This window comes from Lycium ferocissimum, chromosome 8 (genome assembly GCF_029784015.1).
Source record: "Lycium ferocissimum isolate CSIRO_LF1 chromosome 8, AGI_CSIRO_Lferr_CH_V1, whole genome shotgun sequence".
NCBI lineage: Eukaryota > Viridiplantae > Streptophyta > Magnoliopsida > Solanales > Solanaceae > Lycium > Lycium ferocissimum.
This window is the reverse complement of record NC_081349.1, coordinates 33,487,061-33,631,239: the sequence shown is the minus strand read 5'-3', so window position 1 is coordinate 33,631,239 and position 144,179 is coordinate 33,487,061. Positions and strand designations below refer to the sequence as shown.

Below are 144,179 nucleotides of genomic sequence, written 5' to 3'. Positions count from 1 at the left end.
GTTGATTGATTCATATAATTTATGGATGTTAAACTTATAATCTGTTTAGTTTATCTTATATTAAAAAATGCAAGGTCCTATTTCTAATATTTACATTTTTTATGATATTCTAAATGTTTAGAAGGTTATTTGATATTGGTAACAATCTTTACTACTAACATTATTGTCAGAATTACAAGAATTGCTTTCTCTGACTAATTCTACTTTCGAAAAGCATGTCTCGTGTATTTGAATGGTCCTAATGATCTTTATTATATTCGAGATAATGATGAAGTATTTGATATATTTTATTGATGTATATAAGTTGAGTGCGAATTATTGATCCGGTTAGCTTATAAGAAAATTGAAAAACTCCCTTATGAATTGTGAAAAGATTATTCGTTAACTTGAATATTTGAAAGTGTGGGGGTGACTTGCTAAGATTATACTTCATGTTCCTAAGAAAAAGAAAATATGTTTTAAGATTATTTTTTATTGTATAAATGTTCCATGTACAGCTTTTTGATAACTTATGTGATGTGAAATAAAAAAGAATTGTTGAGTTTTTGAAGAATATAATTTTAAAAGTGATAATTTCACATGGTCTTGTTGTTGAGCTGATTATTGAAATGCATTAACAAGATTTTAAAAATATTTGAGAGGTGCTATAAACTATGATATTAAATATAGTGGATTTTCCACTATATTGGTGGAACAATGATGCTAATTGAATTCTTGATTTAGTCGAGACAAAATTCAAGAAGGGGTGTCATAACATGAAAATCAGCAAATGGAATCTGGATTTATTATTTTGGAATTGGTTGGTGGTGAGGCTAAGTGGTTAAGAGACTTCTTAGTGAGTACTCCAATTGAAATAAAACCAAACCAACATCTTTTGTGTCTATACATTGTGGTTGCCAAGTAACAATAACTGTAGTGAAATATAAATTTTTGAATGGCAAAAATAGACATATGTATTTGAGACATAATGTGTTAAAGCAGCTGCTATGAAATGAAATTAATTATGTAAATTATATGAAGTCGGAGGTGAATATGATCAATTCGCAGACTATAAGAAACATCGAGGGGAATGAGACTTTTGTCAATTGAGAAGATCAACAATGATGGTAACCCAACCTATGTGATTGGAGATCCCATGAATTAGGTTCATAAGGGTAATAACAAGTCATTAGTTGATCAAGTGTGCACTATAAAATTATATCTCTTCCTATGGTGTGTGAATATAGTGCAATTACGCAAGGCAAAGTGTAGGCCGAGTTATAAATAGGGTACAGAAATAAATTAAAAAACCGAACCGAACCGAACCGAAACTTCAACGAACCGAACCGAACCGAACTAGTTTGGTTCGGTGTTTGGTGTCCATCGTCAAAAAATCGAAACCGAAATAGCCGAACCGGGTTTCATAAAACCGAACCGAAAAGCCGAACGCGCACCGAAATTTAATACATTACCCAAAAAAAATTAAAATAGTCCAGACCCATTATAAGTTTAAAGCAAAAAACCCAATTGTAATAAGTCTTCTTTTGCATTTGTATCCCTAATTTTCTACTTCAATTGAAAAAATCAAATATCCTTAACAAAGAAAGGTAACTAAGATGTCTCTTAGGATTAATATATGTCCTTTATGTGTTTTCTTAATTATTCTTACGGTATGTATATAACACCTAGTAATCTTATGTCATGATTATAGTTTTTTGTTCTTGTGTATCCTGTTTGTTTGATTTTGATTTCAATTTATCAGTTTTATGTTTTATTGCTTTTAAGAATATGAATTAGTGTCAATGGAATCGCTTCTAATATTATATTAAAAACCGAATTGAAAAATCGAAACCGAACCGAACTTTAAAAAATCGAAACCGAAAGAACCGAACCGAACTAGTTTGGTTCGGTGTTTGGTGTCCACCTTCAAAAAACCGAACCCGAAATAGCCAAACCGAAGTTTGATAAAACCGAACCGAAAAACCGAACGCCCACCCCTAGTTATAAACTCTTAATCCATTACCATATCCTTTATAGGTGGTGTATTGCTCTGCAAAATACACTTGATGGGTGGACCTATATGAGTGTGGAGTGGTGCCGCTTCTATGAAATTGTGACGGATTTCTAGAGCACTCATGAATACCAGGACACGTGCATGGCCGCTTAGCGCAAAACCGCGATAACGACAAAGATTGTGCGAGTATAATGTGATAGAATAAGACCCTGGCTTACAAAAGAATTCTTGGTTCATAGAAGTTCTAAATTTCACCAATTGTTCTGTAAGTTAAACTTATTTTATCTAGGTCTGGTTCATAGTCTACGGGACACCAGATTCGACGCATTGTACTCATACGTGAAAACCCAACAAAACTTCTTATTTTATTTCTTCTATTATTTTTGAGATATATGGGGGATTGTTAGAAAAATAATATTTTTATCTAATATCTCAAAAATAAAAGGACTATTTCTAATGTTTTTATTGGCTTTAATACAAAAGACTTACTTATACTTTATTAGCCTTAATGGTAGCATTTCATAATGGAAAACATTTGTCCGTTGCCAAACGGTCTATAAATTAAATTTTGGTCGTTTGACCAATTGCTTTTATGGTCTTTATTATTCTTAAATATTTGTATGGCAGATATTAGAAGCTCTAAGTTGATATATATAATACATGATCGGTTCATCTTGGAGGGGTGGAAAAATATAGAAAAAGTACTTCTTCTCATTATGTATCCTTGGGTTTTTATGAGATAAATCTTTGTTAGTTTCTGACTCCTAGTTTTGTACTAGAAGAGCTTGTTGAATCCTGGGGGATACACCCATACCGGGTGAAATATCTTAAGGACAAGATTATTGGCATGCCTCAAGCTACGAAGAATTCTCTACAATTGTTCGTGATCAAGTATTTTCCTCAAGCTTAGAATAAGTTCCTCCCAGTGTTCGTGATGAAGAAAAGTCCCTACAAGTGTTCGTGATGAAGAAAAGTCCCTACACGTGTTCGTGATGAAGTATTTTCCGTAAAATTTCCAACACCCCAGACCCCACGTTGTGGGATTCACTGGATATGTTGTTGTTGTTTGTTGTTGTTGTTTTTGTTTTCTATAACTTCCATGGCATGATGTCAATAACCATTTCACTTGTCTTTTTACGTTATTTACCGTCTTAGTTATTAAGCTTTTAATTGTTTATTTCTTTCATATTCCAAGAGAATGGAGTATTAATTATTTGCACAACCTTTTCACTTTTTTTTTCGCACTATAAAAGTGTGATCTATCAAACTCAAAGTAAAAGTTTTCACAGTTTTATTATGCTTTACTCCAACAGCAACGTCGGTTTTTTCTATGTTCTTTTAATGAGCATCGTAATTGTTTTTTCTATGTTCTTTTAATGAGCATCGTAATTTTTTTATGCAAATGTAATATGTCCTTTTTTATTTTGGGTTATATAACTTTTTTTTACAGATTATGTAATTGACCATAAGTTCACGGTTACTTCTTACACTTCAATCGGCGTGGTCAGTATTTCTCTCCAATTTTACATGTTTTTTTTTACATTATGCATTTAAGTTCACAGTTGTGGGACAAATTCTTGGTTTTATTATTTTATTTTATTCATTTATTTGTTTTCTTTCCTTTTTAGAATTTGGAGATTCATGATCAGTTCGGACAAAAAGTTTCTGTTTGATATTCTTTTTTTTCCTGCTTACTATGTTCTTAAAATTTGGTGAAAATTATTGTGAGGAGGTATAGTCAAGGTATGGTTTAGTGGGTAAAAATCACAAGATGGTATTTGAGCATTGGGAAAAAAGCTAGGTGATTTTTCATTTGAATACGCCTTGGTCAGAAAATTGTTCGATACTTGGGTTGGCAGGAAGTAGGAAGTGATAGTCATAACGCACACAAGCTACACAAAGACCACCTAAGGTTATATTTTAAAAAGTGAATTTGAGACTCCTCCAGATCATGAAAAATAGGAAGAAGATATTTTCTCGGTTTTGATAAAAGTGATATCTAAACCAACTTGAACGCACCTTAACTAATTCACTAGGTACAAGCTGCTGCTGCTACCGTCCACCAACAAGTATACTAGGTAACACTATCTACTAAACTCAAGTTTAGACACACGAGGAAAAAGAAAATAAAATCACTTAGCCTTTTTCACATTTGTACTCTAATCTTCCATGGACCCTTCGAGCTTTGTTGACCAGTGACACGTTTAAGTGCAAAAAGTGCTCTCTTTTTTTTCACTTTTTGATTGATCATAAAAATGAGAATAAGTTGAGTACAAAAGTAAATGGCAACTATACACTTGTGCAACCTCTTTGGGCAAAAATAAGAAAATAATTGTCAATACTTTTCTTCGAGCACTTGAATATTAAAGTGTTACGAAAATTATGCGGGAGCATTAATAACTAGATTATTATTCTTTTCGGAAAACTTGAAACTCTAGAAGGATACATATAAGAAATTTATTCAAAAGGTATAAGGTTATAGGGGGAAAAAATTATATTTTGAATGACTATTGCAAATTATCTTGCGCTTTCTAATAGAGTGTTATCATATTTTCAAATAGTATGTTTCCTAATAACCTAAAAAGTTAGCTCATTACACATCATACCTATCTAACTAAATTTAGTTATTCAACTTTTCATATTATGTCTAATCACTTAGTTTACAATAATAAAGTCATTTGAATTAGCTAATTGTTCATCATTTTGAGTTTATAAGTTTTCCCTTCATATTTATCAGTAATGATTATATGATTATATTGTAATATATATATATATATATATATATATATATATATATATATATATATATATATATATATATATATGACGTGCCTTAAACTAAGATACTATTAAAGCCTTTATTTGAGCCAAAATTATAAGTTAAAACTATAGAAGAAGTAACCATTAAAACATGATTATTTATACAAGAATTATAAACGTCGTCTTCTTCTTCCTCCTTTGCTGATCTTCTCCAAAATTATAAGTTATATCGAAGAAGTAACCATTAAAACATGATTATTTATACAAGAGTTATAAACGTCGTCGTCTTCTTCTTCCTCCTTTGCTCATCTTCTTTTGGAGAAGCTTCTACTATCAAAAGAATTATCAGCTTGTTTTGGAAAAACTAGATGCATTTGAGCTATCTACATTATATATTTGCTTTCACTTTTCAATAATTCATCGTCATTAGTGACCTACTTGTTTTGATGCCGCGCCATATGATGAGTTCCTCTTGCTCCTGCGATTTATCTTGAAGCTACGTCGTCCAAATTGACCACGGTGAAAAGGGTACAGGTTATCGTACTCCTCCTTATCGTACTTCTCCTTATACTTCTCCTGTCATCACCAGCTAGTTGAGTTTATATATAGTCAAACAACATGTAACTTGTTCAGCAGGACCACTGATATCATGTAAAAGTAAATTCAGGAGAAGATATATAGAGGAAGAAATAGATTGCAGTTTTGCCAGTATTCTTTCAATAATATGTGTTTCAACACCACAACTGAGGTGTCAAATAGGCGGGTTGGGTTGAACTTGGACGGGTCAAAATAGACTAGGTTAATAAGTGACACCGCCCAAAACTTACTTGGGTTGAAATGGGTTCGGCTGAAATGGGCTAAATAGTGAGTCATAACCCAACCTACCCAACTCTTACTAAGCTCCCGCTTGGCCATAGATTTTGGGAGCAAATTTTGAAGATGTGTTTTCAAATCTTTGTTTGGCCATAAAATTTTGACAGATTTTGAAAACAAATCTTCAAATCCCAAATTCTTGCTCAAACCTATTTTTGGGCCAAGATCTATGTTTTGGCCTTTTAAAAACTATCCCAAACCTTTATATTCTATAAAAAAAGCCCCATCTATCTATGGCTCAACTAATTCTATCTACCATGTTCCTCCATCAAAGCCATATTTACCCTGTAATTTCCACAATTAAAACAATCCCTTCTATAAAGTGAACAAGTTAAGTTGTGCTCAAATGGTAGAAGAAGAAATCCTAGGGAAAATTGCTCTATCAACTGTAGAAAATCGTAAGATAAAAATGGATCTTTGTATTTTAATTTTAATTGTAGTAGCTAGTAAGTGTGTTATTAACACAATTGCTAATAAAGTATCATGTTCTGCATAATTTGGGATTAGCAAGTATGAATGGTTGAGTATTTTTTGATAGTTTTTAGAATTTATGGGTATAAGTAATGTTTCACATTTTCCAAAACAAAAAGTGAAATATGTTTTGAAAAACTAAAATGGCCAAACACATTCAAAACTTGAAAAACTTCATCCAAATCAAGTTTTTCAAATTTTTCTTTGGGAATCTATGGCCAAACGCTAGTTCAGTTTACCTAATAATTTCTTCTTCTTTTTTATGAGTATATATAACATATCAAACCGAAAAATCTCTTTTTAAAAATATTTTGACAAAGTTTCTCATGGGTCAATTTGAGCTACTTATCAACCCAACTTTTAGATGAGCTGAATTGGATGAGTGAAAATAGGTTGAGTTAATAAATGAACGACTCATTAACCTGCTCAAACTTGGACTGGTTGGACAGGTCATGTTTTCATGGGCTAATTTTGCCATATATCAAGAACTGCCAGTAATCCCAAAAACAATAATTGGTTTTATATAAGTGTAGTTATAGCCAAGGATGGTTCAAAGCACTCAAAGATTGCTTTATTGCAGTTTTAGAATTGACACATTAGCTGGATTTGAAATGAATCCTGCCAAGCCATATTTGATTAGATTGAAGTGTTGGAGTATCGCCATCTCATCTAAGTTTAAGCTTACTCTTTTAGATAAGATGGTTACACACTTCAACATACTGTCATTGGAATAGGTATGGGTTGAGTTCGAGTGTCAACACATAATAATTTTCATGTACTTGACGTAGGAAAAAAATCAGGATGCACGTGAGGGGGCAATGTTGATGACATATTTAGTTCCAACAGCTTAAACTTTTAGATGAAATGGTCCACTTCAATATTGAGTAATAGTTTATCTCGGTTATATGTAAAAGGTTTAAACTTCAGTTCAAAAGAAAAGATTATTTGTAAAAGGTTTTGAAATTCATTCTTAATGTTCTACTCTGGGAGGACAAAATAGTTTGAGTAGTTATATTTTAATTCTATCCAATACGTACTATCAAACATGATATTTTAGATGATAAGAATATTCAATAAATTTCAAGATTCACAAAAAATACTACAAGTCAACATAGCTAATGATATAATATATTTTAAGGACTTGAGAAAATTAGCAGTAAAAAAACTGTTTGACTCCCAAATAGTAAGACCTTCACATAAAATTGGACGGAGGGAGTAATCAAGTGTCTTCAGGTGCTTACCTCCCGTTTTGAATTCTGTGTGACCGCGCGAGAAAATATATCAAGCGGAGTTTGGTTATCTTTGTTAAATGTCATTTTCTTTGCTTTGGGATGGAGTATTAACTTATAAGGCACACAGTTCCTATAATGCTTACGCTGAAGAATATCGTCCTTATTAAAGTACTTTCCAGAGGCAAGCAAATGCATAGGAGTGTTGCCATCATTATCAGGCTCATCGACAAGGCTACCCCAATTCTTCAACAAGGTAAGAAGTAACGCTGCCTGTCCGTTCATTACGGCTACATGAAGAGCATTTTGGCCCCTGCTGTTAAGCATTTCCCAACAATCAGGGCAGTGCTGTAATAGCTCACTTAGCATGTTTGTAACAGATAAGGTATCAACTTCACCGGCTGCAATGTGAATTGCTGTCGTCCAGTCATTTTCACTGCCTGTTCGAAGGTAGGCTAAGGATTTCTTCCATCCCAACATATCAGAAACTACTTCTTTCAATCCTAGTTTAATAGCATAATGCAGTGGATTCCAACCCCATTTGTCTGGTTCCTCACATAAAGAATTGTTCCATTGCCTTAGTAATCTTGCGCAATCTGGATATGTCAAATATTATGATGATAAGGGGTCAATTCATCTACACTCTTGCAATCTTCGTGCATACACATATAGGTTCACAAGTAGTATTAAAGTTATGAAATCATTCAAAAAGACCTTAGCTTCACATTAATTTTTTTTTCCTTAAAAAATAATCTTTTCTTCCTGTTTGGTTAGTTATAATTTGAATTTTGGGGTGTCAATTAAAGGGAATGCGTACTCATTATCAGGCCTCTCATTGAAATTATCTGACATAGTTAATCCTAATTTATGTAGATGATATTATGGGCAAATCAAACAGAAGCTAGATGTTAATACAGAGTAACAAAAACTACTTACCCAAGTGTTCGTGAACAACTGCTGCGTGAAGAGGTGTTCGACCAAATGGACCTGCAGCATAATTTGGGTTCTTGCATGATTCCAAGATTTCACGTAGAATATGAATAAAACCAGACTCAGCTGCCAGATAAAGTGGTGTCTCCCCTGCCTTGTTTGCCGGATATTCATATTCAGGATCCTCTTCTTTCACCAAGATCTTGACAACATCAACATGTTCACTCCTCACGGCCTTGTGCAGGGCTGTATCTCCATTCTCATTTGCCATCCTCATGAGTGTCTCCTTATAATTCTCCTCACTAGCTATGTGAAGTAGCACGTGGACTACTTCAGTGTGGCCTTCATTAGCTGCTATGTGAAGTGCAGTCTCATTTCTCTTGTTCTGACAGCATAACAACGCCGGAGTAATCTTAAGGACTTCTCCCACGAAATTGGAGTGGGAACAAAGGGCTGCCACGTGGACGACAGTGTTTCCCTTTGGAGTGACTTGGTACCCATTTTCTTCATCCCTTTTCAGATATTCAGTAAGTGAAAAATCACCATCGTTGGTATTGCCTTCCACCGCAGCATTGTACAAGGTTGGATCCATTTTCTCTCTCTCTCTCTCTCTCTCTCTTTTTTTTTAATGGATTTTGGTATTTATCAAAAATTTCCCAAACTATGATCTTGTGATCCTTTATTTCCTCTGGATCAAACATTATATAGAATACCACACAGACCTTTGCCTTTGATTTAGGAAAGAAAAAAAAAAGAAAGAAAGGTACTTGTTCTTTTCTTTAATCGGAAGCAAGGAATTTGTAAAGAATTTTCTTTTTAATTTCCTACTCGGTGTTCTGTAAAAGGATTGTTTATTATCCGCGTATCAGGCCCCATTAATCCTGGATTCGCGCCACGTAAAAACTCATCCTTTGATAAGAATACGCTCCTAAAGATTGTTTCCATATCCAAACAAGGCTTGAACACGAGAACTCTCAACATGAATAAAAACAACTACTATTTAACCTCCAAAAACCAAAATATTAATCAGTAGTACTTATTGTCTTAAGATTTACCTTTTCTTATGACTCATTTTTTTCAACACAAACAAGACTAAGTAATTAATTAAGAAAATAATAGAACAAGAAATATGTTTTCGTGAGGTCCAAATAAATTTGAAAAATTAAGTTTTTACTAAAATTCATATCCTCATTAATTCTTTTCTTTCTAAAATAGTTTTAAAAAAAAAAAAAGGATTTTTATTTTTCTAAATTACACCGAATAAAGGTTTTTTAGGGATAATTTCAGAAACCTCCCTCCAATTGTTTCTTTGTAATGTTAACCGCTATGATTTGAGATACCACCCTCACCTCCCTTATTACAATACCGGTCCAAATGATAAAATTTCCATTCTATTCCAGAAATACCCTTTTGTGTATCTAATTGTTGAATGTGAAGTAAGCGACACAACTCCCTCAAATTCTTTTTATGCATGCTGCACAATTGGTCTGATTTGTTTTTAAATCATAAAATAACACACATCTCATTTTAATTAATACATATTGACTAATTACTGTTGTGTTAATTAAAATATATTACTGGAAGTAGGAAAATTTGATTATAGCTAAATTAATTAAATTATTTTTCTTCGTTTCCAGTTACTGGAAAAGGTACTACTGGCTCTGGCTTTGCCTTTTTCTTTTTGGGAGACAATTCACTTTGGTGTTGAATAAGCAACCTATGGTGATAATCTTTTGTGTTTTTTCTCTCTTTTTTTTTCTTCTTTCTTTTACTACTGGCTTTGCTTTTTTCTTTTTGGAGGACAATTCACTTTGGTGTTTAAGAAGCAGCCTATGGTAATACTCTTTTGTTTTTCTCTCTTTATTTTTTTCTTCTTGTTTTTTTTTTAAACTATGCCCTTCATTAGTTGCTGTGTGCAGGGGTGGATGCAGCTTTCAGGTAGCATGTTTATTTGAATTCAGTACTGTCCGTGCATAATATAAATTACATGTAAGAATCTACTAAAAGTGCAATTATAGTACATTGCGTATGATGGATTCAATGCTAAAATCCTAAATATTGAACTCATAGAGCTAAAATCTCAAATACACCTCTGGCTATGTGAAGCACACGTTCTATTTTCTTGTTACTGAGGGCATAAAAAGATGCAGAGGCAGATCCAAGATTTGAAGTGCTAGGTTCTGAATTCTAGCCCTTTCGAACTATTGAGTTCCAAATTATTAATTTGCTCGTATTAAATGCCTTTTTTAAGACAAATACAAGACTGGGACCGAATTACTAAATTCTGCCAAATTCGTACTTCAACACTACCTCCGCCTCCGACAAAATGGAGTAATCTTAAGGCCATATAGGGCTTCCACATGGAGCACTGTGTTCATGGCGGACTCAGGATTCTCTGGGTGCACACTTTAAAATAAACAAAAATATGTTGCTTTGAGTAGAATCCAAACTCAGCTCCTCCACGGCTTAGCTTAAAGCCTACCACCTTTTAGCCAGAGCACCCAGATCCTTCATTGCTTCATGGGTGCTATTTATTATTTTATACTAAAATTTCAATATTTTCTATATGTCTACATATATCGGGTTAATGGATGCTCGAGCACCAAATATTACTACATGGGTCCACTCCTGACTGTGTTGACCACTCTACCTCTGCCTCTAGCTATATTATTTTTTTTGAATTTCAGTATTTGTTCAAAATCCATTATTTTCTTTTTCCGAACTGCTAATACTTTTCCTTGAGCCGAGGGTCTTTCAGAAACAACATTTTGCTTTCCAAGGTAGGGTTAAGGTCTACGTACACTCTATTCTTCTCGGACCCCACTTATGAGATTACACTGGATCTGTTGTTGTTGTTGGGGATTTGTCAAAAGTCTCCCAAAATTATGATCTCGAGAGTACTTTGCTTTCTCTGGACGAAACATTATATAGAAAATCTAATTAGATTCTTGATGAACCCTGAAGAAAGGGATTTGGTGTTTGCCCCTGAAGAAAGGGAATTGGTGTTTGCCTTGATAAGAAGATAAGGATTTGTTTGGGTTTTACTAATTTTCGTATTTTCTCTTTAATTTCCTTTAGTGAAACTATATATTAGTACAATTGAAAGAATATCAATGTAGATGACAACAATTGTTTATGAAACTGATGCAGAGCTTACTGACCCAAATTAGCAACATATGAAACTTACCGAAATAGGAAAATTACAGCCAATATCATTCGGCCATATAGTTTACAAAATATGTACAGTGTATAGATAGCGTATACTTTATATTAGGAGTGTACATGGACCGGATTGGTTCGGGTTTTTCAAATACCAAACAAAACCAATTATGTCAGGTTTTTAAATCGATAAACCAAACCAAAACAAACCAATAAAAGATGGGTTTTTCGACTTTGGGTTTTTTTGAGTTTTTCGGTTTTTTCTCCCGACTTTTTTTTCATACAAAATAATTTTTACTTCAAATATTTCTTTAGTTCTAGTAAAATGCAACTATACAATTAAGGTGTTTCTTAAGAAAATAACAAAAATGTGAAATGAGTGATGACATTGTAATAAAATATTCAACAAAAAAGGTAATGAAATAGCATAAAATACATATCGCTAATTAATAAGGCATAGAACATCTCTTTTCCTGCAATGTATTTGATTAAACAGATTAAAAATGAAAAAAAGAAAATTTAACCGAACAGGAGGAACAATATAATTGTAAGTAAACAAAACCAAAAAGAAGAGAACTTGTTATATTTGTAAAAATCTATTGTACGGGTCGAGTAATCTTGACAACAGTACCTCTTTGTCGTTTTTGCATTAGAGTATCTTAAAATGCCATATTGGTCCATCAACTTGCAGAACTATTTATAAATATATTCATATCTCGATGAAGTATTCGCTGAGTCTTTGTATAATTAGAATATCTTAAAATGCCATACTGTTCATCAACTTGCATAAGTACATACACGTCTTAACGAAGTCTTCACTGAGTCTTTGTATAATTAGAATATCTTAAATGATAAAAGTTCAAATTTTCCCTTAACTTTTAACAACTACAGTATTATTTAGTGTACCATGTGTTAGAAATTGACAACAAAAAAAATACCTCAAATTAGCTAGAGATGAAACTTACCAAAATAATGGAGCTCATTGACCTAGCTTTCTCAATTAGAAACTCCCATTTGACCATTTGATTGGCAGCCGCTGATCCAATTATTCACATACTCAACAAATGCTCCTCACACATCTACTAAGTCCAAACTTTAAAAATCTGTGTTCAGCTCAACATTTTTGGCTTATTTACGCGTTTAGTAATTTAAAAGTGCATATAAGTCAAGTGCTTATGTATAAACCAACCGTCATAAGTTGGTCACCTCTAACTTATGATTTTTCAGCTTATAAACACTTTTAATTTAACCAAATATAGTATGATTTTTGTCCCTAATATCTTATTGTATCTCTCTATTCTATTTCCATATATAAAAGTACTTTTAAATTTAGATTTTTTGAAATAACTTTAAGCGCATTTCAGTCATTTTAACAATTCACTTCTATCAAACCACATACTCAATTATACTTATTTATAAAATCAATTTAAACACTTAAAAGTATTTTTCAGCATGGGATGGTAATCAGCTACTTTTAATTGGCTAACCCATACGGGATTTAAAATTGAAGAATAGACCAAAAAAGGGGGAAATAGAAGGATACCCAAAAAAGAAATGCTGGTTTCCAGTTTCCACCATTGTTGAAGCATCTTTTTCTTTCTTCTCTATTATTTTCATAATCTTCTATTCTACAATTTAATTTATCAGTCAAGCTTTGGAGCTCTGACGTGTCACTCATCTATCAATTCACGTGGATAATCGTGAATTTTAACGAACATTCTGTAAGTGATGAAAAAAATAAAAACAAAATGGTGAAAAAAAGTGACAAATAAAATAGAATGATCAAACTTACCCGAGATTGAGCAACTTTGTTCTCATTTTGACTTTTGCTCTAATACTACATTCGACCTTTGGAAAAGTTTCATTTTTTATCCTTGACCTCTAATAGAACTTTAACATAGAAGTAATACCATAGTAAAAAATTGAGGTTAAATTAAAATTTATGCAGCGGGGCATTTGAACTCATCTCATGCCAATGTTATGCAAGTACAAATAAAAAGTACTGTATTAGAAGTTCTCTATATTTTCTAAACATAAGTAATTTATGCAGTGGGGCATTAATTTTTTTGGGAAGTATTGAAATTTAGGGGACGTTTCATTCATATCGAAACTTGAGAGGTTGTCACCGTGATGGTTAACTCTTGGGATCTAAATGCAATAATTCCTTTAGAGAAATTTTAGAGGTCTAAAGTATTATCTGGATTTTTTTTTTCTTCCTTTTTGTGGTTTTGTTCTCGATTCGATGTGCATCCAGTTTCACATGTATGCTTCGGCACGGTTTTAAAATATGTCACTAAGATGTAAGTCTGCTTACTTATATACCCATCATTTCTCCTGCGTTTTGACAATGTAGGACTCTTCTCCTAAGGTGTCACATTCAAGAAACAACGATTGACATTTTACGGACGGTTGGAACTTGCTTATGGAGCACATGATGAAAAGATGTATGAAATTATTGTGTCGGTTTTTTTCTCTACTAACGAGCCAGGATTTTAGTTTATGAGTTTTGGACCACAATTATTTATACTTATCAAGTTCTTGATAGATTATTTATACGTATTAAATGAATTTTTTAACACAAATACAAGGTTTGAGCCAAAGCTTCTGGGCTCTGCCGAACTTCTGCCCTGAACGTATATTTTACAAATTTGTGCAGGGCATTACTTGAAAACTTGTAAAAGCTGTCCTTCAGGAAGCAGCGAAGAAACGAGAAAAGATACGCGGACCTGCAAAGGATAGATAGAGGAGTATGCCAATACCTAGAATAAGTTACCTATAACCTACCTACATCTATCTCTCAAGTTTATTATGAAAAGCTCCCTTAAAACAGAAAAGTGACGGAGAGAAAAGGAAAAAATAGTATGTATAAATGGCAAGTTGATGCTTATGCCATGAACATTGCTTGGGGTGAATTAATTCTGTCAAAATTTTCCACTCATTGGCATATGAAACTTGGAAAGTTACTGACAAGACTAAAAGCTGATTTAGTTTCTGGTGATGTTAAAGACTCCATATTTGTGTTCACAATCACTTTTCTTGAATTCAATTGTTTTTCTGTCAACATCCATTTAATCCAATCAAATTTCTTTTTGCTGTGTTTTAGATGTTTGTAGTAATTTGACTCACAAATTTTACTTTACTTCTTACACACATAGGTCTTGTGCAGCATCTTGGAAGGCAAGTGATATCTCTCTATAGAACTTTCTTATTTCCTTTCTGCATAATGGTGTCATATATAGGTATAAAACATTCTTTTACCAGGTAAAATTGCTGTCTTTTGGCAGGCAATTAAGGTTTTATTTTTTATTTTTTTATAACCGAGAAATCACTAAGGACAAGTGGCGCACCGGTTCGAAAGTCGATATATAATGGGCCTGCTCCTCTATCATTTTCCACTTAACTATCAGGATTTTGTCCGTGGCAGGGTTCAGACCTGTCAATTGCACCTAACCCACGCATCACAAGTTCACTCTTACCCACTAGACTAAAGCCTTGAATAAGGCAACTATGTTGCACGGATCTTTCGTTTATTTGGACGGACCCGTTTTCAGTGTGACATAGATATAATTACTCTGTTCAGATTCTTGAAAGAAGAGATATTGGTAAAAGATTACATAATATAAGTTACAAATTAAAAGGTGAAAAAGATAAACAACTTATACATGCAATGTGACTAAAAACAATGCAAGAATGTTGTAATAGGAATCACATTAGTGGGAATATAGGCCGATCCATCTCTAGCTTGTGTTTCAATGGAGAGTAAGGCGGTTAAGCTATCCTTTTGGTTTAGTTGTTTAGCCATTCTTTTTAGGAGACGTGAATGTAAATACATAACATTCCCAGGAAAAGGTTATGCGTCATAAACTGGTGATCAGCGTAATAATAATGACACTTGTAGGTATGCTACCGCCTGATTACTAAGATCACTATAGATGTATGTGTGCAGTTCATTGTTGTGGCAATATTCACTTACGGCATGCTCACAATATGGAACCACAAATTGTAGAGGAGCATATTATTCTCATTCTTCAGATTCAAGGTCATTCCTCTTACACTGTTGATAATTCAATCATTTCCGCGAGTTAAATTTCGTTTTTGGATCGAAAGTTTCTATTTTCATTGTGGAAGTGGAAAAGAATATACGTTTCCTCCTTACACCATAGCTACTTGCTTGAGTTGTTAAGGAAACATGATAAATGTTATGCACTTTGCACCAAAAACAGTCTATTTCACCTTCAAAGAGAAGATTGAGTCTTGGTGTAAAATATTTTTATTTTCATTAAGGATAGTTGTAATCTTTTCCAATACATTTGTATTACCAAAAGAGTTCTTTAAATATAAACTTTATTATCCTGGTTCAATTTGAGATTATAAAAGGCAATATAGGGAATTATCCAATTTCTTTTGTCCAATTAACTGACGATATTAATCTTTCAACTTCATCCTTCAGTTAGAAAAGTTCTTCATTTTTTGCCAGAAATTAAAATAGGTGCAAAAGATCGATATACTTATTGCCTCAATGGAGTTCTCTGATATCAACAATAATTTATGGTTGTTGTGATTCGATATCCGAATTATAGAGCTACGACATAATCAATCCGAAGGGCGAAGTGAAATTCTTTTAAGTTGAGTATTACTAAAATTATTATGTTCTTTTAAAGAACGGTAGCGTTCGGCCTAATTTGAGCGTATTTAGTTTACCTCTCACATGCACATGTACGGATGGCAACTCTGCCTACCCAAACTTAGACAATTGTGAACTCACGTATGATTTTCACTAAATTTAGTGACTGGTAGACCACATCCTTGGATGGATTATTATTTTTCTTTTTTAATTAGATGGAGTTAATAGAGGAGGGAAACTCAACAGCTAAGAGATAGTGAATTCAATTCACATAAAACTCAATAGAAATAATGAGAGATGATCAAACCAAATAAAGATTGGGAAGAGCAGATTAGAACTATATCAAACCAAATAAAGATTGGGATAGAAAGAAGAGGCCGATTCTTTGGTAGTATATCGACAGGTTCATCGCATAACTCACTCTCTTTTGCGAGCCCATTTCAAGCTCTTGGGGAAGAAGAGATAGATAAGAGAAATCGATCGAACGGAGGAGCGAGAGGGAAGGAAGCAGTGATATTTTCCCACACAATTTCTTATATACAGTCTTTTTTCATGCAACACGTGAAAGAAATACCACTATTCATAGGTCTAGAATTCTTCCATAGATTAAATACAAAATAGTAGAGTAATAAGTGATCTGTTTTGAACATAGGACTGAGGTTACAAGATTTAAGTCTTTTAATAGTTAATAGGATGAGTTACACCACCACTTTCTTGTCACTTTTTCATGGCCAATAACAATGACAAGATATAATGCACTTTTTGAATTTTTTTCTCGGGTTTTCAATATTATAGATACGCTTCTGACATGTTCTTTGAAATTGCAGAAAATTTTTTTCTCCAACTGTTTGAAGAATAATTGGGTTGAGTTGCTTCTATTTATTCGGTTATTGTACTGCATCGCTGGTTCCCATAACTTCGTTGGTGAATGTCCGTTAGTTCTTTGACTTAATGATTCATGAATATGTAGTTTTTTGTTAGCAATGACATAATTCATATGAGTGTATATGTTTTGGGCTATTTGATCACTTTATTCATTTCCTTTATATTATGAGTTGTGCGATTTTCTTCTAGATATCACTAAAAAGCTGGAAATAAGGTGCAAAATAGTGGAGTAGTTGAAAACTAATTCACATTTTCCGCTGTTTTTGTCGAGCATTATCGCGAGCACACCCCCTTCAATTTAACACTTAATTTGAGGTAAAATACTATTATTCTTCTCATCTCAACTTTTACTAGAATTTACAACTTTTTCCAATAATTTATTTTCACAGATGTTAAATATACACATAGTTTAGCATTTTGAGATCAAACTTTTTTATTTTGATGCTTCATGTTTGTGCTCAAAGAAGACTTATTTAGGAGAGACTTTTGATGCTATATCTCAGCAAATGCCACCTAGAACAAAGGCCAAGTATTCAACCTCGGATGATGTCTGAATGTTCTCTTAGAGGGCATCCATTTTGTAAATATTTAACAATTTCACTTAATATTTCTGCGGCTAACTGACTTTGTCATGAAATTTTCAGAAATAGGAAAATCGGGTAGATACCTATCTGTAACAAGAGGAAATTGTTCGACAGGTACATGAATTTAAAAAATAATGGAGTAATAATAACCTACAGCAAGAAGAAGCATCCCTAGACTTTGCTCTGTTTCTTGGTCTTATATACAGAGCTCTGAACTTTTTCTTTAACAAGTCTTAATTTTTCATACCCAAGTTTTTATTTTTTGTGTTTCCTCCCTCTTCTTTTAGTTGTGTTTTGTCATTATGTTGTCAAGATCTAGCCTCTGCTGAGAAGAAAAATGAGAGTTAGCTTTCAATTAACAAGTTGACATTCTTCACTGTGTGCAGCAAATATTCTCACTAGATTTGGAGAATTTGTTTTTTGAAAGCTTTAGAATTGAATGAACAAGAGGATAACTAGATCAACGTTTAGAAAGGTAAAGTTCTCGACGGATAGAATCAATGATGTTGTAAATTCTTATAACACATATATTATGTTGCATGTCACTTGAAGGGTTTTTCTAGCTATCTAATTTGTCAGTAATATCTTCTAGTGTGTTGACATGAATGCCCTCTACTCCTTCATACCTACAATATAGAGGGAATAACTCTTGCAAGAAACAAAGATGTAGTACCAAAAGATACAAAGTAAATCTAGGGGAAATGATTGTTGATTTAGTGACTTCAATCCCATTAATATTTCATTTGATCTGTATCTGTGCTTAAGGGATTGTCCAATGAAACATTGGTTTTGTTGTTTCCCTCTATTTTGGTTGTGATTTTGTTTGTGTTTGACCGTAGTTTGCCTGTATCTATTGTCTTCTCTTTTCCCTTGAAGAAATAAGTACTAACAAGTGATCATTACTTCACGACTGTACAGGTTTTTTTGCCAAACGCTTCTAAGAAGAACGCCGCAAATGAGGCAAAATGAAGACAAAAAACGCAACACCATTTCCAATATGTAAATACATGGCCTCTAAGTAGTTTTCGAAATTATGTGATGTAATTAATGCATATCTCTTATACTTAATGGGCCCATGCTGGCACGGGACTGCATCAAGCTGTTAATATGCAGCAAGTTTGATTCGTATGTTTGCGTTTCACAACTTATGGCATATACTCACAGATTGAAAATTAAGTAGTGAGTTTTGCAAATAAAGCTAACTGTATACCAGTTAGACCTACCACCAACACCATTGTCAACCACCACACGGGCCCGAAGACCACCAACATAGTTTAAATAATAAATGGCTTTGACGTATATATATATACATCTTACATAAATATTTACGAAACGTGTGATAGTTTTATATTTACAAAACATAACATTACAATAATAAAACATGCTTTATATTTAAAAAAATAATAATTTATTTTTAAATTATTTTTTATTTTTTAAAAATCATTTTTTTAAAAAAATATTTTTTTATTTTTTTTTTTTAAAAAAAAAAATTTATTTTTTTTTAAAATTAATTTTTTTTTTTTTGCTCAAAAACTTATGTATGAAAGTTGTATGAAATGTGTATATCTCGTCTTAAATTAAGTTTGCTTGATCATGAAAAATGTATGAAATGTGTATATCTCGTTCAAGGCTTAAAAATCCTTCAAAATTGTGTGTATGATTACTTTGTATCTTGCTCATGTCTTAAAATTTCGCTCACATTCTCATGTATAAAGTTCATGTTAGATTTACGTAAATTAATACAACTACAACAACATTGTATATAACTTTGATACAACATTCAAGACTTAAAATAATCGCTAAATTTTTGTGTATGAAATGTGTATATCTTGATCAAGGCTTAAACATTATGCTTAAAATTTTATGCATGAGAATGGTATGAAATGTGTATATCTTCCTCAAGACTTAGAATTTCCACATTGTTTGTATATAAATTTCATATTAGGTTTTACGGAAAATTAATACCATTACTACAACAACATTGTAACAATTTTCATACAATATTCAAGGCTTAAAGTTTTCGCTCAAAATTTTGTATATGAAAATTATATTAAAATTTTTGCTCACACATACACATTTCATACAACTTTCATACACGAGAAATATGAGGTAATTTTTTAAGTCATTGAGCAAAAAAAAAAAATTAATATTTAAAAAAATATATATAAAAAATATTTTTTTTTAAAAATAAAAATATTTTTTTTTTTATAAAATATATTTTTTTATAAAAAATATATATATTTTCCCCCGTCATGTTTTGTAATATATCGTTATGTTTTGTAAATAAGGAAAACTATCGTTACGTTTCGTAAATATTTCTCCTTAACATGTATATATACGTAGTTTTCCCATAATAAAATGCCATAAACTCCAACAGGTCATTAAGTGCATTTGTTTACATTAAGATCTAAGCACTTATTTGATTTGAATAGGTCTTAATCATTAAGATCTTGATCAAAGCTTAATATCATTAAGAGGTATTTTTGTATGATTACTTTTTACCACCACTCATTCATCGTAACCACCATCACACCAATCCTCCCACCAACCACGCACCTCACCCATCCCCCCCCCTATCACTAACCACCTACAAAGTCACCACCACCTCTACCTCATTCACAACCACCCCGCCGCCTCCCCACCCAACCACCAGCCCACCACCCACCGCCTACCTCCAACCACCAGCCACCACCAACCACCTCTGTCATCACAACCACCACTAGCAGCCACCACCGCTGACAACCACTATTGTCAGTCGCTAACACACCTACCAGCCTTCATTATTATATTACGTCAGCAACCACCATCGTCGTCTCCGTTGTCGTCGCCGCCACTACCACCATTGTAGCTAATCCTTACTACTAACCACCTCTACCATCATAACTAGTAGGCCGCCAACTACCACCAACACCATTGTCAACCACCACATTCTTCTGCAACCACCACCAACATCGTCAATTACTAACATCAACTAGCTCCACCACCACTACTGACTGCCACATGGCGCCAATCACTACAACATCAACCACCTCCACACTCACAACTATCATCACCACCATTACTAGCCACTAGCACCAACCATCATCACCATCACCACCACAAAGCAACTCCACCATCACTAGCGAACTTATTTTTTTTATCAAATATTATTTTTATTTTATTAAATTTATATTTATTTTCTAATATTTAGTTATTTTTTATTTAAATTGTGTATTTATTATGTTTAAATAAATACATTATGCACATTTAGATGTTTCAAAACAAACAGTCTAGATCATTCAGTATTCAGATTTAGAGACAATATCTTAATCATTCAGATGTGCATTAAAATTCAAACGTCTTAATCTTAATGAAAACAAATGAGGCCTTACCTACTCTTACCCCTTTTTACTAGTGACATATATGAGCCATTTTGTTAGGTTCAATGGCATGTTTGAGCATTTTCCCAATCCTTTATAATACATGATTCTCTTGGGTAACAATACTCACTTATGTTATTAATCTGTTTATTATTGATGTATGACATTCAACCTTTTAGAATCATATTCCTATATATACCTCCATATTTACTAATGTTATGTATTAAACTTATAATTTCATGTAACAAACTTATGAGGACAAGTTTGTCCCTTATACTAATAACATTATTATTTTTTTATGGAAAAACTATCTTACTCTATTATTTAATTGAATTATGAATATAATCTTATTTGACATCATTCACAATTTTCACGTATTTTATGGCTCTTTAAAAAGCACATAAAATTTGTTTAAGAAAAAAAAGAGATGAGTTTAAAAGAGAGTACACTAATGAGGCATAGTTGGGTCTCAGTGTGTGAGTTAAGAGTATGAATGTCTTTCATAGTGAAATTTGTGTATTATAAGAGATTGGGAAAATGCTCAAATATGTCACCGAACTTAACGAAATGGCTTGCATATGCCACTCATAAAAAGGGATGACAGGGGTGGGAGCTGGTAAGTATTGTAGGGTTTAGATAATGTCATAGGCAAAATATGGTAGTCGTAGGCAGTGGCGGAACCAGGATTTTTACTAAGGGGTTCAAAATTTGTAAAAGTGAACACACGAAGAAGTCAGAGGGGGTTCAACAGCTACTAAATATACATAAAACAATGATAACCAACAGTATAATTTTTCGCCGAAGGGGGTTCGGACTCCGCCCTTGGTAGTAGGGCTCAGCTGGTAGTTAGTGGCACGTACGAATGAACCAGTGGTATCATGGCCAATGGCGGAGTCAGGATTTACGATAAGGGGTTCAAAATTTGAAGAAATAAACACACGAAGAAGTCCAAAGGAGTTCAACATCTACTATCTATACATAAAAAATAATTTTAACCATTTATAAACAGTTTAATTTTTCCCCGAAGGGGGTTCGGCGAACCCCTTAGTCGTATGTGGCTCCGCCCCTGATCACGGCGATGACATAAATGAACCCAGCTATTAACGAGAGTCATGAATGAGACATTTCGAATAGTTCAAAGGCATATTTGAGTTTTTTCCTTTAAATCAATTTATATTTCCCAGAATCGAATAAAGAGATTAAAATTAAATCTATTATTCACAACCCATTCCTGATAATTCTGACAAAAGAGGCGGCCAATAGAACGGACAATGCCACTAGTCATGCTCATATAGTAATCCTTTTTTTTTTTTTTGGTATTAATGACTTAGATGATGCATGCCTTCTAGTAAACCAAAATGAGTAATAAACCAAAAAAGAGTACTACTAAATTGATGAACAAGTTGAAATTTCTAAACTCATTTTCTTTCTTTAGCACATTTCGTGTTTAAACATCTTAAATAAAATCTCTGGATGCATGAAGAGTTTGACAACATAAATTTGACCAATACTTTGTTGTTGCGTTTCATAATGCACATAAAAGTTTGTTATCGTGTCGATTTTCTTGAATTTTTATGTATGGCCTAAGCTTCGTGGAGTAAAACCTATTTTTTTGTCTATACTAATTTTCTTGCTAACTTGAGGAGACTATTTGTAAATTAATTAACCTTGTTTGAGAAGTCACCACAACAGTTTATTACTTTGTCTAGTGAGCTAAGGAAATTACGCCGACAGACTCTGAATTTTGAATTTTTTGGTTCTGCATTCTAGAAAGGACGGTTATTGGGTTATGGATTAAGTGAATTTTTTAATACAAATACGGACTTTTAGCCAAAGCTACTGGGTTCTATGAGGCGGAGCCGGAATTTGAACCTTATGAGTTGTAAATTCAAGGATAGTAAACATCAAATGTTAGTAACACTATTAAAAAAACAGAATTTTCCGACCTAAAAAATGGCAATTTCCGACCTCATGAGGTCGGTTTTGGGCAAAAACCGACCTCAAAATTAGGTCGGAAAATAACAAGTCGGAAATATTACCGACCCATAGGGTCGGTAATGTTTTTTAAATCGGGTATTAATTAGATAATGTACGGACCTCATTAGGTCGGTAAATTATATTAATAATATAATGATATGAGTTTACCGACCTCCTAAGGTCGGTAATTTATATGAATATATAATATATTGTTTTAGATTTCCGTCGTTGTGAGATCTGTATTTCACAATTTCTGAATTTAATTTTTGTACATATTTAGTAAATTTATTAATACTAATATTACTGGGTTTGAACTAAAACTACTGAGTTCAGTCGTTCCAATTACATCTGCTTCTAACTCCACCCCGGACTTTACCAAACTCGTAATTAGAATTTTAGCTCCACCCATGTGGCTTCCCAAAAAACCATCAAATATCCCCACTCCTCATTTAATGGAGCCCTTTTACAAATAATCTCTCATGGATATATTGGTGCTGCACTTTTTTTTGGCGGGGATGACTTATGATAGAATTCGCATTGTTTATCTTCACGAAATGGGCGGAATAGCTATTCCAATGCCAAATATGCTCACGATGTTCAGTAGTTTTTCCATAGCTTCCCTTGCATTACCAGGTATGAGTGGTTTTGTTGCCGAATTGATAGTATTTTTTGGAATAATTACCGGCCAAAAATATTTTTTAATTTCAAAAATACTAAATACTTTTGTAATGGCAATTGGAATGATATTAACTCCTATTTATTCATTATTTATGTCGAAAATTAAAGAAAAGTATTTGGATATACATAGAAAAGGTAAAGAAAAAGATTTTGGTCAATTTTAATCCATTTATTAGATATACTAGTATATATAATATATGTATATATAGCATATATTAGCCCATATATATGATATATATGTATATATGTTTATATAGATGCTACTTAGAACCAATCAAAACATCTCAATTACCCTTGTCTAACACGATAATTTTAGAAAATTCGGATAAACCAAAGTGAGGAATTAATTTTCAAAAAGAAGAAAAATCCAAAATAATAAAGTGTACATAAAGTGAAATTGTAACCAGATTTTTATATGAATCTACTTTCTTGAAATTACTTAAAACAATCAATTGAACTTTTTAACTAATAATAAATGTTGAATCTTTGTTCAAGCTATTTAATTTAATTTAATTTGACTGTGAGTATTTTAGATTATTCAGGAAAGAAAAAGGTTGGACAAGAACTTACATCAGTAACTTTAAGTTACTTAAATTTATTTTACTTAAATGCATCAATGTTGTGTATTCTAAGTAGATAAAGAAAATGAATAAGTCGGGCCTATTTTTAAGGTGGAGAATCAAAGTTTTCAAAAGAAAATAAACGATGCAGAGAACCCAAAAGGTGTAGAATGAAAAGACATAAAAGGGCCCACATAGCAACACGGTGGCAATCACATGTGCACACATAAAGTGATGTGTCGGTGTGATAGACTGGACCCGCAAAGGATAAAATTGTCTTCACAATAAAACTAATAAAGCAGTTATAATACATGTACAAATCAAGCCAATCAAAAATACTTCATATTAAATGACGAAAGTACCCCAATGCAGCTAGCAGGCATGTTGACCTGCTGCCGGCTTATCCCCTTTCATTAGATAGTAGAATATGTAAAGTCACAATGTCATGTGAGTTTTTACTTAACAGCTAGTCCGCGACTTCTGTGGGTTAAAAAAAAAAAAGTTGAATTAAAATAGCACAAAAAAAAACAAATAACTAAGTTTCACGCATCCAACAAAACTCGCCCAGACCTTCCTTCCCCACCACGGTCCTTGTTTCAAAAAAAAAAAAAAAAAAAAAAAAGACCCGCCATTAAAGGGAGATTCAATGGTCCCCAACCCCCAAAAACATCGTTTTCGTGTTATTTTTCAACCCGAAAGTCAATATTTTTGGTATATTGAAGTGTAGGAATAAGTTTCTAAGGTTGGATTTCGAAATAGAATGGCGTAGAACTCATTTGGAAAACTCAAAAAAAGCTTCAATGTAGGTATTTCACTATGAATTTTCTATTACATTGTTAAATATATTATTACTCTAAGCATGACCATTGTGTAGTCGTCGCGGATTTCAAAAAAAAAATTGCGCATTTTTTTTTTTTTGCATTTTTGGGGCAGTTTGGGACTGCCCCTTTTTTTTATTTTTTTTATTTGTTGTTAATTAGTTAATGATTTATTAATTATTTATTTAGTATTTGTTAATTGTTAGATTAGCGACTTAAGTATTTGTTAATTGTTAGATTAGCTATTTCAATTGTTAGACTAGCTAATTATTTATTTAGTTTTTGTTAAGCCAATTGTTTATTTGTTAATAATTTGTTAATTGTTTGATTAGTTAGTTAATTGTTTATTTATTAAATATATGATAATAATTTGTTAATTGTTTGATTAGTTAGTTAATTGTTTATTTATTAAATATATGATAATAATTTGTTAATTGTTTGATTAGTTAGTTAATTGTTTATTTATTAATTGTTTGCTAGCTAATTGTTAATTATTTGACTTATTAATTATTAATCTTTATATTTTAGCATTGAAAACCCTTAGTTTAGGATTGATAACCCATAATTTAGGATTGAAAACCCTTAATATAATTTTCGATAAAAGATTACATAACTAATACTACTTGTTAATGATTGATTTAAAATGCGTAAAACAGATGGATCACCACAATCCTTAATATAATTTTGATAAAAGATTACATAACTAATACTACTTGTTAATGATTGATTTAAAATGCGTAAAACAGATGGATCACCACAATCCTTAATATAATTTTCGATAAAAGATTACATAACTAATATTACTTGTTAATGATTGATTTAAAATGCGTAAAACAGATGGATCACCACCCTTTTGATCCGGGGCCCTCAACCGAGGGGTACTACATCTTCAGCCGGAGCATAGGTCGCAGCATATATGGACATCCGACCTACAGCCTGAGGCTCAGGTCCGTACCCCGGTTAGGGGACTCAGCATGGGGGATCTTAGCTGCTCGCCCCCACATCCTCGTGTCCTGGATGTACTACGTCGGGGCGGTATCTACCGGTGCGTCGAAGTTGGTCGGGTACAGCACAATAGGTCGCTAGTGACGGCCTTGATTGAAAGGTGGCGACCGGAGACGCACAAATTTTATCTCCGCACCGTTGAGGCTATCATTACTCTCCAGGATGTGGAGGTCATTTATAGGCTAAAGGTTGATGGACGCCCATTGTATATTGAGGTGCCTCGTGTGCTGCCGCCTTACCGGGATGAGTTGACTAGGCTCACCGGTTTCGCGGCAAAGCTCAGGCCTTAGTGATATTGTAAAACAAAAGCCGGCCAGTCGGCTTTTGTTGTCGGCCCTTTATGCTCACTTGTTCCTCATAGACACGCAGCATCCGATTAGAGAGGACACGCCTCAGGCTGATATTGACCGACGTGCGCGTCAATACCTACTCATCATATTCGGGGCCATCCTGTTCCCGAACACTTCGGGTTCGCATGTGAGCTTGAGGTATCTTCGGTATATCAACGATCTCGGCCGAGTTAGGATGTTATAGTTAGGCGCCGCTGTGTCTTCCCAGCTACATGTATCGAGGATTCTGCCAATGTTCTATAGGCACAAGGGTAGAGGTCCCTACATTTTGGTGGCTCCTTCAGGTAATATATTTAAGTGTGTGTAATTAAACACAAAATATTTTTTTTAAAATGGCGACTGATAAATATTTTTTAAATGACTATATCAGACATGGGTATGGACTAGGTTGAGACCTTTTCAGCCTACACCAGCTCACCCTCCCGCTGACTATCTTGTTGTGCCGTTGCTATACGCGCGGAGATGGACACGAGGCGTACGCCGACTTGCGGAGACGCACCACAGCCTTCTCCCGTTTAGGGATCAGCTAGACCGCATGACGGTACAGACGGTATGTTCATATTTTGGATCCACACGCTAGACCACATAGCTACTATTTTAGTCTTTTATTGTTAACTAGTTCAATTCTTTTTACAGGTTTTATATAGACATCGTATGATCATATTTTGAATGAGCTATCGGCGTTTTGTAGAGCTGGTCAGCATATGTAGATGTCGCGGTGTCCATTGATACATATAGATATCGTTGAGTACTATGCGCCGACCGCGTGTTACGGCAGTTTGGGTATGTACAGAATATACCCGCGGCTACGGATTGGGCGCACGACCACTATGTGAGGGACGAGCGTGCGAGGGTCGATGATGCATGGCGGCTCCATATGCAGCAGCAGGTCCAGAGTTGGGATGCGAGGATGACGAGCCTAGCGGTGGTCGGACATGACACTCCGATCTATGTGTACATGAAGTAATTACACAAATATTTTTTTTTAAAAACGGATCGCTCACATCGTTATTGCGACCCTCTAGGCGTCGTCCGGATGGCCTAGAGATACGTAGCCGCGTGAGCGTATGAGGCGCTGGTAAGTTTTATTAGTCTTAAACTTAATCCATCGTCTTATGTACTACTTTACAAATTTATTCAATTGTTAATATTTGCAAACATATGTAGGTACGGACCGTTCAGACGATGCGCTATGAGAGCACTGCCCGTACGGAGGCCCCCGAGACAGCGGAGTATGCAGCACGGATGATTGAGCTTGCCGAGACTGGTATGCGACAGGCACATGACTTTGAGCGTCTCGGTGAGCGTGTTCCCGGTGCCCCACCTCAGGCAGCTGCCCCACCTCAGGCAGCAGATGGTCATGGTCGCCGAGGAGCTGGTGGCCGTCGCAGAGGTGGTAGGGCTCGCAGAGGTGATGAGGCTCCGTCGGCTTTAGAGATCCCGTCGAGTTCTTACCGGCCGTCGACGCCATATTCGAGGACTTCGTATTTGATACGGCACCATCTGCATCTCCTGCTCTAGGGGTCGCTCAAGAGCCCTATCACCAGGCATCTCTGGAGGCCGTCGACACACAGGTTTGATTTTTAGAATAAATAATTTATTAATTATTTTTTATATGTTATTTCATGTTTAGTTTAGAATAAATCTAAACTAAATTGTTTATATGTTATTTCAAGTTCATTCTTCTACGCTTGTGGACCCATCTCCGGCTCCAGCTACAGCTCCGGGGCTCACTCAGGAGACCGTTCAGGAGCCAGCTCAGAAGCCCTCTCACCAGCCATCTCAGGAGGCCATCGACACACAGGTTTGATTTTTACAATAAAATAAAATAATTTATTAATTAATTGTTTATTTCATGTTTAGTTTAGAATAAATCTAAACTATATTGTTTATATGTTATTTCAGGTTCATTCTTCTGTGCCTGTGGACGGGTCTCCTAATGAGATTGATGAGACTCCTGATGATGTTGTCCCACTCCCACCGCCCACGGTCATCTCCCATAGGAAGCATGTTATGAACCAGGGTCCGGGTCAAAAGAAGGGAAGGAAGGGAAGTAAGGATGATCATGCCATAGAGCATGTACAGATTAAGAGGAGGAAGGGGGGTGGAGATGATGGTGAGGGTGGTGGGGTTGGCCTTAGGCCTAGCCGTACTCTAAAGGCTCCCAGATGTGGGACCTGAGATTGTGTATTTGTAAATAAAGTGTACATTTTATGTTAATATTATATATATTTTTGGTTATTATTTTCTTAATGATAATTAGTTATCTTAGTCTTTATTGTCAATTAATAATAACTCGTGCGACGTCCTAAATTAATCAAAACCCTATAAAATATGACACTTAAACCTAAAGATAACAAGTTTCCAAACAAAGAAAACTTACTTCGTAGCACTTTAGAACCCCTAAAACGACGATCCAAACGTTTAGGTGTACTTGATGTAATGAGCCGACATTATTGTACGCAAAAAAAGATATTAAGTTCTATATAAAATATTGATATTCCGGCGTTTTGAAACATGACTAATCTTCAAGCAAAGTACGGAAAAACATTAATTTAAAAAAAAAAAATGGCCAAAGAACAAAGGCAGGGGGCAGATTTTGTTGGCTTCTTTCACGCACGAATTTTGCGCGTGAAACTTAGTTATGTGTGTGTGTTATTTATTTATTTTTTGTGCTATTTTGGTTCATTTTTTTTTATTTTTTTTTTAACCCACTAAAGTCACGACTAGTCACCATGAAATTCTACGTGACAAAAACAGCTTATAATTTCTATACACTAATTAATATGAAAAAAAAAAAAAAACGTTATCTGATCATCTATGATGATTACAGGTAAGTTTCATAAAAAAAGGTATGAATTAGTAACATGAAAATTAAAATAAGGGGAATAATTAACCTTCTAGAACTGGTAAAATAAAATTCATATATCTCCGATATACGTAAAAAGAAATTAACAATATCAGGTTATCTAAAAGACAATTACACATTGATACAAACGTGGATTGATAATTCTAAAAAGATACGTACGTAGCCATTCCACGCTTGTATTTGAGTTGGATTTTGATGGAATTAGACTTTTATTGCATGCGAAAAGCAACTTGTTAACCATCCCGTGCATTAAGACGCCATAAATTTGGCTAATGTATAGTTTTTTTGTTGCTTTTCATAATGCATATATAAAATTTGTTTTGTTGTGTTGATTTTCTTGAATTCTCTATGTCTAGTCTAAGCTTTCGTAGTATACTAGTATAACCTATTTTTTGTCCATATATATATATATATATTGCTAGTTATCTTATTTTTATACATACACGATGTCCAGGTGAGCTTTTATTCATCTGCAGACAATTCACATGCAACAACTGTTCAACCCATATATATATATATATATATATATATATATATATATATATATATTGTTAGTTATCTTAAGTTGCATGTGGTAGCTTTATATTTAAATGCAACAACTGTTCAATGAAATTGTATGATAAAAAAATAAATCAGTTGCATGTGGGAGAGATTTATTAACACAATTTTTTATCACACTCAGTATTTCTGTATTTATGCACACCCTGATCAATTAACATATATTTTTAACTTAATATATCACTAGACTAGATTATACGATTTGATATAATTAGTAAGTACTGATTGTGATAAATGAAAAAAAAAAAAAAGGAAAATGAGACCCATATGAACGATTTGCCTTCAACTGTTAGTCAAAATAAAGATGAGAATCCAACAATACTGAGAAGAGTTTAGACCAAAAACAGTTGAGGAATTATGAGTGAAGATTTTCCTAGCTAGTTTGTACCCATTAATTGAAATTGATTAGATTTATACCAAAATATTTTAATTTCATCTATTGACATTAAGGAATTTTTACAGTATCAAAGAGTTTTTAAAACCTTATTTCATTTAATTGTCTATAGCAAATATTGATGGATATTTTGAAAAAAATGAGTACCAAATTAATAAAAAAAAATATTCGACGATATGAATTCATGACCCGACTAATTTAGGTTCACATTGAATTGACCCGCTAAGGATAAATTGCTTCTAAACAAAAAAAAAAATTGTTATCAGCTCACCCAACATCTAATTAATTAAGGAGAGAGAGTCCTAAACCATCTCACCACGTACACTCCTCGGCAAGGGCGGAGCAAGAAGGGCAAAGGGGTTCATTTGAATCTGCCTAGATGTTGAATTCTCTTAACTTTTTCATATATAAGTTTACTTTTTTATATTTTGAATCATTTTACTGAAAATTCTAGTTTCGTCACTGCTCAATCATGATATGCTATAACCATCTAAATTGCAGTAATAATGAAAGCTTTTACAACTATGTACTTCCTAACTATAACTCATTAAATCCATATATCCAAAACAGCCATTCCATGCATGTGTTAGAGTTGAATTTTGATGGAAGACTTTTATTGTACAGTTGAAGTTTGATTATACATGCATACAAAGAAGATCTAACTACAGTATATCACTTTTTGTACTTTTCTCCTATAGGTGACGGTGATACAAATAGGGCGGCTTCATTTATTATGTACACTGTACGACGTATTGTTAACTTTGAAAATTTTAGAAAAATTGGCACAAGAGAAGATGGAAGTTAGCTAGCAGTTCGGTTTATCAGCAATATACCTAACTCCCTCATGACTTCAACAATTTCTAAATATAGTATACTGTTGTAAAAGGATCTATATATAATTAAAGTGGTGGCCCAAAACATAAATTGAGATAGTATTGTTTCAACAGCTGAGTTAAAAGCATGTAGAGGAATAAAATTATTGCCATAATCCATTTTGCATTAATTTCACTAGCAGGAAAATGGCCAAAATAACCTTTTATGAAAATTAATGAAAGTTGAGTAATGTTATGATTAGAAAAGTTAGTTGGATAACTTTCTTGCAATAATACTATAATTTTGATGACCTTAATTCTGTGAAATTAACCGAACAAGAGTATCAGGAGTTGACTACACCATAATCAATCAATCTATAAGATCTTCAATAAAGTGGTGAGACAAATTAATACTTGAACTAGCTCACATACTTATATTCAAAAAACTTGAGTCCAAAGTATGTTATTAGAGAAATAAAAAAATATAATATGCTAGTTACATTAAAATTTATCTAATATTTTACGTGGGTGAGAATTTTATCTGAAAAGACGCCTCACAAGTTAGAGAATAGAGGGAGACGACATAAGTTGTCGAATAGCCTTTTTCCTTTTAATGTAATTAAAGCAAAAACTCGTAATATATACATATATACTGTAATCAATCAACCAATTACACCTCAAAGTAACGTTTATATTCTGGGTATTCCGTTTTTTTTTTTCTTTTTTTTCAAATTCATTTCATTTCAATTCTGGTATGGGTATTTGTACCATAAGATAAATTGTGTAATGTCCTCTGCAACTAGAGTCCTTAAGTTTTAAACCCCCAATTCGGATCTACTGCAATAAATGTGTAGTATGAACAAATTAAAGGTTCTAGTCCAAAGAAGTATTTGGTGATTGAAACATGGGGTTCACATGCATGTTTGCTTGAAGGACATGAGTTTGTTCACATGTTCTTTATTGTTAAAATTTCTAACAAGCATGAACATAGGTTGTTGGTCCCATTAATTAATACAAATTTTCTAGAGGAATAAATTGTTCAAAAGCGAATATCGAACATATAGAACGGGTAATTTCTTTTTATTTTCAAAGTTATAATTTGAATTGCAATGTCTCAAGTTCAAATCCGACTAACCTATAATTGGATCTCCCCTCACTATTAGGCACTAGAGAATGCAAACGGACCTTGGATTGCATAAATAAATTTTTCACCAAAGTTTTGGGAATGAAATTCGTTTTAAACATTGTGCTGGACTAGAAGTTTAATTTATATTCATCGAAATCGTTAAGAAAATATTATATATATTGTTTTGTCACCCAAAAATATGTACAATTAACCCTTCACAAAAGGATAGAATTTGTAATTTTGTAAGACTTTAAATTTTCAATAAGGTCTTTTGGCCACACTATTTTGGCCACAATGGCTCAAATGGAGTAAATTTATATGACTATTTAGCTCAAATTTAATAATTTATGCTTACTTAATGTCATTTCTATCTTTTCTTCTCAAAGTTTATCTTAATTTAAAATTGTACAATAGAGGTTATGGTGGTTTTTACATAAGTGTGGCCAAATTTGGGTCAAATTGGTGTGGCAATTTAGCAACTCTCATTTTCACTGGTAGTGTAAAAAAAATATTTACACTATCAGGTAATTGTAATTAATAACGTTGATCGCTAATGTAACTCAGAATAAATGGCAAGTAACCTACTATAACAGATGAAATTAAACTGATGGTACAAAAAGATCATAATACTAACAGTGTATATAACTTAAATTCATCTTACAAAATAAAGCAGGTTACTTGTTATAACAGATAAAAATAATATGATAAATATAAAAAAAACTTTGTCATTATCGGTGTCTAAAAGTTAAACTCAGTAAACTCAGTTAACTAAACTTGTCAACTCTTACACTTGAAGTAGTAAGTTCAAAATTCTAATTCATTTAAATAGCATGATATATAAACCGTCCTTTATCTACGTAATTGTGATTCTGTGAATGCTACAACCATACATTATTTGTTTATTGTTAGAAAGTTTGCCTGATTAACCACACAAAACTCGCCAACTGCTAATTACTTTAATCGACAATAAAGTCATAATACAACATTACTGTATTATTAAAAAAAATGAAAATAATTAATCTCATGCCTCTTTGAAAATAATAGGGTTCAAATTTCAATAGAAACAAAAAACAGTCGGGCATTTTTTTTTTTCCATCAACCTTGATAGGCACAGTCATTCAATATCTTTGGATGGGGCGCGGGAGGATGTATAGTTTATGCCTTTATGGTACATGTCCAGCGGAAGTTAGTAATTTTGGCCCAAATGATGTAGTTGTCTTTAAAAAGTTCATTCTAATATGTACAAATTATAATCGGAACTCAACAACTCTAAAGCGTCATATTTCAACTTTTTATAAACTTCAAATCTTTGATCCACCTCAGCTATAATGGAAAAAGGTAACATATACTCAATAAAATAGTAGTCTAATTAAATGCGTACAAACTACCTGAACACCACGTCATTAATCGGGAAAAAATGAAAAAAAAAAACAAAATGAACTTTCTTCATATATGCATCAATTTTGAGCTTATTTTTATCAGTAAATAAACAAAGCAAAGATTTCATTTGATAAATTGAATATTCTAATAAGATTTAGAAAATAACGATGGATTGTATATGAGATCATCTTCATTCATGCCGCAAATTTCCACCAATAAAATTTGGCAAAACAGTAGATAACCATACATACCTACTTCCATAAGACTTAAGAAATTACCTGGCATAAACAACACACCTTTGTGTTCTTGTGTCCAAACCTCTTCAACACATCCTCCCACCTGTCCTACCCCACCCCCCCAAATACCCCTAACCCCCACCCACCCCCCAAAAACCCCTAACCCCTCCCACCCCTTAGAAAGAACAAAACAACAAACGTGTAGATGAAAAGAATTAGGAGATTTAGGTCACCTTACTACTTATCTCTCAACTCCATTCCACCACAATTCAATTGAGTCTCTTATTAAAATAAACTAGGATATACTCAACCATAATCCCCACCCCTCACTCTTACCCCCAAAGAATTTGATAGGAATTAATTATCTACCATACATGACCATAATATGTATTTATAGTTTACGTAAACTATACTCATATTCAACTAATTTAGAATGTGCAATTAACATTAATAGTTTTCCAAATTTTAGGATCCTCCAATTAAAATCCTAACTTCCTAACTTTCACTACCAACACTTTAATTTGAATTGATCTTATCATATCAAATATCAAAATCATAATGATATACACAATATTACTCTTTCCCATTTTTAATATTAATTTTTGCGAACACAAGTTGAATTTATTTCAAAATATTTGAAATATTAGAAATAATAAGAAGTCATTTATTATACATATATTTTCAAATTTACCATGTTCAATTAGTGGAGTGGTGATCAAGTATTTGTTCTAACGAGATAAAAGATAGCTAATTTAGACAAATATATACTTTTATGGTTAAGATTACTAAACAGTTTTCTTAAAGAACACAAAATCTTTAAAAAGAAAAACAGATAATACTATGGACCAAATATAGTCAAAATGGATATCCTTCTCTAAAAAGCTAACCCCTACCCCACCATCACCCATAAGAATTTAATATTGAGTATGAACATTAAATACCAAGATCACAAATCATAGTCTATAAATATAGTAACACATAAGAAAACAAGCAGTAGCCAACTCTTTTGCTTTTCTTGAAGAGAAGTACAAAGAGTTTTAATAGTGTGGGGGCTTTAGAAACTTTTTTAGACAATCCATTTCAGTCTCTTTTTCACACAATTTGCTTACCTACTTTCAATCTACTACACAATTCCTAAAAGAAGAAAGAACTATATATCAATCACATTAACATAATTTCCCACAAAATTCATCTCATTTCTTGCCATTGTTCTCTCCATAAACATACCCCAAATCTCAATTTTTTCTTACAAATTATTGAATAATCCATCTTCCTATAAATTTTAAGAAATTGACCGAGCTTCTCACGACCAAATTGAATATTTTTTTGAACCACGATAAAATTTCTTTATACTGTCAGTGTGGCAAAGAATGTCGAAGGTAGTAGCGGAGAATATATTACGAGGTGGACAGAGTGAACAATTTTATGATCCAAGAGTACAATCAATGGAGATGTCACAACCAAGCGCGTACTCATCACCTACTCTCGGTCAATTATTAAAGCGCGTGGGTGATGTTCGAAAAGAAGTCACCGGAGATGAAACTCCGGTCCATCAAGTACTCGATATGAGTAGTGATAACCAAAGCATTGGATCACCTCACGCGCTTCCTTTTGTACTCTCTTTCAATAACCTCACATACAGCGTAAAAACTCGTCGGAAAGTGACTTTTCCAGCAATTCTCCGGCGACCACATGCCGGAGCTGCCCCGGGGATAGGTGATCCCGTCCCCGAGGAAAATGTGTTCACGAGGACGAAAGTCCTCCTGAACGACATCTCTGGGGAGGCTCGGGACGGCGAGATAGTCGCCGTCCTGGGAGCCTCAGGGTCGGGGAAATCGACCCTTATTGATGGGCTAGCGAACCGTATAGCGAAAGAGAGTTTAAAAGGGACGATAAGGTTGAATGGAGAACCACTTGATTCGAGATTGTTGAAAGTAATATCAGCATATGTCATGCAAGATGATCTTTTGTATCCAATGTTGACAGTTGAAGAGACGTTGATGTTTGCGGCAGAATTCAGATTGCCTCGTACTTTATCTAAATCAAAGAAGAAAATGAGAGTACAAGCTTTGATTGATCAGTTGGGGTTACGGAATGCAGCAAAAACTATTATAGGAGATGAGGTACGTAAGCTTTTCATACAATAAAATATTTTTATAAGGTACAATTGTAGTGTCACGTGAAACTGTTTCATTGATTTTTTTTTTTTTTTTTTTTTTTTTTTGCTGATATGTATGTATAGATAACAAGAAAAATAAAAAAATTGGTACCGGATATAAAATATGAGACGGCTTATCATTATAGTAATTTGCTTGTTTGTTCCCTTCTTCAAATGTTGAGATAGCTTATGAAAAATTCTCGAGTACCCGTTGTGTGTGTATATGTGTGTGTAAAGAGTTAAAGGCACCCGTTGTGTGTGTATATGTGTGTGTAAAGAGTTTAAAGGCATTCACCATTAGCATAACAATTTTTTTACCCCATTAGGCTACGTTCTTTCTTTATGTATATACAACTTAAACTCATGTATAAAAAGTAATATTTGACCTATATATACTGTATAATTTTCCAGAAAATTGTGTTCAAACTCTCTGCCTCAAGCACAAACAGTATGGAAGGAGAAATAAACATGAAGCACACTAATAATATAATAATAAATCCCTCTCATAAACAGTATACTATACTCACATATATAGGTGTTAAATCAATTTTTAAGCTCCTGTTAGGCGAATCATGTTTAATGTACATTTACTGTTAATCATACTTTTAAAATTAAGTTTATTACTGTTTTCAACAGGGTCATCGTGGAGTGTCAGGCGGTGAACGACGGCGAGTTTCCATCGGAATTGATATTATTCATGACCCCATCATCTTGTTTCTTGATGAGCCAACTTCAGGACTTGATTCCACTAGTGCATTCATGGTGGTGAAGGTCCTTCAAAGAATTGCTCAAAGTGGAAGTATTGTGGTCATGTCAATTCACCAGCCAAGTTATCGGATTCTTGGTTTATTGGATCGGATGCTCTTCTTGTCCCGTGGGCAAACAGTTTATAGTGGATCGCCTATGAACCTTCCACATTTCTTTGCCGATTTTGGTCACCCGATACCAGACACTGAAAATCGGACAGAGTTTGCCCTGGACCTGATCCGCGAGCTAGAAGGGTCCCCAGGAGGGACTAAAAGCTTGGTTGAGTTCAACAAAACGTGGCAAAATACCAAAAGTAGCAATCAGAATCCCGAAACAGCAACACCTACCCATGGATTATCATTGAAGGAAGCAATTAGTGCAAGCATTTCTAGAGGGAAATTGGTTTCAGGAACAACAAGTGATATTCATACTGGTCCTACTTCATTGGTTCCTACTTACGCGAATCCATTTTGGGTCGAAATGGTTACCTTGTCCAAGAGATCATTCACGAATTCATGGAGGGTGCCCGAGCTTTTTGGCATTCGTTTAGGGGCAGTCATGGTCACGGGTTTCATCCTGGCAACCATGTTTTGGAAACTTGACAATTCCCCTAAAGGGGTTCAAGAAAGACTTGGTTTCTTCGCATTCGCGATGTCAACAACTTTCTACACTTGTGCTGACGCGTTGCCCGTCTTTCTCCAAGAAAGGTACATTTTCATGAGGGAGACAGCTTATAATGCTTATAGGAGATCTTCCTATTGTCTCTCTCATGCGATAGTTTCTTTGCCAGCATTGATCTTCCTTTCATTTGCATTTGCTGCCATAACTTTTTGGGCTGTGGGCCTTGATGGTGGATTTTCGGGCTTCTTATTCTATTTCGGGGTAATCCTGGCTTCTTTCTGGGCCGGGAATTCATTTGTCTCGTTCCTCTCCGGTGTAGTCCCCAGTGTCATGTTAGGTTACACGATCGTTGTTGCGATCCTAGCCTATTTCTTGCTCTTTAGTGGATTCTTCATGAATCGCGACCGGATCCCACCTTATTGGATATGGTTTCACTATTTCTCTCTAGTGAAATACCCTTATGAAGCTGTGTTACAAAATGAATTTGATGATCCAACAAAGTGTTTTGTCAGGGGGATTCAAATGTTTGATAATTCACCACTTGGGAGTGTGCCTAATGCTTTGAAGGAAAAATTGTTGAGTACAATGAGTAACACATTGAATGTCAAAATTACTAGTTCTACTTGTGTGACTACTGGGGCTGATATATTGGTTCAACAAGGGATAACTGATTTAAGTAAGTGGAGTTGTTTGTGGATTTGTATTGCATGGGGGTTTTTCTTTAGGGTTTTGTTTTACTTTAGCTTGTTGCTTGGAAGTAAGAACAAGAGAAGGTGATGTACTACTACTCAGGTTCGTCAAAGGTGAATTCAAAATTTGAATATAGATCGAGTTCGAGCTTCAGATTGGATTTGTAAGTCCATTGGTTCTATGAAGGTGAATCCATCTTCGCGCTAAGGGTTGTGTTTGAATTGTAAACAATGAAATCCCTCTTCGGCGGGATGCTTATCTTTCTTTCTTTTCTTTTTCTTTTTTGAAGAAAAATGTGTTTTTTAGATTTTTCTTTACGTACTCTTTTATTGTAAAAGAATAAATTTGCTTTTTTGACAGTCTGATTAATTGATTATTATTTCAAAGTTGAGTTCGAATTTGAATATTGATCAAGTTCGAGCTTGAGACATGATATAGACGTTTCATTGCTTCTATGATGGATATATCTTAGCGCTAAGGGTTGTGTTTAAATTATAAACAATTAATATAGTCCCTCTTCTGCGAGATTTTTTTTTTTTCGAGATAAATATGTGTTTTTTAGATTTTCTTTTTCACTTGAAGGTGTTTTTTTAATTAATACAGTAAATGTAATATTCTTTTTGACAGTCTGATTTTATTATCTCAAAGTTGAGTTAGGTGCAAAGCAGTTGGAATTTGAAATTTAACACAAGAGAAAGAAAGTTGCTTGAAGCAAATGTACTGCACCCATGCCCATGTAGGTCACCAAACTGTTAATGAACTTAAAAGAAAATTTGTTAAATCATATAGTCCGTTAACAAGTAAATAGAGAAAAAAAAAAACATGTAATAGAGAAGGTCTGATTAATTAGATAACATCAACAGCTCAAAAACTATGTATTAAAATTCTTGAACTTGTGTTGTAATTAAGGAATTGAGTTTATCAAGTGATTAATCAAATAGAGAAATATCACTATCCAATCTCATGCATCTTCTAAAAACAAGTCAACGACAGCCAAAAGCAATTATTGCATGGACACTCACAGAGGATACTAGATTTTTAATTTAAAAAAATTGAAACGTAATTAGTAGAACAATGATATGCTTAATTTACAAAATTATTTTTTTAAAGTTTATTAATTATAAAGCATGACTTGACATGAATTTAGCAATCTGCTTTTTGCTAAGCTTTGTAGGACAAACCATAGAATTGACTACATAATGTACTTACAAAGTTTGAAACTTGTAGAATTTTTATATACAAAGAAAACTTTATGTATTTGTTTGTTTCCCCCACCCCGCAATTTTCATTCTTTGTATTAAATTTTGTATTTATCTCTTCAATTGTTACTATTGTGCCTTCCGAGCGGCGGGGAAATACCCTTCTACAATTGGCTAATCTTTCGTCTGAAAATTATATTGTGCATGTAGATCAATTTTTTTATTTTTTTGTGATATAGATACTATGTGTTAAATCATCATCCCATATTATGTATATATATACTTTATTATATTTTGACTTCCCTTAATTAAAATTATAGTTCCACCAACCTTCTACGTCTTTTTATTATTTGCTTCTTAGCAAGCCGATCTTAGAGTTTAAGGAAGAACATTGGTGGAGTATATATTATTGCTATAAGTTACTCTTGCTTTTAATATATTACAAACATTGGTGGAACATTGGTGAACCATAAATTCTTCCCTTACACAACAAATTTATACACCGTCCTTACCATTTTGTTTGAGACTATATTTCTTTACTATTCTATTACAAAAATAACAACATATTTCTATATTTTCTTAATGATAAATTTTATATTTAACCAAACAAATAACATGACATATTTTTAAACCACGAATTTCAAAAAATTTATAACCATAAAAATATTATTGCATAATTAAGACTACGAGTTTCAACAGTTTCTTTGTTAAATTAAGACTACAATTCTACCAGTTTCAACAGTCAAACTATGAAAAATCTGGGAGAGTAATTACTAAGTTAGACCCAATCAATTAGTAGCCAAAAAAAAAGTAAATGTTTGAAACTTTCAGTCATATATCTATTTATTGTCCACACTATACTCCAACGTCCCAAACCGGAATATTTCAACATTCACAGCTAGAAGCACATGTGGTTTTCGTGTTGGTTTTGGCCAAAGTGAGACATTACAAACTTCATTTCTCTCATCAAGATAGTAGTGTACGTAGAATTTTATGTAGATATGTTATCGGTTTATTATCATAACTCGATTGTATATAGGTTTGAGTTTATAAGGGTTGTAGATGTTCTAATTTTACTTCTTGTCTCAAATTAATGTTTACTCAGTCTCATTTTCAAGCAATTTCGATCTATTACATATATACATATTATTTTTTATAAAAAATATTATATATGTGTGTGTGTGAGAATTTTTTCGACGAAATGGTGTCTGATGACACCCTCTTCGCCACTGGTACTTGTTTACGTACATCTACAATCCATAAGCCTATGCATTAATATTGTTTAGGCACTAGGAAAATTTACTACTATTTATTATTAAAAGATTTCTTGTAGATTGAGGTATGTTTTCTTGACCTTTTCAACCTCTATCTGTAACTCAGTAGAAGTTGGGAAAACCAAGAAAATAATAGAATAGAAGAATTTCGAAGTATCTGGCAATCATATGATCATATATTCTCCATCAATAGTGACTCATTATTAAATAAGAAAAAAGTACCTTTAAGACATAATTAGAAAGTACCTTTAAGACCTTTCTATTCGACAAAATATGTGTTCCAATTATAAAAATAGATAAGACTTACTGCACGTACGATGAACGAAAAAGATCTATGCGGTAACAATTAGTTGGATTAATTTTTAAATCATTTTGACACATTTTATTTGCTTAACTAATAAGTAGGATTAAATTTTAATCATGCATTTTGGCACATTTGTTGTACGATGTATGGTAGGAGCCTTTTAGTCTTATCATAAACTTATATATCAGTAAAAATGCAGTGAACTTCTAGTGATAAAGAAGCTAAATCTTTATAATACTAGATTGAGCCGAGCTTAGATAAAGCGACACGAAGGGTGAAGACTCAGCTAAATATAACATGTACTTAATATAGAACTCGATGAAGTAAATCAAAATTCTTGAATCCACTATTTGGTGGATATATAGATTCCTTACTAGATGAAACCATATCACATTTTCAAGACAAATAGAAATACTTTAAGAGTTAGGTATTAAACTACCCTTCTAACAACTTCATCTATTCTCAACCACTCAAACCTAAAAAACAATTAAGATTAATAGTCTATACTAATGTTTAACATGACTCAATGATCATCAGCTATTTCAACTAATAAGCTTTTATGATCTTATGTAGTTACTAGTTAGGTAATCTAATTACAAGTTCACCTGTAATATATAGTGTGCATGTGTGTGTGTGTGTGAATATGTGTATATGTCCCCTTTCTCATCATTCTTAATTCTCATAATTAATACAATTATGACAAAACCTCTTGTAGTTTTTGTAGTTTTGATTCTAAGTCTAATTGTATGTTCAAGTTCAGCTACTAACTACATTGTGGGCGATAGTTCTGGCTGGGATATTAGTTCTGATCTTGATACATGGTTAATAGGAAAGAGCTTCAAGGTTGGTGATGTACTCGGTAAGTATCATCGATCTTACTATTTCAATATCAATTTAAATTATACACACTGGCATGCTAAAGATTTTTTAAAATATCAGCCAATTTAAACGTCATAGCAGGTTATTATTACACTATTTTCTAGGTTTCTTATCAAGCTTGATATGAAGAGTTACTTGTTTCTGTAGGTCAACTTAATTAGATAGCATAGAAGTTCTTGGAAAAAGGCAAAATACCCTTCTACTCTATGAAATATCTTAAATTTTAGGATCATTCATGTCACTGTCGTTAGTAAATCGTCTCGTACTTGCCCTTGACTATAACGAATTTTCAACATGAACCATAATTGGGGAATCAAAAGTAGAGGGCAAATTTAGACCCTTTTTTCAAAGTATTCTGGCACGTGAAATCCACCCAGTCTACGTTGTAGCTCTGCAAAAGTCAACGGTAAATACAAGACGATTTGGTAAAGGAAAGGGTATGAATAACCCTAAACTTAATATATTTCATATAGTAGAGGCATAAATATGAACCTTTTTCTCCTATATTCTTTATTAGTGCACTAAACATAAACTCTTTCAGCATCTGACGATCACTAATTCCATTAGATCTTAGTTTTATCAATCTTTTTTTCTTTTTTTGCAGTGTTTCAATATTCGTCGTTCGATAGCGTGGCCGAGGTAACGAAGGAGAATTTCGATGGGTGCAACACGAGCAATGTGCTCGATTCGAGTAAAAAGGGCAACACTACCTTCCCATTGACAAAGCCAGGAGACAGATACTTTGTTTCTGGGAATAGGTTACATTGTCTTGGAGGAATGAAACTTCATGTAAATGTAGAAAATGATGTTGCAGATGCATCACCAGCTGCAGCACCAGAGGCAGGGCCCTCTTCTTCACCTTCTTCAAAGAGCAAAAATCCCTCTGTTGTTCCTAGTTTTGCATTTTCCAATTATGTTGGATTGGATTCTCTAGTCCTTGTAACTCTTGGCCTATTGTCCTTGGCATTTCAAATAGTGTAAACTTTGAGGATTTTCACTCTGAAATGTCTGTTATGACCTTTTCATTTGTTGGATTTTTATTCATATGGATATATCTATTTGATGGCGGAATAGATTATTTATTTGCACATCAGCTCCTTTAGCAAGTCTGATTATCCGTGTCGAGTTGGAAGAATTACTATAAATCGTGACATCTTTTACTAATCTATAAACAGAAGCTCATCTTTTCATATTTCTCACGCCTTGCCTTAATTCTGAATCTATTTCTTGGACAAACATAAGTTTGCACTGCCAAGGCAACGAAAAAGCAGAAACTACATAAGGGTACGTCCTGCAAGGGGGTAAATATCTCAAAAGGTCATTGAACTTTGAGAAATTATGTAGTAAAGTCATTGAACTTTGCTACATATCAATAAAATCACTCAACTTTGGCCTATTATCTCATAAAATCACTCAACTACATGTGTCATCAAAAAAATCTGACATGGCAATATGTCATGTAGACGTGGACCCCACAATAAAATATAAATCCATATTTTTATTTTTTATTCACAAGGAACCAAATGAAGAACCAATAATAGCTATTCAAACTGATGTATCGGCTGCTCAAGGTGTTGATGAAGTTGCAATTGAAGGTGTTGAAACTGCTGGACCATCTGATACTTCTAAGAGAGGCAGGCTATTTAAGAGAAAAGCTATGGAGGAGTATATTGTTGAAGTTCAGAAGAAGAAGAAGACTAGAACTCATAGCAAAGTATACGAACAATCTTTGTAATCTTTTGTGGTTATGTCAAACACCTATGATGACACAGTATGTTGTGTCTTCTTCTTTTTTTTTTTTTTTTTTTTTTTTTTTTTTTGGCAAACATGGTGCTCATAACAGCCAAAGTTATATGTAATGAGGATTAGGGCTCTGACTCTACAATTTTGCGTGGTTAATGTTATATGTGTATTTGTTAACTGATTTGTAGTGGTAACAATTAATTGTGGTTTAGGGCGTATCATGGTAATATTTATGATTGTTGGGGGACTAGTAATACTATGTGTATCTCCGTGTGCCTTTTTTGCATGCTTTGTGATGGTTTTGTATAAAAAATTAAGGAGTGCTTACATGTTTCTCTGGGCTTGTCTAGTGCTTACATGTTTCTCTGAGTCTTGAGAGGTGATGGATGTGGTACGTTGGAGTGGAACTTGTTCATTTTTGAGGTAATAAGATATGTGTAAATTACCATAATTGTTTTGATTTACTCTCTAAGTTATATTGGCTAAGTAATTATTTTGATCCAACCTAATTTTAAGGAAACAGTGAGAAGAAGGTATAGATAAGGGGAAAATGGATTTTGGATGAAGGGTTGGTGAGTGGGTGTGGGTATAAAGATATGGATTTATTTTATTTTATCGTGGGGCCCACGTTTACATGGCATAAAATAATTAATTATTATTGCCATGTCAGATTTTTTTGATGACATATGTAGTTGAGTGATTTTATGAGATAGTAGGCCAAAATGAGTGATTTTATTGATATGTAGCGACGTTCAATGACTTTACTACATAATTTCTCAAAGTTCAATGACCTTTTGAGATATTTACCCCCCTGCAAGGTTACCAGGAGTCTCGAGTTGTACAACATAACAGAAAACTTTTTACAGATATATATTATGTCTCGAGTTACAATTATGTTTTTGGCTTAAAGTCATAGATCTGCCTTTGTTTTTACTTTAATAAACTGGAGATGATATCATTCCATGGTTGTTAATCTCCTTATTCTTGTCCCCCTTCTTGTAATGCAAGAAATTAAACAAACTTCAGACACTAAATAAGCAAGCACCATACATAGTCAAAAATATTATGTCATGTTTCCACCTCCCTGTGCTACCCATAATGCAGAAAATGTTGTTGACCAGTTACGTATAAAGAGCCAAAATACAAAAGAACCAAGAAAAATAGAGAAACAGAAAAAGGTAAAAGTTTAGTCCCACATGCATACACATCTTTAAACCATTTTCAGGTAAAGCATGTGAATAGGTGACCAAATCTAACTAATGAATCAAAGGGTGCAACTTATGTTGATACACCTAAATTCATCTCCCCTTATTAAAAATCTAGATTCGCACCGGGTAGACCCACTAAAGGGGTAAATTCTCCGCCCGAGATTTGAACCCGAGACCTCTTAGTTTAAGGGGGTAGAAATCTCAACCATCTCACCACACCTTGGCGGTCGGTTCCTTCAGCATCATTCAATCACATTGTTTATTTCGCCTTTTCTGTTATACTTAGTACAGAATTTTGCTTCTGATATCACTTTCCCAATTAACTTAACATGGAAGAAACAATAAATTTCAAAAGATATATCTGGAAAAGACAGTATTATCTACAAATTGAACGGAAGTTTCACTCCCATCCTTACAAACACATCAAGAGGAAGTTCTCAACAGCATCACAACCTTAAGCAAATATGAAAGAACATAAATGTAAGAACGGGTCAACAGAAAAGGGGACGAATAAATAGAGATGTATTATTAAGATTCTAACATGTCGGATCAACAAAATGGCTAGTACTGAATCACCTATTACAACTGCATGCTAGGTAAGCAAATATACATCAACTCTGGATCCAAACTACAGTACAGGTAGCTATTGCTTATGATTATGGTCCCTCTATCTCTATGTATATTGCTGTCTCCGTGAAAAGAATCAAAAATGCTTGAATCAGAGATTAAACCACGGGATTGAACCACTACTCATACACCCCACACATCAGCAGAAACAGCTGCTTGTAGTATGCGTTTTACAGTTATCCAACTCTTGTATTGTAATATCCAAAGGAACCTTGTCGAATTCCAGTATGAATCCCCAGAAATGGATTACTTCCCCATGTATCTGGAGACGAATCATTCTACTAGTATTAAATCCCAACCATTATCAGAAAATGAACGAGGTTCCTATACAAGATTTCGTGTCAAAAAATCATTAACTGCGAGACTGGCATCTCCATGTGACACTGCATCTTCAGGTTCTGGCATGTAGAGAGTTGACACAGATGCCTGCGCATTTAGGAACAAAAAGAATTGTTAGCATATAGGATTTCATGGAAGAAAACGATAAAGCGTAAAACCAAAAGGAATGCACAGAGTTTGGACCAGTTAAAGTGCTAATATTACATAACAGTTGTTAAAAGCATCAGGTCCATAAAGAAAGAAACGTGATTCTAAATAATAATTGAGAAAAGCATGGTTCCAGACTAGCAGAGTAAGAGGAGCAGAAGAATAAGATTGACACTGTTTATACCTGATAGGGAACAACACAAAAAAAAATTGAGCTCAAGAAGTACAAATCAAGAGAATGTAGCCTGACGAATGAAGTACAACCCTTACGGATAAATACTGTGGAAGTCAAAAGTTCAAGAATTCCTATTCATATTAAAAGTCTCCAACGGAAAGGAAAAAGGACCCTGAACTCCATGAACCAGTTAGGACTTTTTCAGATTCTTTCAAAGCTTACATCACTAAGAAGACCGGAAGGTTTTACAAACGGTAGACAGAGAGTTGACCAAGTTTGACCAGCATTAACCATGGGTAGACCAGCGTTGACCACGAGTTGACCAAGACTTGACCACCACCAGAGTTTCCGGGATCCCACTTGCCCACGATTCCTTTTGTTATGTTAGGACTTCTATTATTTTAAATACTTGGACTTGGGCCCAAATCCATTTTTTAGCTAGTGATATGCAGTTTTTACCCAGTGTTGGATGATATGTCTATATGAGGCTCCATAGAGACCTTTTGGATTCCTCAAGAACTCCTTGGGTTGCCATTGAAGATGTATCTTCTTCCTGTAACTTTGATACCTTTGGATCGTTACGTAATTAGGATGTAATTAGTGTTATATGCTAATTGAGTCCTAATTTTATCAATTTGGTTCCTAGATCCTATCTTTCTATCTCTTCTTCTTAGTCTATTCTTTTGTCGTTTTTTTTTTTTTTTGGGGGGGGGGGGGGGTGGGAATTTCCCTTGTTTGCTAATTCTTTCCATTGACCTACCACACATCCAGGTTGCATCCATATCAGTGAACGGAAGCCCTGGCAACTTCAAATATTCTTAAATATATCAGAGATAGGATCCAAAATTAAAATGCTCAAAGATCTACCATGCTAAGTGTAGAGCAATTGGCAAAAATACTTCCATATAAATCAGGACGCAACGCACCTTTGCATCAAACTGCATCTCTCCAGAATTATCTGGAGTGAGGCATGCCCCATGGGCTTTCAGCCATTCCACACAATCCTCCACCCCATCTGTGTCCTCACTTTCTTCAGCTGTCGATAAGACACTTGTGAAGCCTAGAACTTGGGCAATGTAGGTAACCGGAACAGTAGGCCGATTTGAACGAGACATACATCTAACAGCCGCATATCGCATTTTATCAGCATATAGATCTGCAAAGAACAAGCATACATGATCAAATTTAGCATAACAAATGCAATAGCTAAATATGCACCATTCAGAACAAAACACACCCATAAGATACGTGTTAAGATTAGGAGCTGTCTTGTATAATCTGAAATAGGCAACATAGTTCCCAGAGGACACAGCTGCTCGAACGGATAGAGCATGTTTAACGGCATCGCTCCGTCTTGCCTCTGCTGGTAATCTGGAAAAAGAATGCACAACAACATAGTTTAACACTCCAAATTCGATAAGAGGGGATTTCCATAAGTTTTAACCATGTTTTGAGCAGAATTTCTCAAGCTACCAGCACGCAGGTGTATGGAAATTCGAGATGATAGCCACATATACTATGAGTTTGAAATGGTATTTAGGGAGAAGAAAGACTACCATTCACTTACGCTCGCAAATAAACTCCTTAGAACTATGGACTAAATTGTGATATTTGAGATTTTTCATCCAACTTAAACATAACTTGAAGGCCTTTTTTCTTTTTTTTAGGTCAAATGAAAGGCACCTTTCATCTCTCTTGACACTCTCCTTGTCTTCTGCTTTCTTGCCCCTCACCTCCTTTCCCACTACCAACAACACCAAAACCCATTCCTTTCCACCTCAAGTCTATCTTCTTCTTTCTTTTGGTCTTCTTCCTTACATAACAATTAAGATGAACAGGAGAATAGCCACACTCCTAAACTAGACACAAGCTTACCAGCTCTGATTAAGTCTAAATTTTGACGAGCTTATACAACAACAACAACAACATACTCAGTGTAATCCCACAAGTGGGGTTATGACGAGCTTATGTGTATATTAAGGCCACAAAGTGAAAAGGTAAGAAAGGTTTGCATAGAGGTCAGGAATTAAAATGCATGATTCTGATTGACCAGTGGATGATGTTCAATGCGGACTCATAACTAGCTAAAAATATGAGTTGGTGATCCACACTGGCAGAATCTGTTGCATAGCTAAGTCCTAGCTAAAAGGAACCGACCATAGAGGATTTGTCAACTACATCTGTCTGCTGCAATTTAACATCAGAATCATCCTTAAAGTTGCAGGAAGGAAGGATGTCAAGAATGAAATTCTGTTACATGCAAACCTAACCAGTTTTCTTCTTCTTCTTCTTCGTCTCCTCCTTTTTTTTTTTTTTTTTTTTTTTTTCTTTTTTTTTGGGCATAGCAGTAGCAGATGCCCAAAAAAGTAGAGAAGGGATAAAAAAGGATTAACCAGAGGAACTGCGGAAATACTCTGGGTACTCGTGAACAAAATGACAGAATAAAATGGAAGCAGAGAAATAAGCAACAGCAAGTAGTTGACTAACCTAGACAACGCTAATAGCAGATCTCTGTTGTTACTAGAGTGCAAAAGCACACAGAGTAGATTATATGCAGCAAATTCCATATCGCATCCCTTGATTCCTTCTGCATAAAGCGTTTTTAGCTGTGCATGACACTGCATATACCAGAACTAAGAGAGTAAGGCTAAGAGTAACACTGAAACAGATATAACAATGATGTCTTTGCAACAAATAGCATGTTTATTTACTGAATGTGCAAGAACTTTGATTCCAATGCAATTTAAAATTGCAATTGCATCAGCACACATACTCATTTAAAACAACAAAAAGATTGAAAAGTTCTAGAAAACAATTTTAAGGGAATAGTTCAGAAACAACTTTTCAACATGACCAAACAATTTTAGGGAGGAGGTGGGAACATCTACATATCTTTAATCAAAATACCATAAGTAGCTAATAATGTAAATATACTGCTCACAATACACTATTGCTTTGTGTTTGACAAAGACCAAAGAAAGTAGGATGCTAGCAGAAAGAATCTGGAGCATGAAAAGAAATAGGATGTAGGTGAAGCGGGAAAATTGTTGGCAGTCATCCAGTCCAGTAAGGCCAAAGTACCAATAAAGCATCAGGAAGGAGTGACCCAACATTAGTAGCAAACATCTACCGAAACAAAATGTCATTTATGTGTCTGGATCTTATTTTTGACATAAAGCGGACTATTCCTATACCAACAATGAACCCTGAATGGGCTGTAAGAATTATAATGGCAATACCAACAAAAATCATACCACAGTTTACTAACTTAACTTCCTTGCATGTAATGCGGTTGTCTAAAAGGATTTGAACCATGGGAAAAAGCAGCAGCATAATTTTGTCCATAGACAGACATAAACATTTCAACCTGATATAATTAAAACTGCTGGATTGGAAGCCCCAGTAAAGGATTTCACTCATAACTAAATTATATAGCTTTGTATATAAATTTGACTGCAAAACGAAGAAGAGTCCAACTGAAATATAAACAGCGTGGAAATACTTCCAAGCACTTTTTTTTGCTAAGTAAAATACTTCCAAACACATTAACATACAAGAAACTTCACAGAGGGATTAAGAAGGTTCTGAGAAGTTGTGACAAATTCTGAGAGTTCCCAACACGGAAAGGAGATACCTGATTATACTCCGATAAGTCCCCAACTTCTATTGCCAACCGACCATGTGTTTCATACACCTGAAACAGAAGGCAGGTGAAGGATATTTTAATAAGAAAAAGCAATACAACTTCTATGGTAAGAAAAGATCATGTCGATCATTTTCAGAAAACAAGTGTAGTATATGATGATGAACATTTTATGCCTTGCTCCATTTGAATAATGAAATTAGCATAAGGAAAATACCTTGACTGTCAACTCGTTGCGTATGCGTTGGACCGTAAGATCTTGCCGTATTGATTTTAACTGATCACATTTGTAAAGGTAGTTTTTCGGAGAACTTTGAACCATGTTTAACGCTTTTTCCAATACTTCTTCTGGTCTTACCTGCAAAAGCAGAACTACTTTTGAGAAATCATCAAAACTTGCAAAGTGAAAATTGTCACTAGATATAATGCATTCCCCTACAATCTCAAGTAACCACAGACAGAATAATAAGTCTACCGTAGCAGGGTCAGGTGCAGAAGTAAGACGCAAGTAGCGTTTCTCAATTTCCTGGCAGGTTCCTTTGACAGTAAGAGCATCCCAGTCGATATCTTCAACAGCATAGTCACCATTTTCCTCAGTGTTTCTGCTAAGCACCAAGGCAGTAGCCCTTCTTGCATACACATTTCCAGCTCCGCCATTTCTAGATCGATTGTTACTACTTGCTACTCGACTTCCATGCCCTCTTTCAAAACGCTTTGATCGATTTTCACGTCTCTTTCTCTCCTCTGGTGTATCTGCTGCTGCTACTCCAGCAGATTTAGAGGCTGATTGACTTCGTTCCTTATCACTATCACTGGATGCTTCACCATTATCTGCCCCATCCACTCCATCACCAACACACTGCCTCTTAGCTGGCCTAAAGACATCAGTTTTGGGGGTTTTCCGCTGTGGTAAAGAGAATTTCACATTACTCGCACTATTCACCTTGTTATCTGACTTTCCACCTGAAAACTGTACAAAATCACTCAAATGAGATATTTTATTTGGTCTTATGGATCTAGTGCCAAACTGCCAGAAGCCAAAAGATTAAAAGATCCCAGGCTTCAAGATTAGTTTATTTAAGTAGCACTAAGCCAAAGGACCAGTATCAGATGCGCCAATCTCATGTAAGAAAAATCTTAGCTAGGTCAGGACAGAGTTCCACTTAAGTACTTATAGGCTATAACAACAATTTAACATCTCTTAACACAGTAATAGGTCCAACATGATCTTGCCTATAATGAAGCCCCTTTGGTTCATGCGATGCGAAGAAAGACATAGTATGCTACCTAACCCAAAAAGTCGTCACTGGTTGATTTCACTTGTATAACACCACTATGCTCTACGAAACCTGGACTAAAAGAAAAGTTTTTTCATGAATCATTAAGGATTCTAAAAAATATAATTTGGACGATAATCCAATCTCTGACACAATAAGAGTATGATAAAGAATTAACAGAATCAAACATCTTTTTGGTTTATACTATGTCCATTTAGATTTATCAATCACCAGAAAATATAGGGGCAAAATAATCGGGATAAGTAAACAAGGGAAGGGGACCAAAACAGAAAATAGAGTCATGAAGCTGGAGAATCCTGGTGTGGATAAAATAAGCCACTCAGCAACCTAGACCACCTCTTAGCTTCTTCTTTTCAAGCAAGAAGTTGGTGAAAAATAGAAAGAGAGAAGTGGAAAACCTTTTATCTTCAAAGGCAGAAAAATATTACTCCCTCCGTCCCAATTTATGTGATGTAGTTTGACTGGGCACGGAGTTCAAGAAATAAAGGAAGACTTGAATCTTTTGGTCTAAAACAAGCCAAAGATATTTGTGTGCTTATAAATCATCTCGTTAAGCGTAAAAGGTAAAGGTTAAAGTTAAATAAAGAATTGTGTCATTCTTTTTGGGACTGACTAAAAAGGAAAGTGTGTCGTATAAACTGGGACAGAGGGAGTACCTGTCTGTTCCAGCTCCCATACTTAGAAGCATCAGGAGTGACTGATGCAGGTTGGACAGTTGGTTTCTCCTCTACTAAAGGCTCCCACCTACTTTTGTATCGCCTGCTCGGACTTCTTTTACTTTTTGGAGATGAAGAAACTGGAGCTGAGAATAATACTCTTCTGCAGGAAAAAAAATAGAAGTCAAAAATAATCCTTGAATTTGGTCAAAGATATCCAAGTATGAGAGCAAATCCATCAGCATAAAATGCAAAAAGCTCATGATCATGGTTGTGTTCCCTAATCAGGGAAACTACACTATATATGCAGAAGCGTTTTGTTTATAACTGTTAAACAAATACTTCAGCCAAAAAAATGAATGGGAAAAAGGAGGAACCTGCTGTATGTTTCTAACTACTGAGGCAAAAATTATTATGTTTGCACTAGCTGTAAGATAGCAATCAAATGCTAGGTGAAGCAAATGCAGAGATGAGATATAGTAATTGACATTCATGCCCTATGACAGCTACTTCGGTAAGTCACACATGCACGCATTGTATAGATTTAGATGTTTGTGTGAGCACAGTGCGAATGCATGCACAACGTATGCATATCAGTTTTGAGAAGAGTGAGATAGCATACTCCTTCTTATCTGCATCCACACTGGGAATGGGGAAAAGAGGTGTGGTGTCCCAGTCTCTCGTATGAAGTGTACCATCAGCAGTTGCCTTTGTGATAATCTGCAGATTATGGTACATTTAAGTAACACAGGGGACAAGGCAAAGAACCACACATCAATAAAACAAAATATCATTATAGTGCAAACAGATCCAATGTTACTCAATCAACTATAACTCATTATGTTGCAAACAGCTCAATCATTGCTCAATAATATCAGCACTAACACTTTAGCAGATGGGATGCAGAATAATAGTTAAGGCAGAAAGATCATTGTAGGTCACAAACTTCATAAATAACACAATCCCAATACACAACTTAGCAGTTTGCTACATTACTACAATCTGTCTAGTGCAATAGGCTGCTGCATTGAGTAGCTAATACGAATCATAGTCTAAGGAAGGGAGAGGGTTCTGACAGTAGAGACATCCCTACAAGTGCAAAAAGAAATTTCAAATCTTAAAGCACTTCCACATGATAACTAGTTTACAACAATTGAGAAAACAATCTTCCAACCAAGGAAGTCACTTATCAGGTATACTCAGGATTATATTTTTGGACAAGTCTATATGATGTCAACATTTTAATTGAATTCAACCTCCCTAGATGTGTGAAAAAGGGAGGCTGAGTTTGTGCTTTGTAGCTACACCTACTTGCTGATGATTTTATGGAATAAATACTTGCCCAAAAGAAAAGGTAGAAAAAAGAAGGAAGTCTTTTCGTAACTTAGGTAAGGAAAATCATAACAAATGCGAATGAAGGATTTTATTGGGTTGCATTATCAATTTCAATTCTAGGTGTTCATCGATGAATTCCTCATGTGCTTTCTCTAGCTCTATAGGGGTAAAATGAGGGGCCCTATGTCCAACTCTACCCCTCAAACTTGCCATCACGATTACTGATGCCACAGAGATACAAAACCAAAGATGCTGGAATAATGTGATTAACAAATTCGAACACAAGTGGAAGACACAAGAAATGCTCTCACCAAGACCTATAACTCAAACTTTTTGTCACTTTACCTAATCCAAAGCTGTGAAGCAGAACTGAACAAGTCGTTTAAGTAATGAATGTCAATTGGAAACAAATGAACAAAATGTGGATGGTGAAAGAAAGTAGATTGCTATCAGACAGAATAACTAGAATGTTCTTATCAGAAGCACCTTTTAGAAGCCCACCACTGAGAAAATGCATTACGGGCAAGAACAATCAGCATAGGTAGGCTCTCAGTACCAATAAAGGTTAAAAGGAAAGCTCTAACAGGTGGGACAAGTGACAAAGGGTGAATGTTCATATAGGACGCCGTTGAAAACATAAAAAAGGTCTCGTATGACATTAAAAAATCTACTATAGTTCCCTCAAAAGCTCAAATTTAAAAAATCATCGGGAGGACTTCAATCTAACAAGGTCATACTCCAGCATATAAAGCCTAAGGAACCTTGGTCTTCATTCAAATCCTAAACGTAAATGTGTGCTGAATCAGCCTGCCGAACCTCTAACATATCATCTTTTATCCATCTTCAAAATCCTTCTTTTGGGAAAAGGTCATGTCTATGCAGTGCTAAAACCCAATATGTTATGTACTATAGAAATGTGTATTGAAGTCTCTAATTTTAATTCTTTTTTATTTTCTGGCAGGAGCATCATCAACGCCACTTCTCTTTTTGAGCCAAATGAGCGCTCCTCATTTTATGCTCTAGCAATTCATAACTTGGAATTAATACACCAGCATATAAAGCCTAAGGAACCTTGGTCTTCATTCAAATCCTAAACGTAAATGTGTGCTGAATCAGCCTGCCGAACCTCTAACATATCATCTTTTATCCATCTTCAAAATCCTTCTTTTGGGAAAAGGTCACATCTATGTAGTGCTAAAACCCAATATGTTATGTACTATAGAAATGTGTATTGAAGTCTCTAATTTTAATTCTTTTTTATTTTCTGGCAGCAGCATCATCAACGCCACTACTCTTTTTGAGCCAAATGAGCGCTCCTCATTTTATGCTCTAGCAATTCATAACTTGGAAGTTACTGAATTGCTGCTTGCTACACAAGCTATAAAGCATGATTATCTCAGTAAAATCTGAAAATTCTTCATAAAGTCTCGAATCATATATGTGCATCATGCATTACATGGCAAGAACTGGAAAAGGACCAAGAGAGAAAATCTCAAAATACACTAAAATACACTAAGATACCTCCTTCATGACAGCTTGGGATGCCACCATTTGAGCATCATCCTTGCAACGAACTAAAGCCCTTTCAACATAACCACAAAGTGATTTTGGAAAAGTATCAGGCTGCAGACAACAGAAAGATCACTTTAGTTATGCAAGAAAAATAAATAATCCGCCACTTATTGATGCAATGCAACAATAAATACCACGTTACGACACGTCACAATGATCCTAACTATATGGTCACCAGTAGAACGAACTACCAAGGTTTCCCAGATTGTGTGGTGATAAAACACAACCAAGAGAAGTTAAAACTAGATTTCATCAATAAAACTTAACCATTGAACTGTCAATCATAACAACATAGAAGATTGCAGCATCAAAGTATCATATAGAAAAAAGCTGCTCCTTAAAGGTTCAGCAGAATCAGCAGTCTTACCAATATTGAAATTTTCTGCCAAGTTAATACAAGGATAAAAAGTAAAAAAATACATGTGAGCACTCAGTCAGCCATAATGTTGTATTTGCTATACGAGTGTCAATATTAAAGAAAGAATTAAGAGAGTACAAGTACAAAATAAGCAAAACATTAAACCTTTTCTTTTTTCAATAAGGACACAAAGCATTAGGTCGAGAAGCATAAAACAAGTCAAAACTTAAAATAAATAATTAAATAATAATAGATAACTGAAAAATACGACATACGCTACAATAGATGGTATTTACACCAGTCAAACCTACCCGTTTAGCCATAACAAATCTTTCATTATTTCGAAATCAACTCGAAATAGAGAATCTGAAGTTGAAAAACTCGGTCAAAGTGTATTTCAAGTGAAATAATTGTTCGCTCACAAAACTTCAACTTTTTTTCCAAGTGATATTCATGTTCAAACACAATTGACTTCCAAATTATTTTTCCAACTTCAATCTCAAATTCTCTTTTTTTCCAATTTGAACCAAATATTATCTAAACACACCAACATTAATGGTTAATTGATTTACTTTAGCCAGCATGCATGCTGTTTTTCACTTCAAAAGTTGTTATGATGTTGAGGACGAAAAAGTAGTTCCGCTATTTCTATTCACACCTACATCCAAAACATAAATGCAACAAAAATTCAAACAGGGAAAAACTATCCAGCTTCTACCATAACAGAATTTTACATTTGCGCAGACATCTCGGTAGATTTATTACACATTTAAATGACCAAGAAAATGATTATAAAATAAAACCCATCTTCCACTAAAAGAGCTAAGCTAGGAGTACAATTGTTTTCTCCCCAGGATTGAATAAGTGAGCTTATCCACAGGCGACTCATTGGAATAACTCTAAAGGCTCTCCTAATAGACCAATGGTGGTGACAGCCTTTAAAAGCCCCAACTTCATCTGTACCAATCATACACAACCAACCACCCAACCTACCAATTCACTGGTTATCAAAATATCCTCTGCATATCTATTCCGCCAGTATCGCCCATGATATAGACCATCCTTACTAAAAGCACACAAATCAAAGAAAATATGGAACTCAAGAGCATTAAATTAAGTTAATCTAGCTAGTATCGATAAAATGACAGCACTCACCAAATACAATCTGACAAGTTACTTACCAAATGCACTTATAGATATTAGATTGTCGGAGGTTCATTGGCTATTTAAAGAGCTATATTAGTACTATATCATTCTTCTCAAACGCATAGGATCATTTGCTATTAATAGCATTTCATTAGCACCATATCATTATTTTCGAAGACAAAGTTAGGCAAGTTCTACGAAATGACATATCATAAGAAGTGTCACTTAACCAAGGGTGTAAAAAGGTCTCTAATCAATGCGTATATGAAAGTTTGGAGAATGGTTGGCCCCTCCAATTGGTCATTTGGTTTTAGATGAAGTAAGTTGTTTTGTTATTGGCATCAAGTAGATGCAAGTATAGTACAAATTTTGTTAGTCCATTACAATATGTCCTCCCCTCGAATTGGTTAATGCATTGGGGTTTTCAAATTTCTCCTACAAATTATCCATAACTCCTCATCAAAAAGGAAGTATCACTTAACCAATTCTAAGAGAACCTTACAACAAACATAAAGGGACACTAGCTCAGTTAACTTCTAACTGACTGACTTAAAATTTGAATTCTCCAACCAGCACATGAAAAGACTATCAAGAAGCAAGTGGAAATTTTATCATCTTAGTCAAGCATTTAAAACTTCTCCCTCAAACATGTAAACTTATGTAACAAAATTCATCTTGTGACTGCATATCTTACTGAAATGATCAAAGAAAAAGGTGTCTGACCTTGAGAGCATTATCACCAGCATGAGATGATACTTTTTCAATAGTTTTTGGTAAGGAAACGCTGACATATGCAGGTTTTGCCGCTGCATTAGTTGTAGAGCTTTGCATATCCAGCTTCGGTAATCCCATGGTCATGGTTGAAGTTATTCTAGGGTTTGTGGGAATCTGTAATTTGCTTGCACTGCTCGTGTCTGCTGATGTAACAGTTTGCTGCACGGTGGGCAAGGATGACTGATAACTATAGGGCATCTGATAAGAGGCTTGATATTGTGTGTTTGGTCCTTGGGGGCATGAAGAACTTTGTTGAGTAGAAAGGTTTCCATGAGAAGGGGTTATGTCTAAAGGCTTTTGACCATAAGACTGTGCTGGATCAGGCTGCTGATTTTGGAAAGAGGGAGCCCACTGTTTCCAGTAACTATCATGAACATTTCCACCTACAGAAGGAGACTGACCAAAAAAAATAGAAAGTTTGAGTTCATCAGGAGAATCGAAAGGATCCATAGTTTGCATAGCATGAAGGGAAAGAGAAAGAGTAATAAATGGCTTTTCTCAGTGCACTGAGCAGAGAAAAGCAAAAAAAAATGAGGTACCCACTACTGACTGCAATGACAGTAGATAACATATCTTCTGGTGAATATTAGGCACTTAACAACCCGTACAGGATAGAAGATGTTGAATATCCAGATGATTAAACGTACAGTAAACACGAAGTGATATTTAGATAGCAGAGTTAAAAGAATATACAAGGTACTGCTTACCAGATCTTTAGCAGCTTGTGGAACAAAAGAAAAACTAAAATAGCAAGTTAACCTAAAATATGATCCACTTAAAGAAGTATTATGTAAGACTGTATCACTAATTAATTATAAAGCAGCCTTCTGTAATTATACTAGAGGATTTTCATATTTAATAATTGCAAAACATAACAACTTCAACATGGAAATATTAATAGAAAATACAACAGTTAGCACCTTGCCAAGTTGAGTATATATAGGCAAAATATATTAAGAAGGGGAAAAAAGGAATTTTCAACTGTCAAGTTTGACATTTTCAAAGTACTAGCGAGTAATCTTTCTTAATGTCGGGTTTCATAATTTCCTAAGACACCAGCTTCATATGGGCACTGTGAACTGTGAAGTACAACTATCAACTAGATACATACTCAGCAGACTCATATTTTCTGCATTAGTGTACATGGGTGTCCCATGGTGTCTTCAATGACTCAGGAAAATCCTACTGATATTTCTAAATATATTTACATTTATGCGAGTGTGATACATGCTTTATCACCTATCTTTCCCATCTCTTAAGACTGCTTAAAATCGTTTTAATTATAAGTGATATACATGACAATTGATATTCAAATAGGAGTCTCTAGGCGAGCATAAAAGTTAAATAATCTAATTATATGAAAAGGAAAAACCTGCACCGCAGACAATGCGGACAAACCAGATTCTGGCTTGTCAGATGGAGCATGGGATGCCGGGCCTTGGACACCTGACGCTGGATACGCATGAGATGCTGGGGCTTGGACACCTGGCACTGAGTATCCAGCAGGAACAGGGCAACTCAGACTGGATACATTAGAAACACAAATATTTTCTGTTCCAGGAGCACAGGTGACATCATTTTGTGTATGGTTGTAATAGTCGGCCCATTGCTTGTAATGTTGCTGATACTGTGAAGCTGCAGGAGCTGTGGTAGAACTGTATGCGGCATTCGAATCAGAACTGTAGCTTGGATACTGATGGCAAGTGTATGCCGCATATTGGCCTTCATGCCACGCGTTCGTCTGGTTATTGTAAGCACCACTTGCGTAACCTCCAGATGTCTGGTAATCACCAGGATTGTAGTAAGTGCTTGAATAACTTGTAGGCCCAGCATAAGACCCTGTATTCGGAAATGAGGAAAGGGGCTGATAAGGAGCACCTGTATTTTGATATGCTCCTGATGGCTGAGAATAAGATTGATTAGGTTGTTGTTGATAGCCATTATAGTAAGCAGCATATCCGGGGTTGTTGTATCCATAAGGATCAGTACTTTGATAGGTGCCATAGCTACTGTAATCCTGCTGTACATTTGTGGCACCGGAACTTGGTGTAGTAGCACTAGTTGCAACATTGAATCCATCTTGAACATTCCCTGAAGGCGGCGCAGCTTGTTGGTCATGATCATAACCAGAATGTGAAACAACTCCATTTTCTCTGGCATAGCTATCTGCACTATGAGCACTCCATGGTGCGACTGTAGAATTTGGAGGTGCGTAATATGAAGATATGTGATGTTGGTTTGGATCGACAGCCTGATGATTCTGTAAAGGCAAAAAAAAAGGATTTAAAAGTTATATAACGAGAAATCAACTCCCCAATCTGGAACAAGTATAGCAAAAGAACATAATACAATCGCAGAAGAATACTAAATATAAGCAAGTTAAAAGAGTTTTGGCGGCTGGGACAGGAGAAGCATTTAATGTTTTCACCATTCAAGTGGAGAAACATTTAATCAATCAAGTTGCCCAATGACCAAAAATTATACACGTAGTGAATGTCCTATCCATAAAAGGCAAGAGCAAACTAGCTTACAGTTTAACAGACTTTTATGCGCACAGTTTCTGCTCATAAAAAGCAGTTTCTCAACATAAGGACACTCTGAAATCATTGCATCAAACATGAACTTCACAATCTACTTGCATTGTTTCCCAATAATGTCCACGACTAGCTACTTAAACATTACATGCCACACCAATTTACCAAATATTAGTATAGCATTTCATACTTATATTGATGGTTAAAACAAACAAGGCGTCTTGATTTACTACTTACAACACCAACAGCACAAGACGATCAATTGCGTCACTCAAGTATCAGATATATCACAAGTGACTTGCCGTAGCTACTTCATCGAAAATTCTAACATCTCTGTATCGCATTACTAACCATTAACAAGCTGTAAATACATTTCAAAAAGGCAATGTCAAACAACTATTCTGTTTCCGATTTTTCCAAACAATTTTAAATACTTCTAATTGTGATTTCTAGTCTTCATATAGTTCCTAAATATATTTTATTTAATATTCTGAATCGATGTCCAAATTCACACGGACTATTAGATCATCAGTGGCAGATCCAAGTACCGAACCCATAGTTTCGAGGCTGAACCCTATATGTGTGTGAAAATAAGTATAAATAGAGTTAGATACACGCTTTAGAACTCACTCTTCAACTTAAAACCAGTGGCATCTAAGTTCGGAATCTCCACTGTGTTTACCCTCAGTACTCCTAACACCACAATTCTTTTTGGTATGGATGGAGTAAATATATAAATAATATAAGAAAGAAAAAACAACAGCAGCACAACTAAAAACTCACTTTTCAAGCAAAAAGGGAAAAAACCAAAACTTTTCAATTCCATCCGCCATTATCTTAGTATTCATTTTGACAACATCATCACACTTCACATGTTCTAAGTACGTAAAAAGCAGCCAACAAAAAAAAAAAAAATTGCTACTCGCAGAAAATTATATGGACCACGATGACATACATCTTTCCAGAAACAAGGTTTGGATAAGAGAAGAGAAAGTACAATTCGGGTGGTTACCTCCTGTGAACTGGGATCCAAAGTGGTCATCATGTTAGTAGCACTTCCTTGATTCATCGTCCTCTCATTAACATCCTGCTTAACCAAAAGAAAGAAAAAAAGCAGCATTCAGATATCTATAACAAAATCCCCAACACGCCCCAAAAAAAAAAAAAAAATACTCATACTTTGAATTGCAGCCTACTGGTTACAACTCTACGTGCTTACATCCATAGGTTGTTCAAATCCCACAAAAGTATCCTTTTCTACGCTTACATCCCAACTATTTATGGGCCTACCCCTCATTCGAAATAATTTATTGTAAAAAGAACCTAGCTAGGACTACAATTGCAGCATAATCATCACATCTCCACCTACCTGTGTCACAGGTTCCAATCCAACAAAAGTGGTTTCTACATTTTTGTCTCAGTCTCCACCAACCTCACACAAAAAAAGTTTGAAAACAAAGAAGAAGCTAGTTGTGAATAGAATTGCCCGGGGCAGAGCTAGAATACAGGTTTTGGGCAACTTTGGTCCAAACACTGTATTTTTCTTAAGAAATCCATTGAATATGTCCAAGTTACTCCCTATGTTTAGATTTGTTTGTCTTACTTTCCTTTTTAGTCGATTTCAAAAAGAATGTCTTTTTCCTTTTTTTGGCAACTCTTTAATTTCAACTTTCCACATGGCATGTTTAAGACCACGAGATTAAAGGATATTTGGTACATTCTACATATTTTTAATTCAAGACCACATGATTCAAAAGTCTTTTTTACTTTCTTAAACTCCGTGCCAAGTCAAAACTGAAACAGAGGGAGTATTAATTTAGAACTCAGTAAATTTAGAACCCATAAGCGCCAAATACTAGCTCCACCTCCAAGAATCGCAGCCTAATGCTTGCAACTCCACATACGCAAGTTCCAAATTTCCAATCCAACAAATCGTGTGTCCTTTCTTCATTTCATCTCAACTCTTTGCAAGTCCACGTTCAACAACAACAAGTACAACTCAGTACCAAACAACTTGAGGTCAGCTATATGTATTCTCATTGACCATGTTTACGGGTCCGCGTTCACTCCAAAAAAATAATGGGAAGAAAAAAAAAATAGATAGGATTGCAACTGCAACCTAATAGGGTGTTTAGATTGGCCTATTTTAAGTGCTTTTTAGGACCCGTTTGGCCATGAGAATTTTTCAATTTTTTCCGGAAAATTATTTCACTTTATTTGGAAATCAATGTTAGGCCATGAACATTGTATTTGAAATTTGAAAAACACCTAAAAAGTTGTTTTCACTTTTTTCACTTTCAATACTTTCAACCAACAAATATTCTTTGCAAAAACTATAACCAAACACAACTCCATCTTCAACTCCAACTTCAAAATTCCAAATAAAATGAAAAATAATTGGTTTACATGGCCAAACACCTACTTAAGCTCTTTTCTATTTACTCCATTTTTTATGACAAGGGAATCTGCAGCCGCTATCTTTCGGGTGCGCACAGGGTAAACCTCGCTCTTATGTAATAGCTCACAAATCACACAGAAGAAGCTCTTTTCTCTTTTTAAGCACTTTCAGGCCAAAAATGTAGCCAAAAAAGTACAAAAATAAGCTAAAAGTCAAAAGTTGTTTATTATTTTAACTTTTATCTTATAAGCTATTTTTAAAAAGCGAATCCAAACACCCTCTAATAGTCAACAACTGCGCACAGTGTCAAACAAGTTGAGGTCAGCTATATGAATCCTCGTTAACTATATATTTAAAAGAAAAAATTTAAAACCAAAAAAAACCTAGCTTAATAAGTTGCAACTTGGAGTACATTAATAACAGGTTCTACTATATCACAAAGGGTATTTTTCTAAGAAATTTATTGATTAATTAATTAAAATAAATGAGGTGAAAAAAAAAAAGACTAACCAAAATCTGAACAAATTCAACAGCTTGAGCCTTCAACCTCGAACAAAAGCATATATGTATTACCAAAGCAAATTGAGATGAAAATAAACCAAAAAAAAATAAAAAAAAGGAGAAAAAAATAACAGAGGAGAGATATAATAATAAATATGGATTTTTGGGAAGAGAATACAGTATAATTATTGAAGAATAGAATTGTTTTTCTTGATATATGAATAAACGTCGGTAAAGAATAAAAGTACGGAAATTGAAATACTTCAGATTTGTGTTTGTGTGTGTATATATGCGTGAAATTTTTTCAACCCGATTGACTTATTCGGGTCGTAATTTGGGGTCGTTTAAGCTCATTTTTTCTTGGGGGAATTTGCACTTTTGGTCCCTCTAATATTGACATGTTTTTAATTTAGTCATTACTCTGTCTTGGACATGAAATTTAAGAAATAAATGAAATTTTTTTTTGAAATTTGTGGTCTAAATAATAAATTAAGGGTGTAAATTTTTTTTAAATTCGGGGTCATTTGAGCTTAAAATAAATACTCATTTTATTAATGATTAATTGTGCACTTTTAATTCCTCATTTGATTGTTTACTAAATATATGATAGAATAGATTGACTTATTCGGATCGTATCATTTGAGCTATATTTTTCTTAAATACTTGTTAGCCCTTCTAATAGTGAGAAATTTTGATTTTAGTTAATTGTGCACTTTTAATTCCAAAGCTTGTATACCTTCACAAATTAAATGAATTACATTAATTTATTAAATTGTTTAATTATCTATACATTATGTTTGTTTTATGTTATTACACCATATTGTGAAGGTAATTAATTTTTAAAATTATAACATATATTAATAATTTAATATGAAGGAATTAGAAATGTATTTATTTGGGGTCGTTTGATTGAATATTACATATTTTTTTTTATTGGAAGGATCAAAAATCATAACTTTGTCCCCTTTAACGGGATATTGTAGTAGTGGCATAGCTTGAAAGACTATACAAAATGTATGTTAATTTGAGCAAATGAGGTCGGCTTATTAATAAGAGGGAGCATCTTTTTGTGAAATTGGGTTAAGTGTTCTTGCAAGTAAACAACTCGAATAAAAAACACACAGTGGTTAATTGTGCACTTTTAATTCCATTTTCTAGTAAAAAAAAAAAATTATGGGAGTGAATTGAAAAAAATGAAATGTTGCATTAAAATTATTAAATTGTTAAATAATTATCTATACATTTTCTCTGTTTTTTTATGTTATTACACCATATTGTGAAGGTAATTTAAAAATTTTAAAAATATTTTGGTATATTTGCCTTGAATAATGTGTGTGTGTAATGGAGAAATGGGTTGAATTGTGTGTGTTAATAGAGAAATAAAATGGGTTGAAGAAAATGGGTTGAATGTTTCTTGAAAATAAGCTCATTAATTAAATATTAAATTGAATGATGTGTTAATAGAGGAAGAAAATGTGTTGAATGTATAATTTGGAGGAGGAAGAAGAAGAAAGGTTTAGTCATTGGAAGAGTTTAGTGATGAAAGACAAAATTAATGGTTTAATGGTTAATTAGACTTAATTAGTGTAAATATAATTAATAAAAGAAAAATCAAATGAAAAAAAAAGGGAAAAGTGTCGTTGACGTGGCAATAAGCTTGGGCTTTTTTTGGGCGGAGAGAGTGCAAAACTCTCCAGTAAAACTTGTTTTTTTTTTTTTGTCACGACAAAAATACGAAAAATTAACTGGGGGGTAATAGGTAGCCCGCAAATTTGACGTCATAATTAATCTGCTATACGTTGGGGGGGTTTTTACGTATTTTCCCGAAATAACTTATATTAATGATGGAAATCTTTTAATTACATGTCTTTTACTTTGACATGATTTATTTTACCTTCAAAATCAAAACCATTCTAGCGTATTAGTCTTAATTTTCTTGTTTTATAAAAATCTAATTCGACATTTTGTATCCACATTTAGTTCACTGGTAAGGAAGGTGCCAATAAGTTGTTGGATGCCTTCCGATGATTTTGTTCGAATTGAGCGTAATATCTACCTAACTCTTACATTTTACTTTAATGTGATATAAGATGATGTTTGCATATGAGTAATGACCGAAGTATTTTTCACTTTGATGATAATAAATGCACGATGAAAGTAAATTATGGAGAACACTAAAGCAACAACTCGACGTCACTAGGTTAGCCTATTGCGGATAATCGGAGATGAGAAATAGATCACTAACGAAGAATTTCCATAATCGAAGTGGTCTCAGGCAGGCATAATGGATATGGTACAACGAGCAAGAAGGAAATGGAGGGAGCGAGAGAGAGATATTTTAAGAAAGTCATACAAGAGAGTTTTATTTTTAATTTAAATTTTCACGTGTCACATATTACTCTATTCTTTTTGCTATGTCATCTCGTTAGAAACTCACGCACTTTGTTGTTCTCGTAAATTATCAATTAAATATTCAATAGATATATTTTTTACAAACCGTAAATACTTAAAAGGTCAGATCCTTAGTTAAGGTGATTTTTCTTACAAATTTGAAGAGTATTCAGCAATTAAAGAAAAAAATCTTTTACATAGTATTACCGCCAATAGCAGAAAAATATATAATGTCACGCCCTGAACCATGGCATGAGCAAAATACGGTGCCTTGATGAACCACGTGTTTAACGAATCATATAGTGAGCGGACAGTAATGAAACATTTTGGGCTTTAAGAATTGATGATAATAATTAATAAAATACTCATAACATGAATGCGGAAATACCATGAATCGAACCAAAGATGGCTAAACAACACCCGAATATGCGACATAACATAACTAACTAGTCTATGAAACATCTATCATGAGTCTGGATCGTAAAACATACTTGCGGGGACAAAGCCCTAAAAGATGCCTTTAATAGTAAGGAATAGATATATAAGGAGACGGGCTCACAAGTCGACAACCGAAGAATTCTCGAGCAAAGGCGTAGTCGTGATAGGGCACATCGCAATGGAAAGGACGTCAAAGAAATTTGTACTAGTATGTAAAGTGACCGGAATGAAAGATCATGGGGACGAGAAATAACTTGATAATGAAAGCGAAGAGAGATGAACATGAATATATATATATATATATATATATATATGAGTAAAACATTTTAAGTAAGGCAAGCATAAATATAACCGACAATTTCACGTGTAGCAAAGCACAAATACACACTCTTTTTAAGATGTAATATGACATGAAAGGATCAATTAATATTAAGAATCGTCCCTCTTTGGGTGGAGCGATCCTTATCTTTGTGGGGAACGTTTTCGAGAAGAACTAATCCCAAAAATATGAAAATGATATAGTTGGCTAAATTAATATAACTTGCTTGTAAACATGATTCTTCTTGATATAATATATAATATAACTTGTATGGAAATATGGAAAACATATAGAAGTTCACAGAAAATAAACACAAAAGTTCATATCTTGCATTTAAGAACCCATGGAATTCAAAGTATGGGTTTTCATTTCTTACGATTCTCAATCGAATATTAAGAACACATAAAAAAAGCAAACGTTTATCAAGGTTATCATGAACATCCTAGTTTGGTAAACATCCGCATGATCATGGAGGAACGTGGCGTGAGGAAGAACAATGAGGTAATGTTAATACTAACAATAAAAATAAACTTTGCAAAAGAATCCCAGATTCTTTGGGTTTTCTAGAAAACCCTAGGTTAAGAATGATGAATTCTTGCTTAATGTTCCTTAAAATACATTAGAATCCAATTGAAATAGGTTGGGATTGCTTACCTTAATGTTCTTGGTAATGGAAATATCAGTTAATAGCTTGAACAAAAAGTGAAATTACGAACCCTCGTATTTATATATATAATGTACGCCGTACATGTTGGGCGTACCTTGCCTTAATTTTCCGAATTAGACACTACGAATGTATACCCATACATCCTGTATATTTACCAATGAGCTAACAACAAGGTGTACATCCCATACTCATAGTTTACTTCGATGTAGGGACGTACATTTAACGTTCTGAGCCAGATTTTCTAAATCTACCGCCTTCGTTTCGAGTTCTAAGTCCCCGAATCATGAACATAAGCTAGTTAGGGGTACGAGGTTCAACATATAATATATATAAATTGGACATAATTAGACACTACATATAATTTATGTATATTTGGCTAGCAAATATTATTATTTTTAACCAACCGGTCAAATGTGTAACTCTCCCCACCCCCTCCCACACACACCAAAAAAGAAAAGAAAAGAAACATTTTGAGAAAATGAGATCTAACGTCTTACAATTTAAATAAAAGAAAATGATATTTTCAATCTCTTACATTTAAAAAGAAAATCTGTCGTAAAAAGGTCGGATTTTTTTTTTTTTTTTTTGTAAAAGGCTACAAAACCAAGGTTTCACATTAGGGAAGACTCATAGTGGGCTTGAGGTGATAAGCCTGGTCCAAGAACCAACAAACCCATAGCTGTTGAGGCCCAGACACTTCACTATAAATACAAGAGAGAGAATTTTCTCACTCCTCTTTTCGAACGAATCGGATCTAGGGTTCTTACAAATTTTTTGTGCCCTTCTCTTCAATCTTCAGGTAATCAAAATTGCTCTTTTTAACTTTTTTTTCTTACAGTTTTCGATAAAAATATACAAACAAATTGTATAAAAGATATACATATACAATTACAGATACAGTGTGTGTGTGCATAATTCATATAGGAATTGCTATTAATTCTGTGATAATTGGATGAGATTTTATATTGTATGTGCTTTTTGACTCGGTAATTTATATAACATATACATTTACGCAAACAATGTGTGTGTGTGTGATTCATATAGGAATTGCTATTAATTCTGTGATAATTGGATGAGATTTTATATTGTATGTGTTTTTTGATTCGGCAATTTATATAACATATACATTTATGCAAACAGTGTGTGTGTGTGTGTGTGATTCATATAGGAATTGCTATTAATTCTGTGAAAATTGGATGAGATTTTGTATTGTATGTGATTTTTGACTCGGCAATTTATATAACATATACATTAACAGTGTGTGTGTGATTCATATAGGAATTGCTATTAACTATGTGAAAATTGGATTAGATTTTATATTGTATGTGCTTTTTGACTCGGCAATTTATATAACGTATACATTTACGCAAACAGTGTGTGTGTGTGATTCATATAGGAATTGCTATTAATTCTGTGAAAATTGGATGAGATTTTGTATTGTATGTGATTTTTGACTCGGTAATTTATATAACATATACATTTACGCAAACAGTGTGTGTGTGTGATTCATATAGGAATTGCTATTAATTCTGTGAAAATTGGATGAGATTTTGTATTGTATGTGATTTTTGACTCGGCAATTTATATAACATATACATTTATGCAAACAGTGAGTGTGTGTGTGTGTGATTCATATAGGAATTGCTATTAATTATGTGAAAATTGTATGAGATTTTATATTGTATGTGATTTTTGACTCGGCAATTTATATAACGTATACATTTACGCAAACAATGTGTGTATGTGATTTATATGGGAATTGCTATTAATTCTGTGAAAATTGGATGAGATTTTATATTGTATGTGCTTTTTGACTCGGTAATTTATATAACATATACATTTACGCAAACAGTGTGTGTGTGTGATTCATATAGGAATTGCTATTAATTATGTGAAAATTGGATGAGATTTTGTATTGTATGTGATTTTTGACTCGGTAATTTATATAACATATACATTTATGCAAACAGTGAGTGTGTGTGTGTGTGATTCATATAGGAATTGCTATTAATTATGTGAAAATTGTATGAGATTTTATATTGTATGTGATTTTTGACTCGGCAATTTATATAACGTATACATTTACGCAAACAATGTGTGTATGTGATTTATATGGGAATTGCTATTAATTCTGTGAAAATGTGTGTGTGTGTGTGTGTGTGTGATTCATATAGGAATTGCTATTAATTATGTGAAAATTGGATGAGATTTTGTATTGTATGTGATTTTTGACTCGGTAATTTATATAACATATACATTTATGCAAACAGTGTGTGTGTGTGTGTGTGTGTGATTCATATAGGAATTGCTATTAATTGTGTGAAAATTGTATGAGATTTTGTATTGTATGTGATTTTTGACTCGGCAATTTATATAACGTATACATTTACGCAAACAATGTGTGTATGTGATTTATATAGGAATTGCTATTAATTCTGTGAAAATTGGATGAGATTTTATATTGTATGTGCTTTTTGACTCGGTAATTTATATAACATATTCATTTACGCAAACAGTGTGTGTGTGTGATTCATATAGGAATTGCTATTAATTATGTGAAAATTGGATGAGATTTTGTATTGTATGTGATTTTTGATTCGGCAATTTGTATAACATATACATTTACGCAAACAGTGTGTGTGTGATTGATATAGGAATTGCTGTTAATTCTGAGAAATTTGGATGAGATTTTGTACTTATACGTGCTTTTTCGTTCTTAGTTTTGTTTGATGCTTTATTTAGCTGGCATTTGTGTTAATTCTTGAAAGTAATTGAGCTAATTAACACACACACACACACTCGATATACATTTGCATAATTCATATAGGAATTGCTGTTAGTTCGGAGAAATTTGGATGAGATTTTGTATTATATGTGCTTTTTGACTCGGCAAATTTATATAACATATAAATATACATTTACACACATTCTTATAAAACATATACATATACATTTACATTCATAGTGCGTGTGCGTAATTCATTTGGAAAATTGCTATTATTTCTTAGAAACCAGAATGAGATTTTGTATTGTATGTGTTTTTTGGTTGGGTAAATTTATTTAAGAGGCGGTCTTTCGTTTCTAGTTTCGTTTGATGTTTTATTGAGCTGGCAATTGTGTTAATTCATTTGAAAGTAATGGAGCTAATTTTTACACATACTTGATATACACACATTCATATAGAACATATACTTATACATTTACAGATACAGTGTGTGTGCGTAATTCATCTAGGCATTGCTATTAATTATGAGAAATTTGGATGAGATTTTGTATTGTATGTGCTTTTTGACTCGGCAAATTTATTAAAGAGGTAGTTTTTAGTTTTTAGTTTCGTTTTATGCTTTATTGAGCTGGCATTTATGTTAAATTCATTTGAAAGTAATGGAGCTAATTATATTGAATATACTCCCTCCGTCCCAAAAAGATTGTCTTCCTTTCCTTTTTAGTCTGTCCCAAATAAATTGGCACCTTTCCAAATTTGGTAATCCTTTTACTTTTGAGTTCCATTACTAACCCTGCTACCCTTTCCTTTTAAAAGCTGACAGGACCCCATAAAAACGTAAAGTAAACAATGTGGGGTTATTATAGTAGGTTGAAAATTCAATTGTTAAAAAGTAAGGCACAACGTGTCAGCCCTCTTCCATAAGATTTGGCTTTTACACTTTTGTTATTCTTTCCCACTCTTTTGCTGCATTCAACATTGAAGATACATAATGCAGAGAGATCCATAGAAATCTAGTTCTACAATGCACTTAGTCCGTAGAGAGAGAGAGAGAGAGAGAGAGAGTTGAAAGGAAGAGTTTTTATTTTGACTTGGTCAAAGGCTTATGGTGAAAATTTTATTGGTATGGAAAAGCCCTTGGATGGGACTTGGGAATAAGTTAGTGGAGAGAAGAGATGGAATTGTCAGACCTTTTTTACTATGCTTTAATTTTAACGTGTTTTCCATTCAAAGCTAAGCAGTGGGCCTTTGAGGGTATAGTTGGAACTTTGTTTATATTTGTTTGATATGACAAAAGTCGTCTATCAAAAATTAAACTCCGTGCCAAGTCAAACGAGGACAATCTTTTTGGGACGGAAGGAGTAATAAAGTAATGGAGCGAATTTGATAGTTTCTTTTAGAGTAGGTGCTTTTTGATCGAGTTATTGACAAATTTATTCAAGAGTGTGGTCTTTTGTTTCTTGTTTCTTTTGATGTTTTATTGAGCTGTCTTTTGTGTTAAATTGACTTGAAAGTAATGGAGCTAATTATACTGATAAAAAAGCAATGGAGCTAAATTAGATAGTTTCTTTCAGAGAAGATGCCGCGATACGATGATCGGTATGGTGGTACACGCCTCTATGTTGGACATTTGTCTTCCAGAACGCGATCTCGAGACTTGGAGGACGTCTTTAGCAGATATGGGAGGTAATTTTTATAAGTATTCATTAGTTTCACTCAATGATTGAACACATTGTTATAAATCAATTTTGAGTATTTGGAAATGAGGACCAAGACTAAATTTTTAGTGATTTGTTTTTGGTTGTGGAATGAAATTAGCCTGAATAGAGTAGAATGGATATAAAGTATTCGTGTTGTTGATCCCAACTTGTTTGGGATCGAGGCATAGTTGATTAATTGATTGATGTCCTACTGATTATTTTATTGTGATCACTTTTAAGAAATGATGTTACTTTTTAGTAGCTCATAGTCTTCGTTCTAGGAAGTAAGGTGGTTTTTGGGAGGGGGTGAGTTATCCAAGTCATTACAATGGCTGTTCTTTTTTTGAATTTGTAGAAACTGTGTGAGAGCAACACCCCCGTGTCTTAGTGTTTTTAACTCGAATGATGTTTATGAAGGTTTCTATGTTTTTGCCCAACCCGGAGGTTTGTGGTGGGAGGTTGCCCTTGGTGGAATTGGTTCCCATTCTTGCGGAGTGTGGCGATTCTTTCTATAATGTTATTGCGTGTTTTTTTGATGGAAATGGCGCAAGCCCAAAAGTGGTGTTTAGTTCATCTTTGAGGGGCGAAGTATCAACCCTCAAAAGTGGTGTTTAGTTCATCTTTGAGGGGCGAAGTATCAACCCTTCGGTTCTTATGACTTGATGGCCTTACTGTTTCTGGAACCCATTTACGCAGAGTACGTGATGTGGATATGAAGCGTGACTATGCTTTTGTGGTACGCCTTTCTTCTTTTTTTCACTTTTTCATTAATGATATTTATTAGAGTTGCAGGGTGACTACCTTGTCTCATGTATTTGTGATATAAGTTTTTTTTTTTTCTTTTTATTTTCTTTTCATATACTGCTAATTCTAGGAATTTAGTGATCCTCGAGATGCCGATGATGCAAGATACGGCCTAAATGGGCGAGACGTTGATGGAAGCCGCATTATTGTGGAGTTTGCAAAAGGGGTGAGTCAGTCTGCATTTGTTATGTGTTCCCAACTGCAAGATGCATAGTATTCTTTATGTTCTTACTTGTGCAACACTAGAAATCTACATTTTGAATATCAGTGCAAAAAAGAAAAAACTGAAAAGAGTGTCTGGCTTTATGCCCAATGAGTGGGAAAATATCGCGGAACTGGTTTGAACTCAATTATTTTTGAGAATGGCCTTTTCGAAAATTTGGAGATAATGTTAAATTCTTGATATAACTTTCTTACTTCTTGTTTGGCATCCCCCCACCCGCGGTGGGATCTCTGGTTATCGCTATTCTCTTCAGTAGTTGCGTTGCTTGAAGAATCTATTTTTCTGGGTATTTTCTGGAGGTGATGCTTGCCTTAATCTTTTTCCCTATTCAGAATAGTTAAACAAGAAGTTGTCCTTTTTATATTAAATTTTTTTTGCATTGCAGGTCCCTCGTGGTCCAGGTGGATCTCGAGAGTTTGGCGGCAGAGGTCCTCCTCCAGGTACAGGTCGTTGCTTTAATTGTGGACTTGATGGCCATTGGGCTCGAGATTGCAAGGCTGGGGACTGGAAGAACAAGTGTTACCGCTGTGGGGATCGAGGTCATATAGAAAGAAACTGTCAGAATAGCCCCAAGAAATTGAAGTATTTCCTCATGGTCATCTCGTTTTCACCCTGTATATTCTTTGATGTTCTAGTCTGCTTTAACGGTTAATTTTCTTATTTTGTTATTGAATAATAGACGTGGACGAAGTTATTCCCGCTCACCATCTCCTCGTCGTGGCAGAAGTCGCAGCCGCAGTTACAGCAGAGGTCGTAGCTACAGGTCTCTCCTTTTGCTCCTCCTTTCGGGAATGTGCTCCATTTCGCTTCATTGATGATTTCTTTAGCCTTATGTTTTGAGATACTAAGTGGGCGTTTAGCCATAAAAATTATTGACTTTTTTTACTTATAGCGTTTGGCCATAAAAAATATTAACTTTTTTCCGGAATACAACTCCGGAATACCAAAAACGAAAAAAACTTGTTTTTCAAAATTTTTTAACTTTTTTCACTTTTTTACACTACATTTCACCAAAAACTACAATTTCAAAAACTATGGCCAAACACAACTCCAACTCCAACTCCAACTTCGAAAATTCCAAAAAAAGTGAATTTTTTTTTGGTATTTATGGCCAAACGGGGCCTAAATTGGCATTGTCACTCATGGTTGAAATAATACCGTGGGATAAGTAATTGCATTTGTCTTTTCATAGATGTATTATGTGGGTAGATAATATAAGCAAGCTTGCATTGTTAAACCAAGAAAGTGTTACTGTTGTGCCGTCACTACTAACAGATTCTGGTTATCTCATCTGGCCTTTATGGTATTACAAAACATTTTGTACCCATCACCATATCTAAATAAATAATATAAAATATTAACACGTATTGTGTTTGATTTCCTTGCAGCCGTTCCAGATCTCCTGTGAAGAGGGACCGTAGCATTGAGCGTGAAGAGAGAAGATCAAGGACTCGTAGCATTGAGCGTGAAGAGAGAAGATCAAGGACTCGTAGCATTGAGGACGACGAGAGAAGATCAAGGAGTCCCCGTCACCGTAGATCATCACCACGTCCATCGAAGGGAAGGAAACACAGCCTTTCACCTGATGAAAGAAGTCCACAAGAGAGAGGTACGCCATCACCAAGGGGCGATAGCATGAGCCCTAAAGATGATGCTAGAATGGATGATCGTAGAGATTTGAGCCCCGTTGAAGAAAATGGCCGCAGTCGCAGCAATAGCCCAATCCATAGGGAGAACGGAAGCCCAGTGGATGACAGGAGCCCAGTGGGTAACTATGAAAATGGTTCTCCAAGGGGTTCTCCAAGGGGCAGCGAGTCACCCTAAAAAGTGCATATGATAAAGTCAGTGTATGTTTGACTCACTAAATTATTACCGTCCTTGCCCTGTGATTTTTATAGTACCTTTTCGTTATATTTGGAAACCATGTGATTGAATTATTTAGAATAACCTGAATTTGAAACTGTCTTGCACATGGTGTGTTCTTTCGTTGAGACCATATTAAAAGTTCCCTTGGTGTTATGTGCTTTAGCTTGAATTTGGTGGGAAGCCTGGAACCCTTTGTTCAACTATGACCATAAAGTTCCTTGGTCAAGTCTTGTTATGTATGTCACTTCCGAAATGCTGTACCAGAGCTTGTAAAGTTGGTGAATAGCAGTTGGTGCAAATTTGAGATTCATCCGGCAGATCGATCGAACATACGTGAGACTAGCATGAATGCTATTGTGTATGCTATTTGTGTTGTCTTTCTCTCGGGCTCTTAGTATTTGGTGTTGGAATTGGCAGATGGCATGATTATAATGACCTCTGAAATCAGTCTCGGGAGAAATCACTTAGGAACTCAGGACGCTATGTAAATCTCTCTTAAGTAGTATAGTAGTTAATGTGTTTTGAATATTAGGGCAGATAGTGTGTGAATATCGAAAAACTCCAAGAGCAGTTCAAGGTGTGTCATTGTCTAGTATTACTAGTTGTGGACAGTCCAATTAGTGGCATAGAATTACAACAACAACATACCCGTTGAATTAACAGTGTGGTGTACGAGAGGGGTTAAGTGTACGCAAGACGCTTTACCTCACACTGCGCTTGGAAGAGTAGGGAGATTGTTTCGAAGGGCCTCCTGGCTCAAAAAAACAAGGGAAAAGAGTCGGATATAACAATGAAATCAAAAGATACGAAAATGAGAAATAACAAGAGTAAAGAAGTCACGGTAAAAAAGCATAGAAAGACAAGACCCAACACATAAAAGCATGAATCAAAGGGCAATACATCATGAATCAAAGGGCAATACATAGTAGAGCAAAACTACGCCTACTAGTGCGAAAGAAAAGTGAGGCCCATCTACTTGCAAAGCCCACATCACAATATGAGTCATCCACAACTCTCATATAGAATTATTAACCATAATACGCTTGAAGAGTGACAAGTGGTGGTTGATTTCACCAAGGAAATTCATAATATAAAGAAGTAAATTCATAAAGAGCTATGGAGATTCAACCTTCACTCTGTGTACATAATTTTGTACTTATAATGTAATTTTTTTGGTGAAGCGGGAACTTCCTTGCGCCCCTAGCTTCGCTTTTGCATGCCGCTACACCAAACCTTTTCTTAGGCTAAGAAGATTTAACAATTTATATTTGGACAAGAAATGTTGTTATCCTTTTTGCACAAATTTGATGAAATGGATTCAATCCCTGAAACACTAGCTAGTACAGTTTTTTTTGGCTATTTTTGATGTATTGAGAAGTTCTTGTATAGATTATTTATACCATGTAAAACCGTTCGATACAAATAAGATGCACAGCTTGTCGATCACTGAAAAGGAATCAGTACTAATATAAATATGTCAGATATGATTCCTAGTTTGCTCATGAAAAGGCGTCAAAAGCAAAATAGTCTAATGATAACCATCATAACATAGTATGATTAATCTTTTTTTATTCACCTGATTCTTGACAGTTAATTATATGAGTTTTTGTGTGACTCATCTGTCAGCCCAAAAGTTTTCTGGCAACAAATCATATTCTGCAAATACCAAGTTTTCAATCTAATTCATAAGTGGTGCTGATGCTAACGAATTCTCCACTAAAACCCGGCTATTTTTCTATAAATACACTGCTATGAGCTTATGACTGTTGAAAAATACACGCCAATTTGAGTAAAATTAAGCATTTTTTGCATTCTTGATAAATTCTTATTAATTTAAGACGCGGACTAAAAAAATCCATTTTCACAAGTGAACTTCGTATGCCTCTAACTTGTAGTAATTTACAAGAAATCCATCAAAATAAAACCCCTTCAAAACAACTACAACTAAAGATCAAAAATATCTTCTTAGCAGAATCTCAAAATAAATATCGAACGCCGAATAAAATTCCTTTTTTCCCCAAAGTGGATGAGCATCCACAAACAGAAGGACTAGTAAAACTGAACTTGAACTTGATTTATTCCCTAGCCAATTTAAATTTGAGAATTCACGAATAAAGGAAAAAGAGAAAAAACATCATCAAGTAAGTACGCCGCTAGGATTGTGACCACTCATCAATATAACAGAGGTTATAAGTGTGGTGTACTGGTCAATAAAATTGTAAAATATGATAAATTAGAGTTCAATTCCCAATAGATACTAAATACATGTGTATACAAAATACATCTATATGTGTAGTCTATATGAGTGCCGGTGGAAGGCAACAATTATCCAGTAAAATAATTCTATCTGTCTAAAATGTGATAGTCAGAATTACCTCATACTTGTATTGGTGTCTGCTAAATAGTTCCATCTATCTAAACTTTGATGGAACAATTACCTAATACCACTGTCAGTGAGAGACATATCTGATAAAAAAGTTGAAATGCATACAAATTAGTCTAAACATCACTTTTATGAAAAAGAAAAATTAGAGAGCCGATCAAAAAGTCACTATTATAAAAAATGAAAAATTAGAGAGCTGATCACGTTGATAAAGAATAGGACCTTAGAGTAGAAAAGCTCAAAGCTCATTAGTCACTAGATTGAATTATAGAGCCTTTGCATCATTATGCATCACAAAAGATGAACAAACATGATTGCTATATGCTCTTTACCACTTATACCTTATCTTTCTTTATAACATCTGACAACCTTTTTTTCGGTTGCATGTTTCTAGGAACTAAATAATTTTAGTGAATACTTGTGGAGTAGTACTAGATTGTTTTTAAAGTTTTTTGGGATCACAAAAAAGACTTTATGATATCTGAGAACTAGAAGTTCCCACAACTACAAATTCCCATGTCCATAAGCGAAATTAGATACTCTCTTCGTCCCATAATAAGCATTACCTTAGCCAAAAATACGCAAATTAAGAAATCAATAATGCAATGTAAAGTTTACTAAATTACCCCTATTTAACAAAAATAAATTACTTTTCCTCTTGATTAGAGCATGCATGAGTAGTTATCCTCTGGACATTCAGAATCCAACAATACCAAGTTATTAAGTGGCTTTTCCGATCATCACTTGTCAGTTTTTGTCTAAGGGTATTGTTGGAAAAAAACTAACCAATTTGTGTCTTAGTTTTCTAAGGTGACACTTATTATGGGATAATTTTTTTTTTTTTACTAAGGTGACACTTATTATGGGACGGAGGGAGTATTAATTATTGGATTGACAAGTTTAAGAAATTCTTAGCGGCTGCACAACTTATAAAGTACATGTTTTATTGATTTCAATTATTAGGTTACATAACAATAAGTAGGGGTGATATAGTAAAATTATCATTTTAATTTTAACTCTTAATAGACATGCCAAGTCAATATATGATAAGTAAAAATGGACGGAGGAAGTAAATTTTACACATGATTTTCCGATAGAAGATTTTCAACTGATAATCCTAGATAAGAAAATGCTACTATTTGTTGATAATAATTTTAAATTTTGAAATCATATTACTCATGGATCAGTTACCAACTTACCATAGTGGGTAGAATTGCATAACACGGACATTCTTATAAGATTCTGTGTATATATTTTTAAAGGACCCATTAATTGGTAATTTAAATACGTATTTAAGAATATTGATTTCAAATATGAAACAACCAAAATATTTTGATTATCTTAAATTCAAATCTATTTACATTATATTGACGAAGTTTTTAGGAATTATAAACCTTTGAAATTGCAATATATTTACACACTATATACTATTTCGTGTTATTACTCTTTTAATTATAAATCTTTCGCGTAACGACGATTATTTACTTGGCAAATAAACTGATCACCATTTTTTCTCCCTTTCAAATGCTTTATTCTTACTAATTGAGCTTTCTAAAATATGTGATCACACTCTTTTTGACTTTATCAGACACTTTTTTTCACTAGTCAAGTTTTCTTACAAAACGAAGCAAAAATGTTTTCCTTATTCAACTTTCTTTTTTATACTGTCACACCCTACACTAACGCTTCAGTCAGTCACGCAAGATACCACAAAATGATTGATAAGAACAACTAGACTAAAATAAGTACCTAGTAACCAGTAGCGGATCCAGGATTTTCATCTAAGGGGTACGAAAAAAATAACAAAAGCTAAATATAAAAAACAATGTTGTCAATGAGAATTAAACCCAGGACACATGACAATTTTGAACATCCTTGACCGGATTTAAATTTACTTTTATTTTAGGGTGTTCAAAAGTTAATATATGTACATAAACACAAAAAATTTACCATATATATGTACTGTAATTTTTTGCCGAGAGTGTATCTGCTCCTGGTAGTAACTTCTTTTTGCACTCAAAATATACTTCAATTGTACTAATGTGTTTTATAACCACTTACAATTTTTGTTTATAATTATTACAAAAAATAAAAAAATAAAAAAAAAGTGAAAAAAGTCAAGACGCTCCTTTAAGGCCCACCAGCCCAAAAAAGGCCATTACTCCAACAAAAAAAGAAAGAAAATAAAACGTTACTTTTTTTCTGCCCCGCTTTCTCCGCCACATTGAAATTTTAAATCTTTTTATTTTGACAAAAATACCCCTATCAATCCATCAAAATTCCCTCTAAATACCCTTTTAGTTTAAAAAATATAACTAGACCTGAAATATACATTACATTTTCAAGAATTGTCACTCATATACATAAACACAAAAATTTGAACTCACAATTCTTTGATTCTTTGGAATTTTCACTTATAGATTCTGATACCCTTTTGCCGGCCATTACTCTTTCAACTCTTTGATTCAGTAATCTCTCTTTCTTTTTTTCTTTTTTTCTTTTTTGATCTTGAATTTAAAATGAGTTGATATATAATCTTTTGTGTGTATATGTGTGTGTGTGTGTGTAAGTTTCATAAATTTTATATATATATATATATATATATAGTTTTTTTGAACTGGATTTGCTATAATGGTTCTCTGTAATTATATGTAGGTATATGTGTTCTTTGTATCCTGTAAGTGTTATTTTTTTGGGGAGAATTGGTGAAAATGTTGATTAGAATTAAATTTTGATTTGACCCTCAAGATGGGATTTTTTTTTTCTGATTACTTTACTATAAAGGATTTGGAATATTTTTGGTAACTTTTTGAAGTTCTTTGAATTGTTCTTGTTTTGAGGTTTATTGAAAGGGGTTTATCTGGGTTGTAAAATACATTTGGCTTCTGTTTGATATTGGGATTCAAGGGTTTGTTCATTTTATTAATATTATTTTATTTTTATTTTTTAATGTTGTTTTTTCTTTTAATTTTTGGATAAATGTGATTGTTGCATTTTGAGATGGTAATTTATGTTTCATTCTACTTGATTTGGTACTCTGATATAATAATTCATAAACTTGTGCGTGTTTTTTTTTTTTTTTTTTTGTATATAAAGGGGAGCCTTGTAAACCCAGTAAAGTTGGCCGCTGTGACCGGGGAGGTCACGGGTTCGAGCCGTGAAAATAACCTCTTGCAGAAATGTAGGGTAAGGCTGCGTCTAATAGACCCTTGTGGTCCGGCCCTTCCCTGGACCCTGCGCATAGCGGGAGCTTAGTGCATGGGGCTGCCCCTTTTTTTACTTGTATATGGATTAATAATCTCTGCTGGATTTGAATAATTAAAGGGTGTTTCTAGGGCTTAAGAGGAATAGGGGTATTGTGGTCTTTTAGGTTATGGTAGACTATCATTCACAGATTGACAGAGTGTGCTCATTACTGTTACTGACACTAATGATTGTTTTATCAGGAGTAGGAAACAAATTGATTGATTCTTTGTGGGGATCTCATGAAATTTTTTCAACCTTTAAAGAAGGGTTGGTGAAATAAATGCTCCATTTTCTAAAAGTAATGGTAGCTTATATTATATTACACACAGCAAGCAGATGTGATTTACATTTTCTGCTTTGAGTTGTGCCTTTCTTTTAGCCTTTTGGGAGACTAGGGGCAGATAAAAACTAATTGATCCACTTGAACCTTAGTACTAGCAGGTAAAAAGTCATTTCTTGGTGGGTTCAATGATGCATTCTCAGTCAGATTGATAGTGTGAACATGTTGAAGAAAGAACATGTATAAAAGATATCTTTTTTTTTGTGCTGGAGAAGAACCATGTAGAAGAGAAATATTTTATATGTTTCCTAAGTAGACGTTTGGCCATAGATTCCAAATATTTTTCTCTTTATTTGAACTTATGAAGTTGGAGGTGCGTTTGGTTATACTTTTTGCAAAGGAGAGAAAAGAGTACTTTATTTTGAATTTATGAAGATGTAGTTGGAAAACAGGTTTGGGGCACTTTTCTAAATTTGGAATTCGACTCCGAGTTGGATTTGGAAATTTTACAAACGAGCACTGATTTTGAAATAAAGTGAAAAATTATTCCGAGAAAAAGTGAGTAATTCTCATGGCCAAACGGCTCCTAAGGATTTAGTTAGCTACAATATTTGCATGAATGCCTGATTGGTGAGTACCTGAGTAGTTGTTTATAAGTTTTTTCTGGTGGTTTTCTACATGTTGTATCATCTTTACAGTTGAAAAATGTTCTTCCCCTTGATTTTTGTTAGAACTAAATGCCTTTTTAAAAATTGTTTCGATATAAAGGATTAGCATAATGCCCTACTATTTGAGATTGAGGTGTAGTTGATCGATTGATAATTCCGGGTCTAGTTTAGGACAAATTAAGGTTCAGTTTTAACATTGTTCCAATATCTCTGAATTACTTATGCAGTCTATTCTCAATATCTGGAGCATAATGTGTTTTCTTAACCAACCTTAATTAGGCTCTTTGTCCTTTGAAATCTCATGGACTAGTTTGTATGTGCAGATTCATGTACAGTGGCCATACATAGAGATGAAGAAATTCTTCTTTTTCCGAACATCATCTAGTGATGCAAACAACAACCGTTCACCACCATCATCAGACAGCATTGGCAAATCACAAAGCAGAAAGGAAGTTTCTTCTCCATGTCTTAGAAGGAGTCTTTCATTGTCTTCTGGATCCTTTTACGACTCAGGAAAAAAGAATTTCAGGGATCCGAGTAGATCTCCATGTCACAGTAAGAAAGTTCATCCTAAGAAATCGGGTCGTGATTCATGCCGGTATGCATCTCATTTTGTGAAGCTGATTTTTCACACTTACTGATGTTTTAATTTGTATTTTCTTCTCCAAAGTAATGACAAATATTTCATAACTTTTGTCAGTGGTCGTACACGTACTCCTGAGAGGCAACCCCCGGAAAGTTTCTTCCAGACATGTGATGCAGAAAATGGTTATTTGGTAGGGAAGCATTCTGGTGCGTCTTTCAGAACACACCACTATGATCATCCATCAGAGAGCTCTTCTCATTGCTCCAGTAATGTCTCTAGCAAGGTTTTAGATCGGTATATAGATGGGGAGCAAGAGCAGGAAAGCAGACAATTGCCTCCAAGAGTTCACCTTACTGCTCCTGGTTCGCCACTACCTGATGTCAGGAAGCAGAGACCGATATCTCAATCTTTCAGAGAAACAAAGCCGTCTAAACTTTCTTTTACATCTGGAGAGTTTGGTGAGATAGGTTTTGAAAATGAATCTCCGCGAAAACTTGCAAAGATGGTGGTTGAGAGGCTCTCTCAGTCTCGGTCACTGGCGAAAATAAGTCCAGAAGATTTTGATTCCGATGGTCCAATTACTATTGAAGATATCTACAGTGGAAATTTAAGTAGATGTCCAAGTGTATGTTCTGATGGTGTTCCCCGGAAGAGCTGTTCGGCAGATGATTCTAATGGTAGGACCTACGAATATAACCATGAAGAGATTCCAGGCTTTGGTGAGAGAAAATATTTGGGAACAGAAGACGATTCAGATTTGGTGTTATTGAGAAAACTTAAGGAAGCTGAGGAGCGTGCTGTGTTGCTGTCAGAAGAGCTTGAAGACAGAAACTTTCTTCACGGCAGAGGCCTTAGTGTTCCAGTGTTGATTCAGACTATTAGAAGCTTGACAGAGGAGAAGGTACAAATGGCATTTGAAGTTTCAAGCATGCTACGGAATCAAGTTGCTGAAAGGGCTTCTGCCAAGGAAGAAGCTAGACTATTGCAGGCAGAATTAGATTCACGGACCCGAAGGTTGGAGACAGAAAAGAATGAGTTACAATCAGCACTGGAACAGGAGTTGGATAGAAGATCCAGCGAGTGGTCTCTAAAACTTGAGAAATATCAAATTGAAGAACACAAACTCCGTGAAAGGGTGAGGGAGCTTGCAGAGCAGAATGTCTCTCTACAAAGGGAAGTCTCTTCGTTTAACGAGAAGGAAGTAGATAATAGAAGCAAGATATCATCTTCGGAGAAAGAACTCGAAGATTTGTCTAAGAGAATAGATGAGGTGTCGGAGGAGAATCAAAATCTAAGGCAGCAGCTTTCTCAGTTACATGAGGATTATCGAGTAGCTCAAGACGATCGAGAATATGTCCAGGAAAACTACCAGGAAAAGGTTAAAGAATGTGAGGACCTGCACAGATCTATTGCTAGATTGCAACGGACTTGCAATGAACAAGAGAAGACAATTGACAGTCTACGAGGATTTTGTGAGGATGTTGGCAAGAAGAGTCCAGCAAACTACGACAACCAGTTGGAGAAGTCGCAAGTAGAGCAAATAAGATTGGTAGGCGTGGAGCGTGCTTTAAGGAAGGAGGTGGAGTCTTGTAGGATCGAAATCGATTCTCTACGTCATGAAAATATTAGCTTATTGAATCGTTTAAGAGGCAGCGGAAAGGAGGGCGGGTTCTCAACTTTTAAGCTAGATCAGGAATTATGCAATCGTGTTTGCTGCTTGCAGAATCAGGGGCTCAATTTGCTTAGAGAGAGCAGCCAGCTATGTGGAAAGCTATTAGAGTACACAAAAGAAAATGTCAGACAAAACGGGGGAATTGATGGTCAATTCTTGATTGAATGCAATGTAAAGATGCAGGGTCTTAAGAGGGGAATTGAAACTCTGACAGGCAGTTTGCAGACAGTATCATCTGTGATAAGTGAGAAGTCCTACCCAGTAAATTCGGATTCTCAGAAACCAGATGTAAGTTGGTGCTGTTATTTTGAAAGCTGTTTGTCATGCTCATGTGTTGTTGATTGATTTTGCTAGCTCTTTGTTTGGTTTTGTTTTAGGAAATTAAACAATCAGAGCTCAAATCAGAGACTTTGCTGACAACTATGTTAAGGGAGAAGCTTTATTCTAAGGAGATGGATATAGAGCAACTTCAGGCTGATCTGGCAGCAGCAGTCAGAGGTAACGACATTCTCAAATGTGAAGTGCAAAATGCGCTGGACACTCTTTCTTGTGCCAAACACAAGTTGAAAGATCTCGAGCTTCAGGTAAGCAGGCAATATTAAGATCTTGCAGCACGGGAATATTTTTTCTTTTTCAACTTTGGATACGTCATCCTCATATGGGAGCTTGCATGTTTCCTTGATGGAATTGTATACATGACTACATGAGTTGCTGGCATGTGAATAGCATTGTGGTAAATAATGAGAATTAATTAAAGGGGAAGAGAGGGTCTATTAGACTGTCAAGGCCTTGGTCGTGCTTAGCATCTCCATCCGATTGTTTAGGATGTTTAATTGCTTCTTGTCATAGATACACTGGATAACAAATCCCATTATCATGAGATGGTAGCATATGGAAATTAAAGCTCGGGTGGGGTGGGGTTGGGGGGGGGGAAGTGATTGAAAACTGTTTTTTTGGAATAGCATAGTCAAGAAAGATAGCATTTGCCTTGCTGCTAAAAGCTGACTGGTCGCCCAAAAAAAAAAAAAAAAAAAAAGAGAGAGTAGATGATAGATGAGTTCTATGAGCTCATTTCTAATTGATAAATACTGCTTAGGTGGGTTTGGTAGTCTTCTGCAGCATAGCTAATAGGCTATAAGTTCTCTCTTTCATTGACTTAATTTGTTCGAGAGGTTCATGGAGTAATCTACAGTGATTTAACGGGTTAACAGGTTTTAAGCATGTTGCACTAGTTAATAAACTGTTCGTCCTGATTTGGTTGAATTTCTAAGCGATGAGTTTGATGTGAATTGCTGAATGAAAATGTATTCATGTCTTTGTTGTCTTCTTTTTAATTTTTTTATGGTTGGTTCTGGCAGACGATAAAAAAGGACGAAAATATCAATCAGCTCCAGAATGATTTGCAAGAATGCATGAAGGAACTTACCGTCGTAAAAGGTATACTACCAAAAGTATCTCAGGAGAGAGATTTCATGTGGGAGGAAGTTAAGAACTACAATGAGAAGAACATGTTGTTGAACTCTGAGATCAACATGTTGAAAAAGAAGGTAGAGACCCTCGACGAGGACATACTTATGAAAGAGGGTCAAATCACAATCTTGAAGGACAGCATAGGCAAGCCTTTCGACCTTCTTGCAAGTCCTGATTCTACTAGAGAATTTCTGTTGGAGTGATTGATGGCCGACAACTGCATTTTGTTCATTGACTAGTGTTCATACTTCTTGTATACTTGCTGGTTTTACTCTTTTTGCTTTGTTGATACTTGTTAAATAGATAACTTGCTTTTTACTCTTTTTCCTTTGATACATGTTAAATAGAAAGTTTGCTTCTTTTTTCTCCCTCCTTTTGAATCTCTAATTCAATTGTAACATTTCCTTTTACTTCTGATCAAGACAATGAATCCTATTTTTTTCTACCTTCATTTGGTTTTGATGTGTTCTTTTTTATGGAGGTTTAATTTAGATCGTGATAGTATTGTTTTAGTTCCTAGATGGATTGAAAGAAAGAGAGGAGATTTCATATATTTCTCTTCAGTGTTGTTATTTTGTAACCTCTTGAGCCGAGGGTCTTCCGGAAACAGCCTCTTTATCTTCCAAGATGGAGGTAAGATCTGCGTATATTTTACCCTCCCCAGACTCCACACTGTGGGATTTCACTGGGTATGTTGTTGTTGTTATTTTGTAACCAAAAGAAAAATACTTTTGTAGTATGTGTAACAAACATGAAAGGGAATTTAATGATCAACGCATAACATTAGATTACGGTTGCCAAATTTTACTCTTTTTTTTTTTTTTTTCTCAACTTGTAATGTTATTCAAACAATTTGCCATGAACTTCCAAATGGATCAAAGTGAGGAAACATCGCGACTTTCTGAAAATAAAAAAGGGACCTTTTCAAAATGCTCCTTGAAGTAGAAATGTCAAATCAACTAGCAAGTAGCAACAACGAAAAGTATCTCAAATATTTTTTGCCATTTGAATAAACCTTGATAGGCACAGTCATCACATATCTGCAAAGACGGATTCAAGATTTGAACTTGATGACTTCATTCTTAACATTAAACCTTTACTTTTGAAATTATGGATTTCAAAAATTAATCTATGCTCGTGTGGAAAACACTCAGTTATATTAAACTCATCAATTATATGCTACCTATAAGTGTTTGTGCTGGGAAAAGAATGAAATTGTAGATGTGCACACAAACTAGCTCGGACATGGTATCAAAAGTACCTCAAATACACGAGCTGTAATCTCAAGGACACATCCTCATTCATCAAACAGAAGTCATATTGGCTGTTAGATAAGCCCGCAAATGCTTATATACAACCAAAGTAAGGTGAGGGGATAATTATTCATAGCTCATGTCCAAAGTTTCTCTTCTTTTCCCTTATTACATGTGCTCGGTATCTCTATACCACTGGCACTAGCATTGTTGCTATTTTTCCTTTTCGCCTCGAGTACTTAGGACTTAGGAGCACGAAAGGAGCACGAAATCCAGGGTCACTGCACTGCGGTAATTTTTACGTGCCTTATGGCAAGCAATAATAAAAACAACAACTATGCCTCACTCCCAAACAAGTTGAGGTCGGCTATATGAATCCCCATTTATGGCAAGCTTGAAGATAAATGAAAAAGAAGGATACGTTTTATTCATAATGCAGACATGAGAATTCAGCATCAGTAGCTGCTACTGATAGACAAGGGATATTATGTCAAATGTATACACTTTACTATGTTACGAACCACATGGCCAGTGCTCCTTTTTGAGCAGCATACACGAATGGACCAAAGTCTGGTGGCAACGATTGGGTGAATACAACAGCTATATATAATGAATACCCGCTAACTCATAGAGGCTGATTCCAGAACTCAGCAGGCTTGCGGTGCTGAAAAAGGAAAAGATTCAAAGCTATATGAAAAGGAAGTATAACACCTTACTCGAATGTTTTCAAGACAAAATATGAGTTGTGTGGTAGAGTGTAGACATGCACAAACAGAGATGAAAACCGGAATCTCCAAATTGAACATATAAATTTAATGAATGTTAGCAACTATTGAAACAAATACAGATAGCAATATTGATAAAGAAGAGAACACCTTGTGTCATTGCAAATGGATGAAAACAAATCTCAGTCCCTGATATACATTAGCAGACTTTACTTACCTTAGACACTGGCATCTTTGCTCGGACTGAATCTATTAACGAGAAGTCAATATCTGCAATAGTGATACCTGTTGATGTCCGATCTGAAGCAGAAACAAGACGAATTTGTCATATACACTTATTCTCTGACTGTTATAAACAAACAGCATTCCAAAAAAGCTTTACGGTTTTCCCAGACCGGACCAACTTATGGAGGCCCACGAACATGTCGCATTTAAAGCATGCCACTAAAAGAACGAGCAAAGTAGAAGAGGGATATGTCTGGTTAATGTTTATATCACCATGAAAAAGAAAAAAGTAGTTGTCCATTCATCACTCCTCATAAAAGACCCTTCAGTCGAAACAAATCCAGGAATTCAATTTTACACACTATTTTCAGCCAAAAGGGGAGTGGTCCCATCAGAGCTCATGCGCGGAAGCATTATATGTGAATACTTAGAGAAATTATCCATGAATGTTGAATGCTTAGAGAAATCATCCATGAATGTTGTTAATCTAAGCAGAGTTTCCTCGCACCAAAATTTGCTATGAAGCAAGAAACTTAATGAGATTCCCATGCAATTCCATTTAGACTTTTCAAACTTATAATCATAATTCATAACCCAGCACTTGAAGGATTATCTAAGATTTTCAAAACAAGTCCAAGTGGTGAAGCCAAAACCATTTGTAAAAGTCAGATAATGGCTTCCGTAGCAACAAAAACTTGATAATAAATGAGGTATCCTTTTGCTGTAAAAGCGGCAGTCTCTTGCTCATGAGATAAAATCATTGTCGATACATTAAACAGAAAAAAGAGACAAGAAAGGAGTTCCTATATAGTGAATGGAATTAAATTTTACCTGACAACCGACCAACTATTGTTCCCCATGGATCAATTATTAAGGTATCTCCATAGCTTTCCCTTTTTTCATTATGCTTCCCTGCTTGAGCAGCAGCTATGACCTGTTAAGATGTTAATCATAAGTATCCACAAGGGACACAATGGGAAGAAGTCAAAGAGTATGAAAAAATTAGATTAAAAACAAATACTAGAATCAACTCTATGGCAGTTAATATTCGGCTATCTGGAAGAAGGTTATGAACGCCATAAATCAAAGAAAATATTGCTTTTGGAATATCTAATATTAAAGAACACCTAATGCATCACTGTCAACATGAAGCCATTGAAGAGAGCTTTAACCTCTTTGCTACAACCATAACCCCAAGGTTGACGGCATACAAATTTCCACCTTCTTAGGAAGAATAAACACTACCAAAAGATGTAGAGAACAGCTAATGCAAAAATTAATGAAGTGAGATTTCCTATGATTTTTGCCCATAATTCACCACTTTGAAGAATGCTTTTTGAGAAGGATTGAAGAATGCATTTCAAGAACACAGGACTATGAATTCAAGCTAATATGAAGAATGTTTTCCAAGAACATAGGACTATGAATATTCAAGCTAATATGAAGAATGTTTTCCAAGAACACAGGACTATGAATATTCAAGCTAATATGAAGTGGTGCTTGTATGAAATGAGTGACAAACTTTTCCAACTGAGCAAGACAAAACTTGCTGAACTTCAAAATTTACAATCTGAAAATGGCACACTTGAATTGTGAGAATAAGTTTAAATTTTTGGAAAATTAGTGAAGAAAATTGGACATTGCAAGCATCCTCCCCTCTTCCAAAAAAAAAATAATGGGAGCATTGCTTCTGCCACTTCCCCCACTGTCCCTCCCACAAAAGAAACGAAAACAGAAAAGAAAAAAAGATAAAACACAACTGCTTCTGACAATCAAGGCCTTTTGAAATCCTTTTTTTCACCGATTCCCAAAGTAAAAACTTCTCCTTAAGTCCTTAACTAAAGGTAGAGCCACTAAAAGTCCTGCAGCCTGCCATAGAAGCAGGATTTAACAAGCTGTCCATCTACATGAAACTGGTTAGATCACCATCAGACAGATCAATGTTAAGCCTAGCAGTTGTCTTTTTTAATAAGTGTATGTTGTTCATCACAATCAGTAACAAGTTAGTGCTGTGGGATGATAAGCTACAAAAAGCAAAAGCTAAGTTCATTGACTGCACTAAAGCAGCAGTTATCAGAAAATTAGAAGACTGGTCAGAGAATTCCTAAGAACTACCCGCATCATCAGAGAAGAAAAGAATGGTACATATAGCAGTTTAGAGATGAAACCAAGAGACTCTTCTCACCAAGCATTTTTATTAAAACACAAAGATATTTACAGAGATTTAAAAAAAAGAAAAGGGAACTGATTGATCATGATACTCTTACCAGGAACATAATTCAGCTAGATTATACCAGCAAAAAGAATGTTTAAATCGTCACTGCGAAGAAAGAAATTTGTATGGTTGCACATAACCGACATACATATTGTTTCATTCCATAACCTCTAAGATTGCCTAACTAAATATTTGCAATTCCAATTTAGAAAAACACATGAATAACCAAATAGTGTTCAAACGAAAAGGTCAGAATTGAAATATAACAAATAATGGTCATACATAACACTGTGTTTCAATTGCACGAGCGCGAAGAAGAATCTCCCAATGTGCCTGACCAGTCACTGTGGTGAAAGCAGCAGGTACTAACAAAACCTGAAACCATATGAAAGTCTTTTAATCAACTTACAGTTTTCTTTTTGGAGAAAGATAAACAAGGGATGAACGCATAATACCTGTGCATCATGATTGAACCTCAGTTGTTGATACAACTCAGGGAATCTTAAATCGTAACAAACAGTAACACCCAAACGTCCGAAGGGGCTGTCCACCGCAACAATATCCTTTCCTATGAGGATTAGTCAGTAGGATTTCATAAGGAAAAAGAAGTTAATGTGCCGATTATTGTACTCTAGACATGATTAATTAGAAGTTTAGACCAATAGAGTGTACTAGTGCCAAGCAGCATTCAAGACAAGGAAAACGGTACAACATAAATTTAAGAAGTTAAGCATGGACCATTGACACTGACCAATCAAATATTTCTGCTAACCCTAATGGTAAAACCACACATCTTTTTTTGTATATTGTTCAATCTAAAATCCACTAAGATTATTACTCCAAAAGTTTTTTCCATACAAGAAGCTAAATCCAAACATTGTCTAAGGGAAATAAATGTTAGCATGGTTATATTGTGTTTCCTACCAGCTTCAGTGAAACTGCTCTCTTTATAAACTGCACCTCCAGGAACATCCACGTCAAATCTATAAATTAAGCATAAACAACAATTAGCGTTCTAGGTAGATCAAAGAGCTGCAAAGGGTCATGTTGCTTTCAGATTGTTCACAATGATTCATACATCAAAATTCATCCAAAAAAAAAACTAATACAATTGGACTAAAATATATTTTCATGGCCTGCAAAGCCCTTCATGGTACATCTATTTTACAACTATTAACTGCTTGGCAAATATATCCATCTGATTTGTTTATATCCCGTGTCTCACAATTCCAGACGAAAATTTGTCTTCAAATAATTAGTTAGATGGTTTACATAACAAATACATTATAAGGGGTCTTTACTGTCTTGTAGATTACAGTATGCTATAGAAACCAAGTTCCATTTCAAAATTCTGTAAGGTAATAAGGAAATGTAAAGTAAAAAGTACTTGGATATCCTATCTGACTATATGCGTGTTAGCATTCTTTATTCACAGAACACAGATACTTCAGTAACTCAATATTTAGAAAATGATGCTATCATGCATTCATTTAGCAAGGACTTCACATTCCTTAAAAACCAAGTGACCATAGTATCAACTGTTTTTAACAGAGTAGCAGATTGTTCAAGGCTCATAGAATATGGTACACGACATGTGGCTCTTGAATGTGTATTAGAGTTGCCTGGATATTAAGCCAACTCTAGTTGGTCTGCATTATGTCATAAATTGTTTGATCTGTTCAGAAAACCCGTTCAATTTATACAATCAACCATTAGTTCTCTGCCACTCATACTGGGCTCACTTGGTATGTCTAACATTGTTTCTTATATTTCTTTTTTGGACAAGGTAACATAACATTGTTTCTTATATTACCACCTCACATTAGAAACCCATGGTAATGACTAATGATCAAAACAGAAGTACAATATTGTTTTATTATCAACAGTATGAAAGTACTAAACAACTTAAGTATGACAACCTTAGTCTAACGTATAATAAAATCAAGTTTAAGAGTCTTACAGATGCATCTTACTGTAAGTGCTCCTAATATTTCCATTATCATCAATGAGAACATGAGTGTTGCGCAAGTGTGCATCATCACTCCCTTTTTCTTGGAATCCTCCTAGCGACAACCAAATATTTGATTCCCTGCCATTAATGGCAGATAAGATGTCATTTGACTGAATCCACTACTACCACTTCAAGTTCAAGAATCACCCACAAGCTATCATGAGAGAGAGAGAGAGAGAGAGAGAGAAGACAGAAAAATCTACGCCAACCAGACCAGTAGAAGTCGCACAAAAGAGAGTAATAGATTGTTAGAGTAAGACAGCATGTTTGGTCACATAATCATTAAGCATTAAAAAATGCCAAATAATGAGATAACAAGTTGTTAGGACAATACATATTAGCGCTTCTAGAAACAGGACAATGTGCATTAGATGGAGAAAGCCAACTTCTCTCTCGTGGTCACACCTTGCAAGAGAACAATAGCCTTTCATAATAGGTCCATCTAGGGGCTCAGCAATTTTAAGACTCTCTCCCTGTAGGTCTCCCACAAAAGAGAAATTTTCAGGAAGACATAGCAATTTAGCCCCCGCTGAAGCTGCTTCCTGGAATAGAAGATATGATATAGCAAAAATAGTGCAACACATCAGTACCAATCAATAGTAGCTATTGACAACAGCATTTCAGAATGACGGAAAGAAAGAGAACATGAAGCTCTCTCTCCCTTGGGGGGAGGGGGGGATATGTTTAACTTCATTTACTCATAACAGTGTGAAAAATACGAAATTGTTCTTTGTGTTTTCTCACGTTTAGCAACAGCAAGATATATTTCCGCAACCGCCATAACTGTTAGGATCTGATAAACATATTGTTCGCATAAATCCGTCGGCATTGGATCATGTGAGAAACTTTATTTTCCATAAGAATTAGTGCATTCCAGTTCAGACTACCGGCTTGCAGGTAGTTTCATTGTGCCAATTCAATGACTAGAGTTGTTGAAGTTTTCAAGTTATTGGGAACTCATGCACATATGAAGGTTTCGAATAGTTGACCCCAAATGATTTGCCATGGAAGCCGAATTGATACGTTGATTTTCTAACATACTTGTGATTCGTGAAGCATAAGTTGCTCCTACAACATCACTAGTTTACAAGAATTAAACAAAAACAAGAGTCAACCGTGTTTGACCAACATTGCCAAATCATTTTGCTTCCTCATATAATTCTAACAAACTTTTGCAGATAGAGTAATGAGAAAGAACTGCAACTTATAGTATTTTTCGTATAGTTTTCGAACATCTAAATTTTAATTTTAAAATATCAAAATCAATCTAGTTCAAACTGGCTCTCGAGAAGCAAAACGTGACAAGTAAAAGTGAACAGATAGAGTAATGAGAAAGAACTACAACTTATAGTATTTTTTGTATAGTTTTCGTACATCTAAATTTTAATTCTAAAATATTGAACAAATCTAATCCAATTTAGCTCCAAAGATAAAGTCAAATTGACTCTCCAGAAGCAAAACGTGACAAGTAAAAGTGAACAGATAGAGTAATGAGAAAGAACTGCAACTTATAATATTTTTTGTATAGTTTTCGAACATCTAAATTTTATTTTAATTTCAAAATATTAAATTAATCTAATTCAATTTAACTCCAAAGATAAAGTCAAATTGACTCTCCAGAAGCGAAATGTGACAAGTAAAAGTGAACAGATAGAGTAATGAGAAAAAAAAACGCAACTTATAGTATTTTTTTATAGTTTTCGAACATCTAAAAGAACCGCAACTTATACTATTTTTTGTATAGTTTTCGAACATCTAAAAGAACTGCAACTTATACTATTTTTTGTATAGTTTTCGAACATCTAAATTTTATTTTAATTTCAAAATATTAAATTAATCTAATTCAATTTAACTCCAAAGATAAAGTCAAATTGACTCTCCAGAAGCGAAATGTGACGAGTAAAAGTGAACAGATAGAGTAATGAGAAAAAAACTGCAACTTATAGTATTTTTTTATAGTTTTCGAACATCTAAATGAACTGCAACTTATAGTATTTTTTGTATAGTTTTCTAACATCTAAAAGAACTGCGACTTATACTATTTTTTGTATAGTTTTCGAACATCTAAATTTTAATTCTAAAATATTGAACAAATCTAATCCAATTTAGCTCCATAAATAAAGTCAAATTGACTCTCAACAAGCGAAACTGTGACAAGTAAAAGTGAACAAATAGAGTAATGAATACGCGGCATCTGTACATTAAATTACAGTGTAGTAAAAAGTACGAACACGCAGTAACAATAAATACGGATATCGGATGTACCTTAACGAGGCGAGAACACGTGGCAAAGTTAACGGCGAGGTTATTAACGGACGTCATTTGAGCAGCGGCGACTTTAACGGAGTTAGCCATGGAAATGGATTTTCCGGCGACTTTGACGGTGGACTTGTAACGGAAGCTTCTCGTGCTAGTCAATTGTGTATTCAGACGTAAATTCATTACAGCTGGACGTGAACTTTAGCTAATTGACCTCTATTTTCTTTATCAGTATTTTCTGAAGCTATCTGCATTAGTACCATATGTTTTAATTTAGGATTCAATTAGTCCCAAAAAGAATGGCAATGTCAAATTTTGGACATGGATTTTACATGTAATACATCGATGTATTGCCCCTTAAAAAAATATCGGGTTCATTAAAATTTGACGTTTCGAATTTAATTTAGATATTCACTAAGTGAAAAATAAAGTTGGCCGTTTTTGTTTTTTATTCATACACGTGATTATAAAGCATTTTTATGTGTTAAATTAAAAAAAATTTTAGAATTCAGATATTTATAGCGTTAAAATGATAGTACTAACCCGTAAACAAATATCAATATTGACCCCAAAAAACAAAATCAAACTAAAAAGGAAGAAATATTAATTGTTTGCTTAAACGGATTTGGGTTGGGTTGAGTTAAATGGAGCTGATGAGTTAAATAAATTTATTATTAAAAAATAGAATTTTATGTGACATGGGGGAGAGAGAAAAAAATTGTGTGTTTAGTATATTATGAGGAAAATAGTGATAGTTGAGTGGTATTATAATCATAAAAGAAACAAAATTGATATTTAAAGTTAATTCTCAATATATGAATGACCTTTTAGTGAATTTACCGTGAAATATGGCTAAGATAATACACTAATTCCAAAATGAACACTTAATAAGGGATAATAGTTCAAATAGAATTTTTATGGTATGTAAGATGCATTTTAGGGAAAAAAAATATTCTCTATTAGTTTTTTTTTTTTTTAGTGAATTTTAATCACAAGATAATACACTCCAAATGAACTTTAAGGGATAATAGTTCAAATAGAATTTTTGACCTCTTACTAATGTCAGGGAGATTCTATCCATCCCATCACAATCCTGGATTATAGCTGATTACGGTAGATTAACATTGTAAAAGATATTTGCTAAAAAAAAAAATGGGAAATTCGATTTAGAGTTCTTAACGAATATTATCAGTTGTATGATCTTTTACGAGAGATTTGTAACAAAATAATAACACGCGATATTTGCAAAAATAACATAAAAGATGATTATAGGATCATTTTTCTAGTCAAACGATAAGAGTAGGATTTCTTAAGTTCGGTTTATTGAAGAAATTACAATCCAATTAAGTTCAGATCAGATTGGATTTCTTAAGTTCGATTTCGGATTAATCGGTTTGAATATTTCGAATTTTCAATTTTGATTTTTGAGCCTTTGAGGCAGGCTTATTAGAACAAAATTCATATGCGCTGTGATCAAGTTACAGGTCCTAGCATAATGTGAAATCAAATTAGAGCTAGAAATATGGCATTCGCTTTTCAATGCTTACAAAGAAGAAAGAATGTCCCTCGTGGGAGAGAGTGAGACTTGAGAAAGAAGGAAATCCTTTATTATATATAATTTAGTAGAAAATTCCATGTTAGCCCCATACTTATAATTGATAGGGCACAGGGTACTAATCTAATGAACTAATTAGTACTGGACACATGATATGAGTAAGGTATAAAGATTTCCGAATTTTTGGATATTCAAAAATCCGAAGTATTAAATTCGATACGCAAAAATTTTAAAAATAAAATTCAAAGTTCAACCTATAATCCAATAATTCGAATCAAATATCCAAACAGATTGAATTTTGGGTTGACCCAAACTATGCTCACCCCCTTGATAAAAGGGTTTAAAACATCATTTCCTCAAAAAGTTGGTGTCTATGAAACTCATAATTTTTTTATAACTAATATTTATTTTCTCTACCTTTGGAGAAACGAGAAAAATAAAGGAAAAAGTGTCAAAACTGCCCCTTTACTTTGAGAAAAAGGTTAAAAATATCCTCCATTATAAATTTAAGTAAAAATACCCTCCTCTCATTTAAGTTTTCAATTATACCCCTATCTTAACGGAAATCTTCAAAATAACCCAATTTCATTTTTAAACTCCTTCCATTTAAATCCAACCGAACTAAATAAAAAACTCTCATGGGTTACCCTTTGTGTGCCTAGTGGCTCGAGATATATGATTCAAGAACAGGTTGATCGTATATGAGTTTTTATATAGTTGTGTCAGATTTAAATAAAGCGGGTTTAAAAATAAAATCGGGTTATTTAGAGAGAATTGGGAATTTTTGTTAAAATAGGTATATTTAAAAATATTAATGATGGGAAGAGTATTTTTGACCCAAATTTATAATGGAAGATATTTTTAGCCTTTTTCGCAAGATAGAGGGGACATTTTAGAGTACTCAACAACCAAAAAAAAAAAAAAAAAATTCCGTGAAAAAGAAGGAAAGGAGAAGAGAACTGTTTTATCATCTTGCTCTTCCCAACATCGTCTCACAGTTTTACATACTTTAAAATAACTAACAGAGCATAAGAGAAGAGAAGAAATCAGGCAATTTGTACAACACAAATCAAAGGATGTTATTTCAAGTAGGAGGACAAGGGACTCGTCCCACTTTCTTCGAAATGGCTGCTGCTCAACAATTACCTTCTAGTCTCCGTGCCGCTTTAACTTATTCCTTAGGTGTAAGTTTCCCTTTTTCTCCTTCATTTATCCATTAATTTTGGTATAAAATGAAGTACAATCTTAAGGATGGGATACAGTGGCGGATTCAGGATTTTCATTCAGGGGGTTCGGAAAAAAGAAGAAGCTAAAGATAATTTATTTAGGGTGTTCAAAACACAGAAAATTTACCCTATATATACTGTAATTTTTTGCCGAGAGTGTTCAGGTGAACACCCTGAGCCCTCTTTAAATCCGCCCCTGATGGGATATCCCACCTTATCCCACTAACCTTGGGATTATAATCTGGGGATAATTTAGTCCGCGTAACAAACGACACCAAGCTTAAGGTTTCTATTAATATTACTAGTATTGGGATGAAATGGGTCTAAGTGGAGTGTAATGGGTATTGAAGATTTGTATAGCCGAATTCAACTAGTTTGGAATTGAGGGGTGGTTTTAATTATTGTTTTTCAGCTGGTTGTTTCTTGAAATACAATTATTAGTATTGTAATTAAATGGGTTAGAATGGAGGGTGATGAATATTGAGGATTTAGCATAATTCTACTATGTATTGGGATGAAATGGGCCAAGTGGAGTTTAATGAATATTGAAATTTTAATAGCGGAATTCAACTAATTTTGGGTTGAGGGGTAGTTTTAATTATTGTTTTTTTTTTTTTCAGCTGGTTGTATCTTAAAATACAATTATTAGTATTGTAATTAAATGGGTTAGAATGGAGGGTGATAAATATTGAGGATTTAGCGCAATTCAACTAGTTTGGAATCGAGGCATAGTTGTTAACTATTATTGTTTTCCAGCTGTTAGTAGATGTATCTTGTAAGATAAATTATTCGTATTGAAATGAAATGGGTCCGAGTGGAGTGTAATCAGTACTGCAGATTTATATTGCGGAATTCAACTTGTTTGGGATTGAGATGTAACTGTTCTTATTAGAGATGTCTTAAAAGACAGTCATTGTAAGTGCAATGAAATGAGTCAAAAATGGAGGGTAATGAATATTGAGGTTTTAGCATAATTCAACTAGTTTGGAATCAGGGGCATAGTTGTTACATTATTGTTGTGCAGCTGTATTTAGTAAATGTGTCTTAAAAAATAAATTACTAGTATTAGAATGAAATGGCTCCAAGTGGGGTATAATGAGTATTCAGGATTTGTAGAGCAAAAATCAACTAGTTTGGAATTGATGGGTGGTTGTTTATTAAAATACAATTACTAGTATTGCAATGAAATGGGTCACAATGGTGGGTGATGGATATTGAGGATTCAGCATAAATCATAATTCAACTAGTTTGGAATCGAGGCATGGTTGTTACTATTATTGTTGTGCAGATGTACTTAATGTATGTGTAAAGATAAATTATTAGTATTAGAATGAGACGGGTCAACTGGAGTGTGATGAATATTGAGGATTTGTATTGCGGAATTGAACTTGTTTGGGATTGACGCGTCGTTTTATCATTGCTATTCAGTTGTACTTATTAGATATATTTTAGAAGACAAAATTAGCATAAAAGATGAATTATTAGTATTAGAAAGAAACAGGTCCAAGTGGAACGTAATGAGCATTGAGGATTTATGTAGCGGAATTTAACTAGTTTGGAATTGAGGGGTGGGTTTTATTATTGTTGCGCAACTGTGCTTATTAGATGCGTCTTAAAATACAATTTTTAGTATTAGTGTAATGTTTTAGGGTAATGAATTTTGAGGATTTAGTGTAATTCAACTAGTTTGGGATTGAGGCATAGTTGTTACTATTGTTGTGCAGATGTACTTAGTAGATGTGTCTTTAAAGACATATTATTAGTATTGAAATATAGCGGGGCAGTATGGAGTGGAATGGATATAAGGATTTATATCCGTGTACTCCAACTAGTTGGAATTGAGGCGTCATTGTTGGTTAGGTGTAGTTAATGTCATATGTTTATGTGAACGTGTGATGGCTAATGTTAATCATTTGCTTGCTTGCTTGCAGGTTTTAGCTTTAAGAAGACCATCGCTAATGTTAATCATTTGCTTGCTTGCTTGCAGATTTTAGCTTTAAGAAGACCTTTCATCCATAAAATTCTAGATTACGAGGATGAGTGCTTCGCCTTGCTTACACTAGTTCTTGAAACGCATAGCTTACGAACTACAGGTAAACGTATTTATCTTTCCAGATACTCCTTCCTACCAAAAATCATGACTCGTTTTGAGTATGAGACGATCTAGTTTTAGTCTTTATTCAGACATTATTATGAATATTGTTTTTTTTTTCTAACATAATGTTTACAAAGTAGAAACTATGTAAAACTACTGAAGTCTATGTAGACGTTATTTTTAAAATGCACAAAAAGACTATAGTTTTTGACTCCCCAAAGAGTAATGCTGAGTATTTGCAGTTTGGTCTACTACTAGTATTCATTTTTTATCCGGGCGTGTGTGAATTCTCTGGTACAATTGCAGCTTCTAGTTGAAGGCGGAGCTAATTATTTGCTTTAGCTTTAGCAAATTCATTCCTAACTTGTTCTCAGATGGGTCTTTTGCTGAGTCTTTATATGGCCTCCGAAGAAGGGCAGTTAAGATAAAACTTAAAGGAGATAACAAAGGTCTAGACGCGAGAGAAGAAATTAATCACACTGGGTTGGAGAAGCGCCAAAAAGTTCTTTCGGTTTTGTTTCTGGTAATCCCTTACACTTGAATACTCACTTATGCCGTTGCTTATAAGTTTCTCATATTCTGATTGATCCCGTGGAACAAAATCACTGCTATATTGCCCTACTAAACTTTGGCTATTCTTGTTGAACCTCCTTTTTTTAAATAATCGAATGTTTATTGATAGCGAAGAAGGGCAATCTTGTACAAATGCTGTATGCCAAAAGAAGAAACTTCTAACACAGACCTTGCAATGAAAAGCAATTAATCATCTAAATGTGTAGGAATATTCAAGTATGCTCCAGAAATGCATAGAAAAAAATAGTTCCAAGAGTCTATGACAAGAGTTTTCAGTCCCCTCGGAAGCCCTTCTGTTCCTTTACCTCCAAGCTGTCCACGTGAGAACCAACTGTACTAACTCCGATGTCTATCCCTCTTGCCTCTTGGCTGATCTTCCAACTCACTAACAAGGTTTATCTTTGATATGCATCGCCCCTTCCATTCCTACCAAGCCCTGTCCACGACTGAGAGGCAGTTCGTACTGAACAAGTGATTTATATCCATCCCCCCCGAGTTTATTTCTTTCTTCTTGTCAGAAGATTTTCTGCAGAAGAATTGCTCCTTGCGTCTAAAAGCCACTCCTGGCATCTATACTGTAGGCTATAGCATCTAATATATGTAAAAAAAAAAAAAGCCGTGACTTAAAAAATGATTGCTTGAATCAACTTTTTGCTTTTAAGTTGTACTGCTTTTGGTAAATGCAATGGCATAATGTGGATGCGCTTCTTTAGGTTGTATTGCCATATCTTAGATCAAAATTGCATTCAATCTACAATAAAGAAAGAGAGGCTGCTCTTCAAGCTAGTTTATGGGGCCACGAGGATGAGAGGTTTGGTGACACTGCCTATCTTGATGGAGGCGGGAACCCCATAGTTTCAACGAGCGGTTCGGATACAGAAGAATCAGTTAGAGAGCGTTTGAGAAAAAAAATCAGAAAGATCATAGCTGCTTGCTACCCATGGATACATGCTGGAAATGAAGGTATATAGAGCTCAATTTCTGACTTGTGTTGTGACTATGCTCCCTTTTTTGTGTGTACTGTTCATTCTGTTTCACTTTTTGAAATGAGATGAAGAAGGTAATCCTATTCATTCTGGTCATGTATTAATCACTCATGTTGCCCTTAAATGGCTTTACCACTTGCCCGATGCCGAAAGGACTCTAACCTTCATGGTGAAACTGTTGCAATTCCGTCTCAAAAATGCCTCCTTTTATCTTTTTGAGCTTCTCAGTTAAAAGTTAAAAGTAATTTGTCATTAAAATATCATACACATTATATACACATCATTCACCTTTTCCTGTCAATTGTCCTGCAGGTTTATCATTTGCTTACCAGCTACTGTATTTGCTGGATGCTACTGGATTTTACTCTCTAGGACTCCATGCTCTTGGTATTCATGTTTGTCGGGCTACGGGACAGGAGCTGGTATGTCTGCAGACAGTTTCTTGTTAGTATCTCTCTAGGTCTGAAAGGTGTTATTTGTTGGTATTAGAAGTGAAGTATGAATCCATTTGGAGAACTTGCAATGCCTGGACTAATAATTATATCAATACATGTAAGGTAGCAGAGAATCAGAATGAATTCCGAGAACTTTTAGGTACTGTAGCATGAAAGTCTGAAAGAAAATGTACTAATGGTATGATGTTAGTTGACTCAATATGTTGGTAGCATCCAAATGTGTTACAAGTGATGCGAACTATCTGTATTTGAATGATCAATTAGATAATGTAATTTTCTGATGCGTGAAGGTTCCTTTTGGAATTGAACATTGTGGATAATCAGTTGCAATTTTGTTTCTTTCTGGTTTGATTATTGTCTCATGCTTACCTTATCAAAAACAAGTTCTATAGAGGATGCAGTGCTTTGAGGCTACCTTGAATCAACGGGTATAAGTTTCAATTTAGATCTGTATAAAAAACAAAGGTTTCAACGTTCAACTTAGATTTGTGTGTATCCTATTTACTGTATTAACCAGTTGATCTTATTTACTGGGTAATTCCTCTTTTATACCATGTTGTTATTTAAGATTTTCCTTTATGTGATGTCAAGGTAGATGGATACTTCTTCTAGGATTTCTAAAATAAGAAGCCGTGAACGCGAGAGACTTCGTGGACCCCCTTGGCTAAAGGTCTGTGTTCATCCCATAAATCTCTTCATCTCTTTTCCATGTTTCTGTTCTGATTCTCTTCCTTTGTTTGGGGGGTGGGTGGTATTTGGAGCAGCATGTTATGCTAGGTGGGACTATATATCCCCTTTTGCTTTTCTTTCTTGGTATTACTTTTACTTCTTAGTCGCGGTCCCCTGTACTTTTTCAAGAAAATAAAACGGAGGTGTCCGGTCTCTTTAATATTTTCATACACGCTTGTGTAAAGTTATCATCACAGCTAATATTCTGACCTAAATACTTAGAATCCGTTAACATTTCAGGCAGTACAAAGTGCTTTACTAAGTTGTGCATATGGAGTTCTCGACTATGCTCAAACTGGCCTCATTGCTGCGGTGTTTTTCTTTAAAGTAAGTGTTGTTTAACTCAAGTTCTGCAGCTTTCTGAATTGTTCCGTAGAAAGATTACTTTTCTTCTCCAGTTTTGCTATGCTCATGTGTTGATACTATAATTATATTTCCTATTTTTGTTTTCAATGTACTTAGATGATGGAGTGGTGGTACCAGTCGGCAGAAGAAAGGATGTCAGCTCCAACTGTTTATCCAACCCCACCTCCTCCTCCACCCCCAAAAGTGAGTACAGTTCCATTCTGGAAGGAGTCTTGCAATTTGCTCATTTGGAACATGTAAAAGATACTTTAACAGCCATACTGATCCCACTTTATCACCTTGCTTAGCTAGGTGGAGATGAAGATTTTCTTATTTGTTCATGTTTCTTATTGGGTGAGCAAATACATTTGGTACTTGGTAGCAATTAGGGGCGCTTAACTCCGAAAATTGTCATCTAATACATGTTTTTCGCCTTTTGCCAGTCAACCATCATTCTGAAACTTTAATCTGTGATCACTCATCTCGGTCTTGTCATTTACACCAATCCATTTAAGCAGTTCACAGGAGCTGGATCTAAGGATGTAATATGAATATGAATTATGTGTTACATACTTGTACAGGATATTGTGATTTTGTATGGGAGAGCATCATTGTGCCAATATTAAATGGTTGCACTTGGCCAATAAAGTCTCTGTCTTGTATAAAAGCTCACTTGCTCTGGCCTCCTTAACATAGTTTATATAAATGAGAATCAGTATCTAAGCCAGTTACCAATTGGAAGCGGGCAAAATGGTTACAAATCATAATTTGTCTAAAATCTAAATCCATAGCAAATTAGTGTTAGCCTCCTTTGGAAAACATTTCCTGTTTTGGTGAAATATGGATCTGCCAGACCCCACTTTGTGGGATTTCACTGGGTATATTGTTGTTGTGAAATATGGATCTGGAGAAAGTTTTTCCGTTTTGGTCTTATACTAGTTTTATTATGCATAGATGAAGTAGTTTCTTCTTCTATTCCACAACAATGCTTGTGCATAACGTTTTTCAATTTAAGCAGGTTGCAAAAGAGGGAATTCCACTACCTTCAGACAGAACGCTATGTCCTTTGTGCTCTCAAAAGCGTGCAAATCCCTCAGTAGTGGCAGTTTCAGGACTTGTCTTCTGCTATTCTTGCGTTTTCAGATATGTCTCTCAGGTGAAATTCCAGATTCAGCGGGAAAACTAATAAATCACATAATGACAAATGCAATGTTATATTGGTTTATAGTTAATCTGCTAATTCCATGCCCCGTAATTGCAAATTTAAAAAAAAAAAAAAACGCAAGTAGAATGATTTAATTTTCTGGTGATTTCCTTTTAAATATTTTTCTGGTCAGATTGTTTCGTTACTAAGCAGCTATCCGATGACTATCTACCACCTTTTGTTTTGCTAGCTGTTAGTAGAAACGTGGAGCTGATTCATATAGATTTGTTCTTGATTCCTTCTTTTTTCCTAAATGAATTTTAACTTATACATACTATTAAAGAACTTCACACTATCTATCAATGTACTTCAACTTGTTCTAATTTCAAAAACAAAAAAAAAAACAAAAAAATGTACTACAACTTGTTCTACCAGGTTACCTGCTTTATTTTCTAGGTTTCTACTTCCAGTTATTATGTTCGGCAATATGATTGTTTTACATAGTCAGTACATGGAAGTTAAGCTCTTTGTGAATATGTTCGGCTCATGATCTTTTCTTTTGTGCAGTATAAGCGATGCCCTGTGACACTGATGCCTGCAACTGTGGATCAGATCAGAAGACTATTTCATGATGTTTAATTTCTGCCCAGGATCAGAAGGGATGAATAAGATAGGAAATATTCTATAAAATAAGATTATAAGTAAACTTTTTTCCAAGGCCGAAATCATGTCATTACCTTTCAGCAAAATATGTCGAGTGTATTCTACTTTTACCCAATTGTTGTAGTTCAAAATTTAGAATGCAAATAATCACAAAAAAAGAAAGAAATTATTCGCATCCAGTGTTTACACTAATCACTATTCCTTTTTCTCTTCGGCCCTTCTATGGCATGTACAGTATTTCACAGATGGAACAGTAGCTCCACACAGTTTTGAGTTCAAATTCGGGTAGTACGTGCCTTTTAGTGAAGTTTAGCTTATCTTGTATTTAGGTGCATTCTAGTTCTTTTGACTAGACTAAGGTCTAAGCCTATGCTATCTAGTTGATCTTTTCTTCCCCTAAATTGAAAACACCGTTATGAGTTCGAATTTCAATAATTTTATACATAGTCGCTTCGCCAATGAGAGAAAAATTATATGGGCACATAAGATCAAAAGTAAAATAGCACTCTCTTGGCAAAGTTTTAGGTGGCAAGAAACTTTAAAACTAGTTAGGAGCTTGTAAGCGTAATGAATCAAAGCTGAAGATGGATTAACATAGTTTGCCTGCCAAGATTGTGCATGGTAATTAAGCTGGTCCGTCTGTATCACAGACTCTGACTTCACAGTTTATCTTTTTGCCTTCATGCAGTGAAAAATATCGTTATGAGTCATTACTCCTGTCTTATTTTTTGTAACAAACTTCACTTTTAATCTGTTTAAAAAAAAAAATACATTTTTATCTTTTTAAAACATATTTTCTTAAAAATATTAAGGGTATAACTAAGGAGCTACTAGATTTATCTTTTAAAACAAGTTCAATTATAGTAATATCATTAATGACATGACTTGTTGGGTCACATATAATTTTTTTTTTAAAGAAAGACAATACAAAAAGGCACACTACAGGAAATCTTGGCGTGGTAGTAGAGATTTTTTTTAATATTACAAGTTCAATTATAGTAATATCATTCGAATGACATGACTTTTTAATATTGCAAATATTTATTTGATTTATATGTTAAAAAAAATATAAAAAACTACACAATAAATTAGTGCCCCTACCCACGCAACCCCGAGTACCCAATAAACCCCGCATAAAACCCTTGAAAGCTCGAAGCCTCCAATACTCCCAAGCTCTCAAAAACCTCAACAATGGCCTCCAAAATCACCAAATCAATTTCTCGTACTCTTTACACTTCTCGTTACTCATATCGCCTCCTCTCATCCACGTCATCATCATCATCATCATCACCGTCCATTACTCAACAACCATCTCTCCCAATATTTCATTTCTATTTCCCATTCTCTCCTCCTAAAAAAAATTCAGTCTTAACTCGGTCCGGTTCAGAGTGAACCGGTCAGGTAACTCACCGTATACTCCTGGAACCGGTGACCGGGCACCGACTGAAATGGCCCCACTGTTTCCGGGCTGTGATTATGAACCTAATTATGGATAAACCTGGTGGTGAAGGGGCTCATAAACAGCAAATGATTGAGTGTTATGTACAAACACTTGCTAAAGTCCTTGGAAGGTAAGGGAAAATTACGCTTTATGTCTATTTTTGAAAAATATTTACGCCATGTAGCCCTTATTTTATGTTTGTTACTCCCAATTGTTGTATAAACACCTTTCAGATAATGGGTTCCAAAATCACCTGTGTTTGGTATGGTGGAAAATATTTTCTAGGAAAATACTCTTTTCCTGCTTATCGTTTTGGTACACTTAAAATGTCATTTTAAGCCATTTCCATATATTTAAAGCAAAACACTGTATCATCATCAACTTCTGATGGTGGGGTAGGCGAGGTGGGGGTGGGGTGGGATCCGTCCAGGTGGGGTAGTAGGTGGGGTATGTGGTATGTGAGGGTAGGGGTGTAGGTGGGGTAAGGGGTGGGTTAGGCAGGTAGGGGTCTCTCCCAACCGTCAGATCTTCATTCCTCCTTTCCCACTCTCTCCTCCCTACAAACCCTAATTTCCTTAAACCGTTTAGTCTTAACTCGGTCTGGTTCAGAGTGAACCGGTCAGGTAACTCACCGTATACTCCTGGAACCGGTGACTGACAGTGCTCCGACTGAGATGGCCCCACTGTTTCCGGGTTGTGATTATGAACATTGGCTTATTGTAATGGATAAACCTGGTGGTGAAGGTGCTCATAAACAGCAAATGATTGATTGTTATGTTCAAACACTTGCTAAAGTCCTTGGAAGGTAAGGCAAAATTACGCTTTATGTCTATTTCTTGAAAATATTTACGCCATGTAGCCCTTATTTGTGTATAAACACCTTTCAGATAATGGTAGGTTAGAGCATTGGGCTGTGTTTGGTGTGACGGAAAATGTTTTCTTGAAAAATAAGTGATTTTCCTTTGTGTTTGGTACGTAAATTGAAAAATGTCATTGTAAGAGCATTTCCAACAAATTACGCTCTATGTCTAGTTTTGAAAATATTTATGTCATGTAGCCCATAAACAACTAATGATTGATTGATATGTCCAAACCCTTGCTAAAGTCTTTGGAAGGTAATATAAACATACGCTTTTTGATAAGATACATCTAATTTTTCAATGTGAAGGGTGTGTTTGGTATGATGGAAAGACGTTTTCCAAGAATATATTTTTTCATAAAATAAGTGATTTTTGAATTTGGAGTGCAACGTCTAGTGGTGGGGGGGTAGGTGGGTAGGTGGGGTATAGGGTATGTGAGGGTAGGGGGTGTAGGTGGGTTGAGGGGTGGGTGGATAGTGAGGGGGTGGTTTGGGGATCCATCCGTTGGATCTTCATTTCTCCTTTCCCACTCCCTTCTACTTACAAACCCTAATTCCCTTCTAGTGATGGGGTAGGTAGGGTGGGAGGTGGGGGTGAGGTGGGTGGGGTAAGAAGGTAAGGGGTGGGAGGTGGGGGTGAGGTGGGTGGGGTAGGAAGGTAGGGGGTGGGTTAAGTTGCTGCCACTGTTTCCCATTTTTCCTTCGTAATATTTATTCCACCTATTTAGTCATTTAATTAGTAGCAAATGAATCTCACCCATTAATTACCTCTAGGACACATGGCAATAATCTAATTGTGTATTGAACATTATCGGATGGAATGGCATCCCCTCCAGTACCATTCCATTCCATCCAGTAATGTTCAATACATAATTAGATTATTGCCATGTGTCCTAGAGGTAATTAATGGGTGAGATTCATTTGCTATTAATTAAATGATTAAATAGATGGAACAACAACAACAACAACCCAGTGAAATCCCACAACGTGAGGGGTCCGGAGAGGTAGTGTACTTGCAGCACGACTCCTACCAAGGGAGGACCGTTTCCGAAAGACTCTCGCTCGATAGAAAGCATAAAAAGAGGTCGGATAAGGCCAAGAAATTCAAAGCGATATGGAAATGAAAATAACGAAAGCGACTAAGCCACGATGGCAAAGCATTTGTAAAGGGGCGTAGCTATCACGGATAAAATAAGATGCTCGAAGGCGTAACAATGTAGTAGCGAGGAATCAAAGCACAAGAACTTATAGCGCGATAATGTGACTACTAATAAGAAAGGATAAACGATACTATCTACTAGCCTTCTACCCTAATCTGAGTCTTCCATACCCTCCTATTTAAGGTCATGTCCTTGGTAAGTTGTAACTGCGCCATGTCCTGTCTAATCACCTCTCTCAGTACTTTTTAGCCTACCCCCTACCTCTTCGAAACCATCCATGGCCAACCTCTCACACCTCCGCACCGGGACATACGTGTCTCTCCTCCTCACACATGTCCAAACCATCTCGCCCGCTTCCCGCATCTTGTCTTCCACCGAGGCCACTCCCACCTTGTCCCGATAGCCTCATTCCTAATCCGTCACTCCCCGGCGTGCCCACACATCCATCTCAACAATCTCATCTCGCAACATTCATCTTTTCGAACGCGAGAGATCTTAACCGGCTAACACTCCGCCCATAAACATAGCCTGGCCTAACCACCACTTTGTAGAACTTGCCTTAAGTCGCGGTGGCACCTTCTTATCACATAGCACTCCGGAAGCGAGCCTACATTTTCATCCACCCTCGCTCAATACGACGTGTGACATCATCATCAATCTCCTCACCGCCTTGTATAATAGACCCAAGATACTCAAACTACTTTTCTTCTCGGGACGACTCGGGTACCAAGCCTTACTTCCACGCCAAACTCTCGAGACGCTTCACTAAACTTGCACTCCAAGTACTCGTCTCGGTCCTACTCGCCCTCGAACCCTTTGGACTCCGTAGTTTGTCGCCAACCCTCCAGCTTAGCGTTAACTCCGCTACGAGTCTCGTCGATCAGGACTATGTCATCCGCGAAAAGCATACACCATGGAACAAATATTAGTAAAAAGGAAAAAAGAAAAAGGAGTTTGCCAGTTCCAACCCCGAGTACCCAATTAAACCCCCCATAAAACCCTTGAAAGCTCGAAGCCTCCAACACTCCCAAGCTCTCAAAAAAACTTCAACAATGGCCTCCAAAATCACCAAATCAATTTCTCGTACTCTACACTTCTCGCCACTTTTCTCGCTTCCTCTCCTCCACTTCATCATCACTCTCCAACCCTCCCTTCCCACCGTCGGATCTTCACCTCAACCCTCATTTCTCCTTTCCCATTCCCTTCTACCTACAAACCCTAATTTCCTTAAACCTTTCAGTCTCAACTCGGTTCGGTTCAGAGTGAACCGGTCAGGTAACTCACCGTATACTCCGGTGACCGTGCACCAACAGAGATGGCCCCACTGTTTCCGGGTTGTGATTATGAACATTGCCTTATTGTTATGGATAAACCTGGTGGTGAAGGCGCTCATAAACAACAAATGATTGAGTGTTATGTTCAAACCCTTGCTAAAGTCCTTGGAAGGTAAGGGAAAGTTACGCTCTATGTCTATTTTTGAAAATATTTTGCGCCACATAGCCCATAAGTAACAAATGCTTGATTGTTATGTCCAAACCTGGTGGAGAAGGCACACATAAACAGAAAATAAGTGATTTTCTTATTCATTTTTCTTGTGTTTGGAATGCAAGTTAGAAAATGTCATTTAAGAGCACTTTTATATATTCAAAGCAAAACGCTGTGACATTTTTGAATTTGGAGTGCAACTTCTAGTGATGGGGTAGGCAGGATGGGAGGTGGGGGTGGGGTGGGGTAGGAAGGTAGGGGGTGGGTTGGGGATGCATTGGTGTGTTTTTATTGATCCGGGAAAGGAGATGAACTCCTTTATTAGTGTATGTAATTCTATTTCTCGATTTCAACAAGATCCCCCTTCATTACATCTCAGTATTACATCCATTGAATAATTGTCCAAGGAGTCAACATCCATATACTTCTCTGGCACTTTATCGAACAAGTGGTCCGCCTCAGATTGTTCAACATCAAAGCTGATTCAGAGACATATGAATTGGAAATATTGCTGAGAGTAGTAAAGGAATACACCTGTGTCACTGGTAAGGCTATAGTTTCAGAAATTACAGAGGCAAAACTGGATTGCGAAGTTCCTGTCAGAGACCCCACTTCTCATTGGAGTAGCCATGGTTTGCTTATGAAAAAGCAAAACCAACTTCTCTGTAATATGCTTCCAGTCGACAAATTGGTTGTTACGATACAGGAAATTGAACCATGCGAATGCATTGATGTTGAAATATGCGAAAGGAATAGATAACCAGCAGTCCTCGGAGAAGTCATATAAGGTGAAGCATTGCTCGACCTAAAAACTCAATCCTCCGGGTTCCAGTCACTGAAGCAACCTAAGGCCACCATTGCCGGAGATGAATTTGCCATGGAGTATGAGCAACAAAAGCACCATTGTAATGAAGGGGGATTGTATTGAAATGACGAAATGGAAATACCGACACTGATATAGGAGTTCTTCTCCTTTCTTGCAACAAAACACAAAAAATAAAGGAGAAAACAAAGAAAGGAGGGAAGTTTCTGATTCACTCTAAGTAAACAACTAAGAAAAGAAAAACCTAGCATAGCCCTAATGGAATATTTCCTCTTCTATCTATGCTTCTTCACACATTGCACGCGCTCTATTCTGTAACTAGGGTCTCGAATGTAATTTGACAGCTTCCGAAATATCCTCCACCGTGGTGACGTTCATAACATAACCATAATCTTTTATAATTGGAAATGTTAAAAAGTTGTTTGACATTCAGATAGTAGTAATGTGATTTTTCTTTGATGGGGGGGGAGTATAAATGTGTCTAGATAAACTCGTTTGTGCTATCTAGTTCATGTGCCTATTCAGGTGTATCTAGTATTAGAATGAAAAAGGCCCACATGAAGCAGGATGGTTATTGAGGATTCATATAACCTACCCTGACTAGTTTAGAGTTGATGCGTATAGTAGTTGTTATACCTATAACCTATTCATATAGCCTCTAATTTGCATGTGTAGCGAAGAGGAAGCAAAAAAGAAGATTTACAATGTCTCATGTGAGAGGTACTTTGGCTTCGGTTGTGAAGTTGACGAGGAGACTGCAAATAAAATGGAAGGTCTGTTGAAAATGCTTTACTTTCATTTGATTAGTTTTTGCAATAGGCATCATTTCATATTAACGAATTGACTTTGAATGTTTTCTGCAATAGGTTTGCCAGGTGTTCTGTTTGTGCTGCCCGATTCCTATGTCGATCCTGAATATAAGGATTATGGAGGTAAACATTCTTTTAGCAATTGTTTGCTCTTTGTTTGGCGGCAGAGTCATGTTTTTAAGGAATTAAGAGTATGACCCAATAACTGTAATCAGGAAATGCATAAAGAAGTCTGCTCTTGCTAAAACAGTAATTTGAATTGTAGACTATGGTTTGCCTCACCAGTATGGACATTCAGAGGCAACGAAACTGAGATTAATGTTGGTTTTTCTTGGAGAAAATAGATGAAGAATGTGGTTGGAAAGTCGGTATTCGTGGTTTCTTTTTAGATAATGAAGGTAGCTCAGCAAGATAAAAGAAGATCTTAGAGGGCATTGACTATGTAGAAAGATTAAAAGAATAAGTATTTTATGGGTCTGTTGAATTGGGAGAGGACATAATATCAATATTTAGGGGTTGTACATTGATCATGAGGTTTCTAATCATCTGCAGCAGAGAGATATCCACAATCATGCAAGGTTTTCTAAGATATATGAATTCGCAATGCTGACTCATCTGCCTTCGCATATTTATCCGCTTTGCAGAACATACATTTAGAGGGATGGATTTATCAGGTGGCTAGGAGGAACTGTAGTAGCCCCCTATTTCATTAGGATATTGATTATTGCCAAGATACCTAATCTTTTACCCATTCGCATCTTTGCCCCTAATTAGCTCGTCATGTGCATTGCTAAATCCAAAACAATAGAATTTGCTCTAAACCGGTACAGATCCTGCGTGTTACCATGTGCTTGTTTCTCTTAAGACTTTTCAGAGAAGTTTTTTTTTTTGTTTCCTAATGAACTGATAGTATATTGCAAATCTAAAAGTGTTCAGAATTTGAAGCTCTAAATTTATGGAGGCCTCCCTGTAGTTGCTGCTTTTAAAGGTGTCATTTGTTGTGCTTTGAATTTGTGTGTAACAACATAATAAGTTTAGTCAAGAATTTCTATCCAAAGATAATGTTGCATTGGATTGAGGCGAAGTTGTTATCATTTTATAGTAGTATTCTAAGTTCAAGCTCAGTCTATGAGTTAGATATTTTCTTCAAGGTCTCTTCTAACTGAGAGAAGTAAACAGATTTTCTTACTGGAAATAGCCCCCTCCCCTCTGCCTCCCCCCCCCCCCCAAAAAAAAAACACACACACACACACAAAAAAAAAAAAAAAAACCAACACAACAACCGCTTTTGGTACATCGGAGAAAATGTTGTGCCTGTGACATGGCCCTGCTTTTGTCTTGTTACATTATTCTTGTGCCTTTCATGCAAAAGGGTCTAGATTCATGTTGGAATCTATTTATTTTAGTTTTACCTTCTATTGGTTCTTACTTCAATACCTTTGATGAACTCATACAATTCTTTGCAGCTGAACTTTTTGTCAACGGGGAGATAGTTCAAAGATCGCCTGAACGACAGAGGAGAGTAGAGCCCGTCCCTCAGCGTCAGGACAGAATAAGACCTAATAGATACAACAGGCGCAGGGATAATATGCGATAAATTACATCAATGTAAGGAAGGTTCTGTGGGTTAGAATCGTATTTTGCACGGTTGTGTGGACATTCATGTGCTAGAAACTTGATACCTTTGTTTCCAGGTTGGAACGTGTCTTTAATCAAACTTTGTGCTTGCATTTGCTCTATTTCGCATTTCAAACCGGTAGTCCTTCATCTTTTCAGTTATGACGAAGACCTGTCTTAAAATTTACCAGATGTATATACTACTATGAGATAATTTTGAAAATCTAGTATGATTGGGTCTTTGCTAATATCCCATTGTCAGTGAAACCTTTCTATAGGGAGGTTCATCATTTTCTGCAGGTTGTACCACGTAGTAATGTCAAACAACTGTTACGCCTTGGCCCCAAACAAGTTGGATCGGCAATGATATCATTCAAGTTCTATTTTCTTCAAGATCAGTAGTTTAATATTGAAAAGGCTAGAGATCCTGGTTTTCTCAACTATTTCTCTAGTGTGTGATGACTCTTGAAGGTTAGCTTATGCGTTTTAGGTTTTGATAAAAATACAATTTTGGATGTTTTAAGTTAGAGATAATGCTTGTATTTGAGTCCAAAATTTGACTACTTTATGCAAACTTTCTAATGCTAGGATTTGGAATTTGAAAAACACCGAAATTTTTGTTCACACTTTTAATACATTAAAACAATCAAATATTCTTAGCAAAAACGATAACCAAAAATAACTCTTCAACTCCAATTTCAAAAAATCCAAATAAAGTGAAAAATATTTGGTTTCTATTGGCCAAACGCCTAGGAATAATAACTACACAGAATAGTTGTTCCATATGAGAAAGCATATATAATATTGCATGGTTCAAACTTACCCGATAATGAACATGTCCCTCTATTCTTCTCTATTTAAATATCAAACATTTGGTCCACAACAAAGGTTTGAACTCGTGAAGTTTACCTAACCACACATCACGTGTTGCGCTCTTGCTTTAAAAGTCAGACTTGGAATATATTATTTATCTATACTTTATTAATGGGATAGGAATTCGTAGTGAGACTTTCATAGATCCTTCGAGCGAGAAAGGTGCTGCGCCGGGGAATAGCGGTTGGATGGTTAGGACACCCTATCTTTAGAGATAAAGAAGGGCAGGTTGGATGGTTAGGACACCCTAGAGATAAAGAAGGGCGTGAACTTTTTGTACATCGTATGCCTAACTTTTTTGAAACATTTCCGGTCGTTTTGGTAGACGGCGATGGAATTGTTAGAGCCGATGTTCCTTTTAGAAGGGCAGAATCGAAAAAGAAAGCCTATGTGCCTGGGAGTACAGTTTCTATTTTCCTTCAAAGGCGTTTGAATTACAGATTACAAAAGCTTGAGCTAATGAAAAATGCAAATTCAGAAAGAGAAACAGTTCAATATCCTTCAATGGAGTCACAAAATCTAAAATGCTAGTAGAAAACAAAGGCTTCGGTACACATCAAGATTTTCCAAAGTTCCAAAAAGAATGCACAGGCATGCTAGGCTGTTGGGAAGTATAAAAACCTATACAAATTTCACCTGCTTAACAAAACGGCAAAGCACAAAATGCTCTCCTATTTCAAAGCTACAAAGAAAATCAATATGCAACTCACTGTTCGACAAAGAATGGGAGATGCATTGAAGCTCTCCCCATCTCCAAACTCAAAATGCGCCTAATGTATTTAGCTCAGTAAACATGCCTGAGACGCTATGAAGAAAGAAGACATTTTATAAATTCAACATCAAATAAAGATACAAAAGCAGACATCAATATCTTCTTATACAATCGAGGCAAGCCCCTAACACTTCTCCCCAGGAAAATCCAGCCAAAACTTGATTGGCCCTCGGATACGAGCAGGGAAGCATGGAGCTTTACCTCTTTCTTTCTATGATTAGGAGAGACTCGTCGCTACTATTCTTCAACATCCTCACTTGTATGCTGCCCATTCTCTGGATTTCTAGCAGCACTATGCTTTTTATGCTTCTTGCTCCTTGCTTTCTTGGCTTTCATTCGGCGTTTTTTCTCATTTGCATCTACCCAAGAATAATCTGAAGGTATACGGAAAGGGTCAATCTCATCCCGGAAACTCTGGAGTTTACTATCGTTAGATAGCTCATCACGGTTCCCCTTCATCCATGAAATCCATGATGTAGAGCCATCTGATTCCTTCGACTTAGCATCTTGGAAATTTGTAGGGCTTGAAAGAGGGGTTGAGAATTCGTCCACTGGTTCAAGCTCTTCAAACTTTGTAAATGTAACAAGAACTCGAATGGTTGGAACTATAGGGATTGCTACCTGAAGTGCAGTAGTGTCTTGTTAAGTTATGTAAAAAACTTCATCGTATAGTAACATAAGAATGCAGTTCAAGTAGTATCCATCAAAATCACAAGTATGACTGTCAATTGGAGTGGAGGAATAATTTCCCATCACCAACTATAATAGAGACTATAAATACGAAAGTTGAGATTTTCCACTAGATCTAACAAAATTTGGCAAGGGCTCTAAACCAAATTTAACTTCTTGATGGATTTTTAGTTACATAAAAAAAACTTTTCTTATGGCGACCATCACCTTGAAAGTTACAAAGTGCATGGGTAAGTTTCATGGATCGCAACTCAACTTTTCATTCTGATGTACTAAAGTCACTCTACTTATTAAGCGTGGTGTCCAAGGCCAGCTTGCGCACCACAATTAATTCAACGGACTTCCTACTACCTCCCAAAGAACACAGGTACTAGATAACTCTGTCCACCAAGGCTTGAAACCACATATGGAAAGAGATCACTTAATATTTTTGCCTCTGCTGGAATTTGAACTTGACACCTCATGGTTCTCAACCCACTAGGCTACAACCTTGGGTGCCACTATACTCTTTTTTTACGAAAATTCACTAAACTTCACCTAAGTATCGCGAAAGCCACTAAACTATACTTTGTAACAAAAAAAGTCACTCATTTCTACCTACTATCACAAAAAGTCATTAGGAGGAAATAAAAGAGAGATCTTATATGATACTTAGGCAAAATTGAATAACTTTTTAGTACAAAAAAGTTGTTTAGAGACTTTCTATGATACTTGGGCAAAGTGTGAGTGATATTCTTTTTATACAAAAAATAGTTTAGAGACTTTCTGGGATACTTAAGATTAAGGCCCCGTTTGGTCATAAATACCAAAAAAAAATTCACTTTTTTTTGGAATTTTTGAAGTTGGAGTTGGAGTTGGAGTTGTGTTTGGCCATAGTTTTTGAAATTGTAGTTTTTGGTGAAATGTAGTGTAAAAAAGTTTAAAAAGTTAAAAAATTTTGAAAAACAAGTTTTTTTCGTTTTTGGTATTCCGGAAAAAAGTGAATATTTTTTATGGCCAAACGCTAGAAGTAAAAACAGTGAAAAAAATTTCCGGAAAAAGGTGAATAATTTTTATGGCCAAACGCCCACTAAGTTGAGTGACCATTTGTGAAAATATCCCCAAATTGCATAGTGACTTATATATTCTGTTTTTTCATATTGCAATGATAATCATTTAAGCTTATAAGGATTAAGTCCATATAACAATTAACCTCCCCATATCGACGATTCACAAGCCAAGCCCTTGAGTATTTCTTATCCCTATTATAAAATGCTGGATTATCTGATGATAATATTAATCAACAGATAAATATTTTGATCATCCACACTATGTAGAATTACAACCATAAGAGAGAAATCTTTACTTCAAATGTTCAGCAAACAGTCAACATATCCTATTGCATCAGAAGCAGGTTTAACCATTTTTAAGTATCTTGTCAGGACAAGAGTACCAGATTATCAATAGATTTCCACATGAACAGGGAGTCACAGCAGGGGCAGGAAACACACAATATAATCACACCAAGAGTCAGAAAGAACTGGTTTTTGATGCACAGGCACGAAAAACTCATAACATGACATGGTCAGGCTTATGACCTCGATGAAACTATTTGCGATTCTATACTAAATTTGAACACAGAAACTTTTTGGTAGGTTTTGTGCGTCGTTAGAACAAATTTGCTGCAAGCACAGACGAGCAGCGAGAAACATACTATATTAGGTTACAGGAACTTTTTGATTAACAAATTCCTTTACGAAGCAGAAGAAAATGTACGTATTAGATTCCAGGAACTGTATCAACAAACTTTTCAAGAAGATTAAAAGAAATATACTACTAGCCTGTTTGGCCAAGTTTCTCTGAAGCCAAAAGTACTTATTTATTTAAAAAGTGCTTATTTTAGAAAGTTGAGATGTTTGGCCAAGCTATTAGAGAAAAAATAAGTGCTTTTGAGTAGTAGCAGAAGCTACTTTTGAGAAGCTAAAAAAAATAACTTTCCCCGAGAGCACTTTTGGAACATTGGACAAGCACAAAGTACTGCTCCAATATTGGCAAAAGTGTTTTTCAGATTGATTAGCCAAACACAAACTGCTACTCTCTAAAAGTACTTTCTGGGAAAGCACTTTTGATAAAAAGCTCTTTCCAAAATAAGTAGATTTTGGAAGCTTGGCCAAACAAGCTATATATTAGGTTACAGGAACTTTTTTTTTTTTTTTTTTTTTTTTTTTGAATGGCACAATTTCCATCGCACCAGGAAACTTAACAATGTATGGAGGACAGGTCTCTCTTAGTAGTTAGTTGTCACTAAACCACCAACATAGTATATCCTGCAGAATAACCACTATCAGGTGAATATGTTGGAAGGTCCACCAAATAACTACATTGACAATTACAACATGACCCTCAGTTTCCCTTCTAGATTCAATTGTCTCAACTTGGATATCATACACCCCCAGACAGCTGAATAATCTTGTAACTGATTGTCCATTCTTTTCAAGTAAATGCATCCGCCATCTTTTTGGTTCATGATGATGAATGTCACTGCATGACTTGGACATCATGCACCCTAGGCAAAAGAGCTTTTATGAGCTGATTGAGATATTAAGAAACCCTCCCCCAACACCTTTGGCATTAAGGGTGTCTTTGGGTATGAAGGAAAATATTTTCCTGGCAAAATAAGTGGTTTTCTTACTTATTTTCTTGTGTTTGGTACGTAAGTGAAATGATAATGTTGGTAAACACCATGGCAGTTGGAGGTGGGGGATAGGAGTGTGTTGAAGGGTGGGGAGTCAATCAATGTTGGATGCCACTTATAGAACTTCTTTTCCCTACTTCTATTGGGTTAATCATTTTCCTCATTTTTTAAGAAACTTGTTTTCCTAGAGAAAATGTTTTCCAAATAATTTGACCAACCAAACATGGAAAAATTGGCCAACCACACCCTAAGTATAAGCGATGTCGAGAAGGGGCAGGCCAGAGCAGAAACAACTCAACAAAGCACTAGAATAATAAGAAATGGAACAAGGATAACAAAATAGATCCTATAGAGAGAGAGAGAGAGAGCGAGAGAGAGAGAGTATCAATTACCTTGACAGGAAATGTGCCAGGAGGTAGTTTAGTAGTTAAAAGCTCCCTTAATCTTCTGACAGCTTTAACCTTGTTGGCCAGAATATCAAGCAATGGCAAGAGTTCTTCTGTTTTCAGCGGAAAATCTGGCGTCAACCACAAAACAGGTCTTAATCCTTTTTTATACTCACTTTCGGTCTTAGGCTCACCCACGGTTGCTTTCTTCTTTTTCTTCTTGCTGCTCTTATCTTTGCTCCTTTTACTATCCCCCGTATCCTCCCGAGGAACTTCGGATGATGATGCGTGATTTTCATTTGGTCTCTGCTTGCTATCCTCTGGAGCCAGCTTGGAGAACTTCTTTACAAGCTTTGAGTCATCTGAATCGTCATTAGTGTCTTTTGAGCTGCCTTTTTTGCTCCAACCAAACCAACTCTTCTTCTCCTTTGTAACACCGTTCGATTCACAACTCTGAAAATCATGAACCTCAGGCTCCTCATCCTCACCAGGTCCATCTGAATTGCCCCGAAGTGCAGAATCTAACTGTATTCGTTCTTCAGCCGTTAACGCATCATCATAATCATCACCACCGTTCATTACTTTTTCATCGTCATTCACTGTAAAGAGCTCCTCATCGGTTATCGCACCAGGAACACGCCTCGATTTTACACTGACCATAACGTGAAGCATATCATACACCTTTGCCTTCCATGTACCGACCATCTCAGACCTCTCCTGTCTCCGCCAATTTAAGTGGGGAACGAGTTCCGCCTGAGTAACGTCAATTCCCGGTCTATACATATTCGTTTGAGACATCAAAGCAACTTCACGAGCAACTTCAGCTTCAGATGGTTGAACACCAGCTCCTTCTAACGCGTTTGTAATCTCTTTCTCCTTATGAGCAAGCACAATTAAAGAACCAGGAGTCAAAGATATGTTCCCGTCTTCTGACGAATACCCTTCTCCAAGAAAGAGGAAAGTTTGATCCGAACGTTGAATGCGGAACCCGTCAAACCCTGCAAGAGTCATATCTGCACGAAGATTAGAACCTCGTTTCCAAATCCGATAAGTGTCCGATGGAGCAATCCGTCCGATGAACGGTATAACTGAGCTCTCAAAGTGGAAGGTTATTTCCATGTAGAAATCACGAATTCGACCAGCCGAGGCAACAATCCTGGGAAGTCTTCGGCACCACTTGGCCCAAGCAAGAGGCTGATAATGCCTAGCAATAATCATAGCAATATTCTCCTCCTTGGTACACACCGCTTCTTGGAGAGCACTCCACCCGCTCTCATTCTGAAGACTCCAATCGGCGCCTGCAGCCATTAAAATCTCAGCAGAGATAGGGTCCCGCATCCGAACAGCAAGGTGCAATGGGGTTTCACGGCCAGGAACATCCCGCCTATCAATTACTGCAGAAACAGAATCTGCATTGATCTCAGCAGCCAGAGACTCCGTCTCAGTGTTCACTTCACCAGCCTTGGCCAATTGAGGAAGGCCAGCAACTATTCTTTTTAAAGTGGCATAGTCTCGCTTAGCCACAGCTAAATGAGCTGGACTATGAACATATTTCGAACAGTCTTCCATTGGTTTCTTTTCGACTCTACCTTCTTCCTTTCCAAACTACTGGGAATAAGCTATAATTCACCCATCTTTCTCCGAATTGAAAATTTTAGGATTTTGCCAAGATCAAAAAATTGATTTTTTTTTCTTCTTGCCTTTTCGCTATTGAAATCGGCTTGAGCTCCCGCGTAGTTCACCAATTACAGCAATGCAAATTTCAAGCTTAATTTGCTGAACCACAAACACCATTATGCCTTGAACTCCAGTACCACTAAGTTCAAATCTGAATCCAACAAAGAAAAAAAGGAACAAAAATAAATATTTCTCCAACCCCAAAAAGGAACAACATTATTACTATTTGAAGACACATCTAGATTCTCTTTCACCGCGATTTTTCACAAATCTATAAAGAATTCAATTATAGTACACTTATTATGCAGTTTCTAAATACATAGATTCTATTTCCAAAAAAAATCGAAGTTAGATTTGTTCACTCTCCTTCAACCTAGTCACTCTTTTTGAAAAAAATAGTAAACTAAAATTGAAAAGGGGGCATTACATACGCATCATCTAATCCACTTCACTGCTTCAATCTTTGTAACATAATTCAACATAATAAATACCCAAATTAACATATACAACCTATAAACACAAAATATAAACAAACCCCACAAATAAAAATCAAAACTTTACCAGAAAAAACCCAATAATCAAGAGGCATTAAATACTCAAAGATCTAACTATACTACAGCTTAAATCTTTATAACAAAATTCAACATAATAATACCCAAATCAATACATATAACTCAATAAACACAAAATATACACAAAACCCACAAATAAAAATCAAAACTTTACCTGAAAAAAACCCAATAATCAAGAGGCATTACATACTCAAAGATCTAACTATACTTCACTGCTTCAATTTTTGTAACATAATTCAACATAATAATACCCAAATCAACATATACAACCTATAAACACAAAATATACACAAAACCCACAAATAAAAACTAAATCTTTACCTGAAAAAAAAATTATTCACTCTTTTGGAAAAAAAAAATTGAAAAAAAAATACTGACAAAAAGGGCATTACACATTCATCGATCTAACTATACTATACTACAATTTTTGTAACATAATTCAACATAAAAATACCCAAATCAATACATATAACTTACTAAACACAAAATATAAACAAAACCCACAATTAAAAACTAAATCTTAACCTGAAAAAAAAATGTATTCACTCTTTTCTGAAAAAAGAAAATGAAAAAAAAAAAATTGAAAAAAGGGGGCATTACACACTCATCGATCTAACTATACTTTACTGCTTTAAATTTTGTAAACATAATTCAACATAATAAATACCCAAATCAATACATATAACTTAATAAACACAAAATATATACAAAACCCACAAATAAAAATCAAAACTTTACCTGAAAAAACCAATAAAATCAAGTGGGCTTTTGAGAGTTCTTGAAGGGTAAAAAAGGGAGTTTTTTTTTTTTTTTTAGAGAGAGAAAGTAACCAAATTTCTTAAATTTTTGGTTCAAATATCAAAATGGGTATTTTACTTTCTCTCTCTAGAATTGATATGTATGTATAGATTTTTAATTTTTTTTTTCTTCTTTTTTCTTTCACTTTTTTTGGGTTTGCTTTTCTGTTGTCATTTCTTTTTTTTTTTGCTATACCTTACTGGCTTTTGTTACTGTAGTTTTTGCTGTTTCTGTACATAGATTTAATTGTTTGACCTTTGATTTTGGTTTAATTACTGAATTGTCATTGATAGTGTTACTGTAAAGCGCGTGTTTGTTTTTTTAATGTATAGGTGCAGCCTTGTGCTGGACCCAGCGTGGCCAATAAACCATCACTCTGAGGGTCTTTTTTGGAAGAATAAACCTAAATAGTCGCGGACTCAATTGCTTAAATTAAAATAGCCGACGGATATATATCATTTTCGATATAGAACTGGATAATTAAAAACTACCTTTTTATTTTTTTTTATTTTTTTTTTGAAATCGAGCAAGATGATGTGCTGAAACGGGTGCTAGCTTGAAAACCGCAAAAGAACGAAGCAAGGTTGTGGGTTGAGGCCTCATCGGGCTTGCATTAATCAGTCTCTCAACAATCAATATTTCTTATGAGTAGTAGCATTGAGGGAGAACTTATTGATGACAAAAAAGATGAGGTCTGTTGGGTTTTGGACCAAAAAAGCTCTGATTTATAAAGATGCTTTAAGGATAATTGGCTCGGGAAGATGCCGGCGTAAACGTTCCCCGAACACCCTTCTAACACAAATAAGCAAGAAAATTACATGTTTGAAAAAGAACACCATCGACAAAAAATTACAAAGTCTAACACTCTAAAAAATATTATATATAGTGTACATATATATAAAATTTTCTTCGTGTTTATGTATATATATTAACTTTTCGAACACCCGAATAAATGCAAAACGTTAAATGCCTTATCCGTATTCAAAATTATCATATGTCCTAGGTTCAATTCCCGTTGATAACATTATTTTTTATATTTAACTTTTGTTGTTTTTTTTCGAATCCCCTGAGCGAAAAATTCTGAATCCGCCACTGTCTGTTGGAATTTATAATTCGTATATAACATGTATATAACTATGTATAATTAACATATAATTTATATATATCGGCTAAAATTATAAACAGTGATATGGCTAGCTATTATATAAACTTTCATTTTTTTTTAGGTTGATATACTACTGATAATGTAAAAAAAATAAAAAAATCGAAATGACCATGTGAAAATAAATTATTCATAATAAATTTAGTAGTAATCTAAAAGATGATATACGTTTTTATAGGACACAGTTGCCTAAATCAAATCTAAGATTATTGGAGTAGGTTTTTGGTTTTGTTTTTGGTGTTGGATATAAGTGCTTTCACTTTTAGTAGGCCATAAAGTATAGCAGATGTATTCTCAACGACTACATAATCTCATTTTTTTAATGGGGTCCGAAAAAGGGCCAAAGATCTTAAGCGAATTAGGAAGCCTATTAATTTAAACTCGCATCGTATAAGACCCATTTAAGAGGAAGCAACCTTATTCATTTCACTGCAACCTTGGTGTATAGATATAGAGCCAATAAATAAGTGATACAATATTAAACTTGTTTGTGTCATTTTTATAATCTTGTATAGATAGTGAGAACAATTTCAATTATTATAGCCACATGTTTATGGTCAAAAAAATTGAAATTTCTTCCAACATCTTGAATATAAAATTATTTTTTAGTCTAACCGAAGTACCGAATCTACTGATTAAGTCATTGGATCCTTTTTTAAGGAATTATTCTATTACTTTCCAATAATGTTAATGTTTGTCCATTTTGTTCTTTGAAAAATAAGATAACTAATAAATAAACACGACGATGCATTAATTTTTTCAGTAACCTTATGGAGCAACCTTGAGGAGCCAACTAAGCTCTCACGTGAAATCTAGTCATTATAGTTGTGTATTTGGCCCAATTTATTTGGAAATCTCCACTGAATCTTTTCCTCTCTTTTGTTTCAAATTATGATTAGTATTTTTTGTTTTTATGTGTGTAAAATGCTCACTAACAAAGTTGATATTATTTCCAATGCTCGAATTTGAGACCCCTGATTAAGGGTGGATAAGTACTTACCACCCCCACCAGCAGGGGCGGCGCAACGAATCTCGTGGTCTAAGGCGAAACACGTCATAACATTTTTATGGCTACAAAATCATGTTACTGAAAACGAAACAATCATACTCAGTATGTAGAGCGTCAAAAATAGAACCAACGACAGCCACAAAATGGAGAATTATTGTTTATATGTTGTTGTCGCCTTCGCTATCGCTTTGTGGGGTCAACATTATGAAGTTAGCCAGGTGATGTTTGGATTACTGCGGTAAGGTAAAATGAGAAGTTTATTTTTAAAAAAATTTAGTGTATAACTTGTGCACGTGTGGTTTCACACGCGACGTGGTTGGGACAAATTTGATAAACCTGAATGAAGAACCAAACAAATTGGTACTCAAAGGTTAGTTTGTATTTTATTGTGTGCTGCCTTTTAATCCCCACAAAAAAGCTAATGTCTGGTACACTTTGTCCTGGATTTGGTGAGACCTTATGGGCTTCTTTGGAGGCCCATATGTCTGACATCTCACTTCTCTTTCCTGGCCCACTTTTGCTTCTCTATAACTGATAAATACTTACTTGCACCCGATAATATAGTGAGAATACATATCACTTGACTATAGTAAATACTAGATGCGACTAAGTCTTTATTCAATACTCGGTACACCCCCCCCCCCCCGGGGTCAAACACACTCAAAGGCAGAGGCACACTGAACGACATAGTGTTATCAGACACGTCGATATCCCCTCTACTTTGGGAGAAGGGCTAAAAATATCCTTCATTACAAATTTGGGTCAAAAATACCCCTCCCGTCATTAAAGTTTCAAATATACCCCTGTCTTAGCGGGAATCCCCAAAATAACCCGTTTTCATTTTTAAACCCGCTTCATTGAAACCCGACCCAACTACATAAAAAACCCATATGCGACCAACTTGTTCCCGATTCCTACATCTTGAGCCACTAGGCACAGGAGCGGGTAACCCATATGCATTTTTTATTAGTTGGGTCGGGACTAAATGGAGAGTTTCAAAATGAAATAAAGCATATGTTGATTTTTTAAAACATGGTATATTTGAAAACTTTAATGACGGGAGGGATATTTGTAATGAAAGATATTTTTAGCCCTTTTCCCAAAATAGAGGGGCATTTTTTACCCTTTTCCCATTAAAAATGACACAAAATCTGTGTATATCACTACATACTCTCATACACACTAGAACAGAGCTATGCATACAGTCTCCTTCATTATAAAATAATACTATGCAAATAGACCAAAATTGAGTGTTTTTGGTTATGTATAAACTGCTAAATTCCTTTAACACGAGAGAAGAAAATACTAGTGCCATAACCAAGGGAGTTCAAAAATTCTTTATAAGTCACAAGTTCAATTTCAAATTTGGAACTATAGTTTATTTTTCAATCCTCTTGCATTAGTTTTCAGTGGCGGGACCACGTATACTTGAGGGTAATCAATTGAACACCCTTTGTCAAAAGATCATACTGAATTTAGCAACAACATATTATATTACATATATATTGATTTTAATACACTTCTTATATTCATATATTAGATCTCGGATACATCTAGTGAAATTCCTGATTTCGTCACTAACGCACAAACAAATAGAGATGCACGAAATAAGAGACGTACAGAGGGGCACATGCAATGCTACTAAAGAGTGATTGGTCCCCTCTAGCATGTGAAAATGTTCTCAATGGACAGCTTTTTTATATTTTGGTGTCATAAAGTGTGATGGCTCTTTCAAAGTACAAACCGTAAAAACACAACTTTAAATATGGCGTCTTTGCCTACTTGTGCAATAGGAGATTCATCTATATTATGATTTATGACGATTGAACAGGACCTAAAAGTTTTTTTTTTTTTGGGAGGAAATTCCTAATGAAGAGGAAAATAAATTGTCCTTTCAAGATGTTACAAATGCATGATAGCAGGCTATTGTCCCCAATGGCGGAGACACAATTTTCATTACGATTTTTTTTGGGGGGAAAATTCCTAATGAAGAGGAAAATAAATTGTCCTTTCAAGATGTTACAATGCATGATAGCAGGCTATTGTCCCCAGTGGCGGAGACACAATTTTCATTACGATTTTTTTTGGGGGAAAAATTCCTAATGAAGAGGAAAATAAATTGTCCTTTCAAGATGTTACAATGCATGATAGTAGGCTATTGTCTCCAATGGCGGAGACACAATTTTCATTACGAAGGTTCATTATCTACCATATATATATATAGTTTGGAAAAGGGGATTCATATTCCGCCCCTAATTGTCCCAACACTATCATTAACTAAAAATGATTTTATTACGTACTCAGTATGAGAGGAATAATGGGTCATCATCGTCAAAGAAGGAATTCAATCAAACAAACGTAATTGAGGTTATACTTTATTTGCTCTTTCTCTTTTGTACAAATATGTCCGTTCCATGATTTTCATCCAACATCTACTTCCTACGGGTCTTACACGGGTAAACCTTTTAGTTAGGAAAATTGTATAAACATCTTTCAAATATATGAATGATCTATTTCCCATTATAACGGGGAAGATGAAGAAAACAAAAAATTACGGGACGTAACTAACTACTACTATCTAATTATATTTAGTAGTTACAGTTTCAATTAATTACATTCCATAGCTAATAGTTATATCTTAATGACACTTAATAACTATTAAAATAAAGAAAAAAAGAAAAGGAGAAGAAAGAAAAAAACATTGGAAATGTCAGTTCTTTGACTCTCTCTCTCTACTTACCCACCTTCTTCTTCTTCTTCAACTATCTTCTCTCTCTAAAAATCTCCATTTTCTTCATATGTACTTACCCACCTCCTCCTCCTTCTTCTTCTTCTTCTTCTTCTTCTTCAACTATCTTCTCTCTCTAAAAATCTCCATTTCTCTCTCTAAAAACACACACAATAATTCTTTCATTTTTAGTTGTTTTTTATGTGTATTTTGTTGAATATCTTCTTCCATTTTTTTGATTTTAACAAAAAACGTTTCTGATATTGTTAGGATTCTTGAACAAGCTTCGATTTCATTTTAATAGTGGAGTTGTTGGTGATGATGACGATGAAGGATAACAACGGCGGTTGTTGGTGACAGCAGCGTTTTCGTAGATCCGTGATCGGTGTCGGATACGGACGGAAACTTGATCGTATTTGGCTAGAAGTTGTATTTACAAATACGGCGATTGTATTCACTTTTTTGAGCTTTTTTGTTAATTTTTTCAATTGTATTCATTTTGTTAGGGTGTATTTGTTAGCATAAGCGTTATTTGTTATTGTTGTTGTGAAATTTCCATCAAATCTGGCCAAAACTAGTGGTTGGTGTTGTTGTATTCATGAATAAGACGATTGTATTCACTTTTTTAAATTTTTTAGATTGTATTCATTTTTTTTAGGGTGTATTCGTTAATTTTTGGAGTATATATATTTTTATGTATTCAGTTTTACTCGTTGTATTTATGTATTCAGTTTTACTCGTTGTATTCATGAATACAACGAGCCTGTTTATGAATACATATAGTCATTTCATGAATACAATGAAAAAAGAAAAAAAAATCGTTGTATTCATGAATACAGCGGGAAAAAAAAAAAACGAATACAACGAAAAAAAAAAAAGTAGCTATGCCATGTAAATATTGAAAATGTAACTATGGCAAATTTTAAACCCCCAAAATGTAGTCATCTATGTAAAATTTTGATAGGAGAAGAAAATACTCCCTCCCGCCCAAAATACTTATCACATTTTTCATTTACACGCCCCTTAACATTTATAACGGTAGCATTTTAACCATTTTACCCTCTTAACATATTTCATCATGCAATCTCTCCAAAATAAATATTTACTCCTTCAATGATGAGAACCCCTTAAATGTAGCTAATTAATAGGTAAATGGGAAAAGCTACTCATTTTATCTTGGTTACATAAAATGTCAAAGTATTTTTTGCAAGGACGACAAGTATTTTGTGACGGAAGGAGTACAATATCAATCTCAAATAAAGTATCAAGGTTGAAGCTAATACTCTGTGATTTATGGAGAGCGAGTGACTACTTTGATGAGTACAACTTTATTGGAATATACAACATACCCAGTGTAACCCCACAAAGTGAGATTTTATTAGAATATAGACATCTGAATATCCTTTATTGCCATTTCTTGGGCCTCCCAAGTGAAAGGAAGTTTCATTTCAGCTCATTCTTGCTTAACCAAATTCAAGGGTTAATGAATTATGAAACTAGAACAAGTTTATGACCAGTGATTAACAAATCAACAATGCCATTTGTCAGCAAAATTATACACCCAAGTCCATACACAACTATTAAGTTTCACAGACCACAAAAAAGGGAACAAAAAAGCAGAAAACATGGCACATTGGCACTCACTACACTAAACCTCATCTAGACAAAAAGGTATCTGAAACCGCTGAAAATCGGAACTACAACAAATAATCAATAACATTGATTTCTTACAGCTAAAGAGAGAACAAATGTGAAAGTTCCGAATTACCAGAAGGTACATTTGACTATCGATCACCAATCGGCCGTTTGCCAAGCCCTTGATAATTCATGTTGGCAGCCTTCAAACTAGCACGGACAGATACTTCGAACGAGCATACTCTGTCCGTGGCTATCTCAAAAGAACATCTTGGTGGAACACATAGGGCAGCTTGTCCCACTTGATTCTTTTCTGTGCAAAATTCACTTTTGCGGCTCAAAATTCAGCTTGAGATGAAGTTCGCTGCAGGCACCTCGCTGGAAACTAGTAGAGATTTAAAAAACAGGAGTTCAGCCTTCTGGTATAGCAATAAATCAACATTATGTCTAGGGCGTCCCAACTCACATATTAAATAAATAAAATAAAAGTGATCAAATATTCTAGAGGACCACTCAGTATTAATACGTAGCTGAATTAGATGAATCATAAAATAAGGTATACACTTGTGTTGCAACTGAAAATGAGATTAGGATGTATGATGTATCTCCCATCGCTTGGCTACAAAATAATCTCTTACAAAAAGGTTTCTGCATTCACCTGGCGAGTCAATCAATTTTGTTATGAATTCAGTTCCAGCCAGCATTTTACATTTGATGCTGAAGAAGTATTTTTCCTGTCCTTTCAAGTAATTAAGAAGGAACAGTGTCACGCCATTAAAGTGAACTATAAAAAAATACTTTATGGCCCAGGCGTGGAAAAACTAGGAGAACAGCTTGCTTCAACATTTTTATACAACCCTGACATATTGGGCTACTTCAGCAATGGTTTAGTATCATCCAAAAGGGCTTGCCACCCCAGGTGTTTGTAAGTTTAGTCAAGCACTGGACTTTCTTCTAGCAGCTTCATAATACTAAAGAGTGGATATGGAATTCAAAACCAGACAGATCTCGATAAGAAATACTGTTTCATAGAACTATCCGTCTACAATATGAAGCGGTTGATGCAGGGGAAAATAAATGAATTGCCCATACCTTTCCACCTTGCCAACTGAAACTCAAAAGGGAGCCTCAAGTGATTCATCCCAGACATCTGCACTTCCATTGGAGGCATCCTCTGCATCTTCCTCCATTGAGAGTCTAATATATTCCCTGTGTGCAAAGCGATCCCACTCGGTCAAATTCGGGTTCTCACGCTCCTGGAACAAAAAGAAAATCATGTTAATCCATTGGTAAGAATGATGAAGGAATGTAAAAGAAGTTCATTTACTTATTAATTAAACATTAACTCACTTGACGTATAAGGAACGGGTCGCGAGTTTCAAATGCCATGAACTTATTGAGGTTAAAGAGAATATTAAAAACACTGCCGGATAGTTTATTGCCCTTCAAGTCACGTAACGTAAAATAACTTTCATCCTGCAAGTAAAGAAACTTCGGTGTTATATGTCATTTTTGAAAATTAACCCAGATGGTACAAATTCAAGGTACCAAGAGAGGTCAACTAGAAGTGTAGAAAAAAGCAATAATCTGATGAATATGTCTGAGCATGAAAAAGACGCAACATGATAAAAGATATCAAATGTGAAAAAAAATCAAAGATTACCTCTGGACTAATCATGTCAACCATCTGGCACAAAATATCCTCAAAAAGCACTGGCTCTTGGCCCATGCATTCCATCCTGTGCAACTGCTCCTCATAAAAAAATTGCATTTCATTCCTAGTCATAACACCGTTTCCATCCAAATCTATGCATTTGAACCTGCCCATAAAATAAATTGAGATAGAGAAAAGAAAGGCGGTGTCATCTGCGAGTACTTGTGCATGTCCCACAACTATACAACTGAAATTTTTCTGAAGAGGACTCATCATTCTCTAATGACACTATGTTGCCTAAATTCTTAGCTGAAATGAACTGAATTCAAGCATACAAATCCTAATGCAACACATGCAACTACATGGCCTTCCCTGACTGTCACAATAATTCCTGATAGATATACTCTTATTTTCAAAATGCAACAAATCAGCAATTTGACTTCCAGCCCACAATAATTCATTCAATTCAACACCTATGAGGAAACAAGAGACAGCATAGCAATGCTTGCATACACAAATAAGTCTGTCTAATCAACCAAGAAAAGCTACAGAGCTACTACTAACAAGGTTAGCAGAAAAGACGATTAGGAAAGAAGACAGAAATCAGCGATACTTTGAAGATACTGCAGCACCAGTTTGGAGACTGATTTATCAATGTCTGGAATATTTTTTTAGATCTTTTTTGGTGTAAAATATTGGACTTATCTGATCAAGACATATTAGTTGACTTCTCAGTTCCTAAATTTTGAGGAAGCTTGAGTTATCTACTACGTAAAAATATTTTGCACCTCCTGGATTCACAAAAGTATAAAAATGACCTTACTAATCTGAATAAGTCCTCACCTCCTCGGTGTACTCAAATCTTATGCATTTAGTAGGTAACTCAGCTTTCCAGTTAATAAATGCATATGTAATTGGATCCCCAATAAATTCGCCAAGTTATAAGCTTCCATAATAATAAAAATTTCAATGCATCCTTGCTCCACATCTCATTAAAATACCCAAATCACCTAAAATATTTTGTATCAGAATCAGTGTTATTTCAATTCTGCAACCTATGCAGATAACTTCATGCATCTTAGATGGTATTTGGACTAAAAACGGATCTAGTTCTGGTCTTTTTCCAAAAGAAGCTAAAACGGAAGTGGTTTGGCTTTGTTTTTATTTTTTCCCCACCTTTCCAGAAAACAATGTGTTTGTTTGGATTTAGGTCTGGGAAACATCCTTTCATTTTTTTTTTCTGATAAAAGAAAAAAACTGTTCTACGCAGAACAAAAACAATTGATGAAAACAAGCAGGGAATATAATAAATGCAACAAATATATGGCTAGAACTAGAAGTAATTTGCAAGGAAAATCTTATTCATACTCATGAATGGTGATATCCTGGTTAGCACAAGCACAATAGTCTTACGGACAAAAATACCATATACTTCCAAGTACCAGCATCTTTGGTGCTCCTAAATGTTATCAATTATTGGAGAGACGATTGTCTATCCTAAACAAAAGTGCTTTTTGAAAACTTTCACCCATATCTCCTCCCCCTTTCCTACTCAATCAACTAGAAGCACAATACAGAAGGAATTCAATAATCCAACTGCACTCATAAAATCGACATGGATAGTTGAAATCAGTTGGCTCCCTAAAGAAAGAACATCAGTAACATAATCTCCACTCAGAGGAAAACAAAATCACAGGAATGATTTAAAGAAACTCGAATGCTCCATCTCCGTTAAAAAAAAAAAATAAAAAAAAAAGATCCATATGCTCCATTATAGAAGAAATCAGGAGGAAAAATTCAACATTTTCATGGAGCTTGAAAAAAGAGTATCATGTTAATCCTGAAATTTACCAGTATTCAAGACTAGGCTCTGATGTTTTATCCTCCTCTGATAATATAAAGTAAACGAAGTCTTCATAACCCATCTTTCCTTCAACTTTACTTGTAAACTTCCTTGGAACCTGACAAAAACATTAAAACATGCTAATCTTCTGTGTACAATTCCATCAGACATCCCTGAAGGGACAACAGAAAATTAACAACTCCTTATAACGTGATAATAAACAGTCTTCAAATACAACAAGTTATTCATAATAGCAGGAAGGTAAAACAAGAAGTGACAAACAGAGTACATGGAAAACTCTTAACCTGAGAAAATATTCTATCAACAATCCTGTATGTAAGGGCATGGTTGCCATATCGAATGAGGTTCTCTTTATCAATCAGAAAATCATGATCGGTATCCAGCTCCCAAAACTTGCAATATATCACGTAAAAGTGTTCGTAAGAAAAGTACCTGCAGCAAATATAAGGTACTCAATGATGCCGCACATGTATTTACTTGATCGGCAGAAGTAACAAGAACTTGCCCAAAGTTATCAGTGAGAATAATGTCAAGCAAAAATCAGCAGAACAAACTCTAAAAGATAAAGAGTACATAATATTTGACTTAGTTTCTGTGAGAACCCAGAGTTTCAAAGTAATCTGCAAAACATACTGATGTGCTTTTATAATGTCAAACTCCAAAAAAGGATGCTAATCAGTGATGTATAATGCATGTTTTATAACCTATGTGTAATGCATTTTTTCTCTCTTCTTTCTTTGACTAGTCAAAAAAAGACTCCCAGCGCCACCACTTGCCACATAAACATCCTTGTAATTAAACCACGTGACATAGACAATTTGATGTTTACAGGGCAAAGAAACAAGAACAGACTGCATTAAGTGAAGTAAAAGACGTGAATCTCTAAAACTTCCCAAAAAGAAGAAGTCTGTATACTTTTTTATGTCTATATTAAGTCCCGTGGCAATGGTATTTACCTAAGGACCTTGTTAATATCTTCTTCTTCGTCTGCATGTTGCATTGCAGCAATTAGGTCCGAACGCTTCAGCTCCCTGAGGGTAAGATGACCATCACCCAATCTATTCACGTAGAAAAATATTCTGTATATTACAGTTTCAGCTGGCCAATGCAAGAAAATTAACTGTTAAGATAGAGTGAAGTAGTTTGAAACCCCTCTATGTTACAAACAAGTATTTAAATAAGATGTGTCACTCCACCGGTAAAAAAAAAAGACTATCTAGTCCATTCCTAAGTCCCAAAAGAAGAATGCTGATAGAACCCCCCAAAAAGGGTGAAGGGTAAAAGGTTAGCTAAACTACTTTGAATGGGACTCCTTTATAGGGAGTAACTAAAGGAAATTTCAAGTCTTAGTTAGACAAGAAAGCTATGCCGAGGAATTAGGGTTCTCGTGCTTGACATTCCAAAAGAATAGAAAAGGTAATTGATCCATGCGAGATGACACAGCTAGGAACTCTTAGATATTTCACTGACTTTATTCTCCACCATCGGGTAGGAGGATGAGTAACACAGCACACCTAGTTCAACGTATAGTTGCCTCAAAAAAAAAAAAACTGTCCAGTTCATCCCAGAGAGTCACACCTCACAAATTAGTCTGAAAATTTTATAGCAACCACAACAATACCAAACTAGGACCCATAGCACTTCTAGTTTTTTTGCTGTGGTCAAATGTAACCTCTCAAGATAAAAATTGATAGGAATGTCTAACAGAAGAGCTTATTTAGGACAATGGTAAATACATCGCAAAAAACATTGACGATTTTAAGGGCACGAAGAAGTTCTGCATGCATCAGCAATTAATGCAGCATAATATTGAGAAGGTACCATATCGCTCTTGAAATTCAGGTGTGTTCCGTAAGAACTCTAACCCAGGATGTGTTGCCAAAAGCTCTCGAAGAACAGGCTTGAAATCATCCTACAAACAAATTGATTGAAACTTCAATTGACAGATGGAAAAAAAACAAATCCACCAATCCACAAAACCTCTCTGTTGCAGAAAAAATAATCTCTATTTAATCATGAACCAGATGAAATCTTTAGCTCTTTTGAGATTGAATGAGTGAAGAAACTACAAAATAATTGTAATGAGTTACTCAAACCGATAAAAAACAAACTAGAGAAGCACCTGTGTCAGGTGTCTGAGATCTGGCTGCTTCAAGATTGTGTACATCTGGGTTGCAATATCTTTTGTCAACATGTTTCCGTTGACCCAATAATCAACAAAGACATCCCTACAGCCATGTTAAGCAAATAGCATCAGAAAACTCTCTTTAAAGTAGTTTCAGACATCATCACAAGTGAATTAACACCAAAAGCTCAGGTATACTATGCATTACTAGTACCCTATATCAGGTGTCACTTCCGAGTTTCTCTTATTCAACTGTCAGTAGTTATAAATAAACACGTGAGAAGGTGCAGTAAGTTTTTTTAATTTTATTTTTGTTTGTTCATTTTTATTTTGATATGGAAGTGATATAAGTTTACAAGGCAAAGAGTTTCAGATACAGACCAAAAAAAGCTATTTAACTTGAACTATTGAAAGAGCAACAACTGGTAAAGATCCTTGGCTTCTATAAGAGATTTTTTACACCACGAACATAAGTTCATAAGGTGTGCTTCAGTTAAAGAAAGAATGAACTCTCCTGAAAAAAGCATTTCCCTTCTAGTCAAATAAACTTCCCAGATGTGAAAGGAATGTTTTAAAGGTTAAAAACAAAGTGAACATGCCCATAAAGCCACCGGTCACTTCAGCGGCATAACACGTTTCAAAATGCAATGCTATTTGGGAGAAAACCTTAGGATATTGTTATTTTATTGTATGATCAAATTGTTTTATATTGTTTTTGCATACTACAGTGAGTCCTTTTTATTTGGTAATCCCATCTATTCATTTTTAAAGGGAGATGAATATGCATCACACCCATCTTAAACTAATACTGAGGCTGCTATGGCAAACCATCCAGAATAACAATATTTTGTCACAATGCAACAGATCTGACTAACTTTAGGACCTCCAAAAAAGATAATACACTTTATATGTTTGAGGGGAAAAAACTCCTATATAATTCCTCCCTACACAAAATCTATTAAGGTCTGTCTTAAAACCTCTGCATGGACAAATCACAACATTCAGGAAAGAAGTCAGAATTTAAAGATAATCAACTATAACTGCGCAGAGTAACTACAACATAAAATTGAATTTCTGAAGGGAGCTACTATAGTAGTAATCAATCAAACTATCAAAAGTCGTATAGAAGGATATATCTATTCAAGAAAATGTATTCCTATGTATCAAATAGAACCATGATAGAAGAGGACAAAAAGACACAGAAGGATGTTAAAGGAAGAACGTTACACCCTTCATCCCAACAATTTTACTTCCACATTCCGAAGGTGCAGACGACTCTCTAGGAAGAAAGAAAATATTTACCTTGTTATGATACCTGTTCCATCAACATCAATCTTCCTAAAAAGAGCTGTAGAGAAGAACGACGGCAACTTGCATATTTCCTTGGTAATTGGTTTAAATTCTGACAACATCAAGGAGGAAAATAAGTTATATAGAACGTCAAAATGCACGCATAAACAAGCAGTGTGTGTATTGGCTCAGAATCAAAATATTTAAATGTGTTTATTGTCATCTCAGAGTCATAAGAAAACAATTCTTACGTCTTAACCCCCCCACCCCCCACCATCAAAAAGAAAGGGGAACCTTACCTTCCATTTGTAATCCATCCGTGTGACCATAGAAAAACTGGTTTATTCTAAACAAGCAGCGTTCCTTCAATTCATTTGGAGGTGGACGGCCATTTTGAAAATAAAACTGCTATCATCATATGCATTTGATCAAAAAGGAGAAACCATCACAATCTGTCTGTGCCCAAAAAAACATCACTCTGAATTAGTTATGCAACGCTTCCATACCTGTGGTATTGGCTCTTTAACAGGCTCGTTCACAAATTTCAAAGAAGAACCTAACATAGAGGGGCCTGCCCTATGTCTTGTTGTTCGCGGTGAACCAGATGAACTTCTTGGAGAAAGTGGAGGGGTACTTCCAGCCGGAAACATAGATGGCAAAGAATTGCTTGCAGCAACATTTGTGCTAGAAGAAGTTCCAGCCGCATTCAAGGGACCACCAGCTTTAGCATTATTAAGCAAATTTTTCACCTGCATGTAGTGAAATAGATTACTTTCCATTTGCCAATGATATCAATAACAATGTTTATCAGAAACAGGGTAAAAATGAACATATCATTGCTTCTGTTTGAAATAATGCAGGACATACAGCTCTTCCAAACAAAACATCATAGTCCCCCAGAACTGAGAAAAAAACACATGTAAGCTCAATAGTCCATCAGGTTCGATGTTCCATTCTTAAAACCTAAACCTCGTGCGAATGCTGGCTCAGCAATATCTCGGCAGAGTATCTTTTCAAAAATATATGGGATTCCCAGCTGAACATCCTCAAGCATTAATCCCCATTGTTATTCATCACCAACAGTCCAAAATTCACGAAGAGTCTCCATTAAACCAGAGCACCACCACATCTCCATCATCCCAGGAAAGCTTCTCAGAGACAAGTAGTTCCATGAACACGATAAATCAATTCTTAGCGACTGCAACAAGTTGTTGTAGTCTTATATGTATACTATTTAAACTCTGAGCAATATTAGACTCTAATAGGTAAAGAATAAGAGAGAGCACAACATTGCAACAGACTATTGAGTTTTCTTCTTCACTCTACACAAAAAGGTTAATGCATCTTTTTTTTTTTTGACTAAGAAAAGGTTAATACATCTTTACGGTGGCTTCTAATCATTTCTCACCCCCGAGGACTTGACAGTACATTTACTCAACATAAAATGATTACCATTCTCATGAAGTGAACATATTATAGTTGTTAGAACCACTTCTGAGATACATATAAGATAAATCATATAGGATCACATTGTTGGAAGTACTGCTTGTAACTACACTTTTTACGATTTTTTTAATCCTTTAAAGTAAATAACTTTTTTGAGAAGGTAAGTAACTAGTATATTGAAAAGAAAAAAAAAGGAAACATAGCCTTTAAAGTATCTAAGTTGGAAACACAAGATAGAGCAGAGGGCGGGCTCACAGTCCCACCGGTTTGAATCTATGGGCCAACTGGGGGCAGAGTAGCTATCTCACAAGGGAATTATCAATTATCCCAACCACAAAAACTGCCCTTCACTTTGGAACTTTCTTCCAGCTTGTCATTTGAGCTACAAATGTTCCATACTTCACATGAATTACAAACCATTCATAGCCATATATCCTCTCTATCTCCCAAGGTAGGTGTAAGGTCTGCATAAACTCTACCCTCCCAAACCCCATTTGTGGGATTACACTGGGTATGTTGTTGTTGTCGTCGTCATAGCCAAATATCCTTCATTTTTTATAAAACAAGTTTTTTTTTTTTTTTTCATGATTTGGGATTTTCATGGCCAAACACTAATTTTTGAAAAAAGTAAAAAAAATTCCGAGAAAAAATGCGCATGGCCAAACGGCTAATTTTTCCAACTTGTCATTTGGGCTACATGTTCAATAGCTCGCAAAACAACACATAGCCAAATAAACCGCACTAGGCAAGCTGAGTGCAACGAGTTCGACCTCACGGAAGGCCGTCCCTATGTTGTTGTTGTCGTCATAGATAAATATCCAATTTTTCAACAAGTTGAGACCTCCATTTTCAAAATCTAATCTTTCCAACTTGTCATTTGGGCCACAATATTCCATACTTCACAAAAGTTCACATGAATTACAACCCATTCATAGCCAAATACACTTCATTTTTCATAAAACACGTTGAGCCAAATCAAAATTTCATAATTAATACCTAATACAACAAAAATACACAAAAAAAATTAAAACAAAATTAAGCATTGTGGAACTACCAAAGGTGTCGTATCCGGTAACGATAGCCATTGATCAAAAAGCTTCTGGGCAACATAAGGATTATCTTTAATAACAAAAGAGGAAACTTCAGGAAGTTGCAATAGTTCAGCATCAAGACTCGTTATATCACTAATTAAATCCACATCCATTGTAACTCTAAGCAATAAAATCAATCCAAATCCAAATACTCAGATCTTCTAGAACTTTCCTTATCATCCAAACAAACCCTAAAATAGAAACCAAAATGAGCTCTTATAATAGCTCTCACACCATCAAAAATGAAATCAATCCAAATCCAAATCCTTAGATCTTCTAGAAATTTCTTTTATCATTCAAACAAACCCTAAAAATGGACCAAAAAGAGCTATTGGAGTAGCTCTCACATCACCAAAAACGCCTTGAAGAAAATGAAAGGAAAAAAAAAAAAAGGATTTTTTGTGAAATGAGGATTTGTTCTAGATCCTTCTAGATTTTTTGAAATCTGAGCTGAGAATTGTATAAGGAAGAATGAATTCTAGAGATTTGAATTTTCGATTGAAGGATCGGAGAAAGAGAGAATTTAAAGAAGCTCGAAACCCTTGAAACCAAGGAGCATTTGTGTGTGTGTGAGAAAGAGAAAGAGGGGATGTATGCAAAAATGCAAGTGTTAAGTAGTGTAATTATGATGTAATAATTAAGAGAGTAATTAATGTCTTAACACTAAACTAATCTGGGATTTGATTAGATGCACACCTTTTTTTTTTTTTTTTTGGAGTTATACTATGAAAGGCCTTGAATTGCTTGTTCTCATGCCTATCGGAAACAACATTTCTCTGTCATAAAGGGTAAGGCGCACGTACGGTTCTTGCTTTGGTCGTTTTTGTGGGATATCACTGAGTATGTTGTTGTTGTTGTTGTTGTTACAGTGAAAGACCTTTTTCTTTAAATTATAAAGTGCTCGAATTAGCTTGTATGCACCTCACATGTACGCAGGTTACCGAGGACTTGACCTTAGATAGGAGGTTATAGAGTACACAGATTGGGATTGAAGGTTCGTAGGTAGTTGAGCGTTGTCCTACTTATTATTTCATGCTAGTAGTCGTAGTATTACTTTTGTAGTTTTTTATCCTTCAATTTCTTCTACTATTTGTTGTTTCTTGTACTTCGATTATCGTATTAATTTGTGGTAGTTAAGTCCATTTTTTTTTAGCATTTTGCCATGACTTTTTACACTGCTTTGCATTGCTTGTTTTTGTGCCGAAAACGGTCTCTTTTCCTCCCAAGGTAGGGGTAAGATCAACGTAGACTCTACCCTCTCTGGACCCCACTTGTTATGAAGGTCAGACAAGAACTGATGGAAGTAAAGAAGACAAGGCAAATTATATGTGAGCCGAGGGTCTTTCGAAAACAGTCTCTCTACCTCTTAAGGTAGGGATAAGGTTTGTGTACACTCTACCCTCCCTAAACCCCACCTTTTGAGAATTCACTAGTATGTTGTTGTTGTTGTTGCACCTCACTTGTATAGGCACAGGTAAATCCATGTCACGCCCCGAACCATAGCCTGGGCGAAACACGGCACTCGGTGCCTTCTTGGCACGTGAACCGGCGAATCACATAGCTTGTTGAATCATCATAGGCATAACATGGCGGAATATAACGTGAATGCATGATGAGCCTTTATAAAACGTAGTAAGTCATAATACTTAATAAAAAACTTGTTTAAACATGAGTGCGGAAATAACATGAATGAGCCAAAATAGGCTATACGACTCGAATATCGACGTAACATAAACGACTTGTCTAGTCTATGAAACCTCTATCATGAGTCGGGCGGAAAACATACTTGCGGGACGGGGCCCCAAGTACCTTAGATGCATAAGTAATCATAAAACAAAAGTTGACTAAACCCCGAATGAGATGGGGCTCACCATGGGCGATATGAATCTTTGTCTGCGTGCGGATGTGTCGTCACGTATACGTATATCGATATATATATATATAATGCGAGGCCCCGAATAGAAAGGAGACGTCGCACTTTGAATGTGGAGTATGTAAAAGCAATCGAATGAAATAACATGGGACGTGAAATAATAATGATAAGGAAGCGAAACACAGTCATGAACATGAATACATACATATATATATATATATATATATATATATATATATATATATAAAAGGTAAAAATATCATAAGTAGGATAGGAGCGATAACTTATAACGATCCATGATATATATATATATATATATATATGTGTAAAAATATCATAAGTAGGGAGAAGCGTCCTTATACTTGACGGAAACGCTCGATCTTGCCGGGGAACATGAGATTTAATAAAATATGAAAGGATCCGGTCATTATGAGAGATCGTCGGGACATGGGTGGAGCGATCCTCGTCTACGGTGGCTACGTAGTTTCGGGTTATACGAAGCCTTCGGATAATTAAAGCAACTCCCAAAATCATAAACATGTAAAATAAGTGGCACTTCTTTGCCCATGGTTTTCATGAATATAACTTACTTGTACATGGATATCATAAATTATAGCTTGCTTGCATGAACTTGTAAAACATGTATAGTATTTTCTTGAAAATAGCATAATATATCATAAACTAGCATGCATGAACCTATGGAATGAGATATATGGATTTTTCATAGATTACAGACAGATTCTTAATAATCATAAAGAAATATTAAGAACTCAATGATGGGATTATAACAATTCATACATAATATAATCATGGACATGGACCTAGGGTTATCATGAGCATGGTATAGAAACCCTAGTTTTCGCAAAGAATCATAATTTATGAATTATGAGGCGTGGGGAAGAACAATGATATTCCACGTAGATAGTAACTCTACATACCTTAGTCGCTCCAAAACTTGAATTAAAAACTTGAGCTTTGAAGAAGATTTCCAAAATCTTGAATTCTTGAACCTTGAGATGGGTTTTCTTGAAAACCCTAGTTTAGGAATGATGATTTCTTGTTTAGATTATTAGCGTATATGTTAGAATTGAGTTGGAATAATTAGAGTAGGCTTACCTTGGTGTTCTTGATGATGGAGGAGGGTAGGAGGTCGTTCTGGGCTTGAAGGAATGAAAAATAATGATTTGAGCGATATGGACGAATATATACCGTTCCGGAAAATTGAATTTTATGTCCAAGAAAATCTTGGCTGTATTTTGAAAGACGGTCAGTATTTTGAAATACGGGCCGTATTTTGAAATACGATCCGTGCATTGATGGATCGCAACGTCTCTTGTAAAATGGTCATAACTCTTTGCACGTATGTCCGTTTGACCCTCATAATATACCGTTGAAAAGGTATTTCAAAGATCTACAACTTTTATCAAGGAAGTTTTCCTAAATTCCAAATACGTTTTGAAATACGGTCCGTATTTAATGATGTAACCTCCAAGTGTCAAATTCTGGAATGCTCAGAAATATTTGGTACCAGTTTACGACTTGAACTACGAGCCGTATACTGAAATACGATCACTGTTCATGGGCGTAAACCACCATCTTACAACTGAAGAGGAAATTTCCAATTCCCACATTCTTTATCGGGTTTTCTAAGTCTGGGATCATGGTCAAAGCTTAGGTTAAAGGTACGGGGTGTTACAATCCACAACAAAAGTTAGGGTGATTTGCACAAACTTGATGTCTTGACTATTTAAATTTTTGGTCTCGCTAAAAAAATGATGCAACAATAACTATTTGAAATAAAATCCCGACGGATCACCAGGATCTTTATATGATATTTGGGCAAGACTTGCATAACAGCAAGTCCTATTAATCATCAGTATTTTAGCATAAATCCCGATGAATCAACATAATTTTAGTTACAAAATGTTATATCCCGTATTTTGTACGTTGGGACATTTCGAGTTAACCGTGAAAAGTTAAGGACAAAACTATTTCGGGATACGAGGTAGAGACTTGTAACCTCCGATTTTGTTTTAATGCACAAGTTGCTTATAATTTTATTGGATGAAAATATTAAGGAAAAAAATTAGGGGCTAGAAGGTGAAATAAATATTTCATGAAAATAGCCAAAAGTGCTACGCGGTGCGTGGGCATCCGGCTGGTTGTGATTGCCTTAAGCCATAAGGGAGGGGGGGCAAGTGTCCATCTTGAATTTGTAGGGGGCTATGTATATATATATAGACAAGAGATGACAAAATTCATCATCTTTTACACAACTCTAGAAAGCTCGAAGAGAGAGAAAGAGGAGAGAGCGCATTCGGCCATGGCTGGCCGAATGGGTGCCTTGGAAATTGATCAAGAAAAAATATTTTCTCCTAGCTAATCGACCAATTGGAAGGTCCTCTTTAACGTGAGATAGTTGTTGGAGCAAGCAAACTATTTATTCTTGCAAGCACAAACTCTAGCTAAGTTGAAGAACCAAGTGGAGAAGGTAAGGTTCAATCCTCTTTTTCATGTGTTATGGATGATTTGTACATGTTGTAGTATATGGAAATGAATGGAATTCATGAAAGAATGAATGTGGATGTTGAGCCGTGTGTGTTGGTGCTTGGCCGTGTATATGTTGTGTTGTGTAGGAGTGATGAATTAATTGTATTTAGCATGTTTGGGTGTTGTTGTAGGGTGTAGAAATAGATGAAAATTATGGAATTTGTATGTTGATGTTGTGGCCGAATATGGGCTGATTCGGTGTAGGCATGTAGAACTAATTTTATTTAGTATTTTTTGTTGTTGTTGTTGTGGAATCTATGATGATAATGAAAGTTTAATGAATCAAGTAGAAGTTGTAATTGTTGTGGGCTGAGAGTTAACGTGATTAACTTATGTAGATTTTATATTTATGATAATGACATTGTTAACGCGTAAATTGTTGGTGTAGTTCATGAGTTTGGAAGAAAGAAGGTGTTGTTGTTGTTATTGTTGAATTGAGAAGGTTTTGGTGGAGTATGTGTTGGTTGGGTTATTTTGAATATTGTGCGGATTGCTTGAAATGTTCTTGAATCTTGTTTGAACGATCTCGGATTAGTACTTGAATGTGCGAGCATTGGTGTTGGCTTGATTATATGTAGTTGAATTGAATGTAAGTGAATGTAGTCGCATTATGTGGGAGAAGGTTGTTAATGTTAGAATGCGTTTTAAATTGATTATTGATGTTGTTAATGTGGTTGTTGGTATTGTTGTTGAAGATTTGGCCGAGTTGAATTCTCGGGGTTGTTGAATTTATAGGGGAAATGCTGCCCAAATTTCTGTAAATAAAGTGATAGCTTGGGGTTGAATTCCTAAATACCTATGCCTAATGGCTAGTATCTAATGACATTGTTGTAGATCTTGAGAAGTCGAGACTTAAGTTCGGATTAGCTTAGGAAGCGGACGAGGTATATAAAGCTTACTCTTTCCTTCTTTTGGCATGTCTTAGACGTAAGTAGGATATGACATGATATGTGCCTTGGGTAACTCCGTTCTTAAGTTCCGAGCATGTTTGCGATTCTTATTTATTTTCGATGCCGATTCTTCATATGGTCGGACTATGGTCCTTAAGTCTTATGTATGATTGAATTTCAAATGTTGCAAAAAGAATTTTTGTTCTTAAAAGATTCTATGTCTAATAATGGCCGTAACTTTCATAGACGGAACCGGATTGCTTTGATATGTTCGCAAATGATTCTATAACGTATAATGCCCGTAACTTTCATAGGCGGGCTCGATTATTTTCGATACATGTCTACGATCCCTCACATTCCTTTTAATGCACCTCCCCTAATGATATTTAGAACAGATTTGATGTGACTATCGTTTGATACTCGAGCGTTGCTTTGTCTACTTATCTATTGAGGTACGGATTGACGATTTGTATGCACGTGATTTCTCACTACTCGTGCAAGCCTCGTATGTCTTTCACCAAGTCACCGGCCGGTATGTATTCGTGCACGAGTTCATTGCATTGTTCACCGAGTCCCTCACTGATAGGGGTACGATATGATGATGTGATGATGGCGCCGGGGATGGGCCGAGTATGATATACATGATGGAGACAGGATCTCCTCCACCGAGTCCCGAAAGGGCCGGGTACGTTATTCATCGAGTCCCTTACTAGAGGGCCGGGTACGGTATATATATATGATGATATGATCTCATTCACCGAGTCCCTCCTTTAGAGGCCGAATACCTATATATATATGATATGATTACTTCACCGAGTCCCTCGCTAGAGGGCGGGTACGGTATATATATATATATATATATATATATATATATATGATATGATGACATGTATATGATGATCTTATTTACCGAGTCCCTCACTGGAGGCCGGGACACGTTATGGATATGCATATGCTACACGATATCGACACGCGATTTATGTTTCGCAGGCAAGTCTTATGATTTTCTATGCTCCTTATTTTATGATTCTGTCTCTTGTATTTAATGCTTTACATGCTCGCATATTCGTGCCGACCCCACTTTCTCGGGAGGTACGCGTTTCATACCACGGGGTGTATACGATAGTGAAGATATTAGCAAGATGTTCCAGATTTATTGTAGCGAGCTCCATCTCTTTTCAGTGAGTCTTCTTTGGAGTCGAGTACTTATGTTATGACATCCTGTTTTATGTTAGAGACTTTGCGGACGAGTCATGTATAGAATATGTCATGTTTCGCGGCCGTGTGCTCCGATGTATCATTATGCATTATATTACGGTTTCATATGATTACATTGATTTTCTGACCACAAAAGACGAAAGTATGTGTTCTCTGAAAAACTTTCATTATGCATTCATGTCATGATTAAGGGCCCAGTATGATTATGAGTATCACGAGAGTCAGCGGGTTCGCTCGGCCCTAAATAAGGGTCGGGTGCCCATCATGCCCTATGGAAAGTTAGGGTGTGACACAAAACTTGTCTAGCAAGTTATGGTGATCGTCAAGATTCCTAACTTCTTATGTAGAAGCAACACATTTTTGCTTCAAACTTGAACCTATTGTTCCAAATCAACACTAAATGACTCCAAAGTTAATGTCAGACCCAACAATTTTCAATTGTTAGATTTACCTCCAACCTTCAAAATCAATATAGCATATTGTTTTATTCTACAAACAAGCTTAACAAAATCCAGTAATGGCGTTTTTTAAGTTTTTCAGCCAAAATCAATCTAAAATAATCATAAATAAGCAACGAGTCTTCAGTTTTCTATTGCACATGAAAAAAATGGAGAAAGGAAAGAAGAACGAGGAAAAGGAGTAGAAATTCTTGCACCAATGGTGTGGCCTAGTGGTTAATGAAGTGGGTTGAGCATCATGAGGTCTCAGATTCAATTCCCAGCAAAGACAAAAAACACTAGATGATTTCTTCCCAGCTGTTCTAGCCTTGGTGGACAGAGTTACCTGGTACCTGAGTCTATCTGTTGCTGGTGGGACCGGACACCACGGTTATAAATAAAAAGGTGTGGAAATTGTTGCGAAATGTATATATTTGAACAACTTTTTTGTCACGCCCCGAACCATGGTCTAGCCGTAACACGGCACTCGGTGCCTGACTACATGTGACCGAGCAAACCACATGGCTTGCTGAATCAACATGAGGCATGAACTGGTGTGGAATACAATATAAACATGCATGGTTTGTGAAAAAACATGAAATTTAATAATCATAAGTCTGAAAATAATACGTATATATCATGAATGCAGAAATATGATAAGGTAGCTAACGAGCCTAACTCAACTAACATCCGACATGGCATACTAACTAGTCTATGAAACCTCTGACATGAGTCTGACTACTAAGCATTTCTGGGACAAGGCCCCGGCATACAACTTACAAACTAACATAAAAGTAAAGTAAGGATAACACCGAATGGAATGGGCTCACCAATAGCCGATACGTGCCACAATCTAACGACCCGATCCGTCGTCTGTAAATCACGCATCGTGAAATACGAACTCCGGGCAAATAAAAGGGGGCGTCAATACATTTGAATTGTACTGGTATGTAAAGCAATTGAATGAAATAACATGGCACATGAAATGATAGAACTGAAACTATAAGTTGTACATGAACATGAGTATCATCTGACATGGTTATAATGTAACATGAGTAAAACATTTTAAGTACATATATATGTATATACACGTGGGAGAGCCTTAGTATAACCGACAACATTGAAGCACCACGTGAAAAAGCGAAAATCACAGTACCCGGCCGAGAGCAATCCCATACCTTGCCAGGGAATGACACACGAACATGACATGAAAATGGATCCAATTCAACTATTTGAAGGTGTTGTCCTAATCTGGGCAGATCGACCCTTCCCTACGTTGGCATACATAGTTTCAAGGATTGAGCCTTACTCATTAAACATGCTATTCCGAAAAACATGAACATGGATATAGTTGGCATATGGGCCAATGGTCTGTATAACATGGCTTGTAAGCATGACTTGTAAACTTGATTCATCAACATGGCTTGTAAACATGATTCGCGAGTATAATATAGCATGAATATAAGTATATAGTATAACTTGTATGAAAACATAGAAAGCATGTAGATTTTCATGAAAATAAGCATAATAGTTCATATCTTGTATTTAAGAACCCGTGGAATGCAAATCATGGGTATTCATGGATTACGGGCGGATTCCCAATAACCAAAATGGAATATCAAGAATACAATGACGAATAATAATACTAAGATGGTATAACATGATACTTGTAACTTAGGATTATCATGAATTTATAATAGAAACCCTAGGTTTATGGAACTGCGTGTTTTCATGGATGAACGTGGCGTGGGGAAGAATAATGACGTTCCCACACGTGGATAGAAACTCTACATACCTTAATCGCTCCAAAACACCTGAAGACGAATCCCAAAAACCTTCACTTGAACCTTTGAGAAGGTTTTTCTTGAAAAAACCCTAGGTTGATAACATGGGATTTCACTTAGAATTCAGGTATAATCATTAAATTCACTTAAGAATATATAAGAGGAACTTACCTTGATGTATGAGGATGAGGAGAAGAGAGAACAATCGCTCTAGGGCTTGAGGATGTGAAGAATGAAGTGAAAAAGCCAAAAAAAGAAGTTTTAAAGTTGGTGTCGGGCCTGTTTTACGCTCACTTTATGGCTCGTAAATCAGATTTACGGACCGTAAATATGTAACAGTGTTCTGGAAATTTTGTGCATTTTTACGGCCCATTTTACGGACCATAAATTCTGCCGGAGTCGGCAGAACACTGTTTAGTAAAACGTACATAACTTTTTGTACAGATGTTCGTTTGACCTCCATAATATACCGTTAGAAAGGTATTTCAAAGGGCTACAACTTTCATTGAGGAAGTTTTCCCAAATTCTTAATAGATTTCCCCGAATACTCGCTTGAGGTGAGATTCTATGCAAACTCACTTGAAAACATGCTCCGGAGGGTAGCTTCTGACTTTGCTTTGTCCTAAAAGACTCTTCCTATGACTTGGTTAGGTTTCAAAACACTTTCTACACATCCCATCTTGGTTCCATTATATCATTACCTTACGAGTCAAACCTTAGCCCGAAGGCACGAGGTATTACATTTTCTTAATGTATCAAAAATTTAATATCAACCTTTTAAAAAGCCACCTCAGATTCATGTAAAAGTTACAGATTTTGCAGAACTTAGTAGCTAAGTAAAATTACAACAACCGGGTTACAAATTCAATCTTTTGTCAACAAAAAGTATAGCTAATCAAGATGGAATGTATTATAACTTCAAATCAGTGAATGC

At 35.1% G+C, this 144,179-nt stretch overlaps 11 protein-coding genes and 1 pseudogene across 21 annotated transcripts; 7 read left to right on the top strand and 5 right to left on the bottom strand.

Moving 5' to 3' along the window:
• Positions 1–4,866: 4,866 nt before the first annotated feature.
• On the bottom strand, positions 4,867–8,945 carry LOC132068159 (uncharacterized). Its single transcript, XM_059461652.1, has 3 exons — positions 8,263–8,945; positions 7,339–7,922; positions 4,867–5,329 (listed from the first exon to the last, which is right to left on the bottom strand). Exons 1-3 carry the CDS (start codon positions 8,846–8,848, stop codon positions 5,180–5,182), a joined length of 1,320 nt encoding a protein of 439 aa, XP_059317635.1. The 5' UTR covers positions 8,849–8,945; the 3' UTR covers positions 4,867–5,179.
• An 18,495-nt stretch (positions 8,946–27,440) lies between these two features.
• LOC132066269 (uncharacterized) lies at positions 27,441–28,596 on the top strand. The gene is made up of 3 exons (XM_059459614.1): positions 27,441–27,666; positions 27,932–28,059; positions 28,161–28,596. The coding sequence occupies exons 1-3, from the start codon at positions 27,441–27,443 to the stop codon at positions 28,434–28,436; spliced, it is 630 nt and encodes a 209-aa protein (XP_059315597.1). The 3' UTR covers positions 28,437–28,596.
• A 6,041-nt stretch (positions 28,597–34,637) lies between these two features.
• On the top strand, positions 34,638–38,310 carry LOC132068157 (ABC transporter G family member 6-like). The gene is made up of 2 exons (XM_059461648.1): positions 34,638–35,753; positions 36,425–38,310. The coding sequence occupies exons 1-2, from the start codon at positions 35,001–35,003 to the stop codon at positions 37,931–37,933; spliced, it is 2,262 nt and encodes a 753-aa protein (XP_059317631.1). The 5' UTR covers positions 34,638–35,000; the 3' UTR covers positions 37,934–38,310.
• A 2,957-nt stretch (positions 38,311–41,267) lies between these two features.
• Positions 41,268–42,694, top strand: LOC132068158 (stellacyanin-like). The gene is made up of 2 exons (XM_059461651.1): positions 41,268–41,482; positions 42,107–42,694. The coding sequence occupies exons 1-2, from the start codon at positions 41,275–41,277 to the stop codon at positions 42,481–42,483; spliced, it is 585 nt and encodes a 194-aa protein (XP_059317634.1). The 5' UTR covers positions 41,268–41,274; the 3' UTR covers positions 42,484–42,694.
• Positions 42,695–44,944: 2,250 nt separating this feature from the next.
• LOC132068155 (SAC3 family protein A) lies at positions 44,945–62,268 on the bottom strand. 4 transcript variants are annotated; one of them, XM_059461644.1, is made up of 14 exons: positions 61,966–62,265; positions 60,070–60,144; positions 57,896–58,783; positions 56,473–56,919; positions 54,195–54,296; positions 51,961–52,058; positions 51,339–51,501; positions 49,860–50,354; positions 49,602–49,742; positions 49,376–49,435; positions 48,229–48,374; positions 46,979–47,112; positions 46,668–46,897; positions 44,945–45,506 (listed from the first exon to the last, which is right to left on the bottom strand). In XM_059461644.1, exons 2-14 carry the CDS (start codon positions 60,124–60,126, stop codon positions 45,405–45,407), a joined length of 3,063 nt encoding a protein of 1,020 aa, XP_059317627.1. In that variant the 5' UTR covers positions 60,127–60,144; positions 61,966–62,265; the 3' UTR covers positions 44,945–45,404. The 4 variants fall into 4 exon arrangements, with proteins under 4 accessions (XP_059317627.1, XP_059317628.1, XP_059317630.1 ...); XM_059461645.1 differs by having other exon boundaries at positions 48,229–48,359; positions 61,966–62,264; XM_059461647.1 differs by lacking the exons at positions 60,070–60,144; positions 61,966–62,265 and having other exon boundaries at positions 57,896–58,303; positions 58,402–58,670.
• A 4,146-nt stretch (positions 62,269–66,414) lies between these two features.
• Positions 66,415–73,193, top strand: LOC132068154 (serine/arginine-rich splicing factor RS2Z33-like). 2 transcript variants are annotated; one of them, XM_059461642.1, is made up of 7 exons: positions 66,415–66,570; positions 70,071–70,182; positions 70,893–70,932; positions 71,071–71,166; positions 71,609–71,805; positions 71,903–71,986; positions 72,612–73,193. In XM_059461642.1, exons 2-7 carry the CDS (start codon positions 70,076–70,078, stop codon positions 73,045–73,047), a joined length of 960 nt encoding a protein of 319 aa, XP_059317625.1. In that variant the 5' UTR covers positions 66,415–66,570; positions 70,071–70,075; the 3' UTR covers positions 73,048–73,193. The 2 variants fall into 2 exon arrangements, with proteins under 2 accessions (XP_059317625.1, XP_059317626.1); XM_059461643.1 differs by having other exon boundaries at positions 66,455–66,570; positions 70,061–70,182.
• A 4,588-nt stretch (positions 73,194–77,781) lies between these two features.
• On the top strand, positions 77,782–83,855 carry LOC132068153 (uncharacterized). Of its 3 annotated transcripts, none has more exons than XM_059461639.1 (5): positions 77,782–77,940; positions 79,990–80,264; positions 80,367–82,212; positions 82,302–82,508; positions 83,283–83,855. In XM_059461639.1, the coding sequence occupies exons 2-5, from the start codon at positions 80,017–80,019 to the stop codon at positions 83,595–83,597; spliced, it is 2,616 nt and encodes an 871-aa protein (XP_059317622.1). In that variant the 5' UTR covers positions 77,782–77,940; positions 79,990–80,016; the 3' UTR covers positions 83,598–83,855. The 3 variants fall into 3 exon arrangements, with proteins under 3 accessions (XP_059317622.1, XP_059317623.1, XP_059317624.1); XM_059461640.1 differs by lacking the exon at positions 77,782–77,940 and adding an exon at positions 78,751–79,159; XM_059461641.1 differs by lacking the exon at positions 77,782–77,940 and adding an exon at positions 79,210–79,628.
• A 1,193-nt stretch (positions 83,856–85,048) lies between these two features.
• LOC132068152 (deaminated glutathione amidase, chloroplastic/cytosolic) lies at positions 85,049–92,278 on the bottom strand. Its single transcript, XM_059461638.1, has 9 exons — positions 92,089–92,278; positions 90,229–90,365; positions 89,773–89,901; positions 88,737–88,795; positions 88,268–88,380; positions 88,095–88,187; positions 86,429–86,531; positions 85,590–85,672; positions 85,049–85,311 (listed from the first exon to the last, which is right to left on the bottom strand). Exons 1-9 carry the CDS (start codon positions 92,263–92,265, stop codon positions 85,273–85,275), a joined length of 933 nt encoding a protein of 310 aa, XP_059317621.1. The 5' UTR covers positions 92,266–92,278; the 3' UTR covers positions 85,049–85,272.
• A 2,344-nt stretch (positions 92,279–94,622) lies between these two features.
• On the top strand, positions 94,623–102,028 carry LOC132068151 (peroxisome biogenesis protein 12). The gene is made up of 10 exons (XM_059461637.1): positions 94,623–94,821; positions 96,851–96,956; positions 97,333–97,481; positions 98,245–98,494; positions 98,830–98,939; positions 99,568–99,642; positions 99,942–100,028; positions 100,164–100,250; positions 101,065–101,202; positions 101,758–102,028. Exons 1-10 carry the CDS (start codon positions 94,714–94,716, stop codon positions 101,827–101,829), a joined length of 1,182 nt encoding a protein of 393 aa, XP_059317620.1. The 5' UTR covers positions 94,623–94,713; the 3' UTR covers positions 101,830–102,028.
• Positions 102,029–106,291: 4,263 nt separating this feature from the next.
• On the top strand, positions 106,292–110,290 carry LOC132068150 (multiple organellar RNA editing factor 2, chloroplastic-like; annotated as a pseudogene).
• Positions 110,291–111,452: 1,162 nt separating this feature from the next.
• Positions 111,453–118,678, bottom strand: LOC132068149 (uncharacterized). Its single transcript, XM_059461636.1, has 3 exons — positions 118,430–118,678; positions 115,449–117,270; positions 111,453–112,313 (listed from the first exon to the last, which is right to left on the bottom strand). The coding sequence occupies exons 2-3, from the start codon at positions 117,009–117,011 to the stop codon at positions 111,930–111,932; spliced, it is 1,947 nt and encodes a 648-aa protein (XP_059317619.1). The 5' UTR covers positions 117,012–117,270; positions 118,430–118,678; the 3' UTR covers positions 111,453–111,929.
• Positions 118,679–124,908: 6,230 nt separating this feature from the next.
• LOC132068148 (serine/threonine protein phosphatase 2A regulatory subunit B''beta-like) lies at positions 124,909–135,072 on the bottom strand. Of its 5 annotated transcripts, none has more exons than XM_059461634.1 (13): positions 134,457–135,072; positions 132,463–132,705; positions 132,256–132,364; positions 131,969–132,068; positions 130,664–130,769; positions 130,363–130,453; positions 129,498–129,639; positions 128,826–128,973; positions 128,529–128,638; positions 126,687–126,843; positions 126,374–126,499; positions 126,116–126,279; positions 124,909–125,439 (listed from the first exon to the last, which is right to left on the bottom strand). In XM_059461634.1, exons 1-12 carry the CDS (start codon positions 134,604–134,606, stop codon positions 126,139–126,141), a joined length of 1,623 nt encoding a protein of 540 aa, XP_059317617.1. In that variant the 5' UTR covers positions 134,607–135,072; the 3' UTR covers positions 124,909–125,439; positions 126,116–126,138. The 5 variants fall into 5 exon arrangements, with proteins under 5 accessions (XP_059317617.1, XP_059317616.1, XP_059317615.1 ...); XM_059461633.1 differs by having other exon boundaries at positions 124,909–125,401; XM_059461632.1 differs by having other exon boundaries at positions 124,909–125,442; positions 134,457–135,071.
• Between the last annotated feature and the right edge of the window lie 9,107 nt (positions 135,073–144,179).

Coding starts and splice junctions, on each gene's coding strand:
- LOC132068159 (XM_059461652.1), bottom strand. CDS start 8,848: ATGGATCCAACCTTGTACAATGCTGCGGTGGAAGGCAATACCAACGAT. Junction 7,923..8,262: donor AGTTGTTCACGAACACTTGG/GTAAGTAGTTTT, acceptor TGACATATCCAG/ATTGCGCAAGATTACTAAGG. Junction 5,330..7,338: donor CACAGAATTCAAAACGGGAG/GTAAGCACCTGA, acceptor TGGTGATGACAG/GAGAAGTATAAGGAGAAGTA.
- LOC132066269 (XM_059459614.1), top strand. CDS start 27,441: ATGCGCTATGAGAGCACTGCCCGTACGGAGGCCCCCGAGACAGCGGAG. Junction 27,667..27,931: donor AGGTGGTAGGGCTCGCAGAG/GTGATGAGGCTC, acceptor TGTTATTTCAAG/TTCATTCTTCTACGCTTGTG. Junction 28,060..28,160: donor AGGAGGCCATCGACACACAG/GTTTGATTTTTA, acceptor ATGTTATTTCAG/GTTCATTCTTCTGTGCCTGT.
- LOC132068157 (XM_059461648.1), top strand. CDS start 35,001: ATGTCGAAGGTAGTAGCGGAGAATATATTACGAGGTGGACAGAGTGAA. Junction 35,754..36,424: donor AAACTATTATAGGAGATGAG/GTACGTAAGCTT, acceptor TGTTTTCAACAG/GGTCATCGTGGAGTGTCAGG.
- LOC132068158 (XM_059461651.1), top strand. CDS start 41,275: ATGTCCCCTTTCTCATCATTCTTAATTCTCATAATTAATACAATTATG. Junction 41,483..42,106: donor CAAGGTTGGTGATGTACTCG/GTAAGTATCATC, acceptor CTTTTTTTGCAG/TGTTTCAATATTCGTCGTTC.
- LOC132068155 (XM_059461644.1), bottom strand. CDS start 60,126: ATGAATCAAGGAAGTGCTACTAACATGATGACCACTTTGGATCCCAGT. Junction 58,784..60,069: donor TGGATCCCAGTTCACAGGAG/GTAACCACCCGA, acceptor TTGCCTTTACAG/AATCATCAGGCTGTCGATCC. Junction 45,507..46,667: donor AGATGCAGTTTGATGCAAAG/GTGCGTTGCGTC, acceptor CTAAATGCGCAG/GCATCTGTGTCAACTCTCTA.
- LOC132068154 (XM_059461642.1), top strand. CDS start 70,076: ATGCCGCGATACGATGATCGGTATGGTGGTACACGCCTCTATGTTGGA. Junction 70,933..71,070: donor AGCGTGACTATGCTTTTGTG/GTACGCCTTTCT, acceptor TGCTAATTCTAG/GAATTTAGTGATCCTCGAGA. Junction 71,806..71,902: donor AATAGCCCCAAGAAATTGAA/GTATTTCCTCAT, acceptor ATTGAATAATAG/ACGTGGACGAAGTTATTCCC.
- LOC132068153 (XM_059461639.1), top strand. CDS start 80,017: ATGAAGAAATTCTTCTTTTTCCGAACATCATCTAGTGATGCAAACAAC. Junction 80,265..80,366: donor TCGGGTCGTGATTCATGCCG/GTATGCATCTCA, acceptor AACTTTTGTCAG/TGGTCGTACACGTACTCCTG. Junction 82,509..83,282: donor TGAAAGATCTCGAGCTTCAG/GTAAGCAGGCAA, acceptor TGGTTCTGGCAG/ACGATAAAAAAGGACGAAAA.
- LOC132068152 (XM_059461638.1), bottom strand. CDS start 92,265: ATGAATTTACGTCTGAATACACAATTGACTAGCACGAGAAGCTTCCGT. Junction 88,381..88,736: donor GAGCAGTTTCACTGAAGCTG/GTAGGAAACACA, acceptor TAATCCTCATAG/GAAAGGATATTGTTGCGGTG. Junction 86,532..88,094: donor CAATTGAAACACAGTGTTAT/GTATGACCATTA, acceptor ACATCTTAACAG/GTCATAGCTGCTGCTCAAGC.
- LOC132068151 (XM_059461637.1), top strand. CDS start 94,714: ATGTTATTTCAAGTAGGAGGACAAGGGACTCGTCCCACTTTCTTCGAA. Junction 99,643..99,941: donor GTGGACCCCCTTGGCTAAAG/GTCTGTGTTCAT, acceptor TTAACATTTCAG/GCAGTACAAAGTGCTTTACT. Junction 100,029..100,163: donor CTGCGGTGTTTTTCTTTAAA/GTAAGTGTTGTT, acceptor CAATGTACTTAG/ATGATGGAGTGGTGGTACCA.
- LOC132068149 (XM_059461636.1), bottom strand. CDS start 117,011: ATGGAAGACTGTTCGAAATATGTTCATAGTCCAGCTCATTTAGCTGTG. Junction 112,314..115,448: donor CTGGCACATTTCCTGTCAAG/GTAATTGATACT, acceptor ACTGCACTTCAG/GTAGCAATCCCTATAGTTCC.
- LOC132068148 (XM_059461634.1), bottom strand. CDS start 134,606: ATGGATGTGGATTTAATTAGTGATATAACGAGTCTTGATGCTGAACTA. Junction 130,454..130,663: donor ATCTCAGACACCTGACACAG/GTGCTTCTCTAG, acceptor ATTTGTTTGTAG/GATGATTTCAAGCCTGTTCT. Junction 126,500..126,686: donor TTGACATGATTAGTCCAGAG/GTAATCTTTGAT, acceptor CTTTACTTGCAG/GATGAAAGTTATTTTACGTT.